Source organism: Bombyx mandarina, chromosome 02 (genome assembly GCF_030267445.1).
Source record: "Bombyx mandarina strain Sakado chromosome 02, ASM3026744v2".
NCBI lineage: Eukaryota > Metazoa > Arthropoda > Insecta > Lepidoptera > Bombycidae > Bombyx > Bombyx mandarina.
Window position 1 is genome coordinate 1,104,602 of NC_143209.1, and position 125,296 is coordinate 1,229,897.

At 40.5% G+C, this 125,296-nt stretch overlaps 2 protein-coding genes and 2 long non-coding RNA genes across 7 annotated transcripts; 2 read left to right on the forward strand and 2 right to left on the reverse strand.

Moving 5' to 3' along the window:
• Positions 1–16,602: 16,602 nt before the first annotated feature.
• Positions 16,603–95,442, reverse strand: enc (R3H domain containing protein encore). Of its 3 annotated transcripts, XM_089732941.1 has the most exons (32): positions 95,041–95,442; positions 56,135–56,682; positions 55,400–55,485; positions 53,841–54,260; positions 52,528–52,691; positions 52,361–52,455; positions 51,871–51,934; positions 50,843–50,901; positions 50,150–50,279; positions 48,494–48,624; positions 48,016–48,151; positions 47,098–47,224; positions 46,025–46,117; positions 44,574–44,694; positions 42,996–43,094; positions 42,063–42,226; positions 40,739–40,843; positions 39,912–39,984; positions 37,553–37,644; positions 36,625–36,838; positions 35,992–36,107; positions 34,711–34,810; positions 33,459–33,532; positions 33,282–33,384; positions 32,993–33,080; positions 31,689–31,770; positions 30,805–30,921; positions 30,202–30,518; positions 29,129–29,211; positions 28,398–28,507; positions 26,810–26,858; positions 16,603–23,720 (listed from the first exon to the last, which is right to left on the reverse strand). In XM_089732941.1, exons 3-32 carry the CDS (start codon positions 55,466–55,468, stop codon positions 23,623–23,625), a joined length of 3,693 nt encoding a protein of 1,230 aa, XP_089589067.1. In that variant the 5' UTR covers positions 55,469–55,485; positions 56,135–56,682; positions 95,041–95,442; the 3' UTR covers positions 16,603–23,622. The 3 variants fall into 3 exon arrangements, with proteins under 3 accessions (XP_089589067.1, XP_089589064.1, XP_089589060.1); XM_089732938.1 differs by lacking the exons at positions 56,135–56,682; positions 95,041–95,442 and having other exon boundaries at positions 47,122–47,224; positions 55,400–56,081; XM_089732934.1 differs by lacking the exons at positions 56,135–56,682; positions 95,041–95,442 and having other exon boundaries at positions 55,400–56,081.
• Positions 66,616–68,263, forward strand: LOC149503354 (uncharacterized). Of its 2 annotated transcripts, XR_016324546.1 has the most exons (3): positions 66,863–67,419; positions 67,503–67,750; positions 67,855–68,263. It is a non-coding gene; the product is annotated as an uncharacterized LOC149503354 (long non-coding RNA). The 2 variants fall into 2 exon arrangements; XR_016324545.1 differs by having other exon boundaries at positions 66,616–67,750.
• On the reverse strand, positions 68,261–69,900 carry LOC149503355 (uncharacterized). Its single transcript, XR_016324549.1, has 3 exons — positions 69,318–69,900; positions 68,924–69,075; positions 68,261–68,538 (listed from the first exon to the last, which is right to left on the reverse strand). It is a non-coding gene; the product is annotated as an uncharacterized LOC149503355 (long non-coding RNA).
• On the forward strand, positions 88,494–89,399 carry LOC149503356 (uncharacterized). Its single transcript, XM_089732406.1, has one exon. It carries the CDS (start codon positions 88,494–88,496, stop codon positions 89,397–89,399), a length of 906 nt encoding a protein of 301 aa, XP_089588532.1.
• Positions 95,443–125,296: the final 29,854 nt, after the last annotated feature.

The window sequence follows — 125,296 nt, forward strand, 5'->3', positions numbered from 1 at the left end:
ATTACAAAAACATATATTTGAACATTTACAAAGAAAAAAAATGAGTAAACAATGCTGCAGGACTATTTAGAGTGACATCTTTTACGTTTCGTGACAAAATTACGTCTGGGTGTAGTTTTTTTGTGAGTATCTTCAGTAATATCACGTGTTAGTGACCAGTAGTAATCAGCCATCATATTCACATTCCATCGACCTTGGTACCTTGTCTCCATAGTTTTTATGTCCTGATGAAACCTTTCTCCCTGCTCTTTACTGTAATCACCAAGATTATCAGGAAAAAAGCCCACATGTGAATCTAGAAAGTGGAGTTTTATGCTCATATTACACCCCAATTTTTGATACTTATCCAATAAGTTTGCAACCTTATTTTTATAGTCGGGATGTTTATTATTTCCTAGAAAATTGTTGACAACATCTCTGAACGCCAGCCAAGCATCTGATTCAGTGTTATTCATTATGGCATCAAATTTTTCTCTTAAATTTTTCAGCCATCAAAGATCTGATTTGCGGTCCATCGAACACTCCTTTAATTTTTGCATCAGATTATCTTGTAATTTTTTTACACAGGTATTCAAAACTATCACTGTTTTTATCCAATGCTTTAACAAACTGTTTCATCATACCGAGTTTGATATGAAGCGGAGGTAGTAAAATTTTTTCAGGACTAATTAATTTTTTTTGTATAACGTTTTTTGTTTCTACTTTGAGATTTTTACGAGGATTCCATTATTTTTGAACGTAGTGCTTGTCTCGTGCTATACTGTCCCACACGCACAAGAAGCATGGAAATGTTGTATATAAGTAAAAAAATATAAAAAAATATATATAAGTACGTAACGTAAGATTTTTTTTTAAATAAACACACTAATTTCAGTAAAATGTTTATGAACAAAGTAACTGTAGAGGTTTATTTGCATGTAACCTGTTTCGAATGGGTGTGTCGTTGTTGCAACTAATATATTTCCTCACGAGAGGTCGCACGATTCGAGAAAAGAGCGCCAAAATCTAAAATTTAATTTATTTTAATCAAAAAATTTAAAATAGCCAATGTCTTAATTTTTTTAAAAACCTGATGTGATACGATAAAATGAGGTATAATTTCGTGATCAGCACTACCAAATTAGTGGAAAAAAGTAATCAGAACTTGAACAAGAAAAATGATGTCGGCCGGTGTAATAGTTTAAAAAACTACTCTTTTATAGAAAATCCAACTAAAAAATAGAAAATCAATTTTAATAAATTTGTATTAAAAATACTGTAAGAAAAAATGATTTTATTGTAAAAAAAAAGTGTGGGGTGCATGGTATCAATAGTTATAAGTATTTTAAAAACAGATATGATTAGAAGGGTTATTTTGATAATATCCGGAAATAATGAATAAACTATTGTATTTATTTTTAATTTTTTAGTTGAATTTACAATTTTTTTTATTTTTTTTTTAAATAACGTTCCTCAGATTTTGTTCTGGCTGAACCGATTTTGATGGATTTTTTTTATTATTATGAAGAAAAATGAAGAGCATTCGGGCACTGTGAATATGCCGCGAATGTAAAAGAGTGAATATGGATGAAAAAGCGTGCTTACAAAGGACATTCGGTTGGATACCTACAGTACTTAGTTACCTACAGTGCAGTTTACTGGTGGTTGGACCTCTTATGAGTGAGTCTGCACGGGTAGGTACCACCGCCCCACCTATTTTTTATTTTTATTGCTTAGATGGGTGGACGAGCTCACAGCCCACCTGGTGTTAAGTGGTTACTGGAGCCCATAGACATTCACAACATAAATGCGCCACCCACCTTGAGATATAAGTTCTAAGGTCTCAAGTATAGTTACAACGACTGCCCCACCCTTCAAACCGAAACGCATTACTGCTTCACGACAGAAATAGGCAGGGTGGTGGTATCCACCCGCGCGGGCTCACAAGAGGTCCTACCTTATAGATGTCTATAGGACGCACTTACGTTGTAGATTGTCTATGGGCTTCGGTAACCACTTAACACCAGGTGGGCTGTGAGCTCGTCCACCCATCTAAGCATTAAAAAATAAAAAGATACATAAGTAAATATTCAAATAAGAAATAAATTATAAACTGTACATGTATACCTAGTCTTATTATAAATACTGAGAAAAAGGAAAAAAAAAAACTATTGCAAATAACATTTATTACTTTTACAGTGTGTTAGTTTCATACATAAATATAAAACAATTTAAAGTATAAAAAGCTTATTCGAAGTGGTCTCCATTGGCTGCAATACAGTCCTTTAAACGTTGAGGCCAGTTATCAATACCTAGTCAGGTCATAAGTATTGTCACACAGTAAAAACTTTTCTCTTAGAATGCTGGCCACAAAAAAGTTTATTGAATTAGAATTTCGAATTGTTCATGAAAATAAAAATGTATACTTTTAGAATTTTACTCATTTTTAAATATGGAGTGGACGCTTAAAGAAGACCGTGTTGCAGTTATTGCGTTGCATCGTTGCGGTTACGCGCCAATTCAAATTTTTAACATACTGAAAAATTTAAATATAACCAAAAGATTCGTTTATCGTACCATCAAACGATACAATGAAGACTCTAGTGTAGATGACAGGTCAAGAAGTGGTCGCCCTCGGTCTGTTAGGACTCCAGCAGTGATAAAAGCTATGAAGGCGCGAATTCAAAGAAATCCCAAACGTAAGCAGAAACTGTTGGCCCTTCAGATGGGGTTAAGCAGAACCACGGTGAAAAGGGTGTTAAATGAAGACTTAGGGCTTCGGGCATATCGAAGAAAAACAGGACATCGTTTGAATGCTCGTCTAATGGACCTGAGACTGAAGAGATGGCGCGCTTTGTTGAAGCGGTACGCGGGAAAAAAATATCGGGAAATTCTTTTTTCGGATGAAAAAAATTTTACCGTAGAAGAGAGCTACAACAAACAAAATGATAAGGTGTACGCACACAGTAGTGAAGAAGCGAGCAACCGTATTCCGCGTGTCCAACGAGGTCATTTTCCATCCTCGCTCATGGTATGGTTGGGAGTTTCTTATTGGGGCTTAACAGAGGTACATTTTTATGAGAAAGGTGTAAAAACGAATGCAGTTGTGTATCAAAATACAGTCCTGACGAACCTTGTGGAACCTGTTTCTCATACCATGTTCAATAACAGGCACTGGGTATTCCAACAAGATTCGGCGCCAGCTCATAGAGCGACGAGCACACAAGACTGGCTGGCGGCGCGTGAAATCGACTTCATCCGGCACGAAGACTGACCCTCCTCCAGTCCAGATTTGAATCCGTTAGATTACAAGATATGGCAACACTTGGAGGAAAAGGCGTGCTCAAAGCCTCATCCCAATTTGGAGTCACTCAAGACATCCTTGATTAAGGCAGCTGCCGATATTGACATGGACCTCGTTCGTGCTGCGATAGACGACTGGCCGCGCAGATTGAAGGCCTGTATTCAAAATCACGAAGGTCATTTTGAATAAACTTTAGTGTCATAAGAATCTATGTTTTGTTAAGTTCATTTTGGTATATGAATGGTTACATAATGAATAAACTTGTTTCAATTATTTTACATTAAACATGTGACAGAATTTATGACCTGACTAGGTAGAAGCACGCATTCTTTCCATGGGAAAATTTTTCACTGCCAATCGTACGGATTGTTTTAGGGACTCCAAATTATCATGGCGTTTAGAGCAAGCCGTACTCTATAAAACTGACCATAAATCATAATCCAGTGATTAAGATACGGACTAGACGACGGCCAGTCTTCAGCTCTGATGAAGTCCGAAACGTTCGTTTCCAACCAAGACTGCGTACGAAAAATGTTGTCAAAGCAGTAAGGGAAAGAATTCGAAGAAATCCTGTCCGAAATCAAAAAATTTTATCCCGGGAGTTGAAGATAGCACCTAGAACCATGTCGCGTATTTTAAAAGATGACTTAGGACTTGCAGCCTATAAGAGACGTACTGGTCATTTCTTAACTTATAATTTAAAAGAGAATAGGGTGGTAAAATCGAAACAACTACTCAAGCGGTTCGCAAAGGTAGGTCATAGAAAAATTTTGTTTACGGATGAGAATTTTTTTACAATTGAGCAACATTTTAACAAACAAAATGACCGTATTTATGCTCAAAGCTCTAAGGAAGCTTCCCAATTAGTCGACAGAGTGCAACGTGGGCACTATCCGATTTCAGTGATGGTTTGGTGGGGTATTAGGTATGAAGGAGTGACTGAGCCATACTTTTGTGAAAAAGGTATCAAAACATCGGCACAAGTGTATCAAGATACCATTCTTGAGAAGGTAGTGAAGCCCCTTAACAAACCATATTCAATAATCAAGAATGGTCCTTCCAGCAAGAGTCGGCGCCAGGTCATAAAGCTCGGTCTACGCAGTCTTGGTTGGAAACGAACGTTTCGGGCTTCATCAGAGCTGAAGACTGGCCGTCGTCTAGTCCCGATCTTAATCCGCTGGATTATGATTTATGGTCAGTTTTAGAGAGTACGGCTTGCTCTAAACACCATGATAATTTGGAGCCCTTAAAACAATCCGTACGATTGGCAGTGAAAAATTTTCCCAAGGAAAGAGTGGGTGCTTCTATTGATAACTGGCCTCAACGTTTAAAGGACTGTATTGCAGCCAATGGAGACCATTTCGAATAAGCTTTTTATACTTTAAATTGTTTTATATTTATGTATTAAACTAACACACTGTAAAAGTAATAAATGTTATTTGCAATAGAATTTTTTTTCCTTTGTCTCAGTATTTATGGCAAGACTATATAGGTACATGTATAATATATAAATCTACAGTGGTTTTACGGATGTTTCGTTATAACTACGGAAACATGCATCAGATTGACATGAAACTTGGTATCCATGTAGAAAATAAATGTACTTAATGGATAGGCTGATATTTATATGAGCGTTGGACTCCTTAATAATAATGACAATAAATAATAATGTTATTTTTAAATGCCCAGCGAAACGGGCTAGTATTTTTTAATAATGAAATTTTCCAAACACCCCCCCAATCTGTGTGGTAGTGCAAGACAATGTCCATATGGTTTTATCGTTTGGTAATGCTGTTCCCTCGATCCTCTTCCATTATGAACAAATATTGATATGTAGGTACTCGAATATAGCGTGCTCGCGACCGTGGCGGGTACGCACTTACTGTCCATCAAATGATAAAGATAAATCTATAATGATGGCGCGTAACACCGATTCGTAGCGTGTTGGTTCTGGCTTCTATGTTTACAAAAATCGGTATTTCACAGAGTTTTTGTGTTTAAATGCCTTCACAACCCCATCTCTTGGGGTGTCGTAAGCGATAAAGGGATTAATCAGAGAATGGACATTTTTATTTTATTTTTTTGGTCAGGAGGAAATCGCTGGACTTCCGCCCTCCACTGGGGACGGAGGGCGGGGCATGTCAGAGTCGAACTGACTAGAACCTCCTGTCGCTCAACAACCAACGTCCAAACCTCGCATGAGACAGAACTCATGAAGAGGCAGAGGGGGGAAAGTGAAGCGTTTAGTGCGGAGCACATCTCTCTCATCACCCTCCCCCTCAGAGAATGGACAGCAAAATATTTTGCCTGCCTAATTCTATACGACAAAGCAACATTACAGAAGAGCTATTTAAAGCTCATCACTTGGAAAAAAAACCAATAACAAAAAACTTCTTCAGCTATTTGAATCGAGTAAACTTAATTGAAGTTCGATTAAAAACAAATTTTAATCGAACTGTTGATGCTGATACCAAATAAAACGGACCTTTAATTACAGAGATTAGTGTCGCTTAAACCATATATCCTTTCACCGCTCGATATATATTATAAATAAAAAAAAACCATAGAAAAATCCGTATAAAATATTAAATTCAACATTGGACTGCAATATCTGAGGGCGAACCCTAAACATGTCCGGTAGTTTGTTTGCGAACACTTAGCGTCACTTACTGTCAATTAGCCCGTGCTGATAACCGGCGCTGATAACGCGAGAACTCTGAAAGGTCACTTAATGCACCGTAATGCTATGTTTAGGTGGACGGCTCATCTGATCTTAAATGGAATCGCCTGTAGTAACATCGACTTTACTGCAAAAAACAATAACATTATTACCGAAGAGACAAAATAAATAAATTCGTCGTGGTCTATAGGATAAGACGTCCGGTGCATTCGTATCTCGCGGGCGGGTACCAATTTTTCTAATCAAATACACGTACTTAACAAATGTTCACGATTCACTTCCACGGTGAAGGAATAAAAAACATATCGTGTAACAAAAAACCCACAGTCGCATTGTTAATTTTTTATTACTAGAGGTCCCGCAGTAGTCGAAATTCGACTATAATTAATTGGAATTGTAAGTTTGTACACTATTATGATTCTATTTTATACTTCTGTAATCACAAATTTCGCCAAGACTACACTATAAAAAAATATTAATAAAGACAAACAATATTTAATCTATTCTCAGTTTGACAACAGACGTCAAGAACAAAAGTTTGACCATAAATAGTATGCATGCGTGTGTGCGTCAAATACATGGTCTGTAGTGAGTGTAATGTTTTCTTTATTGATTTAATGTATCTTTTAGGCATTATTTAAAAAAAATATTAGCATTGTGCACTTCTTCTCTATATTCTCTATAAGTGTGGAAAATTAAATACTCCTCCGTCCGCGCAATTTTCGTAAAAAGGGATACAAAGTTTTTGCTTCACGTATTAATATATTATAGATTATTCACTAAATATTTGAGAAAATTTAAGTATTTAGAATTGAGATCGTGGCGTATAAAATAAAACTATACCACTGTTGCAGTTTTATTCTTCTCTTGCCGAATCTTCTTTATTATTATAATCTTATGGTGGTAGGACATCTTGTGAGTCCGCACGAGTAGGTACCACAACCCTGCCTATTTTTACCGTGAAGCAGTAATGCGTTTCGGTTTGAAAGGCAGCCGTTGTAACTATACTGAGACCTTAGAACTTATATCTCAAGGTGGGTGGCGCATTTACGTTGTAAATGTCTATGGGCTCCAGTAACCACTTAATACAAGGTGGGCTGTAAGCTCGTCCAGCCATCTAGGCAATAAAAAAATTAAAATCAAAACTAAGCTGACGCCTTTTTACCCTTTGCTCATTCAATCGTCTTCGCCATCTGGCTTTCTCTATCATTCTCTTTTCCCTTCCTCACCATTTTCTCTCACTCACATCTTGACACTGCGTTCCACACTCATTTCATACGTTCCGTTCTCGCCAATCCTACATATGCCTCAAGCCTCAATGCGGTCGATTTTCGTGATGTCCGTTTACGCGATGATATGCAGGCAAAGTAAAATGTCCCTTAGAAATAAGGTGATAGCCGTCGGAGCTTCGTGGTTCGTCAGGAACGTCGACCTCCATGACGACCTGAACTTAGAGTCCACCATTAAGTATCTGCAGTCGGCGTCGATGCGCCACTTCGATAAAGCGGCACGACACGAGAACCCTCTCATCGTGGCCGCCGGTAACTACATTCCCGATCCTGCGGACAGAATGGAAAGCAGTCGACGTCGCCCCAAACACGTCATTTCGGATCCTCCCGATCCACTAACGGTGCTTTTAGGTACCTCGTCGAACCCGTCGCTTGTGACGAAGGGCTCGATGGGTAAATTAACCCTCAGACACAGCCCACTGAGTTTCTCGCCAGATCTTCTCAGTGGGTCGCGTTTCCGATCCGGTGGTAGATTCTGCGAAGCACGACTCTTGCTAGGGTTCGTGTTAGCAACGTCGTCAGGTTTGAGCCCCGTGAGTTCACCTACTAGTTAAGGTCACGCTGATATAGCCTCTCAAGGCTATCAGCTTAGGTAGGGAAAAAAAAATTATTTAGTCGTCGTGGCCTAACGGATAAGACGTCCGGTGCATTCGTGTTGAGCGATGCACCGGTGTTCGAATCCCGCAGGCGGGTACCAATTTTTCAAATGAAATACGTACTCAACAAATGTTCACGATTGACTTCCACGGTGAACGAATAACATCGTGTAATAAAAATGAAACCCGCAAAATTATAATTTGCGTAATTACTGGTGGTAGGACCTCTTGTGAGTCCGCGCGGATGGGTACCACCACCCTGCCTATTTCTGCCGTGAAGCAGTAATGCGTTTCGGTTTGAAGGGTGGGGCAGCCGTCGTTACTATATTTGAGACCTTAGAACTTGTATCTCAAGGTGGGTGGCGCATTTACGTTGTGGATGTCTATGGGCTCCAGTAGCCACTTAGCGTCAGGTGGGCTGTGAGCTCATCCACCCATCTAAGCAATAAAAAAAAACCTTTTACGGAAATTCCTAGTCTGGAGCCGGATAATCCGGTGTGACTTGTCCCGGATTATTTATTTATTCATCGGTGTGATGGCTGCCGGACTGCCAACCCTGGAAGCCAAATATGTTTAGCAAAGGGCCTGGTTTCGTGACGATGATCACACGTTTTCCGATATTACCTTTAAAACAGTCCGATAACCGCTACCGTTTTCTTTGCAGTTCCTATGTGCCCAGACGGCGCCTGTGCTTCGTCTGCACATTAGGACCTCACTGGAGCTTTATTGCTTTAGATGAGAGGACGAGCTCTGGGCCCACCTGGTGTTAAGCGATTACCGAAGCCGATAGACATCTACAACGTAAATGCCGCTACCCACCTTGAGATATGAGTTCTAAGGTCTCAGTATAGTTACAACGGCTGCCCCACCCTTCAAACTGAAACGCATCACGGCAGAAATAGGCAGGGTGGTGGTACCTACCCGTGCGGACTCACAAGACCTACCTACCACCAGTAATAACGAAAATTATAATTTTGCCGATTTTGATTTTTACTACACGTTACTATTCCATCACGGTGAAAGTCAATCGTGAACATTTGTTGAGTACGTATTTCATTAGAAAAATTGGTACCCGCCTGCGGGATTCGAACACCGGCGCCATCGCTACACACGAATGCACCGGACGTCTTATCCTTGAGGCCACGACGACTTCGACTTGAGAGCGTAAATCCAAAAAAATCTCACACTACAAATATGAAACCTTTGTGTACCTATATCTCGCTCTTGTTTTGAACACGATATAAGTAGAGTATTTGGTAAATAAAGATTCGCTCCCTCCCCGAGGGCGGCGGATGGATTCCAGTACATAACGACCGGGAAAGTGCGATTAAAACAATTAGCACGGAATGAAACGGTCGTCGGTTGAGTCCGGGCACAAGGCACGAGATGTGGCGTTTATTAATTGGTTGTTTTTTTTTTTTTAATGAAATATTACTGGTGGCCCGGAGGCCTTTCCAGCTTCACCAAGACAGGTGGGCGAGCAAAGGCTCAGCCAGGAGGGGTGGGATTTGCTAACAAGTGCCCGAGCGCCTCCAAAGGAGACCTAACAACTCAAGAGCAATTGCTTCGCGAATGAATCTACTACCGGATCGGAATCGCGACCCACTGAGAAGATCCGGCGAGAAACTCAGCGGGCTGATGCATGGGTTAGGTTGCACGTCGACCTCTTTGTGGAGTTCGACGAGTACGGCTACCGGGGTTCCTCAGCCTGCTCCTAGTGTTAGAGCTGAAGGTATTTAGTGCAAGAGTTATTGGATCTGATGGATCCGTAAGGACATGTCTAGGGCGACGACGGTGACTTGCTCCTGCGTGATCAGGATTCGGGGAGTAATCAGCGGCGGCAACGATAAGGCGATTATCATGACGCATAGCCTTATCGAAGTAAATAATTGGTTGTACTGAGCGAAAACTTGGCTTGAGCCTAATCTATGGTTTCTATCTCTCCGTACCGTAATTTTGAACCTTGTTTCTTTAAAAAATGTCGTTAATTTTTCGTGCACCAATTTCTATATCGACGCTTGAAAGGCAAACATGACTAAGCGACAATAACTGCTTTATACATAAATGATAGGCAATAACCATATTCGATGCGCAAAAAAAAATATTTCTAGGTCTATTAAAATCATTTCAATCCTACAGCTAGATTCGTTAAAATATTATTTTTTTCAGGTATTCTAACTTTAAATTAGTCTACTGTAAAGTTCACGCATTTTCGCTTAGTCACGTTTGCCTTTCAAGCGGCGATATGTATATTCGTGAAGAGGAGCATTTTAATTATTTTTCCGGTGATTTCTCAGTTCGGATTGTGCATATGTGTAAACTTATTTTGAAAATGTTTTTAGCGCGATTCGGGAATCGGAAAAACACCTCCAGTCATGCCTTAGCTACAGGTGCTTTGATTATGATCTTAATATATAGGTAATTCTGTTTTATTTTATGATAAAACAGTAAATAGACATCTCTCACTTAAATTTATTTACACTTATTTTACCGGTCATCGTCCTCGTCGAACCCGTCGCTTGCGACGAAAGGCTCGGCGAGTAAATTAATCCACAGACACAGCTCACTGAGTTTCTCGCCGGATCTTCTCAGTGGGTCGCGTTTCCGATCCGGTGGTCGATTCTACGAAGCATGGCTCTTGCCAGGGTTAGTGTCAGCAACGTCATCAGGCTTGAGCCCCGTGAGCTCACCTACTTGTTAGGGTTACGCTGAACTGACCTCTCAAGGCCATCAGCTCAGGTAGGAAAAAAAAACGTTTTTAAATTGTTAAGTCGCGGTGACCTGTTGTTTTATAAATTGTTTTTATTTTTTATTGCCCGTGTAGGCAGATGAGTATACAGCCCACCTAATGGTGAGTGGTTACAATCGCTCATGGACTTCAGCAATGCCAGGAACAGAGCCAAGCCTCCGCCTACCGTTAAGTACTCTCCACAAGCTCCGTTTGAAGAAGGATCATGTCATAGCGACATGTTTACCTGCATTCCATTCTTTTAATTGCCCTCGTAGACGAGGCTGAACGTAGAGGCAGACGAGCATACGGCCCATCTGATGGTGAGTGATTACCGTTGCTCATCGACGCCATTAATGCTTTTTTTTTATTGTCCTTGTAGGCAGACGAGCATACGGCCCACCTGATGGTGAGTGGTTACCGTCGCCCATGGACTTCAGCAATGCCAGGGGCAGAGCCAAGCCGCTGCCTACCGCTAAATTAAATTGGTTCATTAGCATTAACTTCGCCGTTGCCGGTCCCAAGCCCGGATCAGAAAGGAGGAGGGTTGGTATGGAGGAGAACAACCCAACCATAAAAGAAAACAACGCCGACCCGATCCCTCTAACCCGATCCCTCTGACACCTGTTGGAGAGTGGCTCACAGAGACCATGAGGAATTAAATAACCTCTAAAATTCTACAGTGGAAGGATCTGGGTACACCGCTACGTATTTACCCAAGAAAACTCCCTCAATGAACAGTACGATTTATAGAGCTAGTTTTTAAATCGTACGGGAGAAACTGATGCAGCGGGAGGGGTCACGATCCTCAGTAATGAGGAAAACGACGCGAGAAGGAGCAGGGATTGGAACAATAAAACTATTTTAATAACAGTAGCCGCTGCCGCTCGTGCCTCAGGCCGCGGTCCGGGGTGGCTCCGCCGAGCGGCTAATTTGCCGAGTAATAGCTCCCCGGGCATATCTTTAATCTGATCGCTAATTGGATGGAACGCAGTCCCGGAATCGGGGCTTAAAGGTTTTTAAAAGGGGAAAAAGTATTTTTTATTTATTTCTTTTGGAACGAAGTTCCTTATGGGACAATGCGGCGGGGTACCCTAACCGGGAAAAAACGTCCGTAACGTAAGATTTTTATTATTTTTATTTTTATCAATAAAAAAAGACAGTAAAAAATGTATACCCGAATTATTATTTTCTTTATACCTCGAATATCTTCTCCAAATACCACACATGTTGTTTTTTTCTTTTTTTCCTATTTATGCTGATAGCCTTGAGAGGCTATTTCAGCTTCGCCCTAACGTGTAGGTGAGCTCACGGGGCTCAAGCCGGGAGTGTTGCTAACACTGGCCCTAGCAAGAGCAGTGCTTCGCAGAATCTACCACCGGATCGGAAACGCGACCCACTGCGAAGATCCGGCGAGAAACTCAGTGGGCATTTTTTTAAAGTAATAGTTGTTGTATTTAGAAGGTTTTTTGTAGACAGTTGTGATGTGTGCGGGTAATTTTAGGGAGCAGATAATCAGTATTCCATCAAATTCTTCGAACCGGATGCGTGGATGAAGGATCTTTGAGGAATTGTTCGAGGTGTTCTTGAACCTTGGAATTGTTCGATTGTTCTTAACATCCTTTCTGTCATCATTATCATCAGCTGCGTTCATCCACAGAGCGTTTTCCGGGAGCTTTTCTGCCGCGCACCATTTGAATTGGGAATGAGCTTTTTTTTGTTTTTTATTTATTGCTTAGATGGGTGGACGAGCTCACAGCCCACCTGGTTTTAAATGGTTACTGGATCCCATAGACATCTACAACGGAAATGCGCCACCCACCTTGACATATAAGTTCTAAGGTCTGAAGTACAGTTACAACGGCTGCACCGCCCTTCGCCCGAAATAGGCGGGGTGGTGGTACCCGTGCGGACTCACAAGAGGTCCTACCACCAGTAAGCTTCCCTCTTCAGTGTTTTCTGAGCGTCGGCGTGGTTGTGCCCCTCGCATTGCTGTTGTCCATTAGTGACGGCGACTATTTCCCACCAAGTGAGTGATATGTTCGTCGGTGTAGTGGCAAAGAAACAGAAATTCATTGTAGTTGCTGCTGTGCACTGCCAAGCGCAAGGCCTGCCTGATGACTGCTGCTGTCCATGGGCAGTACCAGTTCGACAGATACAGCCGGCCACTGCCACCGCAGATTTAAGGGGTACGTTTCGTATGAATTTAGGCAAAGTCGAATCTCTCGATACAAATACACCGGGTGTCTTGCCTAGTAGGTCACAGACGAATCAAAAAGAAGCTTAAGTGTTCACGCATTTTATTGCCCTAGTATACGGCCCAGCTGATGGTGAGTGGTTACCGTCGCCCATGGACTTCAGCAATACCAGGGGCAGAGCCAAGCCGCTGCCTACCGTTAAGTACTCTCCACAAGCCTCGTTTGAAGAAGGACATGTCATAGCGCTCGGGAAACACCGTGGAGGGGAGCTCATTCCATAGCCGGATGGTACGTGGCAAAAAAGATCTCTGGAAACGCACTGTGGATGACCGCAGTGCTTCCAGGTAGTATAGATGGACTCTACTCCGGTGGCAGGCGGTGCGATGGTAAAATTGAGATGATGGTATCATCTCAAACAATTCCTCAGAGCAATCCCCATGGAAGATACGGTACAAAATACAGAGAGAACTGAATTCCCTCCGCAGAACTAGAGGTTCTAAACGATCCAGTTTTGACGACTGTGACGCACTGCTTAATGTTAGGTAGGACGTCTGTCTATTTTTTTTTTGTTGCTTAGACGGGTGGACGAGCTCACAGTCCATCTGGTGTTAAGTGGTCACTGGAGCCCATAGACATCTACAACGTAAATGCGCCACCCACCTTGAGATATAAGTTCTAAGGTCTCAACTATAGTTACAACGGCTGCCCCACCCTTCAAGCCGAAACGCATTACTGCTTCACGGCAGAAATAGGCGGGTTAGTGGTACCTACCCGTGCGGACTCACAAGAGGTCCTACCACCAGTAAAACACTATATAAAAGTTTTGTGTAATAATTTGTTCAACACTGCCTTCAAACATTGTGGAATTGGAAGTCGTCTTTGTGAACATTAAAACATATTTGCGAGTGAAGCTACCCGGAGTGATGAGCGAGATGGTTGTATTTTTTTTACGCGTCAGAAAGAGATAAAAGCAGAGCGTTAATCAACTGATGCTCTTGTTTGGCTGGCGAGGTCTGTATTTAGGAAATTATAATTTTCGACAAAGGACAAAAAATTTTTTTTACGGTTTTTACTTGTTCGTAGTGTTTCAAATTATTCACTGGGGATGGACGAGTTCAGGGCTTGTTTGATTGTAAGCGGTCACTAGAGCTCATAGACCAGACAGCGTTCCACTGATTTATTGACATAGTTAATACACTTGATATTTAAAACGCATTGGTGACGCAGAATCGAAGTCTTAATGTTTCTGGCCGAAATGGATAATTGCTTTATTGTTAGGTAAAGCAACACTAAAAGAAGTATTGGATCACCCTTACAAGCAATATAGTGTATCATTATCTCCGATTATATGGGGTTAGGAACCCTCAGACACAGCACACTGAGTTCCGCGCCGGATCATCTCAGTAGGTCGCGTTTCCGATCCGGTGGTAGATTCTGCGAAGCACTGCTCTTGCTAGGGCCAGTGTTAGCAACACTCCGGTTTGAGCCCCGTAAGCTCACCTTCATGTTAGGGCGATGCTGAAATAGTCTCTCAAGGCTATCAGCATAGGTAGGGAAAAAAAAGGGGTTAGGAATTAAAATTGTTTGCCTATTGTTGGGTAGCTCACCAAGAGAGATCTATTACAGACAGAGAAAAATTCCTATCTATGTATAATATATCCGCTAATTTAATTTATACTAATTAATAATGAAGAGTAATTAATTAGTAGTAATTTTTCAATACTTGCATAACAACAAACGTAAGAAAAATAACTGATGACAAATATAATGCAACGCTACTGCCATCTATTAGGGGTATAAACGACTTTTTGTGTGTTTATCTCCATCTATTGTTGAGTAGTAATGCAAGCCTAAGTTGTTTTCTAGTAGTTGCATCCTCTTTTGATAGATGGCGTTACTCAATTTCCCGCCCGACTAGAAGCGGAAGATTTTTAATTAGCTCTTAAAAAAAAAACAAAATGTGTGCAATTCACACGTGGTAGAAGTGAAACCTTCCAAAATTAAAATACAATTATCCTAAACGTCTTAAGTATATGTAAAATTTTGTCATTAGTAAATAATTGTAAGGTAGCGCCCTCTGTGAATTGATATTTTAATTTCACGTATAATCCTAAATTAAAATTCACTACAAGAGCTTTCATACACACGTTAGTAGTAAAAAATCTCACAGATGGCTCTGTATTAAATAGTATGTATATTTCTGTCTCATTCTTTGCTGGCTTCATCCTACACATTTTTGTATTTGTGTCTCTTACCTGTCGTTTTTTCCGTTGCATCCGGTTTGAAATCACAACGATTCTAAAGAAGTTTTCACTTCAAAATATTTACGAATGTACTGGCGTGCGGGGTCTACATTCCTATTATATTCTATTTACTTTAGCTGTTTTGAAACTTGAACATTGTTGGAAGATTGCTAAAGACCATCGACCATACAGTAGCATAAACACACACTTTTCGATACATGCCACTCTGTACAATAGCTTCGTCTAATTAAAAGAAATCAAATTTTTATTAAGTCACTTTGCCCTTAAATGTTCGAGTGCAGTGTGCTTAGTGCGAGTTTTTTAACGTTCTCGAGAGCGTAAAATCTAACGCAATTTTGTATGCAGTTAGAACAGCGCCCCTAGCGGTAATTTTTTTTTTTTCCTACCTTAGCCGGTAGCCTTGAGAAGCTATTTCAGCGTAACCTTAACTAGTAGGTGAGCTCACAGGGCTCAAATCCGACGACGTTGCTAACACGAACCCTAGCAAGAGCCGTGCTTCGCAGAATCTACCACCGGATCGGAAACGCGACCCACTGAGAAGATCCGGCAAGAAACTCAATAGGCTGTGTCTGTGGGTTAATTTACTCGTCGAGCCCTTTGTCGCAAGCGACGGGTTCGACGAGAACGATGACCGGTGCTTGAGGTACCTAAAAGCACTGTTAGTGGATCGGCAGGATCCGAATCCGGCCACGATGAGACGGTTCTCGTGTCGTGCCGCTTTATCGAAGTGACGTAGGCAAAGGATTCCATTCCATACAAATTTGAGTTAACTTTTACGCTATCGAGAACTCGCACTAAGCACATAGAACGGCTTTTCTACAAGCAATCTCAACTTCCGGACAACGCTTTCTGCTGCAAGGCACACCGGGAGTTGAACATTCACTTGGAGTTCAACGTTATAAGTAAATAATCTATATATTATTATATAAAACGGATTGCTGTTCGTTAGTCTCGCTAAAACTCGAGAACGGCTTGACCGATTCGGCTAATTTTGGTCTTGAATTATTTGTGGGAGTCCAGAGAAGGTTCAAAGGTAAATAAATATGAAAATGCCCGGAATTAAATAAAAATTACAATTTTATTTTTCCTTTGATGTGTCCCCCGTCGGACGGATTCCTTTTGTTTAAGTTTATTTTATATGAAAGTGTAGGTATTTTATTTATCGATTGAGGCACTACGAAGTCTGCCGGGTCAGCTAGTTAAATATATTTTCGCTTTTTGGTCTTAAAGGCCTCTGTTAAATGGTCTCTCTAATGAAACAGGCTAATCTATATTATTTTTATTGCTTAGACGGATGGACGGGCTCACAGTCCACCTGGTGTTAGGTAGTTTCTGGAGCCCATAGACATCTACAACGTAAATGCGCCACCCACCTTGAGATATAAGTTCTAAGGTCCCAAGTATAGTTACAACGGCTGCCCCATCCTTCAAACCGAAACGCATTACTGCTTTACGGCAGAAATAGGCAGGGTGGTGGTACCTACCCGCGCCGACTCACAAGAGGTCCTACCACCTTAGGGTAGGTTAGGGGAGGGGTTAGAAATAAAATAAAAAAAAAACAAAATAGGCTAAAATCTTTAATAATAACAATCATATACTCTACACATTACAATAAACCTCTCATATAAATACGCTCTAACGTAACGACTCTCTGAACTTATATTGACACCTGTCAGTTCGACAGGGAATGTCATCTGTCAACTTTAGAATATACCGTCCGTCTTAATCGATAAACATTCAAACTTGTAAACCTATTTTAGTAACGAATTCAAATTTAATATAGGTACTTTTAAACGCCACACCACATATCTCTTCCGCTCCGCTGATATGATAAGTTTTGAGTATACAATTCAAAGTATGGCTATAGACGCTTCAAAAGTGACCGGTCACTGAACCAATCTAACTTTCAAGTTGGAATCAGATTTAAGCCTTTGTCAAACAGAACGCGTACTTAACGCCGCGCTCTTCAAATTGACTAGATGAGTCTAACGCTCCTTGACGCAACGCATTCGCCAAATCATAGTGCCTTTCGATAGCAGTGTGAAAATTTAAAAGTATTAAGAAATCGAGTGATTCAGATGTGGCATTGTATAAGCATGGGTATTTTCTAACTATTTATATCATTTTTTCGGGCATTATCTAGTATTTTAATACACATTCACTCGGACACTAAAATAAAATTTGTAAAAAATTACAACGCCTAACGTCAATGCGTCCTAACGCCGCGACAGAGCGCTGCGTACTTATAGCGCTGGGGCTCTGTGTGACGGTATGTTACCATAGTAGTACAACGCGTCTCGGCGTCATATCGCGGCGTCAGTTTAGCGCTCTGACGCGCGCTAATTACGCGTTCTGTTTGACGAAGGCTTTATACCGAAATACAAGTTTTTACACAGAATCCTTAAGCAAATCTATTGTTAATAACGTAATTACTATGCTTATAAACGGCGTGCGTACGTTTGAAGTATGAGAACATAGATATTTTATATCGACGCTTGAAAGGCAAACGTGATTAAGCGACAATAACTGCTTTGTACATAAACTCTTTACAAGATCGTATAAGCCAGTGGCTCTCAACTGTTTTTGAGTCACCGACATTATACGACCTCTCTTTACAAATTCGCGACGCCCCTTACACACTGACACGCAAATATTTGACAGTCGCCGTGAGGGTAGATGTTGGTTCAATTATTAAACGACACATCGTTAGAATATAGAACTTTTCAGCTCATGTGTGCCGCAGAGATGCAATCTTAATATCGACGCTTGAAAGGCAAACGTGACTAAGCGACAATAGCTGCTTTGTACACAAATGATAGGCAATAACCATATTTGTTGCGCAAAAAAAAATATATTTCTAGGTCTATCAAAATCATTTCAATCCTACAACTAGATTCGTTAAAATAGATTTTTTTTTTCAGGTATTTCAACTTTAAATTAGTCTACTGTAAAGTTCACGCATTGTCGCTTAGTCACGTTTGCCTTTCAAGCGTCGATATGTAAAAAGAAGCAGATATGTTTCAAGGGCACGTCAAGTGAAGACTCGAAAACAGGCCAATTGGGACGTTTCGTCTTTAGTCGCGTCTAAACAAATGCAATAATAATATTACAAGTGCAATCGTTACAATTATAGCTATCTTTTTTACTCGCGCGCTTATCCCATCTTTTGTACTTCTCATTAATGCTACTTGTCAACATGTGTGTGCACTATATCGGCAGGTATGTACATATATATGGCGCGATCAGATTTGAAGAGTCAGTTACTATGAAGATAACATATTTGTTGTATAAAAAATCATTGTATGAGAAATTAATGTATTCATTAAATACACGTTAACTTAGAGAGGGTAGGTTGTATTTTAAAATGTCGGCTTGGGAAACCGCCGAGAGAGACGGAATGAGGGTTTTTATAGTCTAATTGTATTTTGAGGGTAGAAAAGTAAGGAGCGCCATCTTGTATAGGGTACAAGTTGACAAAATGTCACATCTGTAAACAGTAAGTTATTGTTGGAAGATCTATCGTAATAGCGCTAGTGTAGCAATTGAAAACGATATGCATATAGCAGTTTTAAACAGAGTGTAGTGTGCTGGATTGATGCTTAAGTGAGTGGACGAGCTCCCCTGGTGTTAAGTGGTTACTGGAGCCCGTAGACATCTACAACGTAAACGAAACGCATTACTGCTTCACGGCAGAGAATTTTTTGAACTGTTATTTATAGCATACGGTTGAACACTTTTAACTTTTCTCCATGATTCTCATTACCTCTATACCCCATAAAAACACTAAATGCATTTACCATTGACTTCGTTAAGACGGCACATATTCACTGGTGGAAGGACCTCTTGTGAGTCCGCGCGGGTAGGTACCACCACCCCGCCTATTTCTGCCTTGAAGCAGTAATGCGTTTCGGTTTGAAGGGTGGAGTAGCTGTTGTAACTATACTGAGACCTTATAACTTATATCTCAGGATGGGTGGCGCATTTACATTGCAGATGTCTATGGGCTCCAGTAACCACTTAACACCAAGTGGGCTGTGAGCTCGTCCACACATATAAGCAATACAAAAAAAAAAAAAAAAACTACCCTTGTATGTTATTAATATTGTGAACGTAGTCATTCATAGTTTATGAACTGGATGAGTATTAGGGGATCGTTTTGAATCCGAAGTGAACTATAGTAGAATTATTTTGTCCGTGCAGTTTGGGTCATAAAAAATCGGAGCGGTGCAGCGAGTATTTCGCTCTCTCTCTTCCGCTCACGAGCCTTATGGACGGGCATAGTGATGCGCGTTATTGTTGTCGATAAGCGTTATCGATAGTGTATTTCGTTTTGACATTTTGTGGGTTAGTGACAAAAATGAAAGTAAAAATCACTAATCGAACACTTACACCAGATATCGCCGCAGCAAGTCAACGAGAACGGCAGATATTAGCGCTTTGTAACCTTTCGGGATCTATTTTCATTTCACATTGTTGATAAACAACACGTGCAAATATTATTATGAATAAACTCTGCCGTTTTGATACAAAACAAAGGAGTATCCATTGTGTCACTAAAGAAATTCAGATAACGAATGCATAAAAACACATTTCTCTTCGACATAATGTACTATAATTTGCAGGTAAGTACAAATGTACAGGTAAGTACAAATTTCAAGGTGGGTGGCGCATTTACGTTGTTGATGTCCATGGGCTCCAGTAACCACTTAACACCAGGTGGGCTGTGAGCTCGTTCAACCATCTAAGCAATAAAAAAATAAAAATGTGTGCAGTTCACACGTGGTAGAAGTGAAACCTTCCAAAATTAAAATACAATTATCCTAAACGTCTTAAGTATATGTAAAATTTTGTCATTAGTAAATAATTGTAAGGTAGCGCCCTCTGTGAATTGATATTTTAATTTCACGTATAATCCTAAATTAAAATTCACTACAAGAGCTTTCATACACACGTTAGTATTAAAAAATCTCACAGATGGCGCTGTATTAAATAGTATGTATATTTCTGTCTCATTATTTGCTGGCTTCATCCTACACATTTTTGTATTTGTGTCTCTTACCTGTCGTTTTTTCCGTTGCATCCGGTTTGAAATCACAACGATTCTAAAGAAGTTTTCACTTCAAAAAAGACTCATAGCATAACAATGTCTCACCCCCCTTCCTATACCGCCCCGCCGCCGTGTACCTGCCTTCGATGACTCATTTGTTTTTATCGATAATGGCGTTGCGGCCGCGCAACATGCTCACCGCCCTAACCAGGCTATGTTTTATGACCCAAACTGCAGCGACAAAATAATTCTACTATAGTCAAATGAGTTAATTCGACTCGAGTAATAAAATGAGCTTATAGGGGACGAGAGATTCCAGCAGTCGAAAGAAAAGGTGTATAATGGTAGTGCCTACTCATGCAAGCTCAGCGTGAGCATCTGCGCTCACGAAGCAAATTATAATTTAAATAAAATCTCAACAAAAATATGTGTGGATATGAAGGTAGTTTCCACGTCACACAAGGTCACTGACCCCGCGCGACATTCCAATCGAAATTTATTCCAATTTTAATCAGTAACAAGAACTCTGACCGTTTCTTTTGTATGTCCAACTCCTGATACTCACAAAGACTCACGCTTGGTAACTTACAAAAAAGACCGTGCCAATAACACTGTCAATGACCGACAATTTTAATCAGTAACAAGAACTCTGACCGGTTTCCTTGTACGTCCAACTCCTGATACTCACTAAGACTCACGCTTGGTAACTTAAAAAAACGACCGTGCCAATAACACTGTCAATGACCGACAATTTTAATCATTAATAAGAACTCTGACCGTTTCTTTGTACGTTCAACTCCTGATACTCACTAAGACTCACGCTTGGTAACTTAAAAAACGACCGTGCCAATAACACTGTCAATGACCGAGAATTTTAATCAGTAATAAGAACTCTGACCGTTTCCTTGTACGTTCAACTCCTGATACTCACTAAGACTCATGCTTGGTAACTTAAAAAAACGACCGTGCCAATAACACTGTCAATGACCGACAATTTTAATCAGTAACAAGAACTCTGACCGGTTTCCTTGTACGTCCAACTCCTGATACTCACTAAACCTCACGCTTGGTAACTTAAAAAGCGACCGTGCCAATAACACTGACAATGACCGACCAAAAAACGATTACAACTCTAAAATAACACACTTAACTACGAAATCATTGTTCTAATAATTAACATTGTAATAGAGGTTCACGCCAACGAAACAACACCACATCTCAATATATTTTATATCTATATACACGTTTAGGATTTATTTAAATATAAGGAAAACGAAATAAAAAATAAATAAATAAACTTCAGAGGTGTCAAGGGACACCCGGATGGAACGAAGTTCCTTTCGATTAATTAGTGAAGGAATTGTAATTTTTTTTTTAAGTTATAATAATAAATTACGGCATTATGAAGAAGAAAAAAACAATACTATGAACTAAATTGCTATTGTTGAAACGCTATCTCGAGAAACTGTACTCATTACGCGGACCAATCGGATACGAGCAATGTCACGCGATAAGCGCCTACACGTTGATTGGTCAGAATGACGGATCTAAAAAGTGTCGTGACAACTTTTCGTAAGAATTTTTTCCATCTAGCCCCCTTTCACAACGCGCGATAAGGAACTTCGTTCCAATACTTAAATCTATACATACACAAACACATTGTAAGTACCGATGTTAATGTTTTAAGAATATGACTAATAAATAAAAGAGAAAAAAAAGAACGCTAAAAATTTTAATGATGAGGTCACGGATGTTCTCACGACACCTCAAATCGAATCAAGCTTTGAGACGTGAGGTCGAAATTTCATTTTCAACAGACGACGTTCCGGAGGGTGGCTTTGCGTTAAGGACTTTTACTCTGCTATTAACTTAAATCTTATGTCATCAAAATGATATATATATATATATATATAAAATTTGAGAGACGGTTATGTTTGTTTATTTGTTGCATTTAGAAGAAAAAAAAACTTAATGTAAAACAATCTTAATATAATCTATACATATAAATTAAATTAGAGTGTCTGTTTGTAATATTGAAATAACAGCTTTTTACTACATGCATGAATATATATACGGTACATACACCAAAATAACATTTTTTACAATTTTTGTCTGTCTGTCTGTTTGTTCCGGCTAATCTCTGGAACGGCTGGACCGATTTTGACGGGACTTTCACCGATAGGTAGCGGATGATATAAAGAGTAACTTAGGCTACTTTTTTAGACTAGATTCGCCCAGCGGCGTCACCCGCGGTACGACAATAACCGTGGGTAAAATCGCGGGACTCAGCTATCAGTAACAAAATTTAATGTTTCCAAAGCGAAACAAGGGCGAGTTGCTAGTGTTTTACAAAAACAGTCCAGATCGTTACAAGTAATAAAAAAAAAGTTTGAAATTATCGAATTTAATACGCGCACACAGGACAATTCAACTATCGGTTCCGCTAATTGTTATTATATTTATATTTATTCTATTTATTTATATTTAAGACTAGCGGCCCGCTCCGGCTTCACTTGGGTCTTTAACAAAAATTTTAGGTAATTTTTTTACACCTTGGGTTACATTATTGGAGTTTTAGTAAGGATCCCTAATTTTTGTTAAAAAATAATATAGCCTATATCACTCGGGGATAGTGTAGTTTCCAAACAGTGAAAGAATTTTTCAAATCAGTTTAGTAGTTTCCGAGCCTATTCAATACAAACAGACAAACAAAAAAATCTTTCCCCTTTATAATATTAGTATAAATTTATGGTTACCCTACGCGCATTAGTATGACCACGTTTTGTGGATTAAGTTGGACAGTATTGAAATATTTCGAATCTGACGTGACCAAGTTACTGGGGCGGACTGAGCACGGCCCGGTCGACGTTAAGCCGCCCCGACCCCCCGAAAGTTGCGCCGTCACACAGCTCACAATACGAACGGTAACATCTTTAGTTTTAAATTTAATGACTAGTTTTGTTATAAAGAGATCGAAAACGCTGCCACAAAGATTTTCTTTTAAGTTATATATTTATATACAAGAATAATATGCGTTTGGAAGTTTTTTAATTGCGGACAATGTGCGTCTGATGTGCAGCTCGGTATTTTATTGTTTGATAAAAAAAAACGAGGGTATGTAGTGATTTGTTTGAACCGGGGAGTGACGCGCGCGGTCATTGACCTCGCGACCTCGTGTGATCTGACGACACTTAGCTTTCCATTGCGCGTTGACGAATCAAGAGAGATCGACATTTGACTTGTTAACCGTAGTTTTCTTTTGTCGACATATTTATTGAACAGTCATTGACAAGCGTCATGGTTACTTGTGCGTGTTCTAAAAGATTTTACATTAAATATCAGCTCGCATAGAACAGAGAACGTTATACGCAAAACGAACACCGGACACTGTCAATGGACTGTCAATACACCCGCAGACCACAAAAGTATTTTCCCCTGGACGATTTCCAATATTTGTTATTTTTTTCTACGAAACGTACTTGAGAGGGTAGTTATGACAATGACAATGTCGAAATACTAATGAATTGTCCGACGGCTTCAGGAGTGCAGGTGTGGCGCGGCCCGGGGGCCCGAGCCGTGATGGGGGCGGCGACCCCCCCTGGAATCCGGGGAGGGACGTCCGGGGTTGTTTAATACTGAAATCAATTACATACATTATTAGCATTTCACAATCTCGTATTAATCTATATATATCTATACTAATATATAAATCTACAGTGGTTTTTACGGATGTTCCGTCATAGCTACTGAACCATGCATCCGATTGACTTGAAACTTGGTATCCATGTAGAAAATACATGTACTTATGGATAGGCTAATATTTATATGAGTGTTGGACTCCCTACACCGGTTGCGGGGGCGTTAATGATGAGAATCTTTGTGGGAGTGAGAAATAATAATGTTAATTTTAAATGCCCAGCGAAGCGAAGAGAAGTTTAGAAATAATATTAAGCAAGAACATTCAGAAATTATTTATAACAAAAACCCAAATTTGTCATACCAGAATATGTTTGAGAGAATTAATTTGGTCTTTACTGATGTATTTATTCCTAAAACTGTAACATTAAAAAACAAAACAGTGTTCAGCGAGTGGGCCACCACCGGAGTGTACAAAAGTAGAAAAAAGTTATATGATCTGTACTCTGAAAAAGCTTATAATAATGATGAAACATTTCATCAATATGTCAGGAACTATTCAAAACTATTTAGAAAAGTTTGTTTAGCGGCAAAATCTTTACATTTAAGTGATTTAATAAAAAATGCCCCTGACAAGATAAAGATGACTTGGAACATCATTGGTAGAGAAAGTGGAAAAGTCAGAAATAGCCACCAAGAATTCTCATTAAAAATAGATGTTAAATTGGTAACTAGTCATGAAGATGTGGCTAATGCTTTTGAAAAGTTTTTCTCTGACATTCCAGTTTCAACTACCACTTCTCTAAATTCGTCCCCCACAGCAGCTGAAATATTATTGCATAACCATGTCAACAAATGTAATGAAATTTTTAAATTTAAGGAAATTAGTTCAAGCAATATAATAAAAAGTTTTAATAGCCTTAATGTAAAAAATACAGCTGACTTGTGGGGAATATCAGTAAAGGTTTTGAAGTCTGTAATAGACATTTTTGCTCCTCATCTTGCTAGTATTTTTAATGATTGTATTAGGTGTGGTGTATTTCCTGACTTAATGAAACATAGTAAAGTGATTCCTCTTTTTAAATCTGGTAGTACTGATGACCCCTCTAACTATAGACCTATTTCAGTACTCTCTACATTGAGTAAAATCTTTGGAAAATATATTTTGACACAACTTTTAGAACATTTTAATTCAAATAACCTGCTTCATAATAAACAATTCGGGTTTACCAGGGGTCGCTCTACACCTGATGCAGGTGCTTATCTAGTCAAAAATATTTTTAAATCTTGGGAGGAATCGCATGATTGTCTTGGAATTTTCTATGACTTATCCAAAGCATTTGACTGTGTTGAACATGAAACATTGGTGAGGAAACTACATCACTACGGTATTAGGGATGGTGCATTTGAACTTATTACTTCCTATTTATCAGGAAGGATACAAACAGTAGATGTGAAAGGTAATAGATCTTCAGGCACCTTGTTGAAAATGGGTGTACCTCAGGGTTCCATTTTGGGTCCTTTTTTATTTCTAATATATATAAACGATTTACCTAGTTTTATTGAGTCCCGACATGAGGTCGTATTATTCGCGATGATACATCTTTATTATTTAAAATTAAACGACAATTACAAGTCTATGACGAAGTGAATGATGCGATTTCGTGTGTGGTTCATTGGTTCCGTATCAATAACCTATTATTGAATAGTAAGAAAACTAAATGTATTAAATTTACTTTAAAATGTATTAAACCATCTTTAAATGTGAGACAAGTGGATAGTGATGTAATTGTTTCTGAGGAATCATTGGAGCTTGTTGAGTCAACCGTATTTCTTGGTATAACAGTGGACTCCAAACTGCAGTGGGGACCTCATATTCATAAATTGGCGAGTAAGCTCAGCTCTGCAGCATCCGCAGTAAAAAAAATTAGAATGTTAACAAACGCGGACACGGCTCGTTTAGTTTACTTTAGTTACTTCCACAGTGTCATGTCCTATGGCATTTTGCTATGGGGCAATGCGGCCGATGTAGAAATGATATTTATTCTGCAGAAAAGAGCTATACATGCTATTTATAACATGCACTCAAGGGAATCCCTGAGGGAGAAATTTAAAGAAATTAAAGTTCTCACTATGCCATCCCAGTACATTTTTGAAAATTTGATGTATGTTCGTAAACATATTGAGGAGTTTCCTAAACAGTCGGACATACATAATAGAAATACTAGGAACAAACACAAGCTTGTTGTGCCGATGAGTAGGTTACATAAGATACGAAATTCATTCGGGTGATTGTCTGTTCGCCTGTGCAACAAAATCCCACAAGATGTTCAGAACCTACATATACATAGATTTAAGAAAACTATTAAAGAACATCTGTGCAATAAAGCTTACTATAAAGTCAATGATTATCTAGAAGATTGCACAAAGTGGGAATGAGTTGCTCGCTCCGGGCATTTCAATATTGTAGTAATTGTTACGTTATAATACTCATTGTAAAAAATTCATATTTAAAAAATAATAATCTAATATTAAAAAATAAATAAATAATAATTGCATATTTAAAAAAAAAAAAAAAAAAGACATGCCCGCTGAGTTTCTTGCCAGTTCTTCTCAGGACGGAGGCTAGTTTTTGTGAATTGGCGGTAGTTCTTTTTGACGTTCAACAAGTATGTACTTTCATTTATGTTGAATAATTTTTTTTGATTTGATTTGATTTAAGCGGACGGGTACAGCTATTATATATATAAAAATTAATTGCTGTTCGTTAGTCTCGCTAAAACTCGAGAACGGCTGGACCGATTTGGCTAATTTTTGTCTCGAATTATCTGTGAAAGTCCAGAGAAGGTTTAAAAGGAAAATAAATATGAGAATGCTCGGAATTAATAAAAATAACAATTTTGTTTTTCCTTTGATGCCTCCCCCGTCGGACGGATTCCTTTTGTTTGTAAGTAAGTTTATTTTATACAAAAGTTTAGATCTTTTATTTATCGATTGAGGCACTACGAAGTCTGCCGGGTCAGCTGGTAACCGATAAATAAACGAATAGCCGTATATAATTCGTCGCTATTAATAGAAGCGGCTTTACCTGGATGAACTGGTCCGGGAGAGCGTCTGCACCACGTCCCCGGGGACATCTGTACGACAAAACAAGATTAAATGGGTGGACGAGCTCACAGCCCACCCGGTGTTAAGTGGTTACCGGAGCCCATAGAGATCCACAACGTAACTGCGTCATCCACCTTGAGATATAAGTTCTAAGGTCTCAGTATAGTTACAACGGCTGCCCCACCCTTCAAACCGAAACGCATTACTGCTTCACGACAGAAAGAATTAACGTGTGTGGTTTAATGGGTAAGTCGGACAGTATAAGCGTTGTAATGTTTACTTTTCGTTCCCACCTATTCTAATAACCTCGAGGGGTCATTCTAGATTCACCGAGCAAGTAGGTGAGTTCAGAGGGCCCTAACAAGATCAGTGCTTCGCAGAATCTACCACCGGATCGGAAACGCGACCCACTGAGAAAATGTTAATTGGAATGTCTTCGACCTCATGTCTCAACGCGGGCGGCGTCTCATATAGCGATGTCAACAAAATAAATGTTATAATAAATTACCACTTATATTTTTAGTTACCAGTGCCAGTTAACACTGATCAAGATGACAGAGCGAAGTTACATCACTACCCCAGAACATGACAGCTCATCATAAAGATAATAAAAAAAAAAGAAAAAAAAAAAGAACATGAACCGTATGTTATTGTCAATTGTGAGAGCATTCGGCCTGTCAGATGTCAAAATTGTAAAACGTCAATGTCAACGCAGGTTGCTTGTCTGTGGTCGTCAATAAATTAACCCACAGACGGACTTTTTGGCGGGAACGCGAGGAGTGAAGTTGTGTGATTTGTTTTATTTTGTCTATTTAGTGTTTCTTCGGATTTAAATGTGTAATAATGGTGGTTTATTAACCGTTTAATATCTGTGAAAGTGCACAAATGTGGGAAAATGAAACAAAGCCGCTGGACGTAACTTCTCGGGATCCTCCAAAAAGTCCACTGAGATCTTAGTAAATGACCACCATTTTACTGAGATTATATTTCATCCCATATCATCTCATTTCATTTCATCCCAGTTGATTAATGTCTCAAATTAATCATCTTCATTTCATTTCACTCCATAATATCATTTTTCATAAAAATACGAATATAAATTAAAATAAGACATGACTTAAAGGTCTCAGTTACCAGGTCATAAAATCCCTTAAAAAAAAATTACCCACAGACACAGCCCACAGAGTTTCTCGCCGGATCTTCTCAGTGGGTCGCTTTTCCGATCCGCTGGTAGATTCCGCGAAGCACGGCTCCTATTAATCTATGATTTGCTGTCATTTCTAAAATAATAATATCGTCAAAGAAGATCTAAAGTGTTATTTTGCCTCTTAACACAATGCGTGAAGATGATGATGTGTCTGCGTGCTCAGTGGCAATCTTTTAACGTCCTCGATAGCGTACGAGTTAACTCATATTTGTACGGAGTTGGAACGTTTACCTACGTTTGCCGCTAGGGGCGCTGTTCCATACAAATTAGAGTTAACTTTTACGCTATCGAGAACGTTAAAAAACTCGCACTAAGTACACAGGCGGTCGTAACGCTGCAGATAAAACCAGTGAAGGCAGACCTGTCTGATGAAGTACTGGGGTCGGTAGGAGGAGCTCCTGTCATCCCGGTCGGAACGCCTGCCGGGGGGCCCGCGCGGCCCCTCCTGCTCTCTGCGCCCCTCCTGATGATCTATAATTACGAAAAATATTACAATTAAAAATATTTATTTTTATTTATTTATTTAAGTACACACAGAAAAAAAGACATAGTACAGAGTAATAGGAAAATTATGTACAAAGGCACTACATTAAACACTACGCTTACACTTTTTACACTACATAAAAATACATTTTTTTTGTTGCTCAGATGGGTGGGTGAGCTCACGGCCCACCTAGAGATATGAGTTCTAAGGTCTCAAGTATAGTTACAACGGCTGCCCCACCCTTCAAACCGAAACGCATTACTGCTTCACGGCGGAAATAGGCAGGGCGGTGGTACCTACCCGCGCGGACTCACAAGAGGTCCTACCACCAGTGATTACGCAAATTATAATTTTGCGGGTTTGATTTTTATTACACGATGTTATTCCTTCACCGTGGAAGTCAATCGTGAACATTTGTTGAGTACGTATTCTGAGATTCGAACACCGGTGCATCGCTTCAACACGAATGCACCGGACGTCTTATCCTTTAGGCCACGACGACTTCGAAATACATTCGGGTATCTATCAAGCGATGCGATTCAACCAAACGTGAACAACTTAAGATCAGGCGGTCCGTGAGCACGTTCACCCGTGGGATGGCGGCTTACATGTATTTTTAGGGTGCATATTCCTTATAGAGTTGACGATGACGCGGGCTTCTTTGCTCAGCTGTGATTCGTTCGATGGTCTCCTGCGGACAAAAGGACATGGTTATTGATCTAGTCAAGTATATGTACTTATTTTAAACTAGCGATCCGCCCGCGTTTCGCTTCAAAAGTATTATCATTGATAGTCGAGTCCCGCGACTTCACTCGCGGTTATTATCGTAACTGGTCTAAAATAAATAATAGTTTAAAAAAACTAACAAAATACGCTTTTATAGAAAATCCAACTAAAAAATAGTTTTTCAGGATATTATCAAACTAACCCTTCTACTCCTATCTGTTCATAAAATATTTATAACTACTGATACCATGCACCCCATTGTCTTACACTATTTTTTATTCAAATTTTTTTATTTATTTTTTAAGTTGAATTTCAATTTTTTCAATATATTTTTTTGTAATATTGAATTGTCATCGGTCCTTAATAAGTATACCAAATTTAAGTTAATCCGACGTTTTGAGGGGGGTCAAAATCATGTTCAAAGATTCCGTTACATACTAACATACATACGTCTGAAGCTAATAAAAGCGTATTAAAAAGTAGCCTAAGTTACTCCTTATATCATCAGCTACCTATCAGTGAAAGTCCCGTCAAAATCGGTACAGCCGTTCCAGAGATTGGCCGGAACAAACAGACAGACAGTATACATACTTACGCATTTAGTAAAAAGTGGTTATTTTATTATTACAAACAGACACTCCAATTTTTATTATTTGGATTTTTTTATTGCATAGATGGGTGGACGAGCTCACAGCTCACCCGTTGTTAAGTGGTTACCAGAGCCCATAGACATCTACAACGCAAATGCGCCACCCACCTTGAGATATAAGTTCTAAGGTCTCAGTATAGTTACAACGGCTGCCCCGCCCTTCAAACCGAAACACGACTTCTGAATATTTCTCAAGGTCATTTCCGGACACTACTTTGTGACTTCGACGAGTCGAAGAGCGAAACAAAATGCTCGCGAGTGAAATCGGGCCACGAGACTAGTGTAAAGTGATGTAAAAAACCCCACCCTGTAGATCTCCCGCCGTAGTTGCCACTCGGGTAGCTGCCGAGGATTCCGTTCCCGTAATTCTTCTTCCTCCAGTCGTCCTTTCTCTTGTCGCGGGTCGACATCTGCGCCATCTGCTCCTTGATCTGCTGTATCCTGTCGGATATCTCGGCGCCGCGCTCGGGCTCGCCCCGCTCCACCGGCGGGGTGGCGAGGGGGGTGTTGCGGCAGGAGTTGGGCACGGAGGTCTGTTTCTTCGTGAAGCTTCGCTGAGGGTTGTCTGGCTTCTCTAGCAGCGGGTAGACCGGCTGGCACATCGGGTAAGTCTGTGGTAGCATCTAGAAAAAAAAAAACGCTTTTATAGAAAAATCCAAGTAAAAAATAGAAATTTTTTTTTTAAATAAATTTGAAATGTGTTTCGGCTTGAAGCGCGGGGCAACCGTTGTAACTAAGCTTGAGACACAAGAACTTATACCTCAAGGTGGGTAGCGCATTTACGTTGTGAATGTCAATGGGTGACCACTTAACACCAGGCCGTGAGCTCGTCCACAAATTTAAGCAACAAAAAAAAAAAGAAGTTCATTTTACCCTCAAATGACGTCACAAGTTTTGTTAAGTCCTCACCTGCGGGTACATGACGTTGTACTGAGGGTACGGCACGTTGTAGTGCAGCATCGGGTACAGGTCCGGCATGACCAGCTTGGGCGCGCCCACCGCCGCCCACTGCAGCGGTTCTTGGTACTGAAAACGAAACAGTTCAATACAAAATTAACACTAAACACACTGTTACGATGCTAACAGCAACGCCATCTACCGTAGAATAGCAGAAACGAACATTGAAAGAACTCGCAAAATCGAAAACGCTCGAGAAGTACAACGCCATCTATTATCAGAAAGCGAAAACACAATACTCGACTAGTGTGGAATATTCTCGATAATTTTAGGGATGTCGTCTCGACTATAAAAGCGTTGCAGGGATGGCGCACAGTCAATCAGTAATCGGAACTACTCGAAGCGAAACAGCGATCGGATCACCTGAAGCGAAGCTGAAGTAGCGAATTGAGAATTCTAAAGTGTTTGTGAAGTGTTTTAAGTGTTCTAAGTGCTAATACAGTGTCAAGTTGTACTCCGGTAGAATTTTTATTTACTCCGAACCCCAGCGTGTAACAATATGATTAGTGTTATTATTGAGTTTCGAATATCGCACGGATTAGTGGGAGTTTTTTATTTTATTTTTATTGCTTAGATGGGTGAACGAGCTCACAGCCCACCTGGTGTTAAGTGGTTACTGGAGCCCATAGACATCTACAACGTAAATGCGCCACCCACCTTGAAAAATAAGTTCTAAGGTTTCAGTATAGTTACAACGGCTGCCCCGCTCTTCAAACCGAAACGCATTATTGCTTCACGGCAGAAATAGGCGGGGTGGTGGTACCTACCCGCGCGGACTCACAAGAGGTGTTACCACCAGTAAATAGGGAGTTAAGGGCGGGGGCGCTGGTACTCACGGGGTAGGGCTGGAGGTGTGGCTGCTGAAGCACGAGGTTCTGAAGCGAGTAGTGCGGCAACTCAGCGTAGGGCACGTTGTAGCTGCAACAGAGGCGATCGCTCAGGGAACCTTCCCCCGGGACAAGGGTAACGTTCCCCCGGGACAAGGGTACCCTAACCCTGTTCTCGGGGCTAAAGCACGTGCCTTTAAACTAGACTTAAGGATGTTACTTTGCGGTAGATTGCGACCTAATTGTCGATGTCCATGGGCGGCGGCACGTTGTTTTCCTTTATTAATGCACATAACAAAATTACAACCAAGAAAGGATAAGTTTAAATATTTAATATAACAATCTGGATTGCAATTCACAAACTGGTGCATACAGAATAATTATAACAACTAACTGAAGAGATGCCTAAATACCTTGTGTGTATCATCATCATTTTCCTGCCCTTCTCCCAGTCACCTGGGGTCGGTGCAACATGCTTTCTCCTTCCATACTCCTCTATCATATACCATTCCTTCGCTCACTCCCCTCTTACACATATCGTCTTGTATATACATACACACATACGCACACACACAAATGTGTAAAAAAAAAAAATTACTTAGATGTGTGGCCGCGCTCACAGCCCACCCGGTGTTAAGTAATTACCGGGGCCCATAGACATTTACAACGCAAATGCGCCACCCAACTTGAGATATAAGTTCCAAGGTCTCACGTATAGTTACAACGGCTGCCCCACCCTTCAAGCCGGAACGCATTACTATAACGCATATTGACTTAGAGTGGTTACTACTGTATTGATATAATGATGTTTTTCTAATTCATTACCTTTGTATATTTGAGTCGTCTATTATCAAAGGTGGCAATCTGTGCATTTGGACAAAAAAATGTCATTGATATGTCAATACAGATTGATTTGAATATAATCGTCTCCTTCAAAGAATACGGTTCAAAACCTGCATTAAATAAAGGTTAATATGTTAACCTGTTATTTATCTAAGATGTCGTTCAGAAGTTTTGTGACTGCCAATGGAATACAAAGTCAATAATTCGTTTTTCTGATTTACCAATAATTGTCCAAAAGTCACATTGCCAGCTTTGATAATAGTCGACTCAATTAATTAATTGAATTAGTATATTGTTCATTTTCTATTTGTATTGTTGAACTGTTTGTGTGCTGACTATTGTATTATTATTATTTTATGGAGTTTTTCTGAAATAAATGTTTTATTATTATTATTATTACTTCTTCGCGGCAGAAATAGGCGTGGCGGTGGTACCTACCCGCGTTTACGCGTTGCTTTATAATAGGTTACCTCCTGTGCGCGTGCTGCACGCCGGTGGGTTCGACGCAGGCCCCGCACGCGGCGCCCGGGTACTCCGCCCCGTACGGATAACTAGGGTCTGAAACAACGGAAATACTTTTATTATTATATACTGTTAGATAGATAGGGGTCAATGGGCTCCTGTGACACGCGGAGGCACAGCTCGTGTTACATTGCGTGCTTTGCATTATTGTAATCCAAGCCCTCACACAAACCAATTAGACTTTCGACCTTATATCTCAAATGGGCACTCCCAATCAAGATCCACCAGCACACTCACCGATCCTGAAGGTGTTCTCTGGATTGTGTGGGGAAGCCGCCAGGTGCTTCTGCTCGTCCGTCTGCGGGAGCGCCGGCTGGTACACCGGCGGCATCGGCTGCTCCTGGTATAATAACAAATATCAAGGTGAATGACCCTTGACACAGCGGAGGGTTGGGGGGAGGGCCCCGCACTCACCATCCTGCACTGCGCGACGTAGGGACAGCCCTGCAGCTGCGCCGGGTACAGCACGCCGCGCGCGGGCAGCGACCCTGCGGATACAAGCCCACTGTAGAAAGAGACCGACATATGCAACTGTAAGGTTAGGCCTGCGACAGAACGAGACGGACGGCTTGTATAGGTTCCACCTGCGGCGCGGGTTGTAGGTGTCGGGCGTGTGCCCTACCCTTCAATCCGGGTACTGCTTTGTGGCAGAAGTAGGGTAGTGGTACCTACCCGAGCGGGTCTTCAAGGCTGCTCTGGGTGAGAAGGACTATTGAAGTGAAACTTCTTTAGAAACGTCGCGATTTCAAACTCGATGAAACGAAAAAACAAGTCCATAGAGACGCAAACACATAAATGTATAGGATTCAGCCGGCGAGAGAACGAGATAGAACACATTAGACGTTCTTAATGTAGTGTTTTTTAATACAGCGCCATCTGTGAGATTTTTTAATACTAAAGTGTGTATGAAAGCTCTTGTAGTGAATTTTAATTTAGGATTATACGTGAAGTTAAAATATCAATTCACAGAGGGCGCTACCTCATACTATAAAAGATGATTTACAATTATTTACTAATGACAAAATGTTACATATACTTAAGACATTTAGGATAATTGAGTCGACTATTATCAAAGCCGGCAATGTGACTTTTGGACAATTATTGGTAAATCAGAAAAACGAATTATTGACTTTGTATTCCATTGGCAGTCACAAAACTCTTCTGAACGACATCTTAGATAAATAACAGGTTAAGTATTAACCTTTATTTAATGCAGGTTTTGAACCGTATTCTTTGAAGGAGACGATTATATTCAAATCAATCTGTATTGACATATCAATAACATTTTTTTGTCCAAATGCACAGATTGCCACCTTTGATAATAGACGACTCAATTGTATTTCAATTTTTGAAGGTTTCACTTTTACCACGTGTGAATTGCACACATGTATTTTTTACACCCACATATAATAAGCCATCGGTGCAGTGAGCATATTGTTCGGCGCGTTTAAAACAATATTTATACGACTTCACAATTCTCGGACAGATGGAGGGGAAGCGCGCTAGAGGAAGAGCGCCAGATGGGTTGACCAACTCAAGGAGGTGACAGGAGGCCAGATATGGGGAGCGGTACATATGGCGCAGAACCGGACCGAGTGGAGAAGATTGACATACAGTCACGATCCTCAGCATTGAGGGAACGACTAGAAAGAAGAATACGACTTACTGATATTCGGTTCAACGGGGACAGCCTTCTGTTGCGCCATTGGCTGCATGTTGTAGTCTTGTTGACAATACTGGTTCATGGGTTGAGAGGGGGAAGCTATCTGAAATGAAAAAGAAAAAAACTGCTTTATCAATGGTATGACGTCATATGTGGTCACGGACGGTTGAGACGTTACATAGTTGAGGCTACGACCTCACGCTGATAAAAAAAACTATTTTATTAATGGTAAAACTAATTGAAATTAAATTAAATTTACAAATTAAAGGGACACACTTTTATTGTGAACAAAATTAACAATCAGAGTTTTTTTATATTATCAAAGTGATTGTGGTCAGAATAGAGGGCCGAAGTGAGACAATTATTGCATAATTAGATGCATCCTCTCTACGTCGAAGCCCTATACTGACCCGGCAGGCACGCCCTCCCAAGGCACCCCCCGGAGGGCGCAGACGTCAGCTGTTCTCTACTATTGATCTAGTAGTCATTATCCGTTGAGATTATATTGTAATCGTTAAAAATTAATTTATGACTTAATTGTGAAAACAAAATTCAACAGAGTAAAATAAGTTTAGTTCGTTAAGGATTACGTATATTTAAGTCAGTAACCGCTTCTGATGCTGCAGATGTGAGCATCAAATTACAAGGACGTCTTGAAAATACGTGTCATGATGAAGACCTCAACGCCTCAAAGCCTATGTTCGTTCATAATATTAGCAAAATGTTAGAAATATTAAATAATATTATATATATTATAGGTGCATGGTGTTATTAGTTATAAATATTTTTCTGACAGATATGAGTAGAAGAATTGTTATTTCAATAATATCTTAAAAAGCACCCCACGCCTTTTTTTTAAATAAAATATATATTTTTTACACTATTTACAATTCAAATTTATTAAAATTTATTTTCTATTTTTTTGTTGTATTTTATATAAAGCGTCTTTTTCGGTTTTTTTCAACTATTATTTATTTATAATTTTTTAGTTAAATTTTCTATAAAAGCATATTTTTAAAACTATTAAATACTTTAACATCAATTCCTGCTATCGACTATACATAAAAATTATATAAATTGGCAAAAATCTTATTTTGCAAATTGAATAATAGAATAATCTTATCAAATTAGTGTATTATCATCGGTCCTCGATAAATCTACAAAGTTTGAATGAAATCTGGCCGTTTATAGTGGGTCAAAATCGCGTCTAAAGGAGTCGGTTACAAACATACAAACATACATACAAGTGAAGCTAATATAAAGCGTGTAAAAATGACACGGCACCTCCTCGCTCCTGAAGCCGGGCGGGTAGTTCTGCTGCTGCGACATCTCTAAGCTGTCCTGATTGGTCAAGTTCGATGGCTTCACTTCTGACAGCGAACGCTGATTGGCGAACGAATCTGTAAAAAAAAACGAAACTCAAACAGCCACTTTTAAGTTGATAAGGGAGTTCACTCCCAATAAAAGTACACGTCATTGCGGATCCTCCCGATCCATTTATGGTGCTTTTAGGTACCTCAAGCACCGGTCATCGTCCTCGTCGAACCCGTCGCTTGCGACGAAGGGCTCGACGAGTAAATTAACGCACAGACACAGCCCACCGAGTTTCTCGCCGGATCTTCACAGTGGGTCGCGTTTCCGATCCGGTGGTAGATTCTGCGAAGCACGGCTCTTGCTAGGTCCAGTGTTAGCAACACTTCGGTTTGAGCCCCGTGAGCTCACCTACACGTAAAGGTGAAGCTGAAGTAGCCTCTCAAGGCTATCAGCATAGGAAAAAAAAGAAAAAAAAAGTGGACTTTATATTAATTTTGTGGAATTTTTCGTTCGTACATGTAAGTGACAACCCTGTAATTTGACAGCTGTCATCGCTCTTGACGCCGGTCCGGAGTCGCGGGCAAAAGCTACTCTTATATATACCTCTCGCTTCGTAGCTCCTCTGTCCGTCGTGTTCGTTCGACTGGTGTTCGTATGCTTGTCTCTGATTGGTCGGCTGATGCGCGTGCTGATGTTCGGGCGCCTTCTGATTGGTCGACGCTTCGTACGCTGCATTCTGATTGGCCGGCTCGTGGACGCAGTCGTTGGCGATCTCTTGTCGAGTTTTGATCGGTGTCTGCTGCTTTGTGTTCGTTTCCTGAAAATAAACGTGTTTAATGTGAATTCTTGTTCAACTCTAGTTCCTCCTCAGAGGACCAGCTCTTAGCCCACCTGGTGTGAAATGGTTACTGAAGCCCATAGACATCTCAGTGCAGGTCGGTTGATGATGATTCACCCGCAGAAACACTCTTTGATAATGTTTTTTTTTTTATTGCTTAGATGGGTGGATGAACTCTAAGCCCACCCGGAGTTAAGTTGTTACTGGAGCCCATACACATCTACGACGTAAATGCGCCACCCACCTTGAGATAAACGTTCTAAGGTCTCAGTATAGTTACAGCGGCTGCCCTACCCTTCAGACCGAAACGCATTACTGCTTCCACTGCCACTATGACCAGTAATTACGCAAATTATAATTTTTCGGGTCTGATTTTTATTACACGATGTTATTATTCCTTCAGCGTGGAAGTCGATCGTGAACATTTGTTGAGTACGTATTTCATTAGAAAAATTGGTACCCGCCTGCGGGATTCTAATACCGGTGCATCGCTACATACGAATGCACCGGACGTCTTATCCTTTAGGCCACGACAACTTCAACGATACAAATACTTTATCCCACAATACTATCCACAACGCTTGACTGTCTCGCGGTAGGAATAGACAGGATGGCGGTTCCCGTGAGGACTCCTTTAGGGCAGTAAGCACGGTGGAGTGGTCGTCAGTTTTAGTGTCAGTTCCGGCGACGTACCTTATCCGCGGTGGTCCTCTGCTGGCAAGGCTCCTGACGCTTCCAGTCGCAGTAGCACTTCCGACCATCCTCCGACGGCTGACACTCACATTCTGTAAAGCAAAATCTGAATTTTTAATTTCTATAAAAATACTAGTTGACCCGGCAGACTTCGTAGTGCCTCAATCGATAAATAAAAGACCTAAACTTTTGTATAAAATAAACTTAAAACAAACAAAAGGAATCCGTCCGACGGGGGACACATCAAAGGAAAAACAAAATTGTTATTTATATTCAATTCCGAGCATTTTCATATTTATCTTTACCTTTTAAGCCTTCTCTGGACTTCCACAAATAATTCAAGACCAAAATCAGCCAAATCGGTCCAGCCGTTCTCGAGTTTTAGCGAGACTAACGAACAGCAATTCATTTTTATATATATATATATATATATATAGAGATATTAAAAAAATGTCACTTTGTAACCTCTCAAAAGTTCCATTTCCTTATTAGACACATTGATCGTATAATAGCCGGCAAACTTCTTGAGCATTTGTTGACGTAGTGGGGGTAAGTTTGCGCATGGTACACTCACGTGCAAAAACATTATTTACTCTGCGTCATAATGCAATTAAATTATTAAAATCAACATATGTATTTATTTATATATTTATTAGAACATCAACAAAAAATATAGGTTAATAATTATAATAATTTAATCTTGGGGTAAAATAGATATTCCTTCTATTAAGTCAAAACTAGAGCTGTTGCCAGGTCTTCGTTCAGTTGAAGCGAAGCTGGTATTTGTAATTTTTTTTCGTTATCATAATCTTGACCATTATCATCATCACTGTTTTCATCACCCGAGTCGCCATCATCGTGATAAGTCGACATAGGGCTCATCGGTGTAGTTTACGACTCGGTCGGTTCGATCTTCTTTTTTGTCTATAATTAATTATTTTTTGAAGATATTCGATTCGTAGTAATCGAATGTTACTTTTTTCAATTACCAGCTTCCGATTATTTTCTGTTTTTTTTTTCCATCTGAAGCCTAGCTCTTTCATAATTCGTCGTAAACTTCATTCCGAGCCATTAAAATGTATATCTTCTTTAAAATTTTCGAAGCCTTTCTACGGTACGGAGTTTCGCTGCTTGTTATGTAGTTATTATGATTACATCTTTTTATAACAGATTGAACGAAACTATCCATTCCGGTAACTTTCTTTTTCCCTGATCTTTTCTTACCCGGAGTCCCAAGCACGATGAGCAAGCCAGAGCCTTTAGCTTCGTTAATAATGCACCTAACAGTACTCACTGATGTTTTTGTTGCTTCCGAAGTCTGTTTTACTTTTTCCATAATATCATTCTTCCCCTGTTTTATAATGAAGCAATATACGTCGTACACAATTTTTCTACCCTTTCTTTTGAATCCTACACCAGTTTGTCGCGGCATAGTGTATTTTTTATAAAAAATCAACAAACACTCAACAAATAGCAATGGCAACAAAGTCAACAAGCAATTATAACAAAATATAACTTAACGATTAATAACGATAGACTTTTCACTGTACGCAAGCGTACTTTTGGGAGCAAGCGGAATGCGGAATGCGGTGCGGGACGCAAGGTTCGACTGATCTACCAATAACGCGCTCGATACGATTTCCCCTGCCGTCGCGCCTCACCCTCACCACCAAAGTGATCTAAAATTCGGTTCTGCGCAGTCAAGGTCATTTGCTCACGATGTTTGCCGGTTACTATACTGGCTCACAAATTACGATATTCATTGTGGTCTAATGGATAAGACGCCCGGTGTACTGGTATCGACCGACGCGACTGTGCCGGGGTTCGAATCCCGCATCAGGGCACAAGTAGTTCGAGGGAAATACGAACTTTATCTATGTTCACGAGTGACTTCCACGACGAAGCAATAGCGTGGTGTAATCAAAATCGAAGCCACAATAATTATTATTTATACAATTGCGAGGTAAACTAGTTTCAAAAGGCTATGATTTGACTTGACATCATTTATATTTATATTAAAAAAACTAGTGGTCCCGCACTAATTTTTTTTATTACTTAGATGGGTGGACGAGCTCACAGCCCGCCTGGTGTTAAATGGTTACTGGTGCCCATAGACATCTACAAGGTAAATGCGCCACCCACCTTGAGATATAAGTTAAAAGATCTCAGTATAGTTACAACGGCTGCCCCACCCTTCTAACTGCTTCACGGCAGAAACAGGCAGGGTGGTGGTACCTACCCGTGCGGACTCACGAGAGGTCCTACCACCAGTTTCGCCCATCCTTCTCAGTGTGCGACTCCACGGAAGCGGCGGTGAAGGGTGTTCCGACATTCAGTTACTATGTTCTATCACACTTACCGTGGTCAATGAACGAGTGCTGCTTCTCAAGTCTGCCGCGTCTCCTCTCGGACGCGTCATCCTGGGGCGGATCCTGCGAGACAAACAGACCAGAGACGTTTTATAACGCATTGTTACGCCGGCAAGAACAACGCCATCTATCGTTGAATAGCCGAAACGAACATCAAAAGAACTAGTAAAACCGAGAACGCCAGAACAACGCCATCTATTGTCAGATAGCGGAAATACGCATCGAAAATACTCGACTTGTGAGGAATGTTCTCGATAATTCTAGGGATGTCGGATCGATTATAAAAGCGTCGCAGAGATGAGATGAATGCTTTTAATAATTGGATCTACTCGAAGCTAAACAGCGAACGGATCATCTGAAGCGAATTAATTCCACGGTGAAGGAATAACATCGTGTAATAAGAATCAAACCCGCAAAATTATAATTTACGTAATTACTGGTACTATTAGGACGTCTTGTGAGTCCGCGCGGGTAGGCGCCACCGCCCCGCCTATTTCTGCCGTGAAGCAGTAATGCGTTTCGGTTTGAAGGGTGGGGCGGCTGTTGTAACTATGCTGAGACCTTAGAACTTATATCTCAAGGTGGGAGGCGAATTTACGTTGTCTATGGGTTCCAGTTACCATTTAACACCAGGTGGGCTGTGAGTCCGTCCACTTATCTAATCAATAAAAAACAAATTGTAGGGTGCTCTGTAAGTGTTCTAAGTTTATATTAGTACTTCGGTGGAAGTTTATTTATCCCGAACCCTAGCGCATAACACAGTATAGTCCGTCCGATGCGGCTTGTGCCCCGTGACAGCAGCGAGGGGCTCGCTTACCGTGTGTCCGTCCTGTATGTAGGCGCTGGGATCGTATACGATGGGCGGATTCGCCGGATCGAAGTGGTAGATGCTGCCGTCTGAATTCGTGAGAGGACGTCCGGTCTGAAATAATCATTCATTTATTTATTTATTAAACTTCATGTAAAATTTACATTGGCGGACTTAATGCCTGAGGCATTCTCTACCAGTCAACCAAAGGTAAGAGTAAATAGTGATAGGTGCAATGAAATTTATATTAAATTACAAATACATACATAATATATACTTAGTCTGGCCACAAATACTGTTACAATTAAAAATAAACAAAATATTACATTTGAATTTGGAATCTGTCATTTTGATATGATTGCTCATTGAGTTTTCTCATTTTGGCGCCAATACATTGTACAATATTTTGCGATATTAAAATGGAGTGGGGTGTTAAAGAGAACCGAATCGCTGTGATTGTATTACACAAAGTAGGTATGGAGCAAAATGCAATTTTTAAAACTCTCCATACGCTTGGTATTAGTAAAATGTTTGTGTTCCGGGCTATTAATAGGTGCAATGAGACCTCCTCTGTTTGTGACAGAAAGATCTGGCCGTCCGCGTAGTGTTCGTACGAAAAAGGTGGTCAAAGCAGTAAGGGAAAGAATTCGAAGAAATCCTGTCCGAAAGCAAAAGATTTTATCTCGGGAGAGGAAGATAGCACCTAGAACCATGTCGCGCATTTTAAAAGATGACTTGGGACTTGCAGCCTATAGGAGACGTACTGGTCATTTCTTAACTCATAATTTAAAAGAGAATAGGGTGGTAAAATCGAAACAACTACTGAAGCGGTACGCAAAAGGTCATAGAAAAAATTTGTTTACGGATGAGAAAATTTTTGCAATTTTTTTTTCCCTTTGTAACAGTATTTATGGCCAGACTAAGACACACACATATATACCTACATAAATATATACATGTAATAGTTTATACAGTATTAAAATGTAACATTTTTTTATTGCCCTTGTAGGCAGACGAGCATACGGCCCACTTGATGGTGAGTGGTTACCGTCGCCCATGGACTTCAGCAATGCCAGGGGCAGAGCCAAGCCGCTGTCTACCTCATAATTAATATATGCATGTGTCATGAAGTTTTTGGTTATTTCACTTTAAATTCAGTGTACATCACAGCGCGTGACGTCATATGTGGCTAATCGTGTATCATCTATGGCGAATCTCGTCTTAATAGCCTTGATGACGTCACCCGCAATATAATTCCAGAGTTAGGTACAACGTATGAAGAATTGTTTGAAAGAGATAGATTGAATTTGAATTTGATTTAAAAAAACCTCACCTGGGGATGTATCACGATCGCCCCGGGCGGCACGGCGGACATGTCCGTGACGGCCCACAGCACCTCGGTCCCGGGTATGGTCCCCGGCATGCTCGCCGCCAGGGTCCCGGGGGCGGGACCCGGCGGTGGACCCGGGACCGGGGCTGGTTCCGGACTGGCACCGCCTTTAGAGTGAGAAGGAAGATACATGAATACTGGCTTTAGAGTGAGAAGGAAGATACACGAATCCCGGCTTTTTTTTTAATTGCCTAGATGGGTGGACGAGCTCACAGCCCACCTGGTGTTAAGTGGTTACTGAAGCCCATAGACATCTACAACGTAAATGCGCCACCCACCTTGAGATATAGGTTCTAAGGTCTCAGTGTAGTTACAACGGCTGCCTCACCCTTCAAACCGAAACGCATTACTACTTCACGGCAGAAATAGGCGGGGCGGTGGTACCTACCCGTGCGGACTCACAAGAGGACTTACTGTAGCGTGCAACACTCGGTCGCACTCGGGCGTCATCGGATGCGATCGGAGTTCCCGAACGTGCAGGTGTCCCGTGACGTCATGCTATCAGTTTCGCGCGCGTCGATTTAAGTTGATCGTAAAACGTATTATAATTTTAGTTTTAATTGGTGTCTTGTAGTGCCTAGCGACTTGTTTACTCTTTTTACTTTATAATAGAACATTGTACACATATTATATTATTATATTGTTAAAAATTGGTGTGTTTGACTTTTATGTGTTCGGAGCATAATATCCCGAGAATACGAATAACAAACTAAATTACCACCAGTCTGCGATCCGCCAGCACGTGCTGGGGACACTTGAGACAGTCGATAGCGGAACGTCCCCCGTGGTCGTAAGGAGTATGTTGACGTGGCCACGGCAAGCCCACAGATATCGCCATCATCGAGCCGATCTACTTACATCATAGAGTATATTTACCAGTCGGTGAAGGAGTCACGGAATCTGTACTCCTCAAACTCAGGGTCTTGTATCCGGAGCTCGACGGAGACAGGCGCCAGCTGCTGGAGGCCAGGTCCCCTGGTGAGGACGAAGGAATCTTTAGTAATATTAAAGTAAACAATGCTTCTCTCTCGTCTGGTATAGTGTGCGCGGAAGCGCTAGTCACCTCCTGAGGTATGTGGCGGGGTGAGACGGGGAGGGCGCGATTGACAAGACGCACACGATATTATGTTTAAGTGCAGATAAATCTCAGAATAACATGTTAGAATTAATGTAATGGGTTATACAAAAAATGCATGTTCAAAAGTGTTTATTATATTTTATTATTTACGATACAAAACCAATTTTATAAGCAAATTAACATTTAATGATAAGAAAATAAAAAATAAAACGTTATCACCGTTAGTCTATATATATAAAAGAAAGTCGTGTTAGTTACACTATTTATAACTCAAGAACGACTGAACTGATTTGGCTGAAAATTGGTGAGGAGGTAGCTTAGAACCAGGAGAAGGACATAGGATAGGATACTTTTTATCACATTCCCGTGGGACTTGACATAAAACGTGGTAACTATAACAAAACGCAACTGACAGCTAAACGTAATATATTCTATGGTTAATTGTGTTAATTATAGTAGAATTTTGAAGTTGACTGGTTTGTCAATTTGTGATTTGGTTTGTTGGATGTGTTTGAAACAAACCATGTGGCGGAACAAAGTTCGCCGGGTCCGCTAGTAAATTATAAAAAAATATATATTCATTTATTTATTTTGATTTTTTTATCAACAAAAGCTGATGAATTTTCCTTCGTAACGCCCCCATGTCGAAATCATCAATATGGATTCTCTTTTTTATTTCTTTAGGTTTTCGCGGAGAAGTAAATTTTGGTTTTTCCGGTTCGAATATCCTTCAGCTACAATTCTCATTACGGTCTCGAGAAAACTGTGCACATAGTAAATTACATTTTACACTGGTCGTGTTATTGGTGGACCCATCTTAGGATATTTTATCTCGTGTATGTTTGGAACAAACTGGCAAGAACAAGTGAATCGTGTAACCGCCGCGGTGGTCGACGGCAGACTAGGCTTGTTGATAAAATATCGATACATCGACATGTCGATATTATTTTTTCAATGTATCGATATTTTTGAGCGATATTTTATACTTCGATACGTCGATGTATCGATATAAAATTCCAAGTATCGAAAAGGTATGAAAATCGATATTTTTTCAGACCAACAAACATTTATATGTTCCCGACGGTCATACAGTTACTATTTTGTCAATATTTTTTTTATTGCTCTTGTAGGTAGACGAGCATACGGCCCACCTGATGGTGAGTGGTTACCGTCGCCCATGGACTTCAGCAATGCCAGGAGCAGAGCCAAGCCGCTGCCTACCGAAACCTACTTTTGAGGCATGAGGTCAGTCTCAATCGTGTAAAGGCCGTCCTGCTCTACAACCGACTTAGAGCCTTCAGAACATCTGACACTAGAGACATAAAGTCGGATCTGGTTAGGGTCCCCTCCGGTCGCGTGGTGGTGGGGCAGCTGACCTTGCCTGCTGAGTATCCTGTGCTGGTGCAGAGGGGCTCCGCTGAAGCTGTGGCTCTTGGACACGGCGCCGCGACTCCGCCACGACGGGCCGCCGGACGAGGAGCTCTCCAGCGACTGCACCTGTGCGTTATACTATATATTAATACGTGAGGCAAAAACTTTGTAGCCCTTTTTTAAGAAAATTGCGCGGACGGAGGCGTATGAAATTTCCCACATTTATAGAGAATATAGAGAAGAATATATTTTTACTGTTGGTAGGACCTCTTGTGAGTCCGTGCGGGTAGGTACCACCACCCTGCCTATTTCTCCCGTGAAGCAGTAATGCGTTTCGGTTCGAAGGGCGGGGCAGCTGTTGTAACTATACTGAGATCTTAGCACTTATATCTCAAAGTGGGTGGCGCTTTTACGTTGAAGATAACTTAACACCAGGTGGGCTGTGAGCTCGTCCACCCACCTAAGCAATAAAAAAAAGGAGTGCACAATGCTAATATTTTTTTAAAATAATGCATAAAAGATACATTAAATCAATAAAGAAAACATTACACACACTACATACCATGTATCTGACGCACACACGCATGCATACTATTTATTGTCAAACTTTAGTTAATGCATAAAGTCTGTGGTCAAATTGAAACTAGGTTAATATTGTTTATCTTCAATATTATTTGTCTACAGTGTAGTCTTGGCGAAATCTGTGATTATAGAAATATAACAGTATTTGACAAATAACCATGATAATGTTCAAACTTATAATTTCAATTATTTATAGTCGAATTTCGATCGCTGCGGGACGACTAGTTAGTTTTTAATACGCTTTTATTAGCTTCAGACGTATGTATGTTTGTAACGGAATCTTTGAACACGATTATGACCCCCTTCAAAACGTCGGATTAACTCGAAATTTGGTATACTTATTGAGGACCGATGACAATTCAATATTACAAAAAAATATATTGAAAATTTTAAAATTCAACTAAAAAATGAAAAATAAAGAATATCATAGTTTAAAAAACCTAACAAAATACGGTTTTAGAGAAAATCCAAACCATGCAACCCACGCTTTTTTTTACAATAAAATCATTTTTTTCTTACATTTTTTAATTATTTCTTATTAAAAAGGATTTTCCATTAGTGTGCTTTTTTATTGCTTAGATAGATGTATGAACTCACGGCCTTTCTAGGGTTAAGTGGTTACTGAAGTCCATAGACATCTACAACGTAAATGCGCAACCCACCCTGAGATACAAGGTGGGTGGCGCATTTACGTTGTGAATGTCTATGGGCTCCAGTAACCACTTAACACCAGGTGGGCTGTGAGAACGTCCACCCACCTAAGCAATAAAAAATAAATAAATAAAGATACTTTAAATATATGGAGAAAAATGGAAATACCATGATTCGACAGTCTATGGATGGCAGCAATACAGCATAGCTTCTAATGGCTTACCTTGAGGAGTTGCTTCCTGCCGGATTCAGGAGTCAGTACCTTGATGGGACCAGCGTTCCAGGGCCACGCGGCTTCGTCCTGCGCACAGTTGTCCTGCGGAAACATCACTCGGATCTAATGTATTTTGAATATTGCGTCTTGTGTCCTTCTCGTGACGTCAGACGGTGGCGGTGACGTCAGACGAGGCCACCTTCGAGCATCGCCCCCCCCCACCCCTTCACCCCTATCAGCACAGGGGCTGTTCAATACGTTCGTTCATTTTCACTAGTAGCTCCCCTTACCATCGAAACTCGACCGTAATCACTAACACCCCAAGGTATAGATTCGTTTGTCGTGTATTCGAGTATTTCGTAATTTGTCTCGTTATTAAAATTTTGTATTAAACAAAAAAAAAATATACGCAAATTTGGTCTGTTACAATGTACGTCTCCGCGAAAAGGAATAGTAAAATCGTTGTAATTAATAAATAGATCAATGTTTGGATCGTCAACCCCCCCCCCCACCCCCAAGTTAGTATAAACACAATATTGAAATGTCTATATGTACTTGTAATCTATACGAATCGCATCGGAAATTGTAAACAAAAAAAAGGAAAAACGAAAACGCGTTATTAAATCGCAAAAACGGTTTTGGGTTCGATCGAAAATGATTGAACGGATTCGAATCGAGTTACGTTCGAGAACAGTTTGTAGTCGCACCAGTAGGTCCGCAGACCGCGTGACGGTGACGCAAATGATTGTCCCGGGACAAATGACAGTTTAATTCGTTCATATTCAATGCCGGTTCGTTTGGCCCCGCTAACGTATGAGGTAGCGCCCTCTGTGAATTGATATTTTAACTTCACGTATAATGAATGTGTTCTATCTCATTTCCGTTTCATTTTTTCGTTTCATCGAGTTTGAAATCACACCACAACGATTCTAAAGAAGTTTCACTTCAAAAAACTGATTGTCCCGGGACAGATGACAGTTTAATTCGTTCGTATTCATCAACGGCGGTTTGTTTGGCCCCAAGTGACGTCACTCGCGGCGGAGCTCCGCCGGGCGAGGCTTGCGCGCTATTGGACAACTCACAGAGCTGAATATCCTCCTGCGTACCCGTTCGTATTCCCGCTCGCGTTGCTCCAGCGACTTGCTCCGGGACGCCGCCCGCCCCGCGCCCCCCTCGTCCAGGGACTGGCTGGCGCGCTTCAGGATCGACCTGGTGGACGGAGTGGATGAAGTGAGACCTCCGTTTCTGTCCTCATAAAAATCGGTCACCTGGATCCTTGGACATCAAAAAGTGAAAGCCGTTAAGTCACTAGTGGGTCGTTTTCAAATTTGGGGCCAAAAGCGAGTTATTCTTATATGACTCATTCGTGTGACTGATTTTTTTGGATTTTGCGTATTATTGGAATAAATGAGTGATTGACTTGATTGTAATGAATGTTTTGTGGTATTTTTTATTCTAAACACGCCTAAATGCAAAAAAAAAATGGAGGATTAGAGAAAGTTTAAATTCATATAATCGTTACTTTTTTGGCCGCAAAATTGAAAACCACCCTACTAGTGTTCTAATGGTATTGTTACGCTGGCGAGAGTAACGCTATCTATCGCCGAATAATCGAAACTAATATCGAAGTATCTAGTAGCACCTAGAATGCTCGAGAAGTACAACGCCATCTATTGTCAGATACCGGAAACTACTGCTAGACATGTGTGGAATATTCTCGATAATTCTAGGGGATGTGGTATCGACTATAAAAGCGTTGCAGAGATGACATGAAGGTAGTTAGTAATCGGAACTAATCGAAGCGAAACAGCGAACGGATCACCTGAAGCGAAGTGGAACCAGTGAATTGAGAGTTTTAAAGTGTTTTAAGTGTTGAATACAGTATTAAAGTTGTACTTTTTTGAAACTTTATTTATCTCGAACCCCAGCGCGTGACAGTATATTTTCTGAAGGAATTAAAAGTCGTTGTCCTCGAGCTTGCTCTCTGCGGTTGTACGTACTTGGCGTGCGGCGCGTGCGGTTCGTGCGGCGCGTGCGGCTCGTGCGGTCCGTGCGGTCCGTGCGGCGAGGAGGGCGGGAACACGGCGGAGCACCAGGCGCGGAAGGCGGTGCAGGGGACGCGCCCGCCGCTCGTACCTGCGATAGGATCTCATACAACTCCATCATAATTCGACGCTTGAAAGGCAAACGTTTCCTCACTGGTGGTAGGATCTTTTATGAGTCCGCGCGGGTAGGTACCACCGCCCTGCCTATTTCTGCCGTGAAGCAGTAATGCGTTTCGGTTTGAAGGGCGTTGCAGCCGTTGTAACTATACTGAGACCTTAGAACTCATATCTCAAGGTGGGTGGCGGCATTTACGTTGTAGATGTCTATGGACTCCAGTGACCACTTAACACCAGGTGGGCTGTGAGCTCGTCCACCCATCTAAGCAATAAAAAAAAATGTATAAAGCCTAATTTACAGAGACCCGCAACTCACCGCTCTTGGAGACGAGCACTGAGTTCTTGCTGGTGTGGTCGAGGTTGTGCGAGAGCTGGAACAGGGCGGCGCAGCGGTGCACCAGCATCCGCCCGTATGACGTCATCACCGGGAAGCGAACTATGCACCGACTAGACAAACGTACACGCTACTTAATAACAAATCAATAAAGTTAATTAATAACTGTATTTATTACTAGCGGTCTGCCCCGGCTTCGCTTGGGCAGTAGCGCACGCCATGTAAAGAATTTTAGGTATTTTTTTTACACATTTGGTTACATTATTGGAGTTTTAGTAAGGATCCCTAATTTATTTAGAAAATTTTATAAATATAGCCTATGTCACCCGGGGATAGTGTAGCTTGCCAACAGTGAAAGTATTTTTTAAATCGGTTCAATAGTTTCGGAGCCAATTCAATACAAACAAACAATCAAATCTTTCCTCTTTATAATATAGAAGAAGAAGAAGAAGTATAGATAGTATAGACACATTAAGTTACATTTTGCAAACGCAAGCTGCAGTTTTGCTACCTTTTTTTTATCCTACCTATTGTAGTGATTTGGGTGGCGCATTTACGTTGTGGATGTCTATGGGCTCCAGTAACCACTTAACACCAGGTGGGCTGTGAGCTCGTCCATTCAACTAAGCAATAAAAAATAAAATAAAATAAAAAGTGAGCTCACGGGTTCTAACTTGACGTTAACTTACTAACACTGGCCCTAGCAAGAGCCGTGCTTCGCAGAATCTACCACCGGATCGGAAACGCGACCCACTGTGAAGATCCGGCGAGAAACTTAGTGGGCTGTGTCTGTGGGTTAATTTGTTCGCCAAACTTAAATTTCTAAATTTCTCTTTTTATTTTGCTTTATTCACTCCCTACTTATATGTGATTTTGATGGTGGAAACAGGTTTGGTTATTGTTTTAGCTATTTTTTACAATATTACATGTTTATTTTGTACTGTTGGTTTCTAAAATAAATAAATAAAAAAAGTCTTTCGTCGCAAGCGACGGGTTCGACGAGAACGATGACCGGTGCTTGAGGTACCTAAAAGCACCGTTAGTGGATCGGGAGGATCCGAAATTTGAATACCTTTACATTGTTAAAATACCACAAATATTGATTTAAGATTTGAGAGATTTTTTTTTAAGATCTAACAGCTACACCCTTCATCTATCTTCTATAAATATAAAAATGAATTGCTGTTCGTTAGTCTCGCTAAAACTCGAGAACGGCTAGACCGATTTGGCTAATTTTGGTCTTGAATTATTTATGGAAGTCCAGAGAAGGTTGAAAAAGTAGATTAATATGAAAATGCTCAGAATTAAATAAAAATAACAATTTTGTTTTTTCTTTGATGTGTCCCCCGTCGGTCTTTTATTTATCGATTGAGGCACTACGAAGTCTGCCGGGTCAGCTAGTACTAATATATAAATCTACAGTGGTTTTTACGGATGTTCCGTTATAACTACTGAACCATGCATCTGATTGACTTGAAACTTGGTATCCATGTAGAAAATACATGCACTTAATGGATAGGCTAATATTTATATGAGTGTTGGACTTCCTAATAATAATGTTAATTTTAAATACCCAGCGAAGCGAGTACAGCTAGTTTTTTTTTTCTAAAAAAATTTCCATTAAAGATATTTGCTCACCCCGTGTCTGTCACCAGAGCGTGAAGCTCCTTCTCTATCTTCAGTAGCGTGGCGCGGTCCTTTTGGTTCTTGTTCAGCGTTTCCTTAATGAAGTCCACCAGCTCAGGTCCGCTGGGTTCTGTTTTGTCATCTGGAATCGAAAAGGATTTTTCGTTTCCCCGGACAATCTGGACGATTGAGACAGATTCAATGAGGTCTGCCTAGCTCAACGAGAGATACTTGAGTTATTTGCTTTGGAATAGACACCATGATAATATAACTACCATCAGTAAAAAAATTGATTATGTAGCATGTATAAATAAATAATAAAAATAATAATAATGTTTGTTAGTAAGTTGTTGCTTAAATTTTAGGTTAATAAAGGTTAGTTATGCCTTGCTAGTAGTAGTTCCGAATACCCTCATAACTTGAGAAGACCATATATTTCCGCATACCCTTATAAACTTGAGACGAACTTCTATTTTCGCACACCCTCATAACTTGAGAAGACCAAATATTTCCGCATACCCTCATAAACTTGAGACGAACTTCTATTTCCGCACACCCTCATAACTTGAGAAGACCAAATATTTCCGCATACCCTCATAAACTTGAGACGAACTTCTATTTCCGCACACCCTCATAACTTGAGAAGACCAAATATTTCCGCATACCCTCATAAACTGCTTTCAAGCGACTACGTTAAAAACTCACCGGAATCGGTTCTGCTCAAGGATGCGCTCTTTGACTTGAAGTCTTTGCGCTCTGGACATCTGTAATGACATTGTCATCATTAGCTGGTACGTCGCGTTATGAAGTGACGTCATATGATAGTAGGATAACTTTTGCAACTATTACAAAAAACAGTAAAAGCTATTTATTCGCTGGGTACATAATGTTCCGTAAATATACTGCGAATGGTAATTTACATAATTATTGCGTTTATTTCTTAGAGGTATCTTGAGGTGGCCAGGAAAATGAATAAATGCTTTTACCTCTTCAAATACTAATTATATTGTTTTTAATTATTTTATAAATAAAGATAAATTGACATGCGCGTCCATCTTTTTTTTTCGTGTATTTTTTTTTTAATTCGACAATTGGCGCCACTGTTGCGTTCCCTGATTGGTTCGTGCGATATGACGTCACCGTTGGCCAATCATAGCCATCAACGTATGACGCGACGTTGATTCGTTAACAATAATCATATATGATATTATAGGAGATACGTTCCGTACGTGACAAAATAAAAATATACTTTAAGCATAGTTGTAATAAGGTCTATTTTATTTTTCTATTAGTCGATTTAGAAGGACATTCGGTTGGATACCTATATATTGGAATCCGTTTTTATCAATATGTATGTGCCGATTAGATCCGCGAACTTAGAAATTGGGTTGCATTTCTTTAAGCCGCGAATATTGAGAAAGCCTATGAAGGAGCCGCGTATAAGGATTTTACAATTGTAAGTACAGATATTAGTGAAACTAGGTCCTTTTAAGGTCTCAAGTATAGTTACAACGGCTGTCCCGCCCTTCAAACCGAAGCGCATTACTGCTTCACGGCAGAAATAGGCAGGGTGGTGGTACCTACCCGCGCGGACTCAGAAGAGGTCCTACCGCCAGTAAAATGTTGTGGGCGCATCAAAACAAAATACAGTTTCGGGATTTATTTTAAATATCCATATGTCCTGATGTGAGGTGCCCTTGGACCGCAGCAGCGGCGCCGCCCGCGACACTTACTTGCAGATGTATGCTTGGTCGTCGGTGTCTACCGAAGCAGATTTCCGAGTACCCTCGTTGAGCACTGAAAAAAAATGAAAATACATTCTGATGGTGTAGACGAAATTTTGTTTCGGAGTTTGTTTCATAGATAGATGAGGGCCGACCCTTCTAGAGTGAAGCGGTTACGGAAGGTCACCCCCCTTGAGACATGAGGTCGATGCCTCAAGTGTCTCATATAGCAGCATGACAGTGCGCATTCGTGCAAACTGACAAGACGTCCTACCGCCAAAATTTTACAAATCGTACTTTCAATGGTCAAGCATCTACAAGTCTTCGTTAAACATCTGAATTTTAATCCTCCTTTCATACGCGAACACAGTGCAATGTCCTAGCTTGTGTGTGATGTGTGTGTGTGTATATGTGTGTGTGCGCGTGCGCGCGTGTGTTTGCGTGCGTGCGTGCATGAGTGCGTGTGTGTGTGTGTGTGCATGTTAAAATCAGCGTATACCTGCATTATCTGGTTCGAAGCAATCTGGGCAGTCGTCAGAGCACACGATCCCGGAGTCCTGCTTGATGGGACACGTGCGTCTGCGTCTGCGACCCCTGGGCAGAGACAGTACCATGTTTAATGAATGATTAAAGAGTGTTTCTGCGGGTGAATGGGCATCAACCGACCTGCACTGGGGACAAGCAGCGCAGGATCCGCAGACGCAGGCCACCCGAGGACTGTTAGAGAGGAGGTCGCGCGTGGACTCCGACAAGTTCTTCTGTCCGAGCCAGCGTTTGGTCCTCTGGCGTTGTTCCATGTGCGACTCTAGGTCCCAGCCGCCGGAGGTGATCTGCCAAACGATTCGAGATACAGCCATCTCAACGTGCACCAATTAATAGAGAGACGTTGTCGCTTTGACTCTCAATATGACCGGAAGGTTTTGGAAACTTGCAAGACCTGTTGCTGTAAGCACGAGTGGTTCATTTCGAAGTGGCATAGCTATTTATGTTGTGCCCGCCAGGAATACTTGGCTAGAAGAAAGACGCAGCATCCAGGACCGCTATATAAGGAGCCGAGAGATGATTCACCAAAGACAGGTACTGCTGCGTTATCTAGTCAATGCTGCGGTTTTTTTTCCTACCTATTCTAGTATGATAGGGCATGACGTGGGAGGAGCTAGAACAGACTGCTCAAGACCGATATAAATAGAAAAATTTGATTCGAGCCCTACACCCCAGCAGAGGGTAATAGGAAAGAATGATGAATGATGATGATGACCTATTCTAGTAGCCTCGAGGGGTTATTCTAGATTCACAGAACTAGTAGGTGAGCTCACGGGGCTCTAACCTGAGTGTTGCTAACACTGGCCCAAGCAAGAGCAGTGCTTCGCAGAATCTACCACCGGATCGGAAACGCGACCCACTGAGAAGATTCGGCGAGAAACTCAGTGGGCTATGTCTTTGGGTTAATTCACTCGTCGAGCCCTTCATCGCAAGCGACGGGTTCGGCGAGGACGGTGACCGGTGCTTGAGGTGCCTAAAAGCACCGTTAATGGATCGGGAGGATCCGTAATGACGTGTTTAGGACCACAATGTACCAGTCTCTGGTCATAATATGACGAATCCGGCATTTTCTAATGCTAATGTAATATATTTACTAATCTTAATCTTATACCTTTAAACGAGCAATTCTTGTATATTAATATATACCTATATAATCTGAATCTCGGAAACGGCTCCAACGATTTTCATAAAATTTAGTATACAGGGGATTTCGGGGGTGATAAATCGATCTAGCTACGATTTATTTTCAGAAAATGTTGTTTTATTCGTGTTTTCAATAATCAACTCTTCACGACATCTATTGGCGAATAGTAATACTATTTTTCTTAATTGAGGGCAACTAACCGCTTTAAAGATACAAACAAGATGGCGTTATCAAAAAAAAAAAAAATCTACATCTAGTTATAAATAAAAAACTATAAGCTGTAGTCACGTACCTGTATCTCGACGGGCTGCTTCTTTTTGTAATCGTTATAATCGTTAATGCTATATTTATTAACATCGCTACATCTATCGTTATGACTAGAATTAACTTCGGTTTTATTGTCGACCGTTCTCTGCGCAACGTTTTCATCTACCGTTATAACGTTACTATTGTATTCGTTATCGTTATTTTTGTGAACGCTTTCGTTATTTTTGTAAGCGCTTTCGTTATTTTTGTAAGCGCTTTCGTTATTTTTGTAAGCGCTCTCGTTATTTTTGTAAGCGCCTTCGTTATTTTTGTAAACGCTCTCGTCGTTTATAACGTTGCTGCTGTGTTCGGTGTGGTCTGGGCGCGCTGACGGCGACACCGTCCTGGGCGGAGACTGAGATTCCCTGATTGCTTGACTGCGAACTAGCTGTTTTGACTTGAAACTCTGCAGAAAAAAAAACACAATCTGAAATTTTAAGTCCACCTCTATTATTATTACTTTTTATTGCCCTTATAGACGAGCATACGGCCCACCTAATGGTGAGTGGTTACCGTCGCCCATGGACTTCAGCAATGCCAGGGGCAGAGCCAAGCTGCTGCCTACCGCTTAATACTCTCCACAAGCCTCGTTTGAAACAGGACATGTCATAACGCTCGGGAAACAAGCACCGTGGAGGTGAGCTCATTCCAAAGCCGGATGGTGCGTGGCAAAAAAGATCTCTGGAAACACACTGTGGATGAACGCAGTGGCTCTAGGTAGTATGGATGAACTCTACTCCGGTGGTGCGATAGTAAAAACAATATTATACTTTAGTACATCTCTAAAGCTTTCACGAGTCGTATAGATAATTAAAACAGTGACGGCCTTGTTGATAAGTATAGAGGGCAAGAATAAGTTAGTTAAGTTCTGAAGTTGCTGTGGTCTAATGGATAAGACGCCCGGTTTACTGATATCGACCGACGCGACTGTGCCGGGGTTCGAATCCCGCATCAGGACACAAGTAGTGCGAGGGAAATACGAACTATCTATGTTCACGAGTGACTTCCACGACGAAACAATAGCGTGATGTAATCAAAATCGAAGCCACAATACTTTGCGTGATTACTTGCCATTACCTTGCTTATCTTACTCGTCATGCTTTCCGATTTGAATGGTGGGGAAGCCGTTGTGCGGGACAAATGAGGCTTCGAACCTCACGTCTCAAGCTTAGTGACTGATTCCGGTAACAGCATCATATAAACCAGCGTTCGGGGAACCGGGATAAATTACCCCAAATGAGGTAAAATGAAATTTTTGGGGGTAAAAATGAAACTTTTGTGCGTAAAAAAGTATATATTGAAGTGAAACTTCTTTAGAATCGTTAAATTTTTTGTTATTGTTTTCTTTTCAAAATTATCATGGGGCTATAATATGAAAGATGCTAAAAAGAAGCGGTTTTTTTTTGTTTTTCGCCATGGGCTAATATCAACTTACACAAAAATATTTTGGGGTAATAATTAATAAAAGTTCCCCGACCGCTGATATAGACCCTCAATTCGTCCATTTGGTTCACAACAAGGCTACCTTGATGCCGTCATATTTACCCTGGTCCTGGTCAGCTGGCTGACATCATCGTGGCCAGTCGAGTATTTCTCCAACTCGGACTTATCCATTGTTTCCAATTTATAACCTGAAAATAGTATTTCTTTTTTAAATTTCATGATTACGCAATCAGAATTTCAGCAATTTGTTTACTGGTGGTAGGACGTCTTGTGAGCCTACACGAGAAGATACCAAGCACCCTGCCTAATTCTGCCGTGAAGCAGTAATGCGTTTCGGTATGAATAGGTAGGGCAGACGTTGTACTGTAAATACTTGGAGCTCATGTCTCAAGGTGGGTGGCGGCATTTACGCTGTGGCCCCGGTAACCACTTAACACCAGGTGGGCTGTGAGCTCGTCCAGTCTCAGTATAGTTACAACGGCTGCCCCGCCCTTCAAACCGAAACGCATTACTGCTTCACGGCAGAAATAGGCAGAATATCAAGAGTTCGATGTTTTTAGTTGAACTTGAACTTAGTTCAGCCCCATTCAAATAGCTGAAGAAGCTTTTTTTTGTCGTGACATGTTATTCCAAATTTTAAACTTTAAAAGGCTCTCCTGTAAATTTTAAAAAATGTAGCCTAAATCAAATAGTCTTTCACCTCTCGATATGAATAAAAAAAGTCTCTGAATAAACTTCAATTGTGGGTTATCTATATATAGCTCTTTTGTTTGACAAAAAATTACCGACTACTCGTCTAGGACAATAAAAAAATAAAATAAATGTGAATACACTAACCTCCCTTTCAAAAACTTCCGAAAAAAGAGGTTCTCTAAAACACTTAGAATTTAACAAAAAAAAAGGGAGGGGTGCTAATTTATCACTACTTTTATTATTATTATTATTAAGGAAATTGGACCAAACAACTACAGGTAAGAAGGCAACTATGTTATCAAGATATCTCTTTCTCTTTCCCCCCCCCACAACCGCGATAAACTATTTTTTTTTTTTTTATTAAAGCTTCATTAGACACACTAGTTTATAGAGGACAGATGAAAAACCGTTACGGAATATCGAAGACGAATTTCGAAAAAGGAACGTTCAAAGTTTCAATTTCGAACACATTGTCGCGTTAAGCTCGTTATTTTTCTTTTTAATCTTTAAACTGTTCAGAATGTTCGTCTCTGTTGTATTGACTCGTGGACGGCGACCGACGGATTGCATTTTTTTTTGTAGTGTATAATTTTTTTTGAAAACGTTTATTCGTATTCAAGATGGCGGAACACTGGCTGCGGAAGGGACTTCCGATTTCGTTTCTCCTCCTTTTATATAGGACGCCATTTAATCTGAAACAAATAAAACTCATTGTTATCGAAATTCCGAAAGTAATTAATTGAAAAAGGGAATCTTGTTCTCGATGATAAACAAGTGTCATGATCTGAAACCAATATTTCATGAATGAATGAATGAATGAATGAATGAATGAAAATTGTTTATTGCACAGAAAATATTGTAGAAAGGCGAACTTAACGTCACGCAGGCATTCTCTTCCAGCTAACCCTCATTGATGAAGTAAAAGACTCAAGAAGTGCGTACATGTGATAAAGTTAATGGCCATAATTTTAGTAGACATAAGTAAAAATTAACACTAGGTTATAATTACAATCGCTAGGTAACAACGAAAATATTCCGACTCGAGCATCCGACTGAGGCGGAGCTCTCTGTTATTATCGCTGTACACTTGAAATGCAATAAATGGAATTCATTGGAAAAGTGAGTCTTAATTACCTTCACTATGGAAGGCAATGATGATGATGGAGAGAATGACATCAGCGACACTGACGTCATCATTTTAAAAACACCATGGAACCAGCCTCTGCGTCATATATATTTAAACGTATGTCAGTCTCTGGTAGCCATAATACAGTGAATCCTAATTTAGTGCCGGATAACCGTCCGTGATTTTTTCACAGCAACTGAATTAACGAATCAATAAAGTCAATAAAAAGTTTAAAAAAAAACACGAATAGCTTCTAAAAAGTTTCATCTACGATACCACGTCACTTCTTCCAAGCGTATGTACGTATCGCGGCCTGTTATCGCGGACGTATCTTCGTACGTTTCCATTGTCGTACGCGACACGAGAACGACTCGATAGTAATGGCCAGTAAAAACAGACTTTTTACTGGTGGTAGGACCTCTTGTGAGTTCGCGCGGATAGGTACCACCACTTTGGCTATTTCTGCCGTGAATCAGTAATGCGTTTTGGTTTGAAGGGCGGGGCAGCCGTTGTAACTATACTGAGATCTTCGAACTTGTATCTCAAGGTGGGTGGAACATTTACGTTGTAGATGTCTATGGGCTCCAGTAGAAACAACTAAACGGTTAGAAAAAGCATTAGACTAGAATAATAACACTTTGTGTCTTCCGATGGATATGGTAGCGGAGACGGAGGATTGATCGATGAATAGGCAGCAACGTTCTTTAGATTCTATACGAGGGTATTGTGGGCAGGCATTTACTGATGATAGGGCATATTTTAAGCTCGCGCGGTTAGGTACCGTAATTCTGACGACCCCAGGGGCCGTCGGAAGACATTGCTGAGCAAGTAAGCTTTTCCAAGCTTCGATACTTTTATTTTTGGTTTTGATGATATTTATACTCTAAAAATTTTTTTTTTTTACTTAATCGTGATTTCTAGCACATCATGAACGTTTCCTGTGCAAAAAAATGCAATAGTTTCCGTAGAGAATAATGGTCAAACGAGAGTGACGTCACGAAATCGTCGTGATAAGGTGACGCAGTGGAAACGTGCCGGCGTACGGACAGCCGTGACCTCATGCCCTTGTTGTACGTGACTCAGACAAGTTCAGGGGGTGTCTTGAGGTGCTTTATGGGGATAGACATTTTCCACCACCTTGAATCGTGGTCCGAAAAGTAAAACTGTCACACATACTAGACTTTTAATTTTTATTGAATAAATGTGTGGACGAGCTCACAGCCCACCTGATGTTAAGTGGTGACCGGAGCCCATAGACATCTACAACGTGAATGCTGCCACCCACCTTGACATATGAGTTCTAAGGTCTCAGTATAGTTAGGGATTAATTAGGTGGTTTAGGTAGGGTAGGATTAAATGGGACGACTCCAAGAAAAACCTAGAGACTCAGTGTCGAGGTGATAAGGTTGTGTTTTGAGTGGCTTGATATTTGAAATGAAGCACGAGTGTTCTGTGTATCACTTTCTATGGACACTGTCGAATATCTATATATTAATACGTGAAGCAAAAACTTTGTAACCCTTTTTACAAAAATTGCGCGGACGGAGGAGTAAAAATTTTTATTTTTAGATGGGTGGACGAGCTCACAGACCACCTGGTGTTAACTGCTTACTGGAGCCCAAAGACATCTACGACGTATATGCGCCACCCACCTTCAGTGAGATATAAGTTGTAACGTCTCAGTATAGTTACAACGGCTGCCCCGCCCTTCAAACAGAAACGCATTACTGCTTCACGGCAGAAATAGGCAGGGCGGTGTTACCTACCCGTGCGGACTGAGAAGCAGTCCGACCACCAGTAATTACGCAAATTATAATTTTGCGGATTTCATTTTTATTACACGATGTTATTCCTTCACCGTGGAAGTCAATCGTGAACATTGTCAAGCTTATAGAAGAAGAAGTCTCGACAATCGCCGATAATTTAGTAAATGAAGTGTTCTGTCGGTTTGGAGTACCCCTAGAAATACACAGTGATCAGGTAAGGAATTTCTAGTTCCAGCTACTTCAAGAGACTTGCAGAGTCTTGGGTATTCACAAAACTAGAACCACATCTTATCACCCCCGCAATCCGATGGAATGGTGGAACGTATTAATCAAACATCGGAGGAGATATCTGGCGAAATTTGTGGAGAATTGCCTAAGGGATTGGGATAAACACATCCAACCGTTCTTTCTATAGTCCAGAGAACGATAAATACATAGAGAAGATTGACACTAAAGAATTTTTCATTGCTTGCTTTGGGAAGACTAGTTTAAATAATAAATAATAGTTTAAAAAAACTAACAAAATACGCTTTTATAGAAAATCCAACTAAAAAATAGAAAATAAATTTTGCGATGCTTTTCAGGATATTATCAAAATAACCCTTCTACTCCTTTCTGTTCATAAAATATTTATAACTACTGATACCATGCACTCCACTCTTTTTTTACAATAAAATCATTTTTCCTACATTATTTTTAATTCAAATTTATTAAAATTTATTTTCTATTTTTTAGTTGGATTTTCTATAAAAGCGTATTTTGTTAGTTTTTTTAAACTATTATTTATTTTTAATTTTTTAGTTGAATTTAAATTTTTTCATTTTTTTTTTAAATATTGAATTGTCATCGGTCCTTAATAAGTATACTAAATTTCGAATTAAAGTCGGGGCTAAAATCATGTTCAAAGATTCCGTTACAAACATACATACATACGTCTGAAGCTAATAAAAGCGTGTTAACAAAAAACATCGGTAGATTTTTTTACACAAGTTTTTAAAAATAATACCATATACGAATGACCTATATATATTAGTTTCCCATATTACAGACGTAACGTGAAGCACGCACGCACACATGCACAAAAACTACTCCACACTAACAGAGTATTGAATTTTGATTTCGTCCCCGAGTGAAAACTGGGACATCGTTCGTCTCGCTCGCACTTGCAACGGACGGGCGTGGCAGATGCAGTCCCGGGATCAGGGATGTCCGTATCCGGAAAAACTACATATAATAATATAATAACGTTACAAAATCTTTATAATGAAAATGTGCATTTTTTTTTAAACTATACCTTTACCTTTTTTATGATTGAAGGATTACCGATGGCCCGGAGGCCTTTCCAGTTTCACCAGGGCAGGTGGGCGAGCAAAGCCTCAGCCAGGAGCGGTGAGATTTGCTAACAGCCGCCCGAGCGCCTCCAAAGGAGACCTAACAACTCAAGAGCAGGTGCTTCGCGAATGAATCTACTACCAGATCGGAATCGCGACCCGCTGAGAAGATCCGACGAGAAACTCAGCGGGCTGATGCATGGGTTAGGTCGCACATCGAACTATTTGTCGAGTTCGACGAGTACGGTTACCGGGGTGGTCCCTAAGCCTGCTGTTACTAGCTGAAGGCGTCTAATGCAAAGATTATTGGATCTGATGGATCCGTAAGGACGTGTCCAGGGCGTCGACGATGACTGGCTCCTGCGTGATTACATCTTTACCCTGACGTTGTAAGTGCAAGTTAACCACCAAGATGGTGACTAAGCGCCACCCACCACGGAACCTGAAAATGCGTCATCTACCACATATTTTACTACAAATCACTAGCCGTGCAAGAAGGTCGTTTTTAACTAAATCTTTACAACAATGCATATGACGGAAGAATTTACAGAAGAGGCTAGATTATGCGAACAATGATGTAGACAGTGACGTTAGTACGAAAGTATCTAGTTAACACACCGGGATTCTAATTCTCCGGGACGTACCAATGTTGCTAATTAAATACTAGTTCCTAACTAGTGTTCGAGAACGACTTCCACGATGAAGGAATAGCAACGTGTTTTAAAAAAGTCGTCGTGGCCTAAAGGATAAGACGGCCGGTGTATTCGTATCGAGCGATGCGACTCGACCGGTGTTCGAATCCCGCAGACATGTAATTAATTTTTGTAATGTGCAAAGATTTATCGTGTAATGAAAACGGAGCACGTAAAAGTATTGATATTAGCGTAATCACTGATGGTAGGGGGTAATCAGAGTCCGCACGGGCAGTTACTATCATCATCATCAGCCCACAATTGTATACTGCTGGACATAGGCCTCTTCCAATACACCACTGAGTCCGGTTTTCGGTTTTCCTCATCCACTTCTTACCGACCACCGTTCGGAGGTCATCGCACCACATAGCCAGAGGGGTCCCTACGTTTTCCGCTGCGTTACTATCATCCTACCCCAAAATTCACGCTTACCATTGGGCCGAGAAAGCCGGAAGACGGCACCCCCATGTCTGCGGGCTGAACAACGGAACACAAGTGAACCGAAAACTCTACCAGAGAAATAAAAAATATTTATTTCTCAAATCCGCAATTGCACAACCCTAAACGTGACCCGTATACGTACGTTGACCCGGCCCGATGCAGGACCGACCAGGACGCCTGTACAGCTCTGACCTACTGAACTATATCAGGGAAAGCGGTAACGATTTCTCGGATTCGCGATATAACTATGTACGACTTTCAGAACAAAGGAACGTTCGGTTGCAAATCTGGACGATTTAAAAGCACCGATATTATCTAATCAAGCTTCAAGTTGCAGGGCACGAAGGGCGTGTGAACTTTTTTTTTTTTTTATTGCTTAGATGCGTGGACGAGCTCACAGCCCACCTGATGTTAAGTGGTTACTGGAGCCCATAGACATCTACAACGTGGACGCGCCACCCGCCTTGAGATACAAGTTCCAAAGTCTCAGTATAGTTACAACGGCTACCCCACCCTTCAAACCGAAACGCATTACTGCTTCACGGCAGAAATAAGCAGGGCGGTGGTACCTATCCGCGCGGACTCACAAGTGGTCCTACCACCAGTAATTACGCAAATTATAATTTTGCGGGTTTGATTTTTATTACACGATGTTATTCCTTCACCGTGGAATTCAATCGTGAACATTTGTTGAGTACATATTTCATTAGAAAAATTGGTACCCGCCTGCGGGATTCGAACACCGGTGCATCGCTTCAACACGAATGCACCGGACGTCTTATCCTTTAGGCCACGACGACTTCAACTCAGGACGACTTGGTGTAAAGTGATTACCCAAGCCAGTGTGGCGGGTAGCCATCATACAATGCAAAATAATTGACAGATGCCTGAATCTCGCTTACGACATTTTCAAGATAAAGCGCATATATACAAGTTCCGAACAAATTCGGACCGTCGGTCTACCGAGCAAATATCACCCGCTCGGTGGAAGATCTTCCCGTTGTCGTTAAGAATCTCTAAACCAGTGTAAATAAACAATGTAAATGACGTCATCCGCGTTAAGACATGACTTTTCAAAGCTCTGCAGTACAACGGCTGCTCTACCCTAGACTGGACTCTAATCGGAACATGCACTGGTTCGCGGTAGAAATGCGAAGGGGGGTGATACTCACCCGTCACGCTCACGAGTCGCCCTGACCTGAGTAACAAAGTGGTCCTAGTTTACTTACTGGTAGTAAGGGATATTGTCAGCCCAGACAGGGCCCCGGGCTATATCTGACGCGGAGCCGTCATATCTTCCGGTTCGAAGAATGTGATGACTATATTATACTATTCCACCTTCAGACCAACTTACTCAGAAAAGCACCGCTGATCTAGAGGCGGAAGCTTGTTCCCTTGCTCTCTTCGAAAAATCGACCTAACATATTTCACGCTGTTATCGTGCAAATTGAACCAAATTAAATGAACAAAACCACTTTTACGGTTTAATCTCGTGGTTTTTATTGCCATTTAACCCTATGACGTCCAGAGTTCACACGTATTGGACATATCGTTTAGTCTTAGGATCGCAAATCGTTAAACATTGTCCCTAGATTTCGAACCTTAGCCGTCCGTCGACCACGATAACTGTAAAGTATACGATTTTCGTAAATAATATCTTCTTTTTCCTAGCGCTTTCCCGGTGTAGTGGCCGGTTTCGCTTTCCTACTTAAGCTCTTGTCGACTTTGCCCAGAAATCGGCATTCTTCTGGGTGAGGTTATTCTGCTCCATATGACGAACTTACTTTTTAATTAACCTCGTAAATACTGCCAATGTTTCTTATCCGCAGAGGGTAAACACACTCGGGTGAACAAATATATATATATATTTTGTGAAAGTTGATATGAAAATCTGTGTACCTATGAACCGAAAAAAAACGAGCAGACCGCATCGTCGCGATGCGAACACTCGCTGCGGCAACGGATGTGATTAGTGAGTCGACACGCGTGACCCAGTGTCAGACCGGTACGAGGTTCGCATCCAAGGTCGGGGTTGACTCATTCGCGGACGCGACCTCTCTCGCAAACGTCGGAAGACCGTGATCTTGAATTGTGGTGATGGATTAGAAAAAAGAAAAACAAGATTTAAAACTTGAAATTGAGATTGTTGTCCAAATTTTGCGGCGACATATGGACTTATCCTGACTCTAGTTAAAGCGTGGAACAGTTTTATCCTCCCTTCTCGATTAATTAAAACATCGTGCTAGTGGAATAATTATTCACATTGTCTGTGATAGACTGGGTCCCTCAATTTTCCCCACATCAAAGAGCGTATTGTGAACCTGCAAATTCTGGCAACACCTTCCGGCCTAGTTTTTTTTATTGCTTAGATGGTGGATGAACTCATGGCTCACCTGATATTAAGTGGTTACAACGTAAATTCCACCACTCACTTTGAGATATGAGGTCTAAGGTCTCAGTTTTTACAGTACAACGGCTGCCCCACCCTTTATACGAAAACGCATTACTGCTTCACGGCAGAAATACGCAAGGTAGTGGCACCTACCCGTGCGGGCTCACAAGACGTCCTACCACCAGTAAAGAAGTAATTTGAAGAACTAGGCGAAATAGTGCGAAGGACTCTTACCTCAGAGTCTGAACGACACATCGACATATGACCGCTGGTTTTACAGTGCGATCACGACAGCAACCAACTTCGAAGAGTGAGCAAGAATATTTTCAGAATCTTTAGTGGCGTTAATTCGAATTGGCGGTAGTCACGATTATATGAAATGAACTGTTAAGGCGACTTTTTGGCGGGAACGCGAGGAGTGAAGTTGTGTGATTTGTTTTATTTTGTCTATTTAGTGTTTCTTCAGGTTTAAATGTGTAATGATGGTGGTTTATTAACTGTTTAATATCTGTGAAAGTGCACAAATGTGGGAAAATGAAACAAAGCTGCTGGACGTAACTTCTCGGGTTCCTCCAAAAAGTCCACTGAAAAAATCTCAGTAAATGACCACCATTTTACTGCGATTATATTTCATCCCATATCATCTCATTTCATTAAATTCATCCCAGTTGATTGATGTCTCAAATTAATCATCTTCATTTCATTTCACTCCATATTATCATTTTTCATAAAATTAAAAATAAAAAGTAAAATAAGACATGACTTAAAGGTCTTAGTTACCAGGTCATAAAATCTCTTAAAAAAAGAACTGTTAAGGCCTATTAGTAATGGAACTTTTTGATTAAGTTGTTGATGTCCATACGTGATAATAATTAGGCGAAACATAAAACTACACATAATTACAATAAACATGTTAAAAGATAATTTTGATGAGGGATGATTTACTGATTGAGCGGTTAAGCCCGTATTACCAAGAAAATCATTCACGTGATAATAATTTTCACTAATAAGATTACCTTTTAGGTTTTTTTTAAAATTAAAATCATCTAAGTCTCTTAATTTCTTCGGTAGTTTATTAAATATCCTAACGCTCATACCTAGTATACTATTATTCTTTAATGTAGTTTTGGTTTTTGGAAAACATAGCTTATCGTCGCGTCGATTTCTGTTTGCCACATTAGACATCTTAGTGAATCTATTGGGACAAGTTTTAACAAAAGATGCAACTTCGTATATATATAGACAAGGAAGGGTAAAAAGTATTAAAAAAAGTACGAAGGTAAAATCGGGGGGTGAATCATCCCCTGCATACAGTATACACAGACGAAACTAATCTCTATTTTATGGGCGATACGATTTATGATGTAATAACAGACGGCTTTCGTTAGTCGAATCGGTTCAGAGGCTATCAATTTGGAAAAATGGTTTAAGGATAATTGAAGCGGTATTGAATGTTTAAGTGACGCCATTCAGAATAATTTGAGAAATACGATAATTTGTTGGGGTTTTGCAGGTTTTTTAGCTAGACGAGCCTTTCTCGTTTACAAATACGCATCTTCATAGAAAAATAATGTTTATTTATTTATTTAGACACACCAACAGCAATACACACAAAATATTCAAGCTGAAAATTAACATGTACAAAATTAAGTACTGGTACGTAAGCCAGTTACAGGCATGTACAGCAATCTCTTATAACACAAACTATGACATGTTACAGCAATTTTACAAAAAGCGGAAAAATAGGCTAAATTTAAATGTTATCATCATTATCATCATCATCAACAGCCCACAGTCGTCCGCTGCTGGACATAGGCCTCTCCCAATCTACACCACTGAGCCCGGTCTGCGGCTCTCCTCATCCACTTCTTGCCGGCCACCGTGTGGAGGTCATCGCACCATCTAGCCAGGGTTAACTTAAATGTTTTTAATTAATTAATTAATTTAAATTAATGTTTAATTTAATTTTAAATTATTAAATTTTGTTTTAATTAATTTAAATGTTTACAGTACGACAAAAAAATAATAATTGAAAATAACATGAAAACAAGAGTTAACTACTTAACATTCTCTCATCAATTATAAACAAAAGAACTAGGATACTAGTTTGTTTTTGAGACCAGGACACGTGTCGATAAAAATGTTCTACAACTCACTACTATAGACACAGCCTTCGGTATTTATCTTAGAACTATTTAACAACTACCCTACACAGTCATATGCTGTAATACTATAAATAAATAAATAAATAAATAAATATTTACTAACAATCACGCCACGTTAACTGGTCCCGTGATAAGTTCGTAAAGAACTTGTGTTACAGGTACCAGATAACGGAAATAAATGTAAGATTTTTTATTATACACATACATATATTTAATATACATCCATAACCCTGGAAAAGACATTTATATTTATCATACAGATATCTTCCCTTGGCGGGGTTCGAACCCGCGACCCCCTTGTGTAGTGACCATGTCACTTACCACTACACCAGACGGCCGTTATCTATCAAAGTACTCTGCGGCTTTGTACGGATCTGGGGCACTCTTCGTAAAAAACCAAACACAGATCGTAACCGAGAAACCTTTACAATAACAATACAGGTGCTTTACCGGTGGTAGGAGCTCTAGTGAGTCCGCGCGGGTAGGTACCACCGCCCTGCTTATTTCTGTCGTGAAGCAGTAATGCGTTTCGTTTTGAATGACGCGGCAGCCGTTGTAACTACACATTAGAACTTATATCTCAAGGTGGGTGGCGCATTACGTTGTAGATGTCTATGGGCTCCAGTAACCACTTAACACCAGGTGGGCTGTGAGCTCGTCCATCCATTAAAGCAATAATAAAAAAACCTTGCAGTTTGCGAAAGATCGCGGGACCCGTCACAAACAACAAATTGGTAGTCGACTGGACTGACCTTAACCTTAGACAATTACCACCCTCTACTTCCCAACGTTTTATATGATCAATGAATACTTCACTTCGCTTCTGCATCGAAGTGCACAGATTACTCATGTGAATCCGTAAGGCTTCGACCGATTTCCGGGAATTAACAGGAGTGGCTTTATAATTAGGATTCCCCGATTTAGTATGTTCTTGTTGCAAACAAATTTAAAGGGAGTAAAGCTTTGGTTTTTAACGGCCGTTTTCAATAACGTATCTGAGTTTTCGGATAGATAGCTATCTCCGAATATCAGCAAGAGCGTATCTATCCTTAGTTTGCGTTTCACAATCACGGATAAGTGCTATCTCTCTTTAACCAACAGTAGATAGCTTCTTCCCTCCGATTTATCCGAGCCTCTTGATACGTTTCGTTCTACTACAAATACGAAACAACATCAGGATCAAGACTTATTTTATTTTATTCTAAATTATAACTATAATTTAACCAGCATATTGTAGACTATCATAAACACATTTGTTTATAACAAAAAGTAATAAAAACATATGTAGATTTTTTTAAATTGGACGTATTGCTATTTTTATCCTAGTCGAAATTATGAAACGAAACGTTTTGACAGTCCGTTTGCCAATAAGCAGTGATCAGTTTCTTTTGTTTGTTTTTCTATTGTTTACCTACTATATTAGATGATGACTTACCTCCAAAACGCTTTAAAACTTTCGTTTATAGTTCTAAGTGTGTTTATAATTAAAGAGCTACAGTGAAATAAAATGAATTCTGTAAGTATCTATGAACTACATTGATAATAATAATTTTACTTTGAAAACTTTGAGTTCAAGTTTAGAAAATATATCTTTTTCAGTCAAGAAAGGCAGCACCCATGACAAAAGATGAGACGATGATTCTAGCAGAACTTGTGGCGGCGAAAAAACATTTCAATAATAAGGCAACAAATGCCACAAACAATAAATTGAAGGAGCAGGCTTGGCAAACCCTTGTAAATGATTTTAATTCGTCGATTCGTCGTTTCCCACGAACTCCATCGCAGCTTCGACTAAAATGGGAAAACTTAAAGAACGCTACGGCAACATAAGAAACAACCTTAGTAAGGTTAGTATAATTAGTTGATTGTTTGTCTCTAATAACACATTGATAAACATGATTTTTTCTTCAGGTTGCCGTAGTATTTGAAATAATTATGCTCTTTGTTACAGGCTGGAGGTGGTAAGGATTGCAGATGAAATTTTGGATAAAGCATGCACATTGTTGTAGGTCACATAATATTTTTAACACTTTTACAGCCAAGCGGAAACAAGATGGAAGAAAAGAAATGCAAGGCTAGCATAGGGACAATGCATTCGCAGAATATCTAATAGCAAAAAAGAGACTTGACTTGGAAAATAAAGAAAAGGAGATTGTTGTAACAAAAGTTAAGTTAGATTTAGATAATTTAAAAAATTAAAAATTACTTAAAAGAAATATTATATTTCATAAATTAAGTAGGCAATAATAATTTTATGTTAGATAGTTTTTTAAGTATATGTACAAATTCTAAATTAAATATCTTGCATGTACTAACTACCATGTAATTATCATTTTGGAAAATAAAAAATAGTCAAATTATCTTTGGAGTTTATTTTATAAATTATCTTTGGAAGCAATTATTTATAAGTACATAGTTGTATTTCAGATGTAAGTTTTGAAAAATTGTTACGAACAATTATATTATTTTCCTGTAATGTATCTGCGACTGAAATTTCTGATTCTAATTCTTCTAAATTCATACTTCTGACGATATTATGCAGCATGGCAGCTATAATAACAGCTTGCATATTTTCTAGTTTTAATCTACTTTTCAATGATATACAGGGAGTCTTCTTTTACAAACACCAATGCATCTGAAAATTATACATTATTCTTATACTGTATTGTACTGCTTGTTATACTGTATAACTAAAACAAGCTCTTAACTAAAAAAAAAGATTACCTCTCTATAGTATTTCTTGTTTTAATATGTGATTCATTTTAAATCGTTCCGATTGAGTATGTGGGTTAATTAATCACGTTAAAAGATAGGGTTGTGGGGATAGCCTCTATCGGCAAGCAAATAGCAATTTCCAAGTCCACATTGTTATCAATGTTCTCTTGATATGTAGATAATTTATTATGATAGTGTAATATTAAATTCATATAAACACCTAAATATATAATATAAATAAATAAAAATATAATAATAATATATAATAATAATAATATAAATAAGGTAATATAAATAAGAAATACCTTTTCAATCGGAATGGTTAATTATAGTTGTATCATGAGTAGACCCAGGCTATCAAGCAACAACATTTTGAAACATCAATGATGCATTGCACACAAATTACACATTCAAAATACTCTTTTTCTATTTCTAAATTCCTCTCCTATATTTGAATCTGTAACACAAATATAAAATGTAGAGGTATCAGTGTGTAATAAGAATGAAGGTAAATAGCCTACCAGGTTATAGTATTAGTATATGAATGTCATTTAGGGCACCATGGGAATCCAGCAGTATTATAGAATTCCTGTTGAGTGTGATTTTGTAACACAACAAAAATTAGGTATAATTTTGCTATTGCTATAAACAAATATAAGTTGTAATAACGAGTACTTTTATGGTTAAAATTTATCTTACCTTTTTGACGTTACACTCAAATATGGTCTCATTAAATTAATCAATTCATTCACAACACCTTTGCTCAGAAATCTATAGTCAAATTCGTAATTATTGATCTTCGCCATGTAATTCAGACGATCTTTATTTTCCTAACCATATGATATCGGCCTCACTATCACTATCTGCATCACAATCCATTATCATTTGAAATAATTCCATATCACTATCATCACTGCTACAATATGCCAATATGAAGAGAAACAATTATTAAATTATAGCGATTTACTTTCGAAAGATAAACATGTAACCGGCCGATTTTGACAGATAAGCGAATGCCCATACTAGAGATAGCGCCGCCTACCGGAGAGTTACTTAAAACTCATATTGAAACGGAAGTAAGCACGATTTGTATGAGCGTTCTATCTTTAGCAGGCTATCCGTCCTCCCGACGATGGATAGATAAATCCGATAGGAACTGCTGCCCGTCGATAGGTTATTGGAACGTAAGTAAGGACAAAAATATAGATTTGTCTATCTTTAGTAACCGAAACTAGGGATAGATAGGTTATTGAAAACGGCCGTTATTCGGTACTAGCGACCCGACCTCGCTTCGCTTCGTAAACTGTAATTTATAAAATTTATTATTGATTTCTCCACTATTTAACGGATGTTATTATACATATAAACCTTCCTCTTCAATCACTCTATCTATTAAAAAAACCGCATCAAAATCCGTTGCGTAGTTTTAAAGATTTAAGCATACATAGAGACAGAGAAAGCGACTTTGTTTTATACTATGTAGTGATAGTGAAAATACTTTAGGTTCGAGTTGATATCCTATTTTCATGTCCTTCTAGATGCATATCACAGCTGACGATCCAAGTTGTAGATTTGTTACGCTTATGCATAATAAAATCATGCTCCTTGCCGATTGCATGGCCAAACAAGATGCTAATTATTAAGGGTATGATGACAAATGAATTTCTTCAATAAAGCAGTTTTTCTAGCAGTCAACGAACATAATGATGACGAAGTCTTTAGGTAATTATATTCAAATGCCTTTTGTAATAACAATACCCGCCTATTCCATGGAATTTGGTAATCTATATATCTATAAAAATGAATTGCTGTTCGTTAGTCTCGCTAAAACTCGAGAACGGCTGGACCGATTTGGCTAATTTTGGTCTTGAATTATTTGTTGAAGTCCAGAGAAGGTTTAAAAGGTAGCTTAATATGAAAATGCTCGGAATTAAATAAAAATAACAATTTTGTTTTTCCTTTGACGTGTCCTCCGTCGGACGGATTCGTTTTGTTTGTTTTAAGTTTATTTATCGATTGAGGCACTACCAAGTCAGCTAGTTTAAAATGAAATCACTATTAATATTTGCGCGAAACACATTCCTACATCGTTCTAATGCACACGGATTTCCGTTTTCTTGAACGAGAGAATGCAATTAGTAAATTGGGACGTGCGCAATTACATACATATGATATACGTATGATCCAACAGTTGTTATTCGAAAGGATATCCCGTTTATTACAAACTAGCGACCCGCCCTCGCTTCGCTTCGGAAACATTAAAACACACATGAAACAAAAAATAATAATAAAAAAAAAATTAAAAAAAAGTAGCCTATGTTCATCAGGGACAATGTCGGCTTCTAATGGAAAAGGAATTTTTCAAATCGGTCCAATAGTTTCGGAGCCTATTCGAAACAAACAAACAAACAAATCTTTCCTCTTTATAATATTAGTATAGATACATCGTTGAAGAAGAGATTCTAAAAGGGGTCAAGTTGGGCAGACGGGTGCGGGGTGCAGAGACGCCCTATACTTGACTGTCGGTTCGGTGGTGAGGCGGTGCAAGGTGGTCCCTGTGCGCCGCCCACGGTGTGTCTTCCGAGACGACGTCCTTCGGGATTTTCCGGGGGATGAAATCCCGTCCTATCATCAGAACGGGTACCGGTGCCGTAGGTTTCGTCTGGCTGGTGTGGTGGAGCTCGATTGGGTTTAGTCGGTTCTGCAGTGCGGATGTCTAGGGCGCCTTTTGCATGGCGCAATTTTGCATGAGGAATTGGAGAAAGAGGATCTCGATCTTCCTCTTCTTCTCTGGAGGAGTCAGAGTCTGACATAACCCAGTCTATTACCCCCGTCGACTGGGTATCGGTAAACGGATTCATCAGCGTACAAAAAAAGGTCAATTCGCAAATGGGGTCACCAGCAAACAAAGAGCAAACAAGCCTGTTCATCATACGACTCTTTGCCCGATGTGGGAATCGAAACCACGAATCTTGGTCCAGCAATCAGAGACGCAAACTACTACACCACGGAGTCATACTAAAAGAGAATATGTGATGCATATTTGAAGCGTATGTAAGTGACCCAGTGAACTCCTCTCGGGTGACGGGACTGACTATGCTAAAGTCAAATTTGGACCCACTGAGTTTCTCGGCGGATCTTCTCAGTGGGTCGCGATTCCGATCCGGTGGTAGATTCCGCGAAGCACTGCTCTTGCTAGGGCAAGTGTTAGCAAATTGTCTCAGGATGAGCCCGCCTCAGGTGAGATAGCCTACTTATCACCGAAAAGCTGGAATAGCCTCTTAGGCTAGCGGCGAATAGGTAGAAAAAAAAGCACACACGCTTGTGGCTGATACAGATCCAGATTTAGAGCTTTAAGCGTGAATTCTCAGACCCACGGTGGACATACCGCAACCCAAAAATAGCATGTAAAATGACCGTTAGCCTAAATTTAGCCGGGAATACGAACCGGCTTAATCTTAACGATATTTCGTTACTGGTCAATCTAGATTTTTTAATGATAAGAATACGAACTAAAGCCTTGGAATTCTTCGTGGATGTGGTAAATTTGTCTTCGGCTATAAGGCGTCCGATGCTAAAATCTAGGCTTCCAAAGCCACTGGACGTTGCCTATCGCAACCCGCGCGTCCACGAAAACGTGCCTTATATCTTCGGAATACGACCAATACGATCATGACCAGAGAAGTTATTAAAAGGCCCTAAAGATCCCCAACATCATGCTGTATGCCCTAACTATTGTTTATCACCTCTGAACTTGCCAATTTCGGTCCTATACCCGATCAGATCGTTTTATTACCAAACATCTATCCGGAAAACCCACTCTTCAAGTATGCCTTTGAACTCGATACATAAACACTTTTTTAGAAAAGAAATATGATATGCTTTTTCAAACGTATGCAACTTTTTTATTTATTTATTGTTTAGATGGTCGGACGAGCTTACAGCCCACCTGGTGTAAAGTGGTTACTGGAGCCCGTAGACATCTAAAACGTAAATGCGCCACCCATCTTGAGATATAAGTTCTAAGATCTCAATATAGTTACAACGGCTGCTCCACCCTTCAAACCGAAACGCATTACTGCTTCACGGCAGAAAGAGACAGGGTGGTGGTACCCGCGCGGACTCACAAGAGGTCCTACCACCAGTAGAAAAGGATTATGATTTATTCAGCATTCAAATGCTTAATGTGGTAGCACCGAAAATCACTTTAAGCTTTTGTTGTTGTCTTGGAATACTTAATTAAGGTCGCAGACGAGGAGCTTAATAGTTGTTGTTATGTCGCCGTCGCATAGGAACGTAGCGTATTTAAGGAATGTCACGGCCATCTCCAAGTTGGAGGTAGCATACCAAACAACCTATCAAAACGCTTGGATGGGACAACACTAGGCGGAATGCCACATCCAATTTTCGTATGGTTTTCTTCAATCCATTTTCAGGTCACCCAATGTATTGACCAACCGTGCCCTTTAGGGGGTTAAAAATAAAAATTGACCCTCGCCCTTTATAAGTTTGATGTGTATCGGACGTTGCATCACGCTAGGCTATTTAAAGGACGGACAGAAACAAGTTTTGTGAATATCTTATTATTTTCCTAACCAAAATAACTAATAACCTCTCTCTCCAATTCCTATTAGAATCACTGCCACGGTTTTGCCAATTTCTGCTGCGATCCAACACTCATTTCGATCTGAAGGATATTAGTTAGCCGAAATCAATTTTATTTTATTGCGTATATGGATGGACGAGCTCACAGCCCACCTGGTGTTAAGTGGTTACTGGAGCCCATAGTCATCTACAACGTAAATGCGCCACCCAACTTGAGAAGTTCTAAGGTCTCAGTATAGTTACAGCGGCTGCCCCGCCCTTCAAACCGAAACGCATGCTTCAGGGCAGAAATAGACAGGGCGGTGGTACCTTACCGTACGAACTCACAAGAGGTTCTACCACCAGTAAGCATATTGACATATTCAGCACGTACCGAGCTGGACCAGTGCCTATTTAAAAACCAAAGACTCGAGATATATTTCCTATATACGTTAACAATAAGACTTCTGTAGCTTCGGTGACATAAAGCAAGCCAGAAAATGCAACCCCCTAATAAAAATTCCCAATACCTAATCGACGAAGCTCCGGTTTAATCGGTTTTGGCACCGAACTCTGTGCTGTACGTGAATGGACCTACGCTTATTTATAGAGCGGAGGGAATGCGAGTCGTGACGTCACGGCGGTTTTCAGACGCGATTTTGAACCGTCAATCATCGGCGTGTACAAACAAAAAAATCTCGAATACGGAAAACAAAACATGAACTACCAAGAAGTAAGTTAACGTCGTGGGGAACACCGACATAGTTGACATATACCTTGATAGGTATCTTTTCTTGTTTTAACAGAGTTAGGGGACTGGCAGTCTTTTCACCCTTATCTATATATTAATACGTGAAGCAAAAACTTTGTATCCCTTTTTAAGAAAATTGCGCGAACGGAGGAGTATGAAATTTTCCACACTTATAGAGAATATAGAGAAGAAGTGCACAATGCTAATATTTTTTTAAAATAATGCATAAAATATACATTAAATCAATAAAGAAAACATTACACACACTACATACCATGTATTCGACGCACACACGCACGCATACTATTTATTGTCAAACTTTTGTTCTTGACGTCTGTTGTCAAATTCCGAATAGAATATGGTTTGTCTTTGTTAATATTTCTTATAGTGTAGTCTTGGCGAAATTCGTGAATATAGAAGTATAAAATACAATCATAATAGTATACAAACTTTCAATTCCAATTAATTATAGTCGAACTTCGACTACTGCGGGACCTCTAGTATATTTTATCACTTAAAGGTATAGGGTAAAACCTGGATAGATGCCGCAGCGGGATAGATGCCTCATGTTCTAAAAACCTAACTTCCCTCACTCATGACAAAAAATTAATTTAATAAGTAGGAACCACAGTCACTCTATACCTTATGTACCATTTGACAATCGCGTGGTGACGAAGTGTTTTCCTCGTGCACGTAATTTTCTCCGCGCGGAATTTTACGAACACGTCAAAGATTGAAAGGTTAGTATTTAGCGTGGTATAACTTTATAATTAGTGTAAAATTCCATTCTATTTTTTGCTACGTGAATATATTGGTTCATTGAGTCTGCATCTAGGTGTAAATAAATGCTATTAAGTTTATAATTTATTTACAAAAAATTTGGGCATCTATCCTTATCACAAAGGATAGTTGCCCTGATTTTTTGGGGTATAGGTGCCTTTAGAGGCATCTATCCCTCCATACTCTGCCATTTCAGAATACAGCAGAAATATGCCACGAAAACATAAAACACAAACAAATGATTTACAGTTCAAGCAGCGAAGATGAAGATAATCCACTTAACTATAAAATGAAAGGAAATAAAACAATAGATTTGCCCCTAAAGAAATCCAAGGGATAAACCTAAAACGCATGTAATAATATCGGCATTGAATGTTTTGAAAACTATAAAAATACGAAGTCGCAATCCGACTGGATTCAATGTTTAATGTTTCAGAACCAGCTACATGAAACGTGTTTTTTCAGAAATGATGTAGAAGATGTGGAAAATTTAAAGCACTATCCAGTTAAACTTCAATTGGACAAAATAATAAAGATATCTTTATTGTGTTAATTTAATATAAAAAAATATGATTTTGCAATGTACACATTGATACTTAATGTGAATATTTTATAAACAATTAAGAGTTTATATTTTTGTTGAATAAATATTTGTAAAATTTAATTTAATAAAACAATAGGATAATGCATGTTGAAACAAAAAAAATTGTAGTTTAGCTTACGCTTACCTAACGCTTTAAAAATTAAATTATGGTCATTTGTGTCATATGAGAATTATCTATTAATTATAAACATTCAAAGACTTAAAAAATACAAAATATTTTTTATTATTAACATGGGTCGTTTCTTGGAGACAATTATTGCTCTGTTAGGAATAGAACTTCTTAATATTTGGTTTGGTTTTTTCGTTTACACGATATAAAGGGCATCTATCCTGCACTGCAGGCATCTATCCTACTCAGTATTTTCTTGGTGGGGCAACTATCCATACAGGTAGGCATCTATCCTCCAAAAAAAGGTTCTACGAAAAACGAATTTCTGCAAAATCTGTATTTGATAGGTTAAAAAAAAATTATATTAATTAAACATAAAGGATTGAGCTAACTACATTAATAGAAATTATTCGTATAAAATTAATATTTTCAAAATTACATGACTATTTCAAAAAGTGGGGCATCTATCTCGGCTTTACCCTAGTACAAATAAAAATTAACATTAAAATTTTTCATTTGTTAGCCTTTGAAAGAGCTGAAGTCTGTATTAGGTTCAAAGACCTGTATTACGGATCTCCAGACTCCCTCCTTAGAATAAATTTGGTTAGATTATATCGTGAGCAGATGTCGGGGGCTAGTGCTGAGAGTAAAATGTAGCCTAATGCGCTTTTCCCTTCTAATTTATGGTCTTATGGTGACCTATTAGCAATGGCTCACAATATTCACCATTATCATCAGATCCTTAGTCGCCGATGTTAACAGTGAACCATCTTACGTCACGCAAGTTTTTTTTTTTTTTTTTTATGATTGAGAGGTTACTGGTGGCCCGAAGGCCTTTCCAGTTTCACCAGGACAGGTGGGCGAGTAAAGGCTCAGCCAGGAGCGGTGGGATTTGCTAACAGCTGCCCGAGCGCCTCCGAAGGAGACCTAACAATTCAAGAGCAATTGCTTCGCGAATTAATCTACTACCGGATCGGAATCGCGACCCGCTGAGAAGATCCGGCGAGAAACTCAGCGGGCTGATGCATGGGCTAGACGCAACAGTATTGTATGAGCACATTGTTGGTACATTTCTGTATGCACATAAGGATTAAAGTCCTATTTCTAAACTGGGGCTCTGACGCTGAACTTACCGTCATGATTGAGCGCCTATATCAAAACATAAAAAAAAAAAACATGTATGTGTTGTTGTGTAGTGGAATTATAATAAAATATTATAAAATAAATAAATACATGTGAGTCACCCACAAGCAAAACGAGCAGAAGCAAGACTTTCGCAGCAAATCAATCAGGGGGTCCATGAGATTCGTTAATTTGATTCTAGCTAAGCTTTAGCCCAACGTTTCAAGAAGACAATCATCACACCGTGGTGTATGTGGAAACGATAATATCAAATCCGCGAACGGACTTGGAGGGACTTCGTGTATGACTTTAAAAATGCGGGAAAAAAGTTTAGGAAAGAAAGGGTTAGGTCCTATTTGGGTTAGATCGACTAGAAACTGATTTTTACACACGAGCGAAATGAATTTTCAATGTCACCCACAAAGGTCTTGTACTGTCTACAGCGAAACGATAAAAAAAGCAAAGGTCATTTGTGAATTTGCGAAAACTGATAAGAATTCATTTACAATTATCTCCCTAACAGACGGCATGTTTTCGGCCGAACTATTTAAGTTATTTGAATAAACAAATACTGATGAAAAATGAATACCAAAGACTGGATTCTCTCACTATTGAACTAAGCATAGGAAGATATAAAGGATAATTGAAGACATGCGTGGATTAGGTTTTTTGAAGTGAAAACTTCTTTAGAATCGTTGTGATTTCAAACCGGATGCAACGGAAAAAACGACAGGTAAGAGACACAAATACAAAAATGTGTAGGATGAAGCCAGCAAAGAATGAGACAGAAATATACATACTATTTAATACAGCGCCATCTGTGAGATTTTTTAATACTAACGTGTGTATGAAAGCTCTTGTAGTGAATTTTAATTTAGGATTATACGTGAAATTAAAATATCAATTCACAGAGGGCGCTACCTTACAATTATTTACTAATGACAAAATTTTACATATACTTAAGACGTTTAGGATAATTGTATTTTAATTTTGGAAGGTTTCACTTCTACCACGTGTGAATTGCACACATTTTGTTTTTTTTATGATTGAAACATTACTGGTAGCCTTTCCAGTTTCAACAGGACAGGTGGGCGAGCAAAGGCTCAGCCAGGAGAGGTGGGGTTTGCTAACAGCTGCCCGAGCGCCTCCGAAGGGGACCTAACCACTCAAGAGCGATTGCTTCGCGAATGAATCTACAACCGGATCGGAATCGCGACTCGTTGAGAAGATCCGGCGAGAAACTCAGCGGGCTGATGCATGGGTTAGTGGAATGAAGGTGATGTGTGCCTATAAACCATATTAGACCATAAAACCTTTTTTTTTTAGATATTGCATGTGATGAAAGATTTAAGTACGAAGGAAAAGTATAAGTAACACAAGTTTGATGCCCATTTTCTCAAAATTAACAAATTATATCATATCCCCTTCATCCACTCATGACTTCAATTCATAGACCTTAGGTTACCACTACTACTGCTGAGCTGGCGCTATGACCCCGAAGTGGGTCTTGGCCTCCGACATTAAACTTTGCCATTCATCCCGGCGCTGCGCAACACCTTGCCAGTCCGACACTTGGAGCTCCCGTAAACTTCCTTCCACAGCGTCACACCAGCGGTACTTGGGCCTCCCTATGGGGCGGCGTCCCTCCGGAACAACCGTGTACACCCGTTTCACAGCCCGATCCTGCTCTATACGTACTGCATGTCCGAGCCATCCGAGCCTCCGTGCCTTCATCTCTCCTTCAGGTTACCAGGTTATGTAAAAAAAAAATGGCTCTTTGTGGAGCAGAACAGAAGTTGGTAGTACAAATTTCCGATATCACATCAGCGTCAAGCAAAAAGACAATACAGTCAAACCTGGAGCACAATCTCATCCTCGCTTATAGAGGTTTCTCACTAACCAGAGTTTCTCGCTAATGCACCCTCTGAATTTCATTTCGCGATTTTCCGGATTCAAACGCATTCACTATTTTAAGTTAATCACTTAATGACAGTACTTTAATTTTCCGCTTTGACATGATGCAGAACAGAACTTTCCTTCGGAATTGATTAACGATAAACTGAGTGAGTCCAACAAACAGGACGGTACACAGGCACACGTGTCCATTCGAAAAGAATGCGATAAAATAACAACGTTATTTAGTTCCACGAAATAGAATAGGTTCAATATTGACGAGAAAACAATACAAAAACAATAGTAGGAAGTTCCATGAAAGTTAAGAATGAGTCATAAAATAGCAGATGTTAAATTTGTAATTTGTTTTGTCATTTGTTCCTCCTAAATAATATGAATAAATAAAGCTCGACTGTCGCTTATAGAGCTATAGATAAGTAGCAGTCTCACTTACGGAGGTCCATGAGGGAAAAACGACTCTCTCTTACAGAGGTTTCTGTTTCTCGCTAATAGACGTTTTGGGAGCTTAAAATGACGGGTCCTGGCTCTTGCTCTCATTTATAGAGTTTTCTCACTTATTCATTTCTCACTTACCCAGGTTTGACTGTACACCAAAAAAATTGTGGCGTGCAGCGATAATTCATTTGAAAAAAAAAAAAAAAATGCGTGAAGTTCGCGTCACATTAGTCAAAATATAATAACAACGTTACATCACAGAGGAAAGTTGGAACGTCGCTGCGGTCAATGTCGGATGTCGAGTAGTGATGGACTTCACAATATATTTATTATAAAGAGCGTATGGTTTCCATCGATAAATTACTATTACCTGATATTTCTTTTCTATTAAGCCGATAGACGTAACCACGAATTCAGCCAATCTAAATAGGCATCTAAATAAAACATTTTACGAGCTCCCCTCCACGGTGTTTCCCGAGCGTTATGACATGCCCTTCTTTAAAAGAGGCTTGTGGAGAGTATTAAGCGGTAGGCAGCGTCTTGGCTCTGCCCCTGGCATTGCTGAAGTCCATGGGCAACGGTAACCACTCACCATCAGATGGGCCGTATGCTCGTCTGCTTACAAGGGCAGTAAAAAAAAAAAAAATTCTAAATCTGAGCTAAGGAAATTAGATGCTACACTGGGAGCGCCATTTCGTGACTAAATCTATTTGACTGCATACAGAAAAAAGCAGTACCGAATTGAAAGGTTCGTACGTCACTCAAAAGAATACGAAAAGAAGAATATCTAAAACTGTATTCTTTTTGAATTTATGTTGAGTGGATACAGGAGAGCTCAACGAGGTAAATTCCTCCACACACTTTGAGTTCTATGTCTGGGTATACTACAACGGCTCCCTGTACCCTCCAAATCGAAGCACGTCTGCTTCACGGCAGACATAGGCGGGGTGGTGTTACCTACCTCGACCGTACCAAATGAAAAATGAATTGCTGTTCGTTAGTCTCGCTAAAGCTCGAGAACGGCTGGACCGATTTGGCTAATTTTGGTCTTGAATTATTTGTGGAAGTCCAGAGAAGGTTTAAAAAGTAGATAAATATGAAAATGCTCGAAATTAAATAAAAATAACAATTTTGTTTTTCTTTTGAAATGTCCCCAGTCGGACGGATTTCACTTGTTTGTTTTAAGTTTATTTTATACAAAAGTTTAGGTCTTTTATTATCGATTGAGGCACTACGAAGTCTGCCGGGTCAACAATATTTTATAAGTCTTTAACATTTCCACTTCTATACTAGACACCGCTGCGCTTTATTTACCGAATTAAATTAAATTTATTTTTATACAAAACTATAATTCACGAAAGCACGTAGCCGTTACATCTGTTTTACGTCCGGTCGATAAAAATAGCCGCCGTGTTTACACCTGTGCGAGAAACATCGATATATTACAATTAGTTATCGACAGCGGCGCGTCACTAGAGCGTTAAACGAGCGAAACGCGGCGAAAAAAGCAATATCGAAACATGACAGTCGTTAGTATAACGTTTTTTTTATTGCTTAGATGGGTGGACGAGCTCACAGCCCACCTGGTGTTAAGTGGTTACTGGAGCCCTTAGACATTTACAACATAAATGCGCCACCCATCTTGAGATATAAGTTCTAAGGTCTCAGTATAGTTACAACGGCTGCCCCACCCTTCAAACCGAAACGCATTACTGCTTCACGGCAGAAATAGGCGGGGTGGTGGTATCTACCCGTGCGGACTCACAAGAGACCCTACCACCAGTGTGTATAAAGTCGCAATTTTAATATATTTTGACAACCCTAAGATGAAACGGTCCTCTTTTGCGTACCTATCTTCGGCCAGTATCTTCGACGGAAACCGTACTCGTCGAACTCGGCAAAGAGTTCGACGTGCAACCTAACCTAAACATCAGCCCGTTGACTTTCTCCCCGGATATTCGCAGCGGGTCGCGATTCCGATCCGGTAATAGATTAATTCGCGAAGCAGGTTCCCTTCGGAGGCGCTCGGGTAGCTGTTCGCAAATCCCGCCTCTACTGACTGAGCTTTTGCTCGCCCAGCTGTCCCGGTAAAACTGGAAAGGCCTCCAGGGCACCAGTAATCCCTCAATCATAAAAAAAAGCTTCGAGGGGCTATTCTGGCTTCACGAGATCTGAATTGAGGCCCATTAAGAAGATCCGACGAGAAGCTCAGTGGGTTGCGTCGATGAGTTAAGTTTCGTGCCGATCTCTTCGCTTTCGACGAGAACCGTAACCGGTGCTTGAAATTATAACATACTAGCGACCCGCCCTCGCTTCGCTTCGGAAACATTAAAACACACATGAAACAAAAAAAAAAAATTCAAAAATAAAATAAAAAAAGTAGCCTATGTTCATCAGGGTCAATGTCGGCTTCTAATGGTAAAATAATTTTTCAAATTGGTCCAGTAGTTTCGGAGCCTATTCGAAACAAACAAACAAACAAATCTTTCCTCTTTATAATATTATTACTAGCGGCCCGCCCCGGCTTCGCCTGGGAAGTAGCGCATGCGATGTAAAGAATTTTAGGTAATTTTTTTACACATTGGGTTACATTATTGGAGTTTCAGTGAGGATCCCTAATTTTTTTTAAATATAATAAACATAGCCTATGTCACCTGGAGATAGCGTAGCTTTCCAACAGTGAAAGAATTTTTTAAATCGGTTCAGTAGTTTCGGAGCCTATTCAATACAAACAAACAAACAAATCTTTCCTCTTTATAATATTAGTATAGATTAGTATTAGTATATTAGTATAGACAAATTTGCGTTCGAGTCCACGGTATTTGTTATTAGGTACTCATCATAACCAGGGCCGACATCTCCGAGTCTACGGGTCCTTCTTATTCCTGGCAAATGACCGACCAATTGTTATTTGATTTAAAAATTAAAGCATCTATATATTAATACGTGAAGGAAAAACTTTGTACCCCTTTTTACGAAAATCGCGCGGACGGAGGACTATGAAATTTCCCACACTTATAGAGAATATAGAGAAGGAGTGCAGAATGTTATTATTTTTTTAAATTATGCCTACACAAAAACATTAATTACACACACTACCATGTATTTGACGCACACACGCATGCGTACTATTTATTTATTGTCAAACTTTTGTTCGTGACGTCTGTGGTCTAATTGAGAATAGATTAAATATTGTTTGTCTTTATTAATATTTTTTATAGTGTAGCCTTGGCGAAATTTGTGATTATAGAAGTATAATAGTCTTTGAAAATAGAATCATAATAGTGTACGAACTTATAATTTCAATTAATTATAGTCGAATTTCGACTACCGGGCGACCAGTATCAAGAAAAGCGTCTGGTGTATGTAAATTTGGTGGAAAATACATTATTCTTTTTATGCCATATCACATCAAATTGCGAGAGTCCTATTATCCTAAAGCGTTCAGGGTTTTTAATACGGAGACGGCTCTAACTGTTGCTTTGATTGGCACGTTGGTCACACTGAGGAGATGGCAGTCGTGATGCTAGGGCTTTTCCCCCCACTCATTCGCTGCTAGCCTAAGGGGCTACACCAATTACTCTACGGCTAGTATATTGGCAGTCGTGGTGCTGACGCTTTTTTTCCTCCACCTATTAGCTGGTAGCTTAAGCCTAAGCAAAGCTACGCTACAACTAGTAGGTGAACTCACGGGGCTCAATCTGGCAGAGTTTGCGAACCCTGGCCATAGTGAGAGCAGCGCCTCGCTGAATCTGCCACCGGATCGGAATCGCGACATACTGAGAAGATCCGGCGAAAATCTTACTAGGTTGGAGTCTCAGGGCAATTATGGGCCAATACAAGTATGAAATAACATCTCTTATCAATAATTTTTTTTTTTTTATTGCTTAGATTGGTGGACGAGCTCACAGCCCACCTGGTGTTAAGTGGTTACTGGAGCCCATAGACATCCACAACGTAAATGCGCCACCCATCTTGAGATACAAGTTCTAAAGTTTCCCGTATAGTTACAACGGCTGCCCCGCCCTTCAAACCGAAACGCATTACTGCTTCACGGCAGAAATAGGCAGGGCGGTGGTACCCACCCGCGCGGACTCACAAGAGGTCCTACCACCAGTAATTACGCAAATTATAATTTTGCGGGTTTCATTTTTATTACACGATGTTATTCCTTCACCGTGGAAGTCAATCGTGAACATTTGTTGAGTACGTATTTCATTAGAAAAATTGGTACCCGCTTGCGGGATTCGAACGCCGGTGCATCGCTCAACACGAATGCACCGGACGTCTTATCCGTTAGGCCACGACGACTTCGAATAACATATCTTCATCAATTAAAAAAAAAAATATTCAACATAAATGAAAGTACATACTTGTTGAACATCAAAAAGAACTACCGCCAATTCACAAAAACTAGCCTCCGTCCTGAGAAGAACTGACAAGAAACTCGGCGGGCATGTCGTTTTTTTTAAATATTACATTTTTTTTAAATATTCATTTTTACAAGGAGTATTATAACGTAACAATTATTGCAATATTGATGTTATTTTTTTTATTGCCCTTGTAGGCAGACGAGCATACGGCCCACCTGATGGTGAGTGGTTACCGTCGCCCATGGACTTCAGCAATGCCAGGGGCAGAGCCAAGCCGCTGCCTACCGCTTAATACTCTCCACAAGCCTCGTTTGAAGAAGGACATGTCATAGCGCTCGGGAAACACCGTGGAGGGGAGCTCATTCCATAGCCGGATGGTACGTGGCAAAAAAGACCTCTGGAAACGCACTGTGGATGACCGCAGTGGCTCCAGGTAGTATGGATGAACTCTACTACGGTGGCGGGCGGTGCGATGATAAAAACGAGATGCCGAGATCTCGAACAATTCCTCAGAGCACTCCCCATGGAACATACGGTACAAAATACAGAGGGAACCGAAGTCCCTCCGCAGACCCAGAGGCTCCAAACGATCCGTGAGAGCCCGAAGCGAGCAACTCAACATCAATCATGCATTACAGTTTGAAGCCAAACCATTTCTCCCTTTAGGTGGCACGTATTCAGGTTCTGATGTCTTAAAATCTCCGACAACCGCATCTAGTTATAGCTAGCTAGTTTCGGTAAGAAAAATAATAATAATCTAGCTATTTTTAAGTTTAATTTAATCATCTAAACGCATGGCGCAGTGATCTGTTTGTTACCCGGACGCGCCAAGTTCATGTTTTATGCCCAATTTTACAATACATCTGGTGGATGATTCTCGCTACATTCCCGTTTTAATGGCATACGAATATATATATTTTTTTATGTTCCGTTGCTGTTTACATATCAGTTTCATTAACACAGGAATAGTGTTCGTCTATATGACGGGTTTGTTCAGAACCGCCCTCACGTATTACGTTAGTGATGAATTTTTTTTGTATTGGCCAGTGTTGGCTCACGAGCGTACGTGGGCACGTGATGGTGACTGGTTACCGTCGCCCATGGACTTCAGCAATGGCAGGCAAAAGCAGCCTACGAGCGGTCTGGTATCCCAAGCCTGCCGCAAAGCAATCTCGCGTTCCGATGCCCTCAGACACAGCCCACTGAGTTTCTCGCCGGATCTTCTCAGTGGGCGCGTTTCCGATCCGGTGGTAGATTCTGCGAAGCACGGCTCTTGCTAGGGTTTGTGTTAGCAACGTCGTCAGGTTTGAGCCCAGTGAGCTCACCTACTAGTTAAGGTTCCACTGAAATAGCCTCTCAAGGCTATCAGCTTAGGTAGGAAAAACAAAAAAAAAGCGTTCCGATTTTTAAGGACGACGCAGCCTTATTAGGGCTTGATACTTTATCGCCAAGTCGCTCAAGAGCTTACGACATTACGACGCTAAAACAAGCTTTAGACGCTACAGTCACGGAAAGCGTTACCGAAGACCCAAGAATTCTCCAAGTCACGAGTCATTTCTTTCGAAATACCTAAAGGAATATTTGAATTGAAAAAAAAATATATATACGAAAAAAATCTCGACTTTTTAAAAGTTGTTCTCAAAGCTACTTTATACGTGATCTCGTATTGTATTGTTAACGAAACACCAAAGTTCCTTTTAAGGTTTCAAAAATTCTTTGTTAAATCTCAGGAACTTTGAAACATTTTTTTCCAAGCCGGTTCGTATTTAACTCTTTTAAAAGAAGGACTTTAGGAGCGCTTTTTCTTTGGTTATTTTAGGTGATTAAAATATATTTGTTATAAAAAATATTTTTTTTATAATCGAAGCTTGTACACCTCTCTCGGCTTCAATACAAGCTTTTTTTAACGTGAGGTCGAAACCTAATGAGGTATTAAGCCGATTTCAGACAACTCTATAATATAATAGCATTTAGTATATCGCTCATAGCACAACAATATCGCGCACCATATATTGTTACAGACACGTTCACACTGTACTGTACTATTGGCTAAGTATAGGTATAGAAGGAACTGCTCTTGAGTTGTTAGGTCTCCTTCGGAGGCGCTCGGGCAGCTGTTAGCAAATCCCACCACTCCTGGCTGAGCCCTTGCTCACCCACATAGCCTGGTGTAACTGGAAAGGCCTCAGGGCCACCAGTAATCCCGTAAGCCCTCAATCATAAAAAAAAGATTCGAATCCTGGTGTGGTCGCATTGCAGTTTCTCGCCGGATATTCTCAGTGGGACGCGTTTCTGATCTGGTGGTAGATTCTGCGAAGCACGGGTCTTGCTAGGGTTCGTGTTAGCAACGTCGTCAGGTTTGAGCCCCATGAGCTCTCCTACTAGTTAAAGTTACGCTGATATGGTCTCTCCAGACCATCAGCTTAAACAAGAAAAAAAAGTTGTCCGGGTCATGTCATTTACGACAATAAAAAATATCGCGGGCCGATCCAAGTTATAGGCTATACTTGTGTGAACTTAAATTTAAATCCATTCAGCGCGTTTTAGCGAGATTTAATAGTAAATAATCCAGAATTTCGCATTAGTAATTATAAATTAGTACACTATAGATACTAATAACCGATTTTTTTTTTAAATAGGTCGTTTAAAAAGATCTTTATATCCAGGGCAGTATATTTATTTACACGAAGCACATGAAAGAGTGCATTGCACAATGACGTAAGTTGATTAAAATGATAGATATCACTCATGTGTCCATGTCAATCCAGTGTATTAAAATTAACTAGTGGTCCCGCAGTAGTCGAAATTCGACTATAATTAATTGGAATTGTAAGTTTGTACACTATTATGATTGTATTTTATACTTCTATAATCACAAATTTCGCCAAGACTTACACTATAAAAAATATTAACAAAGACAAACAATATTTAATGTATTCTCAATTTGACAACAGACGTCAAGAACAAAAGTTTGACAATAAATAGTATGCATGCGTGTGTGCGTCAAATACATGGTATGTAGTGTGTGTAATGTTTTCTTTATTGATTTAATGTATCTTTTATGCTTTTTTTTTAAAAAATATTAGCATTGTGCACTTCTTCTCTATATTCTCTATAAGTGTGGAAAATTTCATACTCCTCCGTCCGCGCAATTTTCGTAAAAAGGGATACAAAGTTTTTGCTTCACGTATTAATATATAGATACGTCATTCCGATCTACCCACATTACATACTTATTTATTTCACTAGAAATTGACCATTAAATATTCGTGTATACAATGAACTCCCTAGGAAACCATTAAACTTGATTTTTACTTTTTTTATTGTATAGATGGGTGGACGAGCTCACAGTCCACCTGGTGTTAAGTGGTTACTGGAGCCCATAGACATCTACAACGTAAATGCGCCACCCACCTCGAGATATAAGTTCTAAGGTCTTAGTATAGTTACAACGGCTACCCCACCCTTCGAACCGAAACGCATTACTGCTTCACGGCAGAAATAGGGGGGGCGGTGGTACCTACCCGCGCGGACTCACAAGAGGTCCTACCATCAGTAATTACGCATATTATAATTTTGCGGGTTTGATTTTTATTGCACGATGTTATTCCTTCACCGTGGAAGTCAATCGTCAACATTTGTTAAGTACGTATTTCATTAGAAAAATTGGTACCCGCCTGCGGGATTCGAACACCGGTGCATCGCTTCAACACGAATACACCGGACGTCTTATCCGTTAGGCCACGACGGCTTCTTCAACTAACTCAGCAGGCATGTTTTTTTTTTAATATTAGATTATTATTTTTTAAACATAATAGTATGATGTTGAATGGGCCTGACTTGATATAACAGTTTTGTTTGTATATCTGTTAGTTTGTTTTGTTATATGTCTGTTTCAGCATTACACAAAAATTACTAATTCAGAATTCATGAATCTTTATTGTTTCTAAATTCAGTATTAATCTTAAGAGATTGGTCAAAAATTAAATTTTTTTCATAATATTCTTGAACCTGAACTATGGCGATCATTTTGAGTATGTTCATTACACGTCCTTACGGATCCATCAGATCCAATAACCTTTGCATTAGACGCCTTCAGCTCTAACACAAGGAGCAGGCTTAGGGACCCCGGTAACCGTACTCGTCGAACTCGACAAAGAGTTCGCCGTGCAACATAACCCATGAATCAGCTCGCTGAGTTTCTCGCCGGATCTTCTCAGCGGGTCGCGATTCCGATCCGTTAGTAGATTCATCCGCGAAGCAGCTACTCTTGAGCTGTTAGGTCTCCTTCGGAGGGGCTCGGGTAGCTGTTAGCAAATCCCACCCCTCCTGGCCGAGCCTTTGCTCGCCCACCTGTCCTGGTGAAACTGGAAAGGCCTCCGGGCCACCAGTAATTCTTCAATCCTCAAATTTAAATTGGGTAGAATCAGGAGTGATACCGGGTTGTAAGTAGGAACCATAAAGATGACAATAACTTAATGAACGAGTGCACTGAATTTGTTTTTACTTTAATAATAGAATGCTTATATAAAATCTTTGGCAATTTACAAACTATATAGGCACATTACACATGTCACTGAGCCCATTCTTCAGCTCTCCTCATTCATGGTGTAAATTGGGAGAATTGTCCAGGATTATTCATGATGGATACATCTTTCAGTCAGTAGCCTTGAGTATTTTCATGTTAGCTTTGATATGTTGTGATTAATAAACTATTGTGGGCTTATCCCACATTCCATGCACATACACATTTACTCTTCACAATATAAAACTTATATAATATATTTATTTCATATAATTATTAATACAGACAGAATATACATTCACACATATAACATATCTATTAATATATTATTACTACGTTATATATTAAAGACATACACACACGACAATTTATCGTACCGCGTCAATCAGCTGGTCGCCCGTTCGTTTGCGCTATGGACACGCGCGCTTGAACAGAATGTCGCGGGTAGCTGGAAAATATACTCTTGCGCAGCTGATCGCGGCTAGCCACGCCCCCAGTCGAAACTTACCTCGTACTGAACGCACGTCGCTTTTGTTATTTATATACGGTTTATTGTTTTCGAAGCTTTTGCATCTCTTGTGATAACGCGCTTTCTTTGTGTTTATTGTAATAGTATATATATTTACATATATACAATACAATTCTCGTCTATACTGGTGACCCCTGAAGAACACCATAATGAGCAGCAGTGATTCTGTCGCGACCGCTGGTTCTCATGGAGGTAGCAGCGTAAAACCCCGACGAACGAAAAAAATGCGCGTTTCCACTGTACACGATAACGACATTTTGCCGTCCGACATCCGGAAGTTTAATTTGAAGGTGCCTCCGTTTTCTCCAGAGGACCCAGAAATTTGGTTTGCACTTCTAGAAGGCCAATTCGATAACTATGGCATTACAGAAGACCACATCAAGTTCAACAACGTTATCACTAACTTAGATATTCCTCACGCGAAGGCGGTAAAGGATATTATCGTGTATCCTCCGACCAGCAATCGCTATGATAAAATTAAGAGCGAGCTCATCAGACGTCTCTCCGCCTCCCATGAAAAGAAGGTCAAGCAATTGCTAACTCATGAAGAGTTGGGTGACCAAAAACCGTCGCAGTTTCTGAGACATCTTATGGACCTGGCCGGACCGTCCGTTCCACACGAGTTCATCCGAACTATTTGGAGTAACCGCCTGCCGAACAGTATCCAGACGGTACTAGCATCGCAGCCTACCCATTCGCTAGAACAGCTGTCGGATCTTGCTGACCGAATACAAGAAATAACTACTCCATGCAACGTCGCAGCCACTTCAACATACGGGACGAGTAGTATCAACCAGTCCAGTGAGATCGCAGAGCTGAGGAAAATGGTGGAACGCCTCGCGTTAAAACTTGAAGACCAGACTCGCACCACAAACCACTCCCAGAACCGTTTTCGACCTCGGTGGCGTTCAACATCCCGCAGTAGAACACGATCTGCCTCCAGCTATCGACGGTACCCCGTTTGTTGGTACCACGCGAAGTTCGGGGCTAAGGCAAGCAAATGCCAGAAGCCGTGCGACTACAACGAGTCGGGAAATGCCACAGGCAGTCGATAATGGCGACAAACGACTGTCTTAACTCTCCAGGTCGCCTCTTCGTAACTGACCGCACCACGAAAACCCAGTTTTTGGTCGACACCGGTAGCGACCTCTGTGTTTTCCCACGGACCCAGCTACGAGAGCGTCGTGCACCAACCAGCTACAAACTGACAGCAGCCAACGGATCAACCATTGAGACGTATGGATACTCGCAGCTCAACCTGGACCTTGGACTCCGACGCAATTACCCATGGAGATTCATAGTGGCTGATGTGACGAAGCCCATTATAGGTGTAGATTTTTTGTGTCACTATAACTTGATTGTAGATTGTAAGAATCGAAAATTAATTGACGACACCACTACCCTGTCTGTTCCAGCTTCACTGGCCTCTAATACAAATTACATTCATTCTGTGAAGGTTCCGACTGGCGATTCCCACTACCATGCTTTGCTTTCGCGCGATTTTCCTGAAATTACGCGACCAGCTGGTACACAACGTACGGTAAGCCACAATACACAACACCACATTAGAACTACACCAGGGCCTCCAGTCGCTTGTGCACCTAGGCGTTTAGCACCCGAGAAACTGAAGGTGGCAAAAGCGGAATTTGAGTCCATGCTAGCTGATGGTACAGCTAGACCGTCTGATAGCCCATGGTCATCACCATTACACCTGGCACCGAAAAAAGACAACGGTTGGCGCCCTTGTGGTGACTATAGGCAACTCAACGCCCGGACTATCCCAGATAGGTATCCAGTACGTCATATACACGACTTTGCGCACAATATCGCTGGTTGTAGTACGTTTAGCACCATCGACCTTGTGAAAGCCTACAACCAAATACCAGTCTGTGCCGACGATATACCAAAAACCGCGATCACCACCCCCTTTGGAATGTATGAATTCCCGTTTATGACATTTGGGCTACGAAATGCTAGCCAAACATTTCAAAGATTTGTAGACGAGATGATGCGCGGGCTAGATTTCGTTTACTGTTATTTGGATGATTTTCTCATATTTAGCAGGGACAGCATTCAGCATGAGCAGCATCTACGCCAAGTATTTACCAGACTTAGGGACTACGGGATGGTAATCAACTTGTCCAAATGTGTTTTTGGGGCTCCCGAGGTAACTTTTCTAGGTTACCGTATCTCGGAGAGCGGAACCAAACCACTGGACGAGAAGGTACAAGCCATCAATAACTTTCCCCCACCCAAAGACGTTAGGACGCTTAGACGGTTTTTAGGTATGGCCAATTTTTATAGGCGGTTTCTGCCTAATGCGGCCCAAATACAAGCTCCTCTTAACGCCTTACTTATGGGTTCAGTCAAAGGCTCCACTCCCATTAGCCTTAATGACGTTGCTCTGAAAGCTTTCGCAGAGACCAAGGAAAGCCTCTCCAACGCGGCACTCCTGGCACATCCAGATTGTCAGGCTAAGCTGTCTTTGGTTACAGACGCATCTGATTTGGCTATAGGGGCTGTTTTGCAACAGCTGAAAAATGACACGTGGGAGCCTCTAGGCTTTTTCTCCCGTAAGCTGAGTCCGTCACAGAATAAGTACTCCCCGTATGATCGCGAACTTCTTGCAATCTACGAGGCGATCAAGTACTTCCGTCATATGCTTGAAGCGAGACACTTCACGATTTACACCGATCATAAGCCAATCAGTTTTGCCTTCCACGAAAGGAAGCAAAATTGTTCGCCCAGGCAATTTCGTCACTTGGACTTCATATCCCAGTTCACGACCGATATAAGGCACATCTCCGGCAAAAATAACGTGGTGGCCGACACCTTATCTCGCGTCGATGAAGTGGAGGCTCCAATTTGTCTCGCCGACCTCGCAAACGCTCAAAACTGCGATCCCGAACTGGCTCAATATTTAACGGACAGCTTATCTCTCCGTCTCAAAAAGATGGACTATCCTGGATGCCGTAATCCTTTGTACTGTGATATCAGTACACCGACACCCAGGCCATTCATCACAAAGGATTACCGCAAACAGGTGTTCCAAAGTCTCCACTCGCTAAGTCACCCCGGCGCTTCCGCGACTGCCAAGTTGGTAGCCGATCGATTTGTTTGGCCTGGGGTCCGAAAAGACTGTCGAAGCTGGGCTAGGTCATGCTTATCATGCCAACGCGCGAAGGTTAGTCGACACGTGTCTGCACCATTGGGCACTTTCGACGCACCAACTGCACGTTTCAGGCATGTCCACATAGACCTGATAGGCCCACTCCCGGTATCACAGGGATACAGGTATTGTCTCACGGCTATAGACCGGTTCACTCGATGGCCGGAAGTCATGCCAATACCTGATATTACCGCAGAAACGGTGGCTAAGGCACTGATTTCAGGCTGGATATCCCGATTCGGTTGCCCGACAGATATTGTTACAGACCGCGGCCGTCAATTCGAGTCCGCGCTGTTTCAGTATCTGGCAAAAACCACTGGATTCCAGCATAAACGCACAACTGCCTACCATCCCGCGTGTAACGGTCTTGTGGAACGCTTCCACAGACAGCTAAAAGCTTCCATCGTATGCCACGCTAACGACAATTGGTCAGAAGTCCTACCTTTTGTACTACTTGGTATCCGTAGCGCATTCAAGGAGGACTTACAGACTTCGTCCGCTGAGTTGCTTTACGGCGAGCCGTTAAGACTTCCCGGCGAATTCTTCGAGCCGAGCACAGCCTGTACTACTGATCTATCAGATTTTACGGCTCGTCTACGCTCATTCGCCGAGAAATTAAAACCGGTTCCCGCCTCTCGCCATAACAAAGAAAAGATTTTTATTTTCAAAGAGCTCAAGAACGCGGAGTACGTCTTCCTACGTGAAGATGCTTCGCGCCCTCCTCTTACGCCAGCATATACAGGTCCTCATAAAGTATTAGAACGACGTGACAAGACGTTCAAACTTTTAATTAAAGGTAACTCTGTCACCGTCTCGATAGACCGTTTAAAACCTGCGTATTACCTTACTGTTCATGAAGGCCTGTTAGGTAATGCACTTTCACCTGCCATATCTGAACCCGATGTTTCGGTAGCTCCACCACCTGACAGAACTGCACCTATAACTACACGTTCCGGTCGACATGTCAGATTCCCGGATTTTTATCGCCCCTAACCAGGTCTCTGGGGGGGAGTGATGTGGGCTTATCCCACATTCCATGCACATACACATTTACTCTTCACAATATAAAACTTATATAATATATTTATTTCATATAATTATTAATACAGACAGAATATACATTCACACATATAACATATCTATTAATATATTATTACTACGTTATATATTAAAGACATACACACACGACAATTTATCGTACCGCGTCAATCAGCTGGTCGCCCGTTCGTTTGCGCTATGGACACGCGCGCTTGAACAGAATGTCGCGGGTAGCTGGAAAATATACTCTTGCGCAGCTGATCGCGGCTAGCCACGCCCCCAGTCGAAACTTACCTCGTACTGAACGCACGTCGCTTTTGTTATTTATATACGGTTTATTGTTTTCGAAGCTTTTGCATCTCTTGTGATAACGCGCTTTCTTTGTGTTTATTGTAATAGTATTGTCGTAAAGTGTAAAGTGTCTTCTGTGTACTACCTATAAACTGTATCTCTTCTGTGCTCGTAACCTTCTATTCTTCATTATAATAATAATATAGACTGTGTTGTATTTTCGTGTGGACTAAGTGTTAGTTGTAATAAACATTTCATTAGTGTGCAAGGTGTCGATTTTAATTTATTATCCGTATACCGACGGCGCCTACTCAGGTACCTTTTCTCATTACGCTACACGTCCGGACGACCCATACATACTTCATCCACATCCATACGGGAGACCAACTCAATTTGCGTCTATACTATACCTAAGTCCCTTGTATATTAGAATTTTGGTTGTTATAATTTTAATATTGTGAATTATTATTCACAGTATGCATTTATGTTCTTCCGGAAATTGAGATACGTGTTTTGTTAATAACACAACCGTTAGCAATATAGTTTACTTAGGTAATTGTGTTACTGTTAAAGGTTCAGAAATATTGGAATCTCTGGGTCTGCGGAGGAACTTCGGTTCCGACTGTATTCTGTACCATATGTTCCATGGGGAATGCTCTGAGGAATTGTTCGAGATGATACCGACATCTCGCTTTAACCATCTCCATCGTCACCGGAGTAGAGTTCATCCATACTACCTGGAGCCACTGTGGTCATCCACAGTGCTTTTCCAGAGATCTTTTTTGCCACGTACCATCCGGCTATGGAATGAGCTCCCCTCCACGGTGTTTCCCGAGCGCTATGACATGTCCTTCTTCAAACGAGGCTTGTGGAGAGTATTAAGCGGTAGGCAGCGGCTTGGCCCTGCCCCTGGCATTGCTAACGTCCATGAGCGACGGTAACCACTCACCATCAGGTGGGCCGTAAGCTCGTCTGCCTACACGGTAATAAAAAAAAATGCACACATAAAATAGTATGTACAATAAAAAAATACCCAAACTCTAATTGCATCAATGCCATAACACCACAATTTCTACGATGCTAATACTTAACTGTGAGCATACACTAAAACATTTAAAAAAAAATACTTAATGTGAAAATATTCTTAATTAATATTTTGTTGGTCAGATGTGTTGTGAGCCAATACAAATGGGCATCCCAATTCAAAGAGTATGAATATGCTATTGTTGACTTTCACCTTATCACTTTTGGTGGATGGCACTGTCCACAATATGTCTATAGGCTACACTAAACGCTTAAAGCAGGGAGGGTAGTAGGATTGACCGTTTATATTATAATATAATAAATAAATAATAATATATATTACTTTTTTATTGCATTATGGGTGGACAAGCTCATGGTCCACCTAAAGTTAAGTAGTTACCGGAGCCCATAGACATCTACAATGCAAATGCCACCATCCACCTTGAGCTATGAGTTCTAAGGTCTCAAGTATAGTTACAACAGCTGCCCCACCCTTCAAACCGAAACGCATTACTGCTTCACGGCAGAAATAGGTAAGGTAGTGGTACCTACCCACGCGGACTCACAAGAAGTCTTACCGCCAGTAGACCAATAATAACACAGACCATTAAAATTTAGAGTAATAATATTTCAATTTATATGTTTTTGCACTCCATTTGGTTCCAGGAGGCAGGCCAGACATCAAAACTAAAATCTACATGGCTCATTCACAATATAATGTTCTTAATAATTTTTGCTCAATTTATAGTATTCCATTACAGGGATGTCAAGCTCAATACATACTGGTGGACCTGGACAATAATGTTCCTCATTTTAAATGGCAATATAGCATTGATCCCAATACAATTGTAACTTCACATGACATCCCATGTACTTATTTTTTAAATTGCAATTTACTCATTGGAAAATTAACATTTATACTATAATTTATAATAAAACTTGTACTTACATAAGTTTGTAAAGTAAGAAAGGTAAAGAAGATAATTACTGACAGATTAAATTTGATGGCAAAGTTGAATATTTGTATTTATGGCGGGCTTGCGCTTTGGATTGTAATTTTGAATTCTGAATTGCTGTAATCACTTTGTTGTGGGAAACAAAAGGAAGAGGGAAAACAAGGAACAGAAATATAGCCAGGAAGAGCAGAAATAAACAAAATATAATATTTTACTTACGCAATTCCACCTCACGCCCGATGTAATTCATCAAAACAGCCTAAGGAAAGTTTTATATTTAGCACGAACGTTGTCAAAAATAGAAGTTGCTACTCAGTGTTAACACGGAAAACAAATCACATAATGTTCATGTAACCAAAACACAAAAAATGTTCGCGCGGAACTTGAGAAGCGAAAAGTCGAGGTATGGTGAAAAAATATTTGCAGTCAGTTCAATCACCGTTTAACAGCACATTTTAATGTCCGCTTAATCGAATAGATGAATTAACACGATGGCTCGCAAAAAGCTGGAGCTCATGCCTGAAACCTCCGCGTACGCGAATTTCGAACAAAATCAGCTCGTTTTCGCGATATCACAAAATAAAATGAAATGTGAATGACATGTATTTTTGACATGCGCACTCCATTGCGAATTTGATGCTGCCATCTATTGGTGGCTACCACTTAAAGCTCAGTAAATAAAATTTCAACAGTTCATTTAGTACAGCAAAACAAACCATAGGTGGTGCTGCATTTTTAGTTTTTCTACTCATCAACAGGTGGCGACTTAAGCAAAGTAAGTCTATACCTGAGACCTTAGAACTTATATCTAAAGGTGGGTGGCGCATTTATGTTGTAGATGTCTATGGACTCCAGTAACCGCTTAACACCAGGTGGGCTGTGAGCTCGTCCACCCATCAAAGCAATAAAAAAAAGTACCTAATTAAAATTAAAATGCTAATTTCTTTCAAAACTTCACAATATTTATAATTTTCTTTGGATAAGGACCGTGGTAGCTTAAATAAAATAAATAAATCAATAAAAACCATAATCCATTTTATCTAAACAAACATATCTATACTAATATATAAATCTACAGTGGTTTTTACGGATGTTCCGTTATAACTACTGAACCACGCATCCGATTGAGATGAAACTTGGTATCCATGTAGAAAATACATGTATTTAATGGATAGGCTAATATTTATATGAGTGTTCGACTCCCTAATAATAATGACAATAATTATGTTAATTTTAAATGCCCCGAAGCGGGCGAGTACGGCTAGTAAATTTATAAATGGACAAGCTAGCCTACACACACATACACAGTAAAGGCTACGTTAAATAAATTTTAGATAAAACTTAGTTGTCGCAATATTGCCATGACTACGTATATCGCAATGCCGTTCAAATACCACACATTGGTCCCAAAAATACGAATGATCCAACAACGCGTGGTCGTAAACACGGACGAACGATTTGTGGCGATGTGGCATAACGATATACGAATATAATGCGGTCCAGTGTGATTAGTGCAGTTTTTTAATGTTCTCGATAGCGTAAAAGCTAACTTAAACTTGTATGGAGCTACGCTTGCCTATATTTGGTGCTAGGGGCGCTGTTCTAACTGCAAGAGAGAGAGAGATTATATTAAAATGGTTTCTGCAAGGGAATGGGAAGCACTACTCTTGGTAAAACTAGTGTTAACGTGTTCTCGCAGGTTGAGCCAATTTTTTTTGGGTAGGGGATCGAACCTCCCTGCTTCCGGTGAAGGTCAAGAAGAAATGCCATCATCGTGAAAAGTGCGACTGGTTGGCGATGCTACGCGTCCCGATCTGGCAGGCTGGTTCTGACCCAGCGGGGTATCTGGGGACAACAGCTGCATGGACCGACGCGGCTTATGTCCAGAGCCTTCGTTACGCTTTGAAGCCTCCGTCGGCTGGGCGAGAGAGCAGGGGAGTCATATAGTGGGTTGGACCCTAAATAAGCATGATGACAGTAGTCAAGTATTTAACTGATCTAATGAAACAGGATTCAAGGATTTTGAAAAATGTATTTATTTTCATATTAATGACGAGATCTATGATTTATTTATTAAAATAAATCTACAAAATACAACAACCAGCCATTATAGCTTAAACACCAATCAGAGCGCATTACGTCACGTCTTAGTAAGCGTCATCTTGCTTCGTTGGAGCTAACGCGCGATCACTGCAATTGTAATAAATGCTTGTACCCGTGATCCTCTTATAATATCAGCGTCCAGTCACACATGCGCCCCCTAGGTACGGGGACCTCGTAGGAGTTCATAATCCATACACTGTATAACTGTAGCTTTTAAATACTCTTAATGATAAAGAGCCCACTGAGTTTCTCGCCGGATCTTATCATTGGGTCGCGTTTCCGATCCGGTAGTAGATTCTGCGAAGCACTGCTCTTGCTAGAGCCTTGTCAGCAACACTCCCGGTTTGAGCCTCGTGAGCTCACGTACTCTCCCTGTTACGCTGACATAGCCTCACAAGGCTATCAGCTTAGGTAGGATTTTTTTTTATAAAATCACGAATTGCCACATCAAAATAATTTTCATAATCGGTGTATTGAGTTAGCTTAGACCTTCTAGGAAACGGAGGACAGGTAAAATGACGTCACTCCGACTTAATAACAAAACTGGCTTTCAACTAGCTAACATTTCACGACGCGGACACCGCAACAAACCGTCTAAGTAGTCTAGTAATGGAATACGAACACCTACCTTAACGTTATAGACTTAAAGACACGTTTTGTGTTCATTTCAAGTTGTTCATAAGATGTTTCGTGTTGGAATTTGTGATTTTAGCATTCGGCCAGCGTGTTTAGCTTTGCAATCTGTAATGTAGGCAGAGATACCTATTTAGTTTTCGATTTCGACTCGCTCGTCTAGTATATTTTTCACTATAATATTCATCATCTTACGCCTTACAGCCCAGGGTGGGCCTTAGCCTGTTTTTTTTTTTATTGTTTAGATGGGTGGGCGAGCTCACAGTCCACCTGATGTTAAATGGTTACTGGAACCCATAGACATCTACAACGTAAAGCGCCACCCACCTTGAAATATAAGTTCTAAGGTCTCAGTATAGTTACAACGGCTGCCCCGCCCTTCAATCCGAAACGCATTACTGCTTCACGGCAGAAATAGGCAGGGCGGTGGTACCTACCCGCGTGGACTCACAAGAGGTCCTACCACCAGTAATTACGCAACCTGATACTATCCTGATAGCCTTGAGAGGCTATTTCAGCTTCACCTTAACGTGTGTAGGTGAGCTCACGGGGCTCAAACCGGAGAGTTGTTAACTCTGACCCTAGCAAGAGCCGTGCTTCGCAGAATCTACCACCGGATCGGAAACGCGACCCACTGAGAAGATCCGGCGAGAAACTCAGTGGGCTGTGTCTGAGGGTTAATTCGCTCGTCGAGCCCTTTGTCGCAAGCGACGGGTTCGACGAGGACGGTGACCGGTGCTTGTGGTGCCTAAAAGCACCGTTAATGGATCGGGAGGATCCGTAATGACGTCCTTTGGGCGACGTCGATGGTTTACCATTCGGTCTACAGGATCGGGTATGTAGTTTCCAGCGGCCACGACGCGAGGGTTCTCATGTCGTGCCGCCTTCTCGAAGTGGCGCAACGATGCCAACTGTAGATACTTACTGACAGAGTCAAGGTCATCATGGAGATCGATGTTCCCTCTACAGCTCTGTTCAGGGCTTTCTCCTTTCAGTTCTTGGCACCTATAACTTTGAGGTCGTGCTCTACGCCATCCAACCGTCGGAGTTTGGGTCTGCCACGACTTCTGTGGCCCTCTGGTTTGCCATAGAGTAGTTGTCATCGCGTTCTGGTCTCCTCCATTGGAACTAAATGTCCTGCCCATCGTTGGCGTCCAATTTTTATAGTTTTTATGATATTAGCATCCTTGTAAATATCTTTCAATTCGTGGTTATATTTTTTCTCAATATAGCGTTTAATATAATCTATAGTCTATACTAATATTATAAAGCTGAAGAGTTTTGTTGTTTGAACGCGCTAATCTCAGGAACTACTGGCCCGAGTTTCTCGCCGGATCTTCTCAGTGGGTCGCGTTTCTGCTCTTGCTAGGACCAGTGCTAGCAACACTCCGGTTTGAGCGCCGTGAGCTCACCCACTAGCTAAGGTTACGCTGAAATAGCCTCTCAAGGCTATCAGCTTAGGAAAAAAAAACAACATTCGAACGATCTTAGTTTTGTCTTATACCTCCAAAAATAGTGCAATAGGAAAATACATTGGCGGTAATACTAGGTAGACTATTTGACCGATTTAGTCCAATAGGAAAATCACATTGATGGTGCGAAGGTACGATCGTGACATCACGCCATGGCTCTCCTCGGTAACCGATCGTGACCTTGAACAACCTTTAATTAAAGCCTCATAAAATCCGTTAGAACGAGTCGCCGTCACGCCTTGCTCGTCACGTCATTGTAAAAGAAATAGTTTTATATTTTTTATTATTTTAACAATAGTCTTGTGTGCGCAAGGAATTAAAGTTTCAATTATATACATATTTATATAACGGAGAGGCTGTTTCCATGGTGTTTTTAAAATGATGACGTCAGCAATAATTACTGCTGGTAGGACCTCTTGTGAGTCCGCACGGGTAGGTACCACCACCCTGTAAATTTCTGCCGTGAAGCAGTAGTGCGTTTCGGTTTGATGGGGCAGCCGTTGTAACTATACCGAGACCTTAGAACTTACATCTCAAGGTGCGTAGCGCATTTACGTCGTAGATGTAACCACTTAACACCAGGTGGGCTGTGAGCTCGTCCACCCATCTAAGCAATAAATAAAAAAAACAGTGACGGTAATTAAGACTCACTTTTCCAATTAAGTGTAAGATAAAAACAAAGAGCTCCGCTCCGTTTTAGTGCTCGAGTTGGAATGTTTTGTGCGAGAACAGTCACTACTCGTATTACCCATTATTTGAAGTCGTCGTGGCCTAAAAGATAAGACGTCCGGTGCATTCGTATGTAGCGATGCACCGGTGTTCGAATCCCGCAGGCGGGTACCAATTTTTCTAATGATATACACGTACTCAACAAATGTTCACGATTGACTTCCACGGTGAAGGAATAACATCGTACAATAAAAATCAAACCGCAAAATTTTAATTTGCGTAATTAATTGGTGGTAGGAAGTTTTGTGAGTCCACGCGGGTAGTTACTACCGCCCTGTCTATTTCTGCCGGGAAGCAGTAATGAGTTTCGGTTTGAATGGTGGGGCAGCTACTGCACTGTAAAAACGGAGACCTCAGAACTCATGTCCACCTGATGTTAAGTGGTTACTGGAGCCCATAGACATCCACAACGTAAATGCGCCACCCACGTTGAGATACAAGTTCTAAGGTCTCAAGTATAGTAACGACGGCTGCCCCGCCCTTCAAACCGAAACGCATTACTGCTTCACGGCAGAAATAGGCAGGGTGGTGGTACCAACCCGCGCGGACTCACAAGAGGTCCTACCACCAGTAATATATTAAGAGTAAGTAAGTCTTACCACCAGTAAGATTTATAGGATGGCGTTGACGTGAACATATCTGGCTTCCACGCCAGCAAGACATATCCGGGTCGCGCGTCTCATACATACATATTGCTGTACACTTGTGCTTAGTGCGAGTTTTTTAACGTTCTGGATAGCGTAAGAGTTAACTCATATTTGTATGGAGTTCCCGTCGGTCGGGCGTCCTCGGGGTGGCGCCGCGTGTCTGGTCGTAGTGTTGACCGCGGGAACCCCCCTACTCTGACCGAGTTCTGACCCCGGACGGAGATCGGACGTTGGGTGTAAGAGTGCAGGGGAGTCGTTTAGTGGGTGGGCCCTAAAATCCTTGGGCCCGCGATCTGTTCTCAACACCTGCACGGGGACCTCGTAGGAGGTTCGACCCCCAGCCCGAAGAAAAAAAAAAATTTCTATGGAGTTGGAACGTTTGCCTACGTTTGCCGCTAGGGGCGCTGTTCCAACTGCAAAAAAAAACTCACACTAAGCACAAATATATACAAAATCAGCTGTGTTCCTCAGCATAACTAACTTGCGTGTTAGTGTCGTCTACTAAAATCTCGGATCCAATTTTTACTTAAACACGTAAAAGGCAATCGGATAACGATCAAACAAAATAGTCACAGCGGACCGTTATCGAATCAAATCGATTTTTCGATCACAATAATATAGTACCTACATCAATAATTTTATATCATTGAAATCACTAAATAAAATCGTGTAATTCAGAACACATAATTATTGAACACACAATAAGTACCTACGTAGCTGATAAATATAATTATATAGTGTACATTTTACGGTTCACAATTCACTTATTTTTCTGTCTAGAAGATCGAAGACGTGACACGTGATGAAAACCGGGGGCGTTTGTTAGTTCGCGCGGCCATTTTGAAAAAGAATTTAAAAATTAGAAAAATTGGAAGAAGAAAAAAAACGACAAAATTCCAAATTTAAAACGCGCGAGTACCTACCTATTACGGTCGTCATAGTGATGTCTCTTCAATATTCTCATAGCGGACACTCCCAGGATACGAACACATTCCGTATAGTCTCGACTTAAAGATATTATGGTTCAGTTGGACTTTTTTTTAAATGTAAAACCCTTAATAAAACTTCACAGCTTAAAACCGAAGATCGAATTAATTAATTATATTCCAAAAAAGCCTTCCCAATCTGGGGTGTCGTAAAACGCGTCTAAGACTGGATACAATTTTTTGTCAATGTCAGCATTCCCAGGAAGGGTTGATGTTAGACAGGTGGCCTGTCAGAATTCCTGCCAAATTCCTATGCAGCATGACAAGAGGACATGCTATACCGATCCCACAGGAAAGAAGAACAAAGGTTATAAAATATATAATGTATAATTTTATTTTTTTAATTTTTATATGGGTGGAATAGCTCACAGTCCACCTGGTGTTAAGTGATTATTGGAGCCCATAGACATCCACAACGTAAATGCGCCACCCACCTTAAGATATAAGTTCTAAGGTCTTAAGTATAGTTGCAACGGCTGCCCCACCCTTCAAACCGAAACGCATTACTGCTTCACGGCAGAAATAGTCAGGGTGGTGGTACCCACCCGCGCTGACTTACAAGAGGTCCTACCACCAGTAACAAGGCATCTGGGGTCGGGTCCCCTCACTCTACGGCGCCAGGTTGATCTGGCTTGGGTTGTCGGTTTTCGCAATTGGGATTACTTAAGGTCTCTTTCGGTGTTTGACCACCAGGTCGATGACGGGTGGCCTCTACCTCTCTTTTGTTTTGGCAAGCTTAATGCGATTTTCACTAAATGATCTCATGGTATGGCCATACCATTTAATGCGATTTTCCGTCATTTTGTCTGTGACTGATGCGACTTTAAAACTCCCCCGTATGTATTCATTCCGAATTCTGTCTATCCTGGTCATAAAGAGGTTACATAATGTTTTTTTTTGAGACATCATAGGCATTAATCAATTAAAAAACATTAAGCTGTTCATGCTGATACCAAATAAAACGCACCTTTAGTTAAAAAAATAAATGTCGCGTATTAAGAAGGGTAATTAAACTAAATAACCTTTTTCGACTCGCGAATTATTATTCACTCATCGCAGTAGTTCGCGTTTTAGATAGGCAGTTCGTGTTTTAGATAGTTTTTTCATAATTAAATACCGAAATAATTGCATCTCTTGATACGAGATTCACCCTACATTCTTATTGTTTAGGCTAAGATGATTTCTAAATAAATAATTAAACACAGCTACGTCTGAAATAATGTATCCTGGAAACACACTGTAGAGTCTAACATTAATAGACAAAATGATACAGAACCCAAGTTATTTAAAAGCCAAAAAATATATAAACATTTTTTTTTGGCTGCCCGTCTGCTAACCTCCTTGGCATTTTAATAGGCCACGTTATTTTGGAGAAATAAAACTTAGGTCTAAGCTCTTGTGTTTTTATTTGTAGGTTAGCTAGAATGAACACTTTTTAGGCAAAAGGATTCGTTTTGTATTCGCATCCAGAGGTATTGTGGGAGATGGTCATTATTATTATTATTATTATTATAGCTCAGATGGGTGGACAAGCTCACGGCCCACTCGCTGTTAAGTGGTTACCGGAGCTCATTTACATCTACAACGTAAATGCCACCAGCCATATCGTGATCTAAGGTCTCAGTATAGTTCAACGGCTGCCCCGCCCTTCAAACCTAAACGCATTACTGCTTCACGGCAGAAATAGGCAGGGCGGTGGTACCACCTTTGTTTCCTTGTCAGGATATCTTCAAGAGTTCAACGAGCGAACTAATCCATAGATATAACCCACTGAGTTTCTCGCCGCAAATTCTCAGTGGGTCGCGTTTCCGATCCGGTGGTAGATTCAGCGAAGCACTGCTCTTGGTAGGGCTAGTGTTAGCAAAATCTCTGAGGTTGAGTCCGTGAGCTCACCTACCCGTCAGCGTGAAGCTGAAATAGTCCCTACGGCTACCAGCAAATAAGTAGCACAAAAAAGCCGTGAGCCTTGAGGGATGTATTTTGTCTCTGTTACTTTTTTTTTTATATGACATGACATTTATTAGACATTCATATTAATATTTCAACAATTATTACTGTTTTCCTTGTTAAGTTTGAATCTCAAAGTGAGTTTTAATTGGATATTCTCTTTTTATTATTATTATTATTGTATTCCATCTTCGAGCCGATGAATTGCCTATGTTATTGTCAGATGCATCAAGCCATAAATTAAATAGTTTAAGTTGTTTTCAATGTTAAATGTTTGTGATGTGTGGCAGTACTGGTGGTAGGACCTCTGTGTGGCAGTACTGGTAGTAGGTGGTAGGACATTACTGGTGGTAGGACCTCTTCTGAGTCCGCGCGGGTAGGTACCACAGCCCTGCCTATTTCTGCCGTGAATCAGTATTGCGTTTCGGCTTGAAAGGTGGGGCAGCCGTTGTAACTATACTTGAGACCTTAGAACTTATATCTCGAGGTGGGTGGCACATTTACGTTGTGGAAGTCTATGGGCTCCAGTAACCACTTAACACCAGGTGGGCTGTTAGTTCGTCCACCCATCTAAGCGATAAAAAAATGGCATACCGAATAGCTACATTCAAGCATATTATGTAGTTTCAAATTTGTCCACACCATAGTTTCTCCTACGGCTAGCTTATTGAAACACTATCCGGGCATTCTCTGATTTAATTGCAATTTAATTCATACCTTGTAACATGCCTATGAATATGTTATGTGTCTCATTTCTATTCGTTCCTGTATTAATAACGTGTTTGACATTTTCGTCCTGCTGTCATACGAATTTAACCTTGAACAATGACATTTTAGAGAAGGGGCTTAGGGTTCCGTAGTATACGTGAAATATTCTCGCAAAGCCCGCATTCGCCCGCAGCGCGATATCTCTAAGCAAATCGACAAAGACAAAAAGGTTCAGTGTTGATATTAAAATTATACTTACGTTTATCGTGGTATGGACATGTGATGCGTAGAGAGAAGATGCATGTGACTAGGGGAGGTATGGAAATGGTAGTGCAAGGTAGAGGGGGAAGAGGTCGAATAAGACATGGATGGAGTGTGTGAATGACGATATGAGCGAGAGAGGACTGAGTGTTGAGATGACGTCTGATAGAAGAGAATGGAAGAGAAATATTAGCTGTGCCCCACCTAGTGGAATAAGGTGGAGAAAAAGAAGAAGAAGATAATTACACCGCCAGAATCTTCTCTTAATACGTGACATTTATCTTTGTAATTAAATGTCCGTTTTGTTTGGTATTAGTAGGTATCAACAATTCAATGTTTTTAATTAAACTTCAATTAAGTTTACCCCATTCAAATAGCTGAAGTAGTTTTTTTTGTTATTATATTTTTCTCAAATTTTAATCTTTAAATCGCTCTCCTGTAATGTTGCAAAAGCGCCGCTTAAACCGAATAGCTTTCCAACCATCGATATAATGTCAACAAAATAGATTAGGATTCGGGTTACAGCACACGCTAACTCATATGTGGCTTAGCGCTGCACACTCATCGCCTTTTATCTCAAAAACGAATCAACATATAAGAAAAAGTTTAAAATCAAATTTGTACAGAATTTTATTCTCTACAACTTTTGTATTTAACTCAAACACGATAGGTGGCGGAGAAAACGAGATATTCTCAATCGAACTGATTTTTGCGGTCTTTGGCCTTGACTATCTAAAGAACGCTCGCACGCTGCCATATGTTTTTAACATTTGCATTGCTAACTAGCTGACCCAATCGATAAATAAAAGACCAAAACTTTTCTATAAAATAAACTTAAAACAAACAAAAGGAATCCGTCCGACGGGGGACGCGTCAAAGGTAAAACAAAATTGTTATTTTTATTTAATTCCGAGCATTTTCATATTTTAAACCTTCTCTGGACTTCCGCAAATAATTTAAGACCAAAACCTTGAGCCCAAAATCTCAGCCGTTCTCGAGTTTTAGCGAGACTAACGAACAGCAATTTATTTTTATATGTATGGATATAAAGATCTATACAAAAATTCGAATTCTTCCGTTAGATACCAAGGTTGATCCCTTATTTTGTAAAGCAGTTATAGTTACATGTACGTCTTGTCTGGAAACCGAAGTTCAGCGCCGTTTTCTCATCTGTCTGTCTTCCGATTTACCCGCTGAGTTTCTTGCCGGATCGTCTCAGTGGATCGCGATTCCGATCCGGTAGTAGATTCAGCGAAGCGCTGCTCTTGTTAGGGCAATAACAATACTCACAATCAAATCTCGATCTGGGTTCAGCTGGAATTGCCTACCACCAGTGAATAGGCAGAGAAAAACAAAAAAAGACGACTGTGTAACGGCTACCTTGTCTCTCATGGCTGCTTCGCGGAAGGTAGCCTTTCTCTTCTTTTCTTCTCTTCACTCTACCGTTCGTAAGCACGTAAGCACGACGTCACTGCTATAGGACTGCTATGTTCATGAAAACTTTCGTCGGCGAAGCAGTTAAATTAAAATGTCCAATGCGAGAAAATCGAATCCTCATTAAAAACCTGCGGAACCAATAGCGGTGGAACGCCCGCCAAAATCACCCGCCACATCGCAAGCGAGTTCGCGTGTCTCTCAGACCGTTTCTGTTTTTTTTTTTAAACATTTATTTTTAAATCCGGCAACGGTCTAACGTCTTAACTGGATTCGCGCGCATCCTCCGAAAACGGCGCCAAAAATTAATTACAAGATACCAGTTTTTTTATTTTTTTATTATACATTTTATAATATTAGTTATTCGTATTTTAGAGGACATTTTGTATCGATAGGCGAACAATTTAAATCCGTTGTTCAGTTTTAATTCGGTTTCAGTGATATTAAGACGTGTTTGTTACTTTTAAATATAACATTTTTTTTTTTTTTGATAATTTTTCTTTTGTGTCGCCATCTTTATTCGGTAAGTTTTTTAAAGCCGTTGGCTGTTTTGTTAATGCTTTTTTTTTAAATATTATTTCGGTTTTGTTTTTTTATTTAGTAAACTAGCGATCGATATTTAGTTGTGCATTAATAAATAGCTTTTTGCAATAAAATTACATAAGATTTTTTTTGTGAGTGGCCATCAACGCTATGAAAGTCAGCAACCCCAGAGACGCAGTTAAACCCCTGGAATGATGAATCACATAAACAGTTTCTTAACTCAAACGATTTAACAATGATTTGATAACATTTGTCTAGAATCTTAACGTAGCAACATTACTAGTGACGAAATCAATTAAAATATCAAGAAGGTTACACACTCGTTTGCCTAGAGAAACAAACAAATAAAAACTTAATGAATATATTAATTAACTAACCTTGTGCATATGTATAATAAAACATTTTTTTTTTATTGCTTAAATGGTTGGACGAGCTCACAGCTCACCTGGTGTTAAGTGGTTACTGGAGCCCATAGACATCTACAACGTAAATGCGCCACCCACCTCGAGATATAAGTTTTAAGGTCTCTATAGTTACAACGGCTGCCCCACCCTTCAAACCGAAACGCATTACTGCTTCACGGCAGAAATAGGCGGGGTGGTGGTACCTATCCGCGCGGACTCACAAGAGGTCGTACCACCAGTAAAATCACTAGTATTATCACTAGACTTTTCCCGTGTCTTCGACCGTATAGCCTGGGCATTTCAAAGACTAATTTTTGAAATAAATAATTTTGCTAATGTCATCTACCCCGTTGCTATTACTGGTCACTTTAAGATGTAAGATCGTTAGAACAGATTTGTAGAATATTTCTCAAGGAGTCCGCAATTATTTTGAGGCATTTTTTTCCTACCTAAGCTGATGGTCTAGAGAGACCGTGTCAGCGTCGCCGGGCCAGTAAGTGAGTTCACGGGGCTCAAACCTGACGACGTTGCTAACACGAACCCTAGCAAGAGCCGTGCTTCGCAGAATCTACCACCGGATCGGAAACGCGACCCACTGAGAAGATCCGGTGAGAAATTCAGTGGGCTGAGGCATACTGAGGTTGAATTCAATTGCATTGCCCATTCCACCCTGCAATCCGGAACTAATTGCTTGTCATCATAGTATTAACAGCCAAGAGGGTTATGACTGGAAGCTCTGGCTACTGGCTGGTACAGTCAAGGACTGTGTTAATTAATCTTCTCTTTCCTTAGATGGAAGAACTAGCTCACCACCAAATCGGTGTTAAATGGTTACCAGAGCCCATAGACATCTACAACGTAAATGCGCCACCCACCTTGAGATATAAGTTCTAAGGTCTCAAGTATAGTTACAACGGCTGCCCCACCATTCAAACCCAAAACGCATTACTGCTTCACAGCAGAAATGGGCAGGGCGGTGGTACCTACCCGTGCGGACTCACAAGACGTCCTACCACCAGTAATTGCGCGTATTATAATAGTTGCGGGTTTGATTTGTCGTCTTGGTCTAATGGATAAGACGCCCGTGCATTCGCATCGAGCGATGCGATAGTGCCAGTGTTCGAATCCCACAAAAAGCTACAAATTTTGCTTACGAAATAAGTACACAAGTCATCCTTAGGAATAATTTCCACGTTGTAATTTGCGTAATGACCATACCATTATGACATAGATCTCGAGTCTTATGGTAGGTGACGGCATTTACGCTCCGGTAACCACTTAACATCGGGCGGGCCGCGAGCTCATCCACCGGTCCAAGCAATTATTTCGCCGGACTTTAATTAAGACTACTCATTATTAGCAGTGGCAATAACGCTGTCTTATCTCGCGACAAAAATAAATCCATAACATCAGAAGGAACATGTGAGGTCGTTTTCGCATCCACAATTATATTTCCAACTTAGAATCAAATCTTCAATTGTATATTCAAATGGAAAATAACTTTATCCTTGACTGTAGATTCCAATCCAAGCTGACCCCTAATCCGTTGGAAAGTTGTTTTAGGCAAATGCCACGTTATACTGGTATAATATGCTAATCGATAAAATTTACATTCCTTAGTATATTTTATGAAGTTAAACGATTTTTTATTTTAATTTTTGTATATAAAATTTGTTTCGCAAAGACTCGTGCTTAGCGATAATCTCATTATGTAATACTTTATAAGTATCACTATACGTTAACGCGGCAATCGGACTTATTACCTTATCGGATAGAGAAGGATTTAAATCACGTGAATCTGCGGTGTGCTTAGTGCGAGTTTTTTAACGTTCTCGATAGCGTAAAAGTTAACTATAATTTGTATGGAGCTGGAACAGCGCTCCTAGCGGCAAACGCAGGCAAACGTTTCAACTCCATACAAATTAGAGTTAACTTTTACGCGGTCGAAAACGTTAAAAAGCTCATATTAAATACACTGTAGACATCGTATTGTCAACCCACAGACACAGCCCACTGAGTTTCTCGCCGGATCTTCTCAGTGGGTCGCGTTTCCGATTCGGTGGTAGATTCTGCGAAGCACTGCTCTTGCTAGGGTCAGTGTTAGCAACTCTCCGGTTTGAGCCCCGTGAGCTCACCTACACACGCTAGGGTAAGCTGACATAGCCTCTCAAGGCTATCAGCATAGGTAGGAACAAAAAAAATATGTATTGTCACCAGCCGTTGCGTAGCTCATCCGATTCTGACACGTCCTGTCTTAAAAGAAGACGTGCCTATCTAGATACTTGACCACTGAACTACAGTTGTCAGTCTATACTCTATTTCTCTCTCTCTCTCTCTCTCTATATATATATATACAGTCGTGGTCAACTAATTAGGGACATTCAAGATAGTGAAGGGCTACCGGTTAGGTTATGTATATTTAAATATAAAACCCTATTGATTTCTCAGCACCTATTATTTGCATAATGTGGTCCGATTATTATGTTATAAATGGCTGTAAATAAAAGATTTAATAAATAGAAAAAGTATTTAATATCAAAAATTAAACATGTATTAAATATTAAGGTACAATTCTATAGTGGACATTTAATTAAGGACAGTAAAGTATAATAAAAAATACAGTTACACAAAACTTATAATCTTCAGTGTTATAATATCTTTAACAGCTCCATTTTATTACGTGTAAAATCAGTACTCAGTAGCAAAACCTTTGTTAGTAATTACCGCTTGACACCGATGTGGCATAGACATAATCAGTTTCTGACATGTTTCGACAGGAATGTTTGCCCATGCCTCACAAAAAGCTTCATGAAGTTCATCCAAATTTGTATTACGATAAGGGGCAACTTTTTTCTTGATTTCGTGCCAAAGATGCTCAATTGGGTTGAGGTCCGGGCTATTTGCTGGCCAATCTACGACCGATACAAACTGACTGGTAAGAAACGACTTGACTGAATGGGCGGTATGTTTCGGGTCGTTATCCTGCTGAAACGTCCATAAAATAGGGAGATGTTCCTCAGCATAGGGAAGCAAAGTTTTTTCCAATATTGCCTTGTATTGATGTTGGTCTAAGTTACCCTGAACTTTCCTCACAGGTCCCACTCCACGTCCAGAAAATGAACCCCATATTTTAATGTTTCCACCGCCATGTTTCCCCTGTTTTTTTGTGAATCTTGGATTCATTTCCGCTTTTACAGGACACCGTACATATTGCCTTCCATCTGAAGAAATCAAATTAACCTTGGTCTCGTCAGAGAAAAGTACATTTTGCCATTGGGCGTAGGTCCAATGTCCATATTTACGTGCAAATGCCAAACGAGCATTTCTATGTTCTTTCTTCAACAACGGTACTTTGCGAGCCACTCTTCCGAACAACCCTGCTTCTACCAAACGTCGTCGAACGGTCCTCGCAGATACACCGGCTCTTTCGTTTGCCCCGAACAGTTTGTGTTTAATTAAAATAGAGCCTAGAAACGGATCTTTCTTAGCTAACCTGGTTATCATTCTATCTTCTTGCGGAGTCGTTTTTCTCGATCTTTTTGTTCTGGACACATTTAAAGCTGTGTTATAGCGCTTGAAATGTTGCACTGCATTGCATACCATAGTTTTTGAACAATTTAAATGTTGTGCTATCCACCAACCACGCTCGACAAACTTCATGATAATTTTTCGTAGTGTTGGATCGCAACTTTTATTTTTGCCCATTTTTCTTTAAAATAATTCTCAAAACTTAAAATAAAAAATCTGGATTGCCGCCAAAACGACCACTAAACAGTAAGAAAAGAAACAAAAAAGTATTAAAATTCCAATTTTGAAATTAGAACGCAATACCTCAGTGTCCCTAATTAAATGGCCAGCCAGCATTCTTTGAACCAATAGCACTATGATATTGTATCAGCTATACTGTGAAGAGGTTTAATGTTTAAGAAGTTGTTATTGTTTGTATAATCGCGCACATAAATGACTAATTACACTTACATGTAAAAGATATGGAATATTGCTAAGACTCGTTGGAAAATAAAAAAAATATTCACAATTTGGCTTAACTAGAGATTGTCCCTAATTAGTTGACCACGACTGTATATATATATATATATATTATATAGTCTATTTCATTTGCGTAATTACTGGTAGTAGGGCGTCTTGTGAGTCCGCACGGGTAGGTACCACCGCCCTGCCTATTCCTGCCGTGAAGCAGTAACGCGATTCGGTTTGAAAGGCGGGGTAGCCATTGTAACTCTACTGAGACCTTAGAACTTATATCTCAAGGTGGGTGACGGCATTTAGGTTGTAGATGTCTGTGGGCTCCAGCAACCACTTAACACCAGGTGGACTGTGAGCTCGTCCACCCAGCTATGTTATAAAAAAATATATTAAAACTACTCGCATTATTAACTGTAGTATTAAATGGTACTACCCGTGCGGACTCACAAGAGGTCCTACCACCAGTTAAAGAATAAAAGGTAATTAAAAAAACCTGGCTTCCAATGGATACGTGTAGCCCAAAACAGAACCAATCAGAAGGACTTGGAGGCCTTCACCATATTCAATGGGTTCCTGCCAAACATTAGTGTAGATCCGGGGTTCCCAAACTTATTTTGAGCCCACTTTGAAAATAAATTATTTTTTAGCGCCCCAATTTTTTACTTACTTAAAAACCACTATAGTGAGAGCTCAGTCGGTGTCTAAGTCCTCCTAGATGAAATTAAAAATCGCCTCCCAAGCCTCTACACAACGCCCCCCTTTTAAGCCTGTAGCGCCCATAAGGGGGCGTTATCGCCCACTTTGGGAAAGGCTGGTGTAGATAAATAAACGCTAAACGCTGAGTTATTTACTATTTTATTTGCTTTGCTTTTAGCGGGAAATAAAAGGCCTTTCTTTATTTATTTTAAACCGTAAAATTAATTTTAATTTAAACACATCAATCTACTAACAGAATAATCACTAAGGTTTTCGTAGCAAGGGCAATTCCACAGACATCTGTTTTATTGATTAACCGTTAAATATTATGTTCAAACATGACCTAGTTAACAGGCATTGACATTGTCACGGTGCTCCGGTACTCTACGGAGATAATTTGATTCGTTTTCCACTAGTTCAAGGGAGGAGCATTCAGATATCAATTAATAAATCAAACCCGCAAAATTATAATTTGCGTAATTACTGGTGGTAGGGCCTCTTTTGATCCGCACGGATAGGTACCACCGCCCTGCCTATTTCTGCCGTGAAGCAGTAATGCGGTTGAAGGGTGGGGCAGCCGTCGTAACTATACTTGAGACCTTAGAACTTATATCTCAAGGTGGTTGGCGCATTTACGTGGTAGATGTCTATGGGCTCCAGTACCCATTTAACACCAGGTGGGCTGTGAGCTCGTCCAGTCGTCAAGGCAATAAAAAAATCGTTCCCTGTACTATGGGAACCGAAGACAGATATAGACTCGTTTAAATATATATAATCGAAATAGTATTTGGTTTAAGTGACATTTTTGAAACTTTCCAGGAGAGCCATTTTAAAAGAATAATTTTGAAAAAAATATCATAACAAAAAAACTTCCTTATCTATTTGAATGGAGCAAACACATCATCATCATCATCATTTCAGCCCATCGCCGTCCACTGCTGAACATAGGCCTCTCCAATAGATTTCCAGTGCGACCGGTTCATTGCCACCTGCATCCAACGAGACCCAGCGCTTTTTACTAGGTGGTCGGTCCATCTAGTAGGTGGCCGTCCCACACTGCGCTTGCCAGTACGTGGTCGCCACTCCAGGATCTTTCTGCCCCATCGACCGTCCTCTCTTCGTGCTATGTGGCCGGCCCATTGCCACTTCAGTTCACTAATTCTACGGGCTATGTCAGCAACCTTCGTTCTTCTACGGATCTCCTCATTTCGGATTCGAGCAAACACAATTGAAGTTCAATTAAAAACATCGAACTGTTGATGCTGATACCAAATAAAACGGACCTTTAATTACAAAGATAAATGTCGCGTGTTAAGCGAAATGTCGCTTATAACAATTAATCTTTCACTTCCCGATATATATGTAGGATTGGTAAGAACGGAACGTATGAAAACAGTGTGGAACGGAGCGTTAAGATGTGAGTGAGAGTAAACGGAAAGAAAGAGAGAAGAGAATGACAGAGAAAAGGAAGATGGCGAAGACGGGCTGTGTTTTATACCATGCTCTGAGGAATTATTCGAGATGATCCCCTCATTTCCATTTATCATCGCACCTCCCGCCATCGGAGCAGAGTTCATCCATATATTATTATCTGGAACCGCTGCGTTCATCGACAGTGCGTTTCCAAAGATCTTTTTTGCCACGTACAATCCAGCTTTGGAATTAACTCCCGTCCACGGTGTTTCTCGAGCGCTATGACATGTCCTTCTTCAAACGAGGCTTGCGGAGAGTACTTTATGGTAGGCAGCGGCTTGGCTCTGCCCCTGGCATTGCTGACGTCCATGAGCGACGGTGACCACTTACCATCAGGTGGGCCGTATGCTCGTCTGCCTACAAAGGCAATAAAAAAAAAGTTATTTATTTATTTATTTATTTATAGTGGAAGTTTTATTTTTATGCGCTACGATCCCTATTCTACATATAAACTCAGACAAATGTTTTCATGATGAACCCATCAGCAATTTTTGTTTTTCATCGCACATCAGCTCCTGTACCACAGCTACTGCGGATCCCTTCATCTAGTGCGTCCAGACGCCTTCTCTGGCACGAGACATCCGACTCCGGGATCAACTAGTCTATTTCTCTCAACGTAAGTAAAAATATTAATATCGATCTTAATTTTTAGTTGGTTCCTATTTGCATAACAACGTTCATTAGTAGAGGTCGTATAAAATAAACGCGTTGATGTCTTTATTAGGAGAAGTTTCACTTTTGATTTCAGCTTGGAAAAGCTCTCCGTCTACACGTGGGATCCAAGGTAGATCAGAATGGAGCTTTCTCTGAGTATTTTATTGCAGTATATAATATATAACATAATAGATATAACATACTTATAGCTTATGAGGGTAGGTATTTCCTCTAATTTAATTTGGTAGAGGCGCGAATGATCTCAAAGCTGATCAGAAATTAAGTTTCCGATGTCAAAAGACGATGCGTAATCATTACAACGGCTGAATCAACTAAAAATCATTTGAAACTAGAAATCGAATGACGTCTTTGAAGCTTCAGTTTCAGAAGACGAAAGCATGTTTTTGTGAAACCGATTACATTCTCAAGTGTTCGCTTGAGAAGCGAATTATTACTGGTGGTAGGACCTCTTGTGAGTCCACGCGGGTAGGTACCACCGCCCCGCCTATTTCTGCCGTGAAGCAGTAATGCGTTTCGGTTTGAAGGGTGGGGCAGCCGTTGTAACTATACTGAGACCTTAGAACTTATATCTCAAGGTGGGTGGCGCATTTACGTTGTAGATATCTATGGGGTCCAGTAACCACTTAATACCAGGTGGGCTGTGAGCTCGTCCAGCCATCCAAGCAATAAAATAAAATAAAAAAAACACTGCTATTCCTCAAAGCTAATGTAATGTTTTGAAAAATGTTTTGCGAGTGTAGAGGACTTTGAAGCATCTACTTTAGGTTGAAATTCATCAGAAATTCGATGCATCTGCTTCAGAAGAAACGAACTCGTGCTTCGTCGTGTTCGAACGCGCATTGAAACATACGCTTCAAAGTCGAAAATAGGCCTTTGCAGCGTTCACTTCGGAAGCCAGAAGCCAATCGGGACTTTGACCTAGCCTCTCCTTGGCTTTGTCTGTTTCGTTAGTAGCTCAGACATAGCCTGATAGAGGTTACGTTTTGTCCCTTTCCAACGGTCATTCCAAGAAAGAAGACAGAAGATTTTATTGAAGCGAAAATATTAAATAATATATCTGTTGTACAAATGTAAAATAAACTACATTTAACTTTAACTAGATGATGAGGTTTTTTTTTGATAACGCCATCTTGTTGTATCTTTAAAGCGGTTAGTTGCCCTCAATTAAGAAAAATAGTATTATTATTCGCCAACAGATGTCGGGAAGAGTTGATTATTGAAAACACGAATAAAACAACATTTTCTGAAAATAAATCGCAGCTAGATCGATTTATCGCCTCCGAAATCCACTGTATACAAAATTTTATGAAAATCGTTGGAGCCGTTTCCGAGATTCAGATTATATAGGTATATATTATTATACAAGAATTGCTCGTTTAAAGGTATAAGATTCTAACAAAACTTTAATTAATTGTGTTTTGGTTTAGTACGCCCTGTTAGTAAGATGAAATTTACTAACCAAATTCCCAATGAAAACGGCTTCAAATTGGAGTAATATGTTTTTTTTTATATCGAGTGGTGAAAAACTAATTGGTAAAAGCGAAATTTTTCCTTAACTACGATACTAAATTAAGCACATTTAAATGATATTCCTATCCTTCCGATCCGGTGGTAGATTCAGCGAAGCACTGCTCTTGTTAGGGTTACTGTTAGCAAATGCTCTCAGGTTGAGCCCGTGAGCTCACCTACCCGTCCAGACGTAGCTGAAATAGCCTCTTAGGCTATCGGCAAATCGATAGGAAAAAAGTCGCTTTCGTAATAAGTTCACCCCAGTTTTCACTGGTGGTAGGACCTCTTGGGAGTCCGCACGGGTAGGTACCACCACCCCGCCTATTTCCGCCGTGAAGCAGTAATGCGTTTCGGTTCGAAGGGTGGGGCAGCCGTTGTAACTATACTGAGACCTTAGAACGTATATCTCGAGGTGGGTGGCGCATTTACGTTGTAGATGTCTATGGGCTCCAGTAATCACTTAACACCAGGTGGGCTGTGAGATCGTCCATCCATCTAAGCAATAAAAAAAAAAGAAAATACCCTCGACACGTAAGACGAAAAACGACTATCGCATAAGAAATGAAAAACAAAACCTTTTAGTTCGAATCCAATGCAGCGTTATTCGCATCTCGGACTTCTAGAAACAGATAAAGACAAAACACTTAAGCTCGTCAGGTACGTGAGGATTTTGATTAGTTTAAAAGCACTTTAGAAACCAGTCTCTTTGCCTTCATAAATTTAAAAACCTTGAGCGATTTGTTATTATCGAATATCGTTACTGAACGAATACTGGTTATTTAACTTAACTGATTGAATAGGCTAATCTATTAAAACAACTATAACAGAATTGGTCGCTTACGGCTTACGATGGTCGTCTTTATCGCTCAAAACCTACGACTTTTCCAAGCAGCGTTGTGCGGAATGAAAATACCTGTCCCAAAACATTCTTATCTATATATTAATACGTGAAGCAAAAACTTTGTATCCTTTTTAACGAAAATTGTGCGGACGTAGAAGTATGAAATTTCCCACACTTATAAAGAATATAGAGAAGTAGTGCACAATGCTAATATTTTTTTAAAATAATGCTTAAAAGATACATTAAATCAATAAAGAAAACATTACACACACTACATACCATGTATTTGATGCACACACGCATGCATAGGTACTAATTATTGTCAAACTTTTGTTCTTGACGTCTGTGGTCAAATTGAGAATACATTAAATATTGTTTGTCTTTGTTAATATTTTTTATAGTGTAGTCTTGGCGAAATTTGTGATTATAGAAGTATAAAATACAATCATAATAGTGTACAAACTTACAATTCCAATTAATTATAGCCGAATTTCGACTACTGCGGGACCTCTAGTTTTAGAGAAATAAGTATACTGCAAATACCGATGCTTCTATTAGCTCTTTGTTTAGATACGTTATTAGCTAGTTAATTGGTCAATTAAAATGCACATTCAGAGACTCCGCGCTCCAAGTTACACAGTCACAGATGTTTGTGGTCCGCTGACGTCAGAACCGGTCGCCCTTGATCTAACGTTAATGTCATACAAAAGTCGAAAAACATCTATTCAGCACAAAGATATTATGTTGGTACATATCTAACGAATAGCGTGCTTAGAGCAATGATGAACCAATCGAAGCGAAGCCATCTAGTGGCCGACGCCCGTATACATTTTTGTTGAGTGCTTGAGTTGCTTATCTATAATTAATTTATGTGTATTATCTATGGTGGGAACGCCATGCGTGAAGATATCATAGAATTTAATACTCGTATGTCGTATCATTCCTATCAGAGTAGTCGTGGTCATTATTCAGTATAATTGCTGTGAGCAGATGTTATGCCCCTCACGAGCAATCGCCACTCCTCCCGGTTTGTGGTGATCCTGGTACACTCATGCCGCCAACTGCCGACATGATCTGGTCGGTCCATCGCATGGATCTCGAAAGACTAGCATTCTTAGTGCGTATTTTTTAACGTTCTCGATAGCGAAAAAGTTAACTCAAAGTTTGCGTACGTTTGCCGCTAGGGGCGCTGCTCATACTCCATACAAATCTGAGTTAACTTTTACGCTGTCGAGAACGTTAAAAAACTCGCACTAAGCACAGTGATATGTTCTTGAGCTGGCGTATTGAGAGCGTTCTAGCAGCTTCGACTGGACTCTCCAAGAATTACCTCAACGAAACTCTTCATAACTGTACATTAACGAGTGATGGAAGGCTATTTGGTTTAAGCGACTTTTATTTTATTTTAGATGGGTAGATGAGCTCACAGACCCCGTGGTTTTAAGTGGTTACCGGATCCCATAGACATCTACAACGTAAATGCGCCACCCACCTTGACATATAAGTTCTAAGGTATAGTTACAACGGCTGCCCCGCCCTTCAAACCGAAACGCATTACTGCTTCACGGCAGAAATAGGCAGGGTGGTGGTACCTACCCGTGCGGACTCACAAGAGGTCCTACCACCGGTTCCTAGGTTATTTATCTATACTACAACCAGGGACGTCTTAAACTAGGATGGGGCCCTTGGGCACACAAGAATTTGAGGCCCTGAGAAAGTAAAAAAAGCGAATTAAAATAACATTTTTTTACTGAGTATGAGATCATTTATTATAGGTAATCAAATGCAGTATGATATAATATGTCATTAATGATATTAGAATGCTGCTGGTTTTTTGGTTACGATTTCGATAACGGTTTCTTTCAGGATGTCTGTTGAGCAAAATCTTCTATTACAGGCATAGTATGTGCCTTGTAAATACCTTCTGATTACTGATTTGTGAAAAAAGTGTTATGTGCCCGACAAAAATGTTTTGAGAATAAACGTGTAAGAGAAATTATCGGTCTTTCGGGGCCCCCTGAGAATGGGGGCCCTGGGCACGGGCCCCGTGTGCCCTTATGGTAAAGACGGTAATGACTACAACTAAACGGCTGGATCGACTTGAATGAATTTTTGTGTATGTATTCATTCATTCATTTCATTAATTTTGTGTATATAATTCCGTGGACGGCCAAGAGGACAAATAAATCTATCCTGGATCAGCTTCGCATCCGAGTCAGGCTCTCAACAATCTGTTACCAGAGGATCCTCAGCTACTTCGGTCGTATTGCCCGCCGACAGTCAGATAACTTGGACAAAGTGATTGTGACGGGCAAAGTAGAAGGAAAGAGACCCCGCGGCCGATTACCTAGCCGTTGGTGTGATCAAGTAACCGCTCTAACTGGGTTGCCAGTCGCAACCGCCATTCGAGCAGCTGAGGACCGGACGAGGTGGAAACAGCTCACGAGACAGGCAACGGTCAAGTTTCAGGGACACGACCTTCAGCAACGAAGAAAGCGACGAAGAAGGTAGATTACTGGTGGTAGGACCTCTTGTGAGTCCGCACGGGTAGGTACCACCGCCCCGCCTATTTCTGCCGTGAAGCAGTAATGCATTTCGGTTTGAAGGGCGGGGCAGCCGTTGTGACTATACTGAGACCTTAGAACTATATCTCAAGGTGTGTGGCGCATTTACGTTGTAGATGTCTATGGGCTCCAGTAACCACTTAACACCAGGTGGGCTGTGAGCTCGTCCACACAACTAAGCAATAAAAAAAAAAAAAAAGAAGAAGAAGTGTATACACGACAACGTCTGTCGGGTTAGCTCCTATTGTTATAACGTAAGATGTGTGTTTGTATATATTCCGTGTAGACTCCCAAACTACTAGACATAATAACGACCGTCTGGTGTAATGGTGAGTGACATGCTCATTTATTTCCGTTATCTGGTACCTGTAACTGAAGTTCTTTACGAACTTAGCACGGGACCAGTTGACGTGGCGTGAGAGAGTTTAGAGTTAGTTAGTTAGTTTTTTTAGACTTTTTCGGCCACGTTGCGAGGAAAAAAGGTGACAATCTCGAAAAACTTCTCATCACCAGCAAAGTGGAAGGAAAGAGGCCTAGGGGGCGTAGTCCCATGCGCTGGTCCGATCAGATTAAGACGACTTTGGAATCCAGCATCAATGTCGCTATCCACTGCGCGGAGGACAGGAGTAAATGGAGGAACATAGTCCTAACAAAAGCGCTCCGTAAAGGTCACGACCCTCAGCACTGAGGAATACGGCGAGCGGAGGAGGAGGAGGATTGTTGTTAGTAAATATTTATTTATTATTATTTATTATTACAAATTTCGATGTAATTCTCAGGGAATCTTCAGCTTGGCTTTGTGACCCTGGGACAGCTAAGTAGCGGTCAGAAAAGCGGGCCAGAATTGATTTGAAATCTCATAAAACCAAACACGGAATACATTGCAGTTAAAAAACGAATAAATATATTGGATGTCTTCACTTTCTAACGCAGACCGCTCTATCCTCGTCTAAACGTCTGACCTCGAGCTATTGCAACATTAAATATGAATGGATGATCAAATACTGAATGATCAATGAATTAGACATTTCTTGGTAACTATGACGTCAGAATAATTACGTCATCAAGGTCTTGAAAGACATCCTTGTTGTTAGACGAGCGTTGGTCAATATTAATTAAATAAATAGGTGGGACCAGCTGACCCGGCAGACTTCGTAGTGCCTCAATCGATAAATAAAAGACCCAAACTTTTGTATAAAATAAACTTAAAACAAAAAAAAGGAATCCGTCCGACGATGGACACATCAAAGGAAAAACAAAATTTTGTTATTTTTATTTAATTCCGAGCATTTTCATTCATTTATCTACCTTTTAAACCTTCTCTGGACTTCCACAAATGATTCAAGACCAAAATAAGCCAAATAAGTCCAGCCGTTCTCGAGTTTTAGCGAGACTAACGAACAGCAATTCATTTTTATATACATAGATTAAGTTTTTTTTAGGAAGGAAGGATTACTGGTGGCCCGGGGGGTCATTCCAGTTTCACTAGGGCGACCGCGGACTTAGCCAGGAGGGGTGGGATTAGCTAATAGCTGCCCGAGCGCCTCCAAAGAAGACTTAACAACTTAAGAGCAGTTGCTTCGCGAATGAATCTACTACCGGATCGGAATCGCGACCCGCTGAGAATATCCGGCGAGAAACTCAGCGGGCTGATGCATGGGTTAGGTTGCACGTCGACCTCTTTGTCGAGTTCGACGAGTACGGTTACCGGGGTCCCTAAGCCTGCTCCTAGTGTTAGAGTTGAAGGCGTCTAATAACGGTGCTTAGGGTTGCGACCTGTACTTTATAATAAAGTATTGTACGTTATCTCAGGTACTCTATACTTTATGTACGAATTCGTCGTGGCCTAAAGGAGAAGACGTCCGGTGCATTCGTATGTAGCGATGCACCGGTGTTCGAATCCCGCAGGCGGGTACCAATTTTTATAATGAAATACACGTACTTAACAAATGTTCACGATTGACTTCCACGGTGAAGGAATAACATCGTGTAATAAAAATCAAACCCGTAAAATTATAATATGCGTAATTACTGTTGGTAGGACCTCTTGTGAGTCCGCGCGGGTAGCTACCACCACCCTGCCTATTTCGGCCGTGAAGCAGTAATGCGTTTCGGTTTGAAGGGCGGGGCAGCCGTTGTAACTATACTTGAGACCTTAGAACTTATATCTCGAGGTAGGTGGCGCATTTTACTTTGTAGATGTCTATGGGCTCCAGTAACCACTTAACACCAGGCGGGCTGCGAGCTCGTCCACCTATCTAAGCAATAAAAACAAAAACACGTGAACAATTAAGTACACGAGAATACTTTATTTGGCATGATTAGGTTTCTTTGGGACTTTGAAAAGTTTGCTCATATGTATTGTTTCGTTGAGCGAAATACATCGATTGCTCAATCGATGTCGCCACTCGCCAACGCCACGTCACCTAAGCACTCGTTTTTTTAACATATATTTCAACATAATGTCAACAATATCACTGTCATTAATCGTCACAATTTCTTCTTTAATTTGTTCAAATATTGTATTACTTTATTTTTAATACGATATACTTTTTTTCTTACCTATAATAACCAGTGTACTGTTACCCGCTGGAGTTCGGGAGAAATAAAATTTCACCAAAGTAAAACTTAAAAACTACCTACTAGATGATGACAGAGCTTTGCTCGTTTTTTTTTTTGATAACGCCATCTTGTTGTGTCTTTAAAGTGGTTAGTTGCCCTCAATGAAGAAAAGTAGTATTATTATTCGCCAATAGATTGAAAACACGAATAAAACGACATTTTCTGAAAATAAATCGTAGCTAGATTGATTTATCGCCCCCAAAATCCACTGTGTACTAAATTTTATGAAAATCGTTAGAGCCGTTTCCGAGATTCAGATTATATAGGTATATATTAATATACAAGAATTGCTCGTTTAAAGGTATAAGATATTCAACACTTAGGACCTTCACAAATACTTTAAAATCCTCAATTCGCTTCTTCCGCTTCGCTTCAGGTGATCCGTTCGCTGTTTCGCTTCGAGTAATTCCAATTACTGACTGACTGCCATCTCTACAACGCTTTTATAGCCGATACCTCATCCCTAGAATTATCGAGAATATTCCACACATCTCTAGTAATAGTTTCCGCTATTTGTCAATAGATGGCGTTGTACTTCTCAGGCTTTCGAGGTGCTTCTAGGTCCTTCGATATTCGTTCGACTATTCGGCAATAGATGGCGTTACTCTTACCGGCGTCACAGTACATTACCTGCAAAAAAAAGGTGGCAGCCCTAATAGTGTTAGTGGATTAGAAAGGAGTATTAAGTGGTTTCAAAAGCTACTAATCTTTGCCACGCGAATCTGATCCGTTATTAGACGCGAGGTTGTCGTCTCAAGGGTATAGCCACTGCCTTCAAACTGCAGCGTGATAATGCGTAATGGCTGCTATAGGCATAGATGGAACATTCCAGACTCACAAGACGCCCTAATACCTGTATATGCTGATTGCCTGAAGCAATATTGCCTGAAGTGGTCGCGGCCTAAAGGGTAAGACGTCCGGTGCATTCGTGTTGAGCGATGCACCGGTGTTCGAATCCCGCAGGTGGGTACCAATTTTTCTAATGAAATACGTACTCAACAAATGATCACGACTGACTTCCACGGTGAAGGAGTAACATCGTGTACCTAATAAAAGTGAAACCCGCAAAATTATAATTTGCGTAATTACTGGTGATAGGACCTCTTGTTAGCCCGAACGGGTAGGTACCACCACCATGCCTATATCTGCCGTAAGGCAGTAATGCTTTTCGGTTTGAAGGGTGGAGCAGCCGTTGTAACTATACTGAGACCTTAGAACTGACATCTCAAGGTGGGTGGTGCATTTACGTTGTAGATGTCTATGGGCTCCAGTAACCACTTAGCACCAGGTGGGCTGTGAACTCGTCCACCCACCTAAGCAATAAAAAAAAATAAAAAAATGTAGGTAGCTAGGTGGTAAGTATCTTAAGTTTTCATATCCGTTATCGGGTGAAATAATATCCACGCGTGATGCGCGCTATGCACAGATTTAAATCTTACTGTCTACCTATCTACCTTATTTCTTGCGTCGTAAAATTGATTATCGGCTATAATACCCCAGTTCGAATACCTCGGTATGTTGAGATAGCAATTTCAATCAATCAACAATTCTGGCCTGATCTCATAAAATCTCTGAATGATATATTTCGACGATAAAATATAATCCAGGAAAATTTATATCGTTTAGAAAACTTGTTTCTCCTAATGTAAAGGTCATATCTTTTTGGCTTTATAGAATTTTGTTTGCGTGTTTCGTCCATTCGTCAATAGATGTCGCGTTTCAATTTTAGTGAATGCGCGTCAACTTTAAAAAAAGTCGATGCAGGAGACTAAACAGTCTGTAATTAAACTCCTATGTTTACGTGTGCTATACAGAACTTTTATTTTAAAATTTGGGACATTCGAGTATTGAATCTCTCATTTTAAACCACCAAACGTTTTGAATGCTATAATAGATTTTTGCAAGTGATCGCTCGATAATATTGTAAAAAAAAAAATTGCTTAGATGGGTGGACGAGCTCGCAGCCTACCTGGTGTTAAGTGGTTACTGGAGCCCATAGACATCTGCAACGTAAATGCGCCACCCACCTTGAGATATAAGTTCTAAGGTCTCAGTATAGTTAAAACGGCTGCCCCACCCTTCAAACCGAAACGCGTTACTGCTTCACGGCATAGTACAGGAAAATACATACATAAAGTGAACAGCATAGCGCAGGAATTCACTCAATGACGTTTTTCACCGTGAATAAACAATTAACACGTTTGTGTTTAGTTAGTTACTTAAGGAGATGTTTGCTTTGAACTAAGCGAACATGGGAACTTCATAGAGGTCAAAGGAGCAAGCCTAAAACACTCCGGGCGTGAGCCGATATCACTAACGTGCCTATTTCTATCGCAAACAATAAAAAGTTCTAGAAATATTGTAAATAACTGGGTAAACATTCACTCAGCTGTGAGCCTTGAGCCTTATTTCAGCGTAACCTTAACTAGTAGGTGAGCTCGCGGGCTCAAACCTGACGACGTTGCTAACACGAACCCTAGCAAGAGCCGTGCTTCGCAGAATCTACCACCGGATCGGGAACGCGACCCACAGAGAAGATCCAGCGAGAAACTCAGTGGGCTGTGTCTGAGGGCTAATTTACTCGTCGAGCCCTTCGTCGCAAGCGAGGGGTTCGACGAGAACGATGACCGGTGCTTGAGGTACCTAAAGCACCGTTAGTGGATCGGGACGTGACGGGAAAATGACGTGAAAATAAATATATAACATATTTATAACAGAGTCTGGGATTTTTTCTTGTGTCACAGGCACCGGAAACATAAACATACAGACAACAAAACGAATATGCCGAGACCAGAGAAATTAACTTAATTTTTTTTATCGCTTATATTGGTGGACGAGCTCACAGCCCACTTGGTGTTAAGTAGTTACTGGAGCCTATAGACATCTACAACGCAAATGCGCCACTCAGCTTGAGATATAAGTTCTAAGGTCTCAATATAGTTACAACGGCCCTTCAAACCGAAATGCATTACTGCTTCACGGCAGAAATAGGCAGAGTGGTGATACCTACCCGTGAGGACTCACGTTCTACCACCAGTAAATTATTATTATTAATTGAAATAGTTCGGGAGTTTTGAGACCATATAACAGTCAAATTCTTTATGCATTACATCAACGAGACGATTGAATCCGCGACCTTGTAAAGTTTTTTAGATGATTATCGACTATCTAGTCGCCATTACAACATACTAATGTAATTCCGTGGACGGCCAAGAGGACAAATAAATCTATCCTGGATCAGCTTCGCATCCGGGTCAGGCTCTCAACAATCTGTTACCAGAGGATCCTCAGCTACTTCGGTCGTATTGCCCGCCGACAGTCAGATAACTTGGACAAAGTGATTGTGACGGGCAAAGTAGAAGGAAAGAGACCCCGCGGCCGATTACCTAGCCGTTGGTGTGATCAAGTAACTGCTCTAACTGGGCTGCCAGTCGCCATTCGAGAAGTTGAGGACCGGACGAGGTGGAAACAGCTCACGAGACAGGCCACGGTCAAGTTTTTTTTTTTATTGCTTAGATGGGTGGACGAGCTCACAGCCCGCCTGGTGTTAAGTGGTTACTGGAGCCCATAGACATCCACAAAGTAAATGCGCCACCCACCTTGGGTTCAGGGACACGACCTTCAGCAATGAAGAAAGCGACGAAGAAGAAGAAGAATGTTATACTTCAAAGCGTGATCACAAAACTCCCTAACGTACACAAATTGTTACATACAAGTCGAGATTGAATACGTTCTCATTTTAGAATGTGTTAAAATTTACATATTAACTAAATTAAACCAGTCGCGGGCACGCGGCGAAGCTGAGCCCGGAGTGTCAAGGGTAGCCGGGTCAGCTCGACCTCAGGCGGCGTGATTAGACTATATAGTACCAAGCTTCACATTTAGAAATACATTTTTGTTATTGTTTTAAAATATTTCAATCTAACTGCGACTGATTTTGTGTATGAGATCTGGATCAGTACAGATCTACGAAGGACTGTGTCTATAATAGTTTGGAACTATCGGCTGGATGTAAGTCTGTTCTCTGTCTGTCTATGTAGGAGTATGTTTGAAGTCGTCGTGGCCTGAAGGATAAAACGTCCCGTGCATTCGTATCTAACGATGCACCGGTGTTCGAATCTCGCAGGCGGGTACCAATTTTTCTAATGAAATACACGTACTTGACCAACGTGTAATACAAATGAAGCCTGCAAAATTATAATTCGCGTAATTACTGGTGGTATGCCTTTCGGTCTGAAGGGCGG

Bases quoted from the DNA above. Each gene is read 5' to 3' on its own strand.
- LOC149503356 (XM_089732406.1), top strand. From the start codon at position 88,494: ATGAGCAGCAGTGATTCTGTCGCGACCGCTGGTTCTCATGGAGGTAGC.
- enc (XM_089732934.1), bottom strand. From the start codon at position 55,516: ATGAAATTTAAAAAAGAAATACTATTTTCAGGTTATAAATTGGAAACA. The intron at 33,533-34,710 runs GTAAGTCGTATT...TTGTATCCGCAG, and splicing joins CCCCGTTGAACCGAATATCA to GGTCGCTGCCCGCGCGCGGC. The intron at 30,519-30,804 runs GTGAGGACTTAA...TTTTTTTTCTAG, and splicing joins ACAACGTCATGTACCCGCAG to ATGCTACCACAGACTTACCC.